This window comes from Henckelia pumila, unplaced genomic scaffold, assembly GCF_033568475.1.
Source record: "Henckelia pumila isolate YLH828 unplaced genomic scaffold, ASM3356847v2 CTG_461:::fragment_3, whole genome shotgun sequence".
Taxonomy (NCBI): Eukaryota; Viridiplantae; Streptophyta; class Magnoliopsida; order Lamiales; family Gesneriaceae; genus Henckelia; species Henckelia pumila.
The window spans coordinates 13,714,383-13,858,561 of record NW_027331831.1 but is presented as its reverse complement, the minus strand read 5'-3'; the positions used below and the strand labels follow the sequence as shown (position 1 = coordinate 13,858,561).

General features: G+C 37.0%; 5 protein-coding genes across 6 annotated transcripts; 3 read left to right on the top strand and 2 right to left on the bottom strand.

The window, feature by feature from the left end:
• Window positions 1–30,355: 30,355 nt before the first annotated feature.
• On the top strand, window positions 30,356–33,099 carry LOC140871780 (uncharacterized). The gene is made up of 5 exons (XM_073274472.1): window positions 30,356–30,516; window positions 30,598–31,499; window positions 31,775–31,880; window positions 32,308–32,507; window positions 32,642–33,099. Exons 2-5 carry the CDS (start codon window positions 30,763–30,765, stop codon window positions 32,910–32,912), a joined length of 1,314 nt encoding a protein of 437 aa, XP_073130573.1. The 5' UTR covers window positions 30,356–30,516; window positions 30,598–30,762; the 3' UTR covers window positions 32,913–33,099.
• A 22,069-nt stretch (window positions 33,100–55,168) lies between these two features.
• LOC140871771 (prefoldin subunit 5) lies at window positions 55,169–57,680 on the top strand. The gene is made up of 3 exons (XM_073274460.1): window positions 55,169–55,524; window positions 56,833–56,910; window positions 57,304–57,680. The coding sequence occupies exons 1-3, from the start codon at window positions 55,231–55,233 to the stop codon at window positions 57,385–57,387; spliced, it is 456 nt and encodes a 151-aa protein (XP_073130561.1). The 5' UTR covers window positions 55,169–55,230; the 3' UTR covers window positions 57,388–57,680.
• A 133-nt stretch (window positions 57,681–57,813) lies between these two features.
• Window positions 57,814–59,872, bottom strand: LOC140871772 (uncharacterized). Its single transcript, XM_073274461.1, has 3 exons — window positions 59,731–59,872; window positions 59,370–59,535; window positions 57,814–58,219 (listed from the first exon to the last, which is right to left on the bottom strand). Exons 1-3 carry the CDS (start codon window positions 59,786–59,788, stop codon window positions 57,988–57,990), a joined length of 456 nt encoding a protein of 151 aa, XP_073130562.1. The 5' UTR covers window positions 59,789–59,872; the 3' UTR covers window positions 57,814–57,987.
• Window positions 59,873–65,339: 5,467 nt separating this feature from the next.
• LOC140871303 (endoglucanase 8-like) lies at window positions 65,340–69,921 on the top strand. Its single transcript, XM_073273752.1, has 7 exons — window positions 65,340–65,575; window positions 65,674–66,087; window positions 66,871–66,963; window positions 67,231–67,392; window positions 68,536–68,650; window positions 68,756–68,919; window positions 69,510–69,921. Exons 2-7 carry the CDS (start codon window positions 65,731–65,733, stop codon window positions 69,831–69,833), a joined length of 1,215 nt encoding a protein of 404 aa, XP_073129853.1. The 5' UTR covers window positions 65,340–65,575; window positions 65,674–65,730; the 3' UTR covers window positions 69,834–69,921.
• Window positions 69,922–70,055: 134 nt separating this feature from the next.
• Window positions 70,056–117,266, bottom strand: LOC140871302 (mediator of RNA polymerase II transcription subunit 23). Of its 2 annotated transcripts, XM_073273750.1 has the most exons (22): window positions 117,131–117,266; window positions 108,547–108,765; window positions 108,396–108,439; window positions 107,720–107,819; window positions 106,640–107,620; window positions 105,556–105,790; window positions 104,387–104,604; window positions 103,929–104,136; window positions 101,431–101,711; window positions 100,988–101,071; window positions 89,582–89,676; window positions 85,167–85,329; window positions 84,835–85,080; window positions 84,346–84,516; window positions 84,081–84,194; window positions 74,297–74,422; window positions 73,369–73,517; window positions 72,409–72,649; window positions 71,565–72,330; window positions 70,805–70,986; window positions 70,607–70,710; window positions 70,056–70,519 (listed from the first exon to the last, which is right to left on the bottom strand). In XM_073273750.1, the coding sequence occupies exons 2-22, from the start codon at window positions 108,730–108,732 to the stop codon at window positions 70,318–70,320; spliced, it is 4,896 nt and encodes a 1,631-aa protein (XP_073129851.1). In that variant the 5' UTR covers window positions 108,733–108,765; window positions 117,131–117,266; the 3' UTR covers window positions 70,056–70,317. The 2 variants fall into 2 exon arrangements, with proteins under 2 accessions (XP_073129851.1, XP_073129850.1); XM_073273749.1 differs by lacking the exon at window positions 117,131–117,266 and having other exon boundaries at window positions 108,547–108,790.
• Between the last annotated feature and the right edge of the window lie 26,913 nt (window positions 117,267–144,179).

Here is a 144,179-nt window from a genome sequence, read left to right as displayed (position 1 = left end):
GCGCTCTGACTGCCCATCAGTCTCCGGATGATATGCAGTGCTGAAACTCAGAGTGGTACCCAACGCCTGCTGAAAACTACCCCAAAAACTTGAGGTAAATCGCGGGTCTCTATCACTGACTATGCTCACTGGAATCCCATGCAATCGCACTATCTCCTGGATGTATAAGCGTGCCATACGATCATAAGAATACTCCCGGTTGTAAGGAATAAAGTGTGCTGATTTCGTCAAACGGTCAACGACAACCCAGATAGCATCACACTGACGTAAAGTCATAGGCAAGTGGGTGACAAAATCCATAGTCACGTGCTCCCACTTCCATTCGGGAATCTCAAGATTCTGCAGTAATCCACCTGGTCGTCGATGTTCAGCCTTGACCTGTTGACAAACCAAACATCTAGAAACAAACTGATACACACTTCGCTTCATCCCCTTCCACCAGAATCTAGTTCGAAAGTCCTTATACATTTTCATGCTACCAGGATGAATTGATAATCGACTCCTATGAGCTTGAGAAAGAATATCGTTCCTGAGCTCCGCAATATTAGGTACAACCACTCGATTAGATAGGCACAATAAACCATCTGCCTGAAAATGGAATCCAGATGTATTAACTCCATTGGCTAGACGTGCCAAACACTGAGTCTTAACATCAGATATCTGAGCATCTCTGATCCTAGAATATAATGCTGGCTCAGATAGAATAGTATACAAACGAATCCCATTCCTCCCTTTCTTGTGCTTGAGCGTAAAACTCAATGAACAGTACTCTTGAATCATATGAGATATTTCATTAGTCTGAAGTGCAGAAAGTCTCACCTGCCGACTCAAGACATCAGCAGTAAGATTGGCAGAACCTGGATGATATTTGATTTCACAATCATAATCCTTCAGAAGATCCATCCAGCGTCTCTGTCGCATATTCAACTCCGCCTGAGTGAATAAATACTTCAAACTCTTGTGATCCATAAATATCTCAAATTTCTCGCCATAAAGATAATGCCTCCAAATCTTGAGCACAAATACAATGGCGGCCAACTCGAGATCATGCACTGGATAATTATTCTCATGCATCTTCAACTATCGAGAAGCATAGGCAATAACATGTCTACGCTGTGTCAGAACACATCCTAATCCCTGACCAAAGGCATCAGTATAGACAACATAACCTCCTGATCCAGAAGGTAGAGCTAGCACAGGTGCAGTAGTAAGACGTCTACGCAGCTCGTGAAATGACTCCTCACAATCCGAGGACCAAATGAAGGTAACCTCATTCCGAGTAAGCTGAGTCAAAGGCCTGGCCAACTGTGAAAAATTCTCGATAAACCGACGGTAATATCCAGCTAGACCCAAGAAACTACGAATCTCAGCAACCGTCGTCGGACGAGACCAGTTCAGCACTGACTCTATCTTACTAGGATCAACAGATATCCCTTCACTAGAAATCACATGACCGAGAAACACTACTCGATCAAGCCTAAATTCACACTTGCTCAATTTCGCATACAGCTGCTTATCTCGTAACGTCTGTAAAACAATTCTCAGATATTGTGCATGCTCATCCTTGTCATGAGAATAGACAAGAATATCATCAATGAAGACGATGACAAATCTTTCCAGATACTCTCGAAATATCTGATTCATCAGATTCATAAAGACTGTCGGTGCATTCGTCAAACCGAATGGCATCACCAGAAATTCATAATGCCCGTATCTGGTCCTGAAAGCAGTCGTAGAAATATCCGAGTCTCGTATCCGCATCTAGTGGTATCCAGATCTCAGATCTATCTTAGAATAGACAGAAGTACCCTGTAATTAATCGAACAGATCATCAATCCGCGGCAAAGGATACTTATTCTTGATGGTGACACGATTCAACTGCCTGTAATCAATACATAATCGCATCGATCCATCCTTCTTCTTGACAAATAACACAGGTGCTCCCCACGAAGAAACACTCGGATGAATATATCCCTTATCAAGCAGATCCAGCAACTGCTGTTTCAATTCCCTCATCTCTGACGGCGCCAGACAATAAGGTGCTCGGGATATAGGCGTAGTTCCTGGTACTAGATCAATACCAAATTCCACCTCTCTAACCGGAGGAAAACCAGGAATCTCATCAGGGAATACGTCAGGAAACTCGCTGACAACCGGTAGCTGATCAATACTCGGACTACTCGTGGGCATATCAACTGCATAGATGAGGTAGCCCTCCCCACCTGACTCCAAGACATGACATGCCTTCAGAGCCAAAACAAGTGGCATCGGAGGTCGCGCACCCTCACCATAAAAATACCAGCTATCACCCTCAGCAGGATGAAATTGTACCAGACGCTGATAACAATCCACAGTAGCGTGATACAAAGTCAGCATATCTATTCCCAAAATATAGTCAAAATCTGCCATCGCTAATATCATCAAATTAGCTGCTAACACATTACCCTCAAACTCCAGAAGGCAACCCATCACTAGACGCTTAGTTACTATCTCTTGCTCCAACGGAGTAGATACAACTAAATCCATATCTAATGATACATAAGGTAATCTATGTCTCTTAACAAAGCGACTAGAAATAAAGGAATGCGATGCTCCAGTATCAATTAATACAAGTGCAGGAATGCCACATAACAGAAAGATACCTGCCAACATGCGATCGCTTCCCTCAGTAGCCTGTTCCTGAGACAGAGCAAACACCTGCCCTTGAGTCTGTGGACGATAACCTGAAGAACTCTATGGTGCTGGCTGCTGACGTGGAAAAGTAGAAGCCTAAGATCCAACATGTGATCCCGATCCACTAGCAAAACCCATGCGCTGAGGACAATCTCTCTGCAGATGTCCCTGCTGACCACAAATATAACAAGCACCAGTAGCTCTCCGACATGAAGCTGCAGGATGCTTCCCTCCACAGTGGCTACAAAACTCTTCCTTCTTCTTCTTCTTCCCAAAGCGGAATGTACCTCGTGAACCACGAGAACCAGACGAAGTACTAGGAGTAGAAGAAGACATAGGTACAGATTGCACAACAGATTGAGCTCTAGGCTCAACAGATCCACTAGGCTATCCTGGCATCATCAACTATGCCCGCCTGTTGCTATCTCCACAAGACGACAACGGTTCACCAAAGTCTCAAAAGATACCGGGTCATCACAGACGACAACCTGTGAGTAGATATCTTGGTTCAAACCTTGTAGAAAGATATCATACTTTGACGCATCACTCTCATTGATATGAGGACTGAAAGGTAGCAGATCAAGAAATCGTTGCTGATATTGATCAATAGTCATTGATCCTTGCCTCAAAGTAAGCAACTCCATCGATCGTGCTTGGCGAACAGCCGGAGAAAAATACAATTTTTGGAACTCCCGACAGAAATCCCCCCAAGTCACCTGTCCTCTCTCAGTACGTGCCTGAGCAGCCTTGGCATCCCACCAAAAACGTGCTCGATCCTCTAGAACGAATTCTAGAACTTCCAGCTTCTGATCGTCAGTACAATCGAAAGCACGAAAAGTACTCTCGAGTTTAGACATCCAACTCCTCGCCTGTTCAAAATTCTCACCTCCCACCAAGGGTTTCGGTCCTACCTGCATGAACTAATTAATAGTGTAGCGACGTCTACCCTCATGAAGACGATATCGATCATCATGATGGCGATGGTGACGATGATGATGACCACCTCCCTGGCCAACACTACCGTGACTCTCGTCAGCCATATCCTGAAAATAATTGCACATTAAAATCTCAAATGCGCAAGAATTACTCAAGACTAAACTAAATCCCAAGTACTAATCCCAAAATCTATGCATGCTCTGATACCAAAAATGTAGTGACCCTGCATGGTATCACCTACTAACTGGCAACTAATAGCATGCATTAAACTTAATACAGCAACATAACTTAAACAGAGTAAAACGTGCAGAAACAAACCATAATTTACACATCAGCTTAGTAATATAATCCAGGCTTAAATCTGTAGTGATACAACCATATCGAAATACTTAAAAGTAAACATTATATAGCTATAACGAATCCTGCTGTATAATAAACTCCTCAAGGCTCCTGCTCTCTAGTCCTGCCTTTGAACTACCAGCTCCATCCATCCTGCGACCTGCCCCATGGAATAGGGTGTCCAAGATAACAACTAGGACGTGAGCGCTAACGCCCAGTACATAAACATGAGTACACGTAAATATATGATGCATGCAACATGATGACTGGTAAAGGGTCATCCGAAATCATGCTCAGTACCGGCGCCACATGAGTGCTGCCACCGCACGGATCAACCTCTGGGTGCAACCACACTCGTCTAGTACACCAAAGTAGACAGACATAAATGCCCCCGCCGTCGCGGTACTCTCAGTGAAAGACTATCGAGTATAGAGCTGAGCGGCTCTATAATCAGGTATAACAAGGTATAGGCTCAACGTGTATATGCACATGACATATGAATATAGAAAACGGTAAATCATATCTCATGCCATATAATAATGCCAAATAAATGCAACATATAAACATGTATACTCGCTGGCAATCTCAGTCAATGTGTACGTACCTCTAGGCTAGTTCAAGTATAGTAGGATCCTAGGTTCCAAGCTTATATTCAAAAGTTCATCGTATCACTACACAAGTTCTATAAGCCTTAACTAAGCTAATAAGTACTCCCAGAACTTAAATAGATTCCCGGACCATACCTTCGTCCGTCGATAGCCCTTTGAAGTCGCTAGTCCCGGATGACTATAACCACTCCTTGGTTATTCCAGAACCTCTATTATAACTGATAGGGCCCTCTGTATAATGCTTATTATAAACTGAACACTCGGAATACTTGATTTATATCTAATTTCTCGTCCGAATGGCCCTATTTATAGGCAAAATATGCTGGAGTTCGGAGCCTCCGAACTGGGGTTCGGGCCCTCCGAACCTGCATGCCCGACATGTAACATCCCGTTTTTATCTTAAATGAGTTTATTTGAGTTAATCAGAGATTACAGAGTTCTCGAGCCGGTTTGATTTTGATCAGGGTCTATTTTGAAAAAATTGGATTTTTTAGGGACTAAAACGCAAATATTGAAATTGTTATAATATCTAGCAAGGGTTGACTATTCTTGGCATTCTATCTTCCTCCCCTAGCCGTGCTCCACCATTGAAGATGCCTCCAAGCTTTCTCCAAGCTCTTAAAATCCAGTCCGAACTCGATCCGTCCGTTGGAAATTAATTCTGAAGGCAGATTAGTGATCACAGCAGTGAGAGCTCCGTTATACCGTAAGTATTTCTCCGATCGGATATGTTTTATTTTTCAGAGGTTCTTAGAATCGATTTAGATTCTAGTATGTTGTTTTTGGCGGAGTTCTGATCGTTGATTATCTGTCGGTTTTGAAATAGAGCGACGTTCGGAATTGTTATGATTTTTGGAAGCTATTTTCGAAAATGTGAGTTTTGAGATGTGTTGGGTTTGCCTTGTTGTTGTTGTATTAGCATTGAGTTGAGTTGATATCGGTATTGAACTGCTGTCTGCATTGCCGGTTTGTTCAGTTTATAGTCGTTATGCCGTCAGTTTGAGTTTTGGGGATTTTGAACCGTTTTTGAGTTGTTGGAACTTGGCTTATAAGTTGATCTTGGTTATTGATCATTCATTTGTCTCAGTACAGATTCGTTTGGAGGTATCAAGCCCAGAGTTAGTAGCTGTTTGATCGTTTTCGAGATTTGAACAAAGAACGGTATAGAGCATTTCCTTGAACCGTTGCCTTGTTGTTGTTAGATTGTATAGTTGTTGATACAGTCTCTTTTGTAGCGTATCCAGAGTTGGAAGCTACTACATTGAAAGGTAAAAGCAGTCATCGTAGCGGGATAGCATACTCGGGACTGTGGTTCTCGAGTTTTCCCTTTGAAATCACATACTTGCATTTACACTTGTTCTAGCATGAGGAACTTGTGTCTTGTTTGATTGTATTGGCTTTTGTTAAATGACTTATGTGTTATATTTATGTTATGCATTCATCTTGAGCCAATCTTGTTTTCAGCGGGCAGAACCGCCCTTTTTGTTTAGACGTTTGGGAACTATGATTGAGTGGCCTAGGTCGTAGTCGTTTCGCCTAGTGCTAGCATACTCATTATAGTTGCTCAAAGTCTAGAGGAGTGAGATACGTGGCACCACCTCGATTGGGAGAGTCGGTGAGTTGTTACGTGATCTTATCCTTGGGATCCCAAAAGCACAGCAGCAATCTCTCGTTTATCAGATTGATATCCCGGTTTAAAAGACATGCATTCATTATGTTGTTATTAATTTAATTGTTGTATTGAAAGCATGTTGAATGTTGTATAAATTTTTATGTTGCTTTTACTGGGAATGTCGTTCTCACCGGTTATCCGACTGTTGCTTTGTTTTATATGTGTACTTGGCAACAGGTGGGGCATGATCAAGTCAGAAGAGGCATGGTTAGCTCCGAGAGAAAGTTGTAGCAGTGAGACTCGGTTTAGAAGTCGTGACAGCATGTCTACCTAGTGTTGTTAGAACATGTTTAGATATCGAACTTCGTTTTTATGTTGTATTGACATGCAAGCTTTGCCGTGTTGTTATCATGGCATGTTCTATTTCAGAGTAGTTGTTAAACTCTAGAACTTCATGTATTAATCGGAGGAACTGCATTTATAATGTATGTGTTGATTTGGATTGCATTGGAATAGTTTTAGATGGAGTTGCAAAGCATGTTTTCTGCTGTTCTGTTTCTGCTGTAGGGGGGGCGCCCGAGCTGCAATTTTTAGCAGCCCGAGCGCACCCCACTCTGAGATCAGTAGCGCCTCTGTCCAGGGCGCGCTCGAGCGGCGGTTTTTGGTCGCCCGAGTGCGGCCCTTTTTAAAAAAAAAAAAAAAAAATTTCCTTTGCTTTGCTTTTAGTTCTTAGATCTTGGATGCTTAATTATTGTTTACTCCTTAATTAGATGTTTAGAACCGAGGTCTCACACGACACTTGTCGAAAATCACGGATTAGTCATCTAGCATTGCTGTCTGGGGGAGTTCGGAGCCTCCGAACTGGCTGAGTTCGGAGCCTCCTAACTGCTGGGTTCGGATCCTCCGAACCCAGGTTCGGATGGTCCGAACTGTCCGAGACCCCCGGGACCCTTCCTACCATTTTCGGACATTCCGGAGCTGATTTTCCACTTAAATTTACCAAATAATGAATCCTTAATCATGTTTTGACACTTTTAAAATTATATGCCAAATCATAGCGTGGAAAGTGGAACTTGGCTACTACCTTTAGATGTAGCGATCCATCTGGTAATTTTGAAGTTTGATTAAGCCCCGAAATTGGTTATTTACTAACCTTTAATCATGTTTAACATATTATTATCTTAAAATGGTATCTGGGTTACTACAAGTGAAATATCTCATACGGTTCAGGAGTGATGTTCATTGAGTTTTACACTCAAGCACAAGAAAGGAAGAAATATAATTCGTTTGTATATATTATCTGATCCGGCATTGTATTATCGGATTAAAGATGCTTAGATATCTGATGTTAAGACTCAGCGTTTGGCACGTCTAGCCAATGGAGTTAATACATCTGGATTCCATTATCAATCAAATGGTTTATTATGCTTATCAAATCGAGTGGTTGTATCTGATGTTGCGGAGCTCAGGAATGATATTCTTTCTCAAGCTCACAGGAGTCGATTGTCAGTTCATCCTGGAAGTATGAAAATGTATAAGGACTTGCGAACTAGATTCTGGTGGAAGGGAATGAAGCGGAGTGTTTATCAGTTTGTTTCTCGATGTTTGGTTTGTCAATAGGTTAAGGCTGAACACCGACGACTAGGTAGATTACTGCAAAATCTTGAGATTCCCGAATGCAAGTGGGAGCACGTGACTATGGATTTTGTCACCCACTTGCCTATGACTTCGCGTCAGTGTGATGCTATTTGGGTCGTTGTTGACCGTTTGATGAAATCAGCACACTTTATTCTTACAACCGGGAGTATTCTTATGATCGCATGGCACGCTTATACATCCAGGAGATAGTGCGATTGCATGGGATTCCAGTGAGCATAGTTAGTGATAGAGACCCACGATTTACCTCACGTTTCTGGGGTAGTTTTCAGCAGGTGTTGGGTACCACTCTAAGTTTGAGCACTGCATATCATCCGGAGACTGATGGGAAGTCAGAGCGTACTATTCGTACGCTGGAGGATATGCTACGTTCTTCTGTCATGTACTTTGGCTTATCTTGGCAGGATCAGTTACCTTTGATCGAATTTTCCTACAATAACAGTTATCATCGTAGTATTAATATGGCACCTTTCGAGGTATTGTATGGTCGACGGTGTCATACTCCGTTATTCTGGGATGAGATAGGAGAACGACAAGTCGAGTGTCCTGAGTTGGTGCAGCAGATTGTAGACAAGGTAGATTTGATCAAGCGGAGGATCAAAACTAATCAAGATAGACAAGCCAGTTATGCTAATATTCATCGCAGGCCATTGCAGTTTGAGCCTGGTGAATATGTGTTCTTACGAGTATCACCTTTCAGAAAGGTGATGAGATTCGGTGTGAAAGGCAAGTTATCACCTCGTTTCATTGGGCCTTTCCAGATACTGGAGAAGATTGGAGATGTTGCTTATCGTTTGGCGTTACCGTCATATCTTTCCAGTATACATGATGTTTTTCATGTGTCATTACTTCGACAGTACATAGCTGATGAATCTCATATTATCCAGCCTACGGATGTAATTCATCTAGAGCCAGATCTGTCGTATGTTGAACGACCACTCCGTATCCTAGACAGGAAGGAGAAAGTTCTTCGGAACAAGACTATACCACTTGTGATGGTACAGTGGCAGCGTCATGGCATTGAAGAAGCAACTTGGGAAACCTAGAGTCGTATGCGAGTAGAATATCCTGAGTTGTTTGCTTTGTACTTTTGATTATCATTTAGAGATGTAATTAAAGTTATTGTAATAAAACATAAGTTTGATGTTTCATTATGATTACTGCTTTAGATTTTATTTCGCGGACAAAATATCTAAAGGTGGGGAGAATGTAGTAACCCACATCTCGATTTAAGTAATTACATGATTAATCGCAACGATGGGTTGGCAAAACGGACGCAACGTTCCTCAGAACGGACGCAACGTTCCTGTAGAGACAGGAAAGCATGAGGTGGCTTGATGACTAAGCTACGAGTTTTGACAAGTGATGAACATGCAGGAACGGACGCAACGAACCAGGAACGAACGCAACGTTCGTATTCGGAAATTTGCCTATAAATAGAGGATTTCTGATTTAGAATTTTCATATCGATTTCCGAGTTTCCTTCTTCAGTTATATATAGTGTGAGTTATACACTTGAGCGCCCTATCGATTATAATAGAGGTTCTGGAATAACCAAGGTGTTATTATAGTCATCCGGGACTAGCGACTACAAAGGGCTTACGACGGAGGAAAGTATGGTCCGGGAATCTATTTAAGTTTTGGGAGTACTAATTAGCTTAGTTAAGGCTTATAGAACTTGTGTAGTGATACGGTGAATGGTAACGCTTAGTCGTGTCGTGCCCAAATTAACCCAACTCAGATTAACTAAATAAACATGTAGTAGCGAGAGTAGGGATCGTTCCCACGAGGAAAGTGAAATTTATTTATGTTATTAAAAATACTGGAAATAAATAAAAGGGGATTTAGATTTTAAAAACCCCTATGCAAGAATTAAAATAAGAAAGATCAAATAAATAACGAGACTTGGTATCCGTCGACTACACCCTTGAAATCATTCACTCGATCATCGATTCTCTAAAAATAATTAATTCTCATTGAATATTCACCATTGAAAATTTTATTCATGTTTCACCTTAATTTTAGTTAATTAGACACCAGCGTTCTAGATTAACCCTTACCAATAAATCAACCCAAATACCAGCAATCTAGATTTAAATCTAAGGTAGCATTCATATGAGTGAAACTGATGAATCTAGACAACACATGCACCAGTGGATGTATTTTTTAGCCTAGTCAATTGTTGTTCCTACGATTTAACAAATTCAACAGCAGAAAATATTAAACGCAGTTGCTTCACAAATTAGATGATTCAAACAATTACGGATTTGAATTCTAATTTAGCGGCATATTGTACGAAGGAATTATCAGGTGATCAATCTAATAATCAAACACACAAGCATGAAATAAACCAGAACAACTCTTGATACTCGATAAAAATCAAACATTGAAAATCAAAATCTCACAAAGTGAATAAAATCAAGGGTTTCTTCTTCCTTAACCAAGTACAAAAACTAAATGAATTAAAACTAAGAACAAAAAAGATAAAACCTAGCTGCCAAGAGAGTTCTTCAAGCTTTCTGCCGTCCAAAGATCTTCAGAATTGATCCAAAATATAGTAATTTTCGAGTTATATGATGTATTTAAAGACTAGAGTCCTTCCCAAGAAATTTTCCTAATTAAATTCTAATTCCCAAAATTCACGTCTTGCACGCTCGATCTGACGAGTTTCTAGGATCGAGCGCAAGAATCTTGCCAACTTACTGTCTAGATTTTTCAATAGGCGCGCTAGGGCGCACGAGTTCGCAAGATCAAGCACGACTTTTTTTTCAAGTGAGCAACGATTTTGAAAAATTCATATCCGGAGAACTAGCCGTCGGATTGAGCTGAAATTTGGACAGCTGCTTTAAAACATCTTGAACTACATTCTGATTGGTCGAGATCAGATTTGAACTTCTCTAAAATTAAATATGATTTTTTGATCATTGCTGCTTCGTAATTCTTCTCTTATCTGGCTCTTTCCTTTCATCTTTAGCTCCATTTCTTCTCTTTTTCTATATCAAATCACATACAATGATTAGAGACTATAACATGAATTTAGCCAATAAAAATACACCTAATCATCACAAACTAACTCAATAAAACATAGGAAAATACCATCACATCAAACTCCCCCTACTTAAACATTGCTCTCCCTCGAACAACACAAAACATAAACACAAATGAATAATGAAATCACAGCCTCAAAGAAGTTTTCAAATACAAAACAAAATTATGAATACTCTCGATTTTCCATAATACACCATCAGTCAAGCATAAACGTGTGTGTGTGTCATGTTATTCCGGCTACATGCAACTTCAAAAGAGTCAGTTTTAAGACTGTTCGTTGACCTATAACAAATCAGTGTGAGTATCCCCATCAAGAGCCCTTTCCTCCAAACAATCTTCAAACAAAAACACAACTCTCATGAGATAAAATTACGCACCTCCGGATTTTGCACCCGGTATTGCTTTAGCCCCAATAATTACCCGCTAACTTAGCTATAACTAAGACAAGATTAGAATTTCAATCCCCTCGTCTATAGCCCGGATGGAGAATCAACCCCATTTAATCCGCATACTTAGCCTTGAATTTAATCTTTTAGGATTAGTATTTCAATCCTTTCTAGGCCCGGATGGAGTTGTAAAAAAAAAAAAAAATTCTAGGTGCGCCCAAGATCGTTTATGCCAAGTCAAAAAAATCATCAGGGTTCAAAACACACTATCAGGCTTCACAAACACCTATTGCCGTGCAATGGTCCAATAGATACAAACATCATCTAATACATCGCTACAGCTCAGTGGTTTAACATGTGTGCTTAAAATATTCACTACTCAACCTACGGTTTCTCATATCCAATCAAGAGCATATTTTCATCAAAAATAATTTTACAAAACTTCATCATCATAGGCTAGTGAATTTCAACAGTTATATTCATTGCTAACTATGAGCTCAAAATTTTTTCAAAAATACGGCTAATTTCTCTAACTGACTGGCTAAGTCCTCTCCCCCATACTTAAAATCTTACATTGTCCCCAATGTAAGTAAAAATGCAAAATAAAAACAAAAACTAAAGAAAAAAATAAAGATATGGAAGAAAAATACTCCCCTTGGGTTGCCTCCCAAGCAGCGCTTTATTTTCAATCTTCAGCTTGACCCTCAGAAGCACTGCTCAAAGAGCGGCTGACGCCAAAAATAAGTGTCATATGAGACCACAAATGGGTCTTTGTTCCATGTGCCCTCAAGCTTGGCTAGATGTATACAGTTCAAGCTCGTCACCTCAACAACACTCCAAAGTAGCTGATAAACATGGGAAGAGAACATCTCTGTTGGCTCTCGGACGCCAACATTCTTTGAAACTGGTATTGATGGAAGGGAAGGATCTTGGGGATGTGTGTATGATAATACTATCGATGAGCTCATATCGATAGACTCTTGAACTCCGTCATCCTCAAACTTGAGTGGTAACATATTTCCATCATACTCTATTTCTTCCAGAACATCTTTTGGCTGAGGTTCAATAAGAAGAGAAGACTCAAACACCTCTAAATCTTCAGCTTGAATTGATTCGCACTCCCAATCCTGGTTCTCTGAATCATCATCATCAAACCAAATTGGGTTGGTCACTGCTTGAGTATCTTGCTTCACCTCCTGTTCTTTGTGTTCATGGCAGATTGATCTCTTCATAATCTCCATTTTCTCCACAAGGTGACATCTAGAATTTTTTAGATCTTCTACAGTTTTCACAGTCGATGCCACAAGCTTGCTCATGATATCCTCCAGCGGATTTAATATCAACTACGAAAAACTTCCCTCCTCCTTTTGAAGCTCGAATGGTTGGTCTGTAAAATCCGGGTATTGAGATTGCGAATACCGGTAATAGTTAAACTCTTCCATATCATCCAACAGGTTTCTCATGGTATCAGCATCTCGGAAAAATATTGACATACCAGGTGTGAAAGATCCATCAATTACCCATCTTCTTGTTACTGCATCCAAATCATCAAGAAAATATGTAAGGAGAGAATAGTTAGAAAAATCATGATACCGGAAGATGGTTTCCAAATCTTTGAATCTCTTCCATACTGCGTAGAATGACTCTCCGTGTTGCTGGGTAAAACTTGTGAATACTTGTCGATTTAACATCTCGAAGTATCACACCACAAGAATCCCCCATCACCTATGCAAAATTTCTTTATATCTTTGGGTCGTATGGAAATTCTTCTTCTTCCGAAGATTCACCTGCACGCACGAACAAACCAGAGTAGCACTAGGAGGAATAATAAAAATAAAAACAAAAACACAAATAAATTAAACGCCTTTCCCGGGCAACGGCGCCAAAATTTGGTAACGCTTAGTCGTGTCGCGCCCAAATTTACCCAACTCAGATTAACTAAATAAACATGTAGTAGCGAGAGTAAGGATCGTTCCCACGAGGAAAGTGAAATTTATTTGTGTTATTAAAAATACTGAAAATAAATAAAAGGGGATTTAGATTTTAAAAACCACTATGCAAGAATTAAAATAAGAAAGATCAAATAAATAATGAGACTTGGTATCCATCGACTACACCCTTGAAATCATTCACTCGATCATCGATTCTCTAAAAATAATTAATTCTCATTGAATATTCACCATTGAAAATTTTATTCTTGTTTCACCTTAATTTTAGTTAATTAGACACCATCGTTCTAGATTAACCCTTACCAATAAATCAACCCAAATACCAGCGATCTAGATTTAAATCTAAGGTAGCATTCATATTAGTGAAACTGATGAATCTAGACAACACATGTACCAGCGGATGTATTTAGCCTACTCAATTGTTGTTCCTACGATTTAACAAATTCAACAGCAGAAAATATTAAACGCAGTTGCTTCACAAATTAGATGATTCAAACAATTACGGATTTGAATTCTAATTTAGCGGCATATTGTACGAAGGAATTATCAGGTGATCAATCTAATAATCAAACACACAAGCATGAAATAAACCAGAACAACTCTTGATACTCGATAAAAATCAAACATTGAAAATCAAAATCTCACAAAGTGAATAAAATCAAGGGTTTCGTCTTCCTTAACCAAGTACAAAAACTAAATGAATTAAAACTAAGAACAAGAAAGATAAAACCTAGCTGCCAAGAGAGTTCTTCAAGCTTTCTGTCGTCCAAAGATCTTCAGAATTGATCCAAAAGATAGTAATTTTCGAGTTATATGATGTATGTAAAGACTAGAGTCCTTCCCAAGAAATTTTCCTAATTAAATTCTAATTCCCAAAATTCACGTCTTGCGCGCTCGATCTGACAAGTTTTTAGGATCGAGCGCAAGAATCTTGCCAACTTACTGTCTAGATTTTTCAATAGGCGCGCTAGGACGCACGAGTTTGCAGGATCAAGCACGAATTTGTTTCCAGCGAGCAACGATTTTGAAAAATTCATATCCAGATAACTAGCCGCCGGATTGAGCTAAAATTTGGACAGCTGCTTTAAAACATCTTGAACTACATTCTGATTGGTCGAGATCAGATTTGAACTTCTCTAAAATTAAATATGATTTTCTGATCATTGCTGCTTTGTAATTCTTCTCTTATCTGGCTCTTTCCTTTCATCTTTAGCTCCATTTCTTCACTTTTCCTATATCAAATCACATACAATGATTAGAGACTATAACATAAATTTAGCCAATAAAAATACACCTAATCATCACAAACTAACTCAATAAAACATAGAAAAATACCATCACATCAAACTCCCCCTACTTAAACCTTGCTCGCCCTCGAGCAACACAAAACATAAACACAAATGAATAATGAAATCACAGCCTCAAAGAAGTTTTCAAATAAAAAACAAAATTATGAATACTCTCGAATTTCCATAATACACCATCAGTCAAGCGTAAACGTGTGTGTGTGTCATGTTTTTCCGGCTACATGCAACTTCAAAAGAGTCAGTTTTAAGACTGTTCGTCGACCTATGACAAATCAGTGTGAGTATCCCCATCAAGAGCCCTTTCCTTCCAACAATCTTCAAACAAAAACACAACTCTCATGAGATAAAATTACGCACCTCCGGATTTGCACCCGGTATTGCTTTAGCCCCAATAATTACCCGCTAACTTAACTATAACTAAGACAAAATTAGAATTTCAATCCCCTCATCTATAGCCCGGATGGAGCATCAACCCCATTTAATCCGCATACTTAGCCTTGAATTTAATCTTTTAGGATTAGTTTTTCAATCCTTTCTAGGCCCGGATGGAGTTGTAAAAAAAAAAAATTCTAGGTGCGCCCAAGATCGTTTATGCCAAGTCAAAAAAAATCATCAGGTTTCAAAACACACTATCAGGCTCCACAAACACCTATTGCCGTGCAATGGTCCAATAGACACAAACATCATCTAATACATCGCTACAGTTCAGTGGTTTAACATGTGTGCTTAAAATATTCACTACTCAACCTACGGTTTCTCATATCCAATCAAGAGCATATTTTCATCAAAAATAATTTTACAAAACTTCATCATCATAGGCTAGTGAATTTCAACAGTTATATTCATTGCTAACTATGAGCTCAAAATTTTTTCAAAAATACGGCTAATTTCTCTAACTGACTGGCTAAGTCCTCTCCCCCATACTTAAAATCTTACATTGTCCCCAATGTAAGTAAAAATGCAAAATAAAAACAAAAACTAAAGAAAAAAATAAAGATATGGAAGAAAAATACTCCCCTTGGGTTGCCTCCCAAGCAGCGCTTTATTTTCAATCTTCAGCTTGACCCTCAGAAGCACTGCTCAAAGAGCGGCTGACGCCAAAAATAAGTGTCATATGACACCACAAATAGGTTTTTGTTCCATGTGCCCTCAAGCTTGGCTAGATGTATACAGTTCAAGCTCGTCACCTCAACAACACTCCAAAGTAGCTGATAAACATGGGAAGAGAACATCTCTGTTAGCTCTCGGATGCCAACATTCTTTGAAACTGGTATTGATGGAAGGAAAGGATCTTGGGGATGTGTGTATGATAATACTATCGATAAGCTCATATCGATAGACTCTTGAACTCCGTCATCCTCAAACTTGAGTGGTAACATATTTCCATCATACTCTATTTCTTCCAGAACATCTTCCGGCTGAGGTTCAATAAGAAGAGAAGACTCAAACACCTCTAAATCTTCAGCATGAATTGATTCGCACTCCCAATCCTGGTTCTCTGAATCATCGTCATCAAACCAAATTGGGTTGGTCACTGCTTGAGTATCTTGCTTCACCTCCTGTTCTTTGTGTTCATGGCAGATTGATCTCTTCATAATCTCCATTTTCTCCACAAGGTGACATCTAGAATTTTTTAGATCTTCTACAGTTTCCACAGTCGATGCCACAAGCTTGCTCATGATATCCTCCAGCGGATTTAATATCAACTACGAAAAACTTCACTCCTCCTTTTGAAGCTCGAATGGTTGGTCTGTAAAATCCGGGTATTGAGATTGCGAATACCGGTAATAGTCAAACTCTTCCATATCATCCAACAGGTTTCTCATGGTATCAGCATCTCGGCAAAATATTGATATACCAGGTGTGAAAGATCCATCAATTACCCATCTTCTTGTCAATGCATCCAAATCATCAAGAAAATATGTAAGGAGAGAATAGTTAAAAAAATCATGATACCGGAAGATGGTTTCCAAATCTTTGAATCTCTTCCATGCTACGTAGAATGACTCTCTGTGTTGCTGGGTAAAACTTGTGAATACTTGTCGATTAACATCTCGAAGTATCACACCACAAGAATCCCCCTTCGCCTATGCAAAACTTATTTATATCTCTGGGTCGTATGGAAATTCTTCTTCTTCCGAAGATTCACCTGCACACACGAAAAAACCAGAGTAGCACTAGGAGGAATAATAAAAATAAAAACAAAAACACAAATAAATTAAACGTCTTTCCCCGGCAATGATGCCAAAATTTGGTAACGCTTAGTCGTGTCGCGCCCAAATTAACCCAACTCAGATTAACTAAATAAACATGTAGTAGCGAGAGTAAGGATCGTTCCCACGAGGAAAGTGAAATTTATTTGTGTTATTAAAAATACTGGAAATAAATAAAAGGGGATTTAGATTTTAAAAACCACTATGCAAGAATTAAAATAAGAAAGATCAAATAAATAACGAGACTTGGTATCCGTCGACTACACCCTTGAAATCATTCACTCGATCATCAATTCTCTAAAAATAATTAATTCTCATTGAATATTCACCATTGAAAATTTTATTCCTGTTTCACCTTAATTTTAGTTAATTAGACACCAGCGTTCTAGATTAACCCTTACCAATAAATCAACCCAAATACCAGCGATCTAGATTTAAATCTAATGTAGCATTCATATGAGTGAAACTGGTGAATCTAGACAACACATGCACCAGCGGATGTATTTAGCCTAGTCAATTGTTGTTCCTACGATTTAACAAATTCAACAGCAGAAAATATTAAACGCAGTTGCTTCACAAATTAGATGATTCAAACAATTACGGATTTGAATTCTAATTTAGCGGTAGATTGTACAAAGGAATTATCAGGTGATCAATCTAATAATCAAACACACAAGCATGAAATAAATCATAACAACTCTTAATACTCGATAAAAATCAAACATTGAAAATCAAAATCTCACAAAGTGAATAAAATCAAGGGTTTCGTCTTCCTTAACCAAGTACAAAAACTAAAGGAATTAAAACTAAAACAAAAAAGATAAAACCTATCCGCCAAGAGAGTTCTTCAAGCTTTCTGCCGTCCAAAGATCTTCAGAATTGATCCAAAAGATAGTAATTTTTGAGTTATATGTTGTATTTAAAGACTAGAGTCCTTCCCAAGAAAGTTTCCTAATTAAATTTTAATTTCCGAAATTCACGTCTCGCGTGCTCAATATGACGAGTTGCTAGGATCAAGCGCAAGAATCTTGCCAACTTACTGTCTAGATTTTTCAATAGGCGCGCTAGGGTGCACGAGTTCGCAGGATCGAGCACGACTTTTTTTCCAGCAAGCAACGATTTTGAAAAATTCATATCCGGAGATCTAGCCGTCGGATTGAGCTAAAATTTGGACAGCTGCTTTAAAACATCTTGAACTACATTCTGAATGGTGAGATCGGATTTGAACTTCTCTAAAATTAAATATGATTGTCTGATCATTCCTGCTTCGTAATTCTTCTCTTATCTGGCTCTTTCCTTCCATCTTTAGCTCCATTTCTTCTCTTTTCCTATATCAAATCACATACAATGATTAGAGACTATAACATGAATTTAGCCAATAAAATACACCTAATCATCACAAATTAACTCAATAAAACATAGCAAAATACCATCACATCAGTGAACTTTTGAATATAGGCTTGGAACCTAGGATCCTACTATACTTGAACTAGCCTAGAAGTACGTACGCATTGACTGAGATTGCCAACGAGTATACATGTTTATATGTTGTATTTATTTGGCATTATTATGTGTCATGATGTATGTTTTACCGCTTTCTATATTCATATATCATGTGCACATACACGTTGAGCCTATACCTTGATATACCTGATTATAGAGCCGCTTAGCTCTATACTCGATAGTCTGTCACTGAGAGTACCGCGATGGTGGGGACATGTATGTCTGACTACTCTGGTGTACTAGACGAGTGTGGTTGCACCTAGAGGTTGATCCGTGCAGTGGCAGCACTCATGTGGCGCCGGTACTAAACATGACTTTTCATATAACCATTTATCAGTCATCATGTTGCATGCATTATATACATATTTTTACTCATGTTTATGTACTGGGCCTTAACGCTCACGTCCTAGTTGTTATCTTGGACACCCTATTCCATGGGGCAGGTCGCAGGATGGAAGGATCCGGTAGTTCGAGGCAGGACTAGAGAGCCGGAGCCTGTCAGGGGATTTTATACAGCAAGATTTGTTTAGCTGTATAATGTTTACTTTTAAGTCTTTCGATATGGTTGTATTACTACAGTATTAGCCTGAACCTGCTGTACTAAGCTGATATGTAATTTATGGATTAAGTTTTCGCACGTTTTACTCTGTTAAGCATTTTGTTGTATTAAGTTTAATCATGTTATTAGTTGCCAGTTAGTAGGTGATTCCATGCAGGGTCATTACAATTACAGTGCTCTCAAAATTTCTATAAGCTCTTATAAACTTATTTATAAGCTTATCTATTGATCCGATCAAATTTGTTTATCATAAATTCAACTCTTTAAATTTATCATCTCAACGGGAACATGAAAACCAGTATTTGTGTGACCCTCAATGGTTCAGGGATACAACTAGCCGTGGGTTCACAACTTATTGTGATTTAGGATGTTGTCCTTTATATGGGCTTACCCTTATTAGCCTCATTCTATGCATCAACTCTTTGATAATAAGAATGTCAGAACTCATTTTTGATTTGACCCATCGAATCATGATAAAAGCGTTAAGTAGCACCGCCCCATGATTCCCTAGGTATCACTGATAGTGCCTTCAATAACCAGGCGATTATGGTTAACGTACAGTACAGTCCCTTCATCTCATATATCTCAATCGAATCGGCAAACATTGGTATATCGAGAATTGCCTATGATTCGATAACTATATTATATCATCTTGGATAATGCATAGTGATATCGTATATGTAACTAGAGAAATCATTTCCCTAAAACATATATCATGCTTTGGCCAGAGACTGAATACACTATCATTTCCTCATATCACATAGGATATCCACTTTTCATAAATGTGCAATGAATCTCCGACTACAACCACTGACTCCCATGTATGTCATAACTACACCCAACCATGCCACTATGGGGCTATCCTGGAGCCAGTAAATTGATCAAAGCGCAGTATTAGTACATAGAGCCTAGTGTTGTCCCGGATCATAAGAACTAACAGTGTACAACCATAATCAGGACTTCATCCACTCGAAAACTGATAACCACTTGGAAAGTCCTACGAGGGTAGTTCAATGAACACATCCTATGTGTCACCACCTGTATGCCTCGGACATCCTATTTTCATTACCAATGACACATGGTACTCCACATCACAGATGATAGTCTCAATTTCAAGCGACCCTTATCCTTCTTTTGGACGGCTTGATCGACTATGAACTCTGTTTAGAATATACTGTGAAATAAAGATATGTTTCGTGAATATCATTCAATGATGTCTCATCTTTCATGCACTATAGTATATTCAAGGTCTTTATCAATGCTTCTTGTATGGGTATAAAGATAAAGTTTGCCATATATATTAAATAAATTGTATTAAATAAAGATTTTTTGTACATAGAATCAGTAAAACCCTGCCAATAGTTGTCCTTATGGGCACCTATTCTAACATGTCCAACATATTTTAGCCCCATCGCAATGAAAAACTCTGACGACTTAAAAGGAACGATACACTACCATCGCCAAATTTGAAGGACAAAGACTGAACATCAAACTTTTTCAACACTGCCTTAACCATCAAAAAACTAAAGCTAAGCTTTTACATCTTTAACCATTATGAGAATATAGAATTTTTTATCCACTGTAGTTGTATTCTCCTGATTACAGGTGAAAGTTCTTCCATCATACTTCGAAATACTAAAGCAGAGCAACGACTTGGTGACTCATAGGCCTATGCGTACTAGCCTTCACCTCAGATCCTACTCATTTTTGAACTATTTCTAAATAAAAAAATAAAACAATGTGCCATAAGTCATAACGAAAAGCAGTTTGGTAAACAACTTTCACAGTGACAAAGTAGAAAATACAAATAAACCAAAAATAAAAAATAAACCCAGACCATTTCTATAATAATTCGAAACAAATATTCATATGCACATCTCCAAACAAATCATTGATAAATCTAGTTTGAACTATCAAGATTACAAATAAAATTTCAAAATTTCACACACAATAAATTTTAAAAATTTATTTCCACAGCTTTGAGAAGATTTTAACAATCTAGCTGAAATTGAATAAAAATATGAACAAATGAACAAACATATCAGAAGATCAAACATATCAGAAGAAATTCACTTCCTCTCTTGCTTTGCTTCGGCTCATTGTCCAACGTCGTTGCCAGCTTCCAAATCATCGTTAGCTCTTAGTAGGTGTTGCAATTCGGTGGGTTCTTATGGTCCGTGAGTTTTGCATGGATGCTCGATGTTGAGAAGAAAATATGGAAATTGGTTGAGAAAAAATGGGACAGGAGAGAAGAGGATGGAAATCGGTGGAGATGGGTTTCTAGGGATTTATGAGAGACGTTCCAAGCAAAATGGGAGAAGGGAAGAAAAGTGACGTGTGAATATATAGAGGAAACAAAATCAAAAAAATTAAATAAAATAAAATTAAAGAGGAAAGAGGATAAAACATGAAAAAAGGAGTGGAAAGAAAAATTTCAGTGTATTAGGTAGTTTAAAATATAATTTTATGACATGGGTACTGAACATAAATCTAAGTTTTTGATTGGGTATTTATATCCAATTTGTCGAAACTACAACTTAGTTTGTATATCTTATTTGATATGATTATATTAAATTTGTATGTAATACATGTATTAATTAAAGTTATTTGATAGGAGTACTGTATCATATATTATGTGGTGTAATTTAATATTTTACGATATAATAAAAACTAAGTTGCGGTACAAATCGTACAATGAACACGATCATGTGGTACACTTTAACATGTATCTAACATGCATACTACAAAAAGTGTCTCAAGACATATGATTATCCAAAATATATAATCTATAGCTTACTGAGTACCGACAAAAATAGCCCCATCTAGCTACTATATTGCTTCCTTGCATGTCATGTGATTATGACCGACCAAAATAGCCCATCTACACAATATATTGCTTCCTCGCATTTTCTGCGATTATGTCCCGGTTTGTGATGTTGTGCACCTTGGTAACACGTTTCTTTACTTGAGAAGGGAATTTGTTACCCCGAGAAAATATTTCAACCCGAGATCGTTTATAATGGGTCTACCCGATATGGCCCAACATGTCAAGGTCCAGCCCAGTTTGAGCTATGTTGGACTTTGATCAAGGCTGGTCATTATGGGCCGACCTGGGCTGTTTCTAATGGGTCGCAGGTATCTTTTTCTAGTTCAAGTAGAACTCTGATATATATGAGATAAGCTTGGATCTTTTCAAATATTCACAAGATAGAGATAAACTTAAAAAGTATCCAATGGATGAAGAGTCCTAGTACATGACATGTTATAATTCGACTAGGTAACTTACTCTATTTATCCCTATAAATATAGGTATTGTTATGACTGTGTTCATTCATTATTCACTAATCATTATTCATCACACATTTACTCTCACTTTTACATTCACACACCAATATCTCTCAGTTTTCGCATTAATCATACCCTCTGCCTTCAAGACACTGACTTAGGCATTGGAGGGGTCACGCCGAAAACACTTTTGGCGCCCCCTGACCTAGCTGTTGCTTGTGCAGATTTAAGTGGTGCCCAACCCGACATGTTTCATAAAGGATTTGGAGGATCCATTCTACCAGACCAAACCCGAGGTAAAAAATCGACATCATCAATTGGCGCCATCTGTGGGAATTTGAAAACAAAGGATTAAGATGATGAGTACAAGAGAAGAAACAAATTTCGGATTCTCGCATGGCTTGCATATCACAAACTTGCAAAAATTATTGAAATTAATTGAACCGTCGGATCGGGTTAAAATTTTGTATGCATATTTATTAATATGTTTTCTAGGATCTGAACGGTGGGGATCGTGATTGGTTTCTTGTAAAATCAGATCTGGACCGCCGAAGAGACGTTGCTCGCTCGCACAGCTTCTATGTGTTTTTCGCATGGCTTGCGCGTTAGAAACTTGAAAAAATCATAAGAATTAATTGAACCGTCGGATCGGGTTCAGGTTTTTCAAACATATTTATCAATATGTTTTCTAGGATCTGAATGGTGAAGATTGTGATTGGTATCTTATAGAATCAGATCTGGACCGCCGAACAGACGTTGCTTGCTCGCACAGCTTCTATGTGTTTTTCGCATGCCTTGCGCATCAGAAAATTGCAAAAATCATAATAATTAATTAAACCGTCGGATCGGGTTCCAATTTTGCAGACATATTTATTAATATGTTTTCTAAAATTTGAACAGTGGAGATTGTGATTGGTGTCTTATAGAATCAGATCTGAACCTCCGAATAGACGTTGCTTGCTCGCACAGCTTTTATGTATTTTTCGCATGGCTTGCGCATCAGAAACTTGAAAAAATCATAATAATTAATTGATCTATCGGATCGGGTTCAAATTTTTCAGACATATTCATAATATGTTTTCTAGGATCTGAACGGTGGAGATCGTGAATGGAGTCTTGTACAATGGGATTTTGACATCCTAACAACAGCTGCTCACTCGCACAGTTTCTGTATATTTTTGCATGGCTTGCGCATCAGAACCTTGCGAAAATCATTGAAATTAATTGAACCGTCGGATCGGGTTCAAATTTTGCAGACATATTTATTATATGTTTTCTAGGATCTGAACGGTGAAGATCATGATCAGAATTTTTGGACTTGGGAAAAGGTGGCTCAGACCGCCGAGCTGCAACACAATCTGCTTGCATAGTTTTTGAGAAGTGTTCTTAAAAACGTCATTCTGAAAAATCTAACCGTTGAAATTATTTGAAATTTTTATCATGAGTTCAGAACATCTTGACGCACATTCTGGACGGTTAAGATTGATTTTCGCTTACTACATCAAGTCGGTCCTTTGATCAAAGTATATAAGATATTATCTTGCTATACATCTGAAGTCATGTCATCGACAACGCATGAACGAGATAAGTATTTCAATCATATTTATGTTTGAATTAAATTATTAAATTTTTATTTATTATCATTATTAATAATATTATGAGGCATCTTCTACTATAAAAATTACATGTTTGTTTTCTTGTGATCAAATTTGTTGGACTTCTCTTCCATTGTATTTTTGTTTGGGTTATTTTACGTCATCGGGCATGCAATCTTGCAGTAAGGCCCAATTTTATTATATCGGGCATGCGATCTCGCTGTAAGGCCATCTTTTACGTCATTGGGCATGCAATATCGCAGTAAGGCCCAATTATATCATATTGGGCATGCAATCTCGTAGTAAGACCCAATTATATCACATCGGGCATGCAATCTCGCTGTAAGGCCCAATTATATCACATCGGGCATGCAATCTCGCAGTAAGGCCCAATTATATTATATCGGGCATGCAATATAGCAATAAGGCCCAATTTATGGTTCAACACTTTATAAAGTCCGGGCAGGTCCGGCATCAAAATCCCACATCAGTGGCATCAAAAATCCACATCAGTGGTCTCAAAAGCCCACATCAGTGGTCTCAAAAGCCCACATCAGTGGCATCAAAAGTCCACGTCAGTGGCCCACATCAATGGTATACAAAGCTCAGGCAGGTCTGACACTCAAAGCCCACGTCAGTGGCCCACATCAGTGGTATACAAAGCCCAGGCAGGTCTGACACTCAAAGCCCACGTCAGTGGCCCACATTAGTGGTATACAAAGCCCAGGCAGGTCTGGCACTCAAAACCCACGTCAGTGGCCCACATCAGTGGTATGCAAAGCCCAGGCAGGTCTGGCACTCAAAGCCCACGTCATTGGCCCACATCAGTGGTATACAAAGCCTAGACAGGTCTGGCACTCAAAGCCCACGTCAGTGACCCACATCAGTGTATACAAAGCCCGGGCATGTCCGGCATCAAAAGCCCACATTAGTGGCATCAAAAAGTCCACATCAGTGGCATCATAAATCCATGTCAGTGGTATGCTCCAAAGCCCGATCAATTTTGGCATATCCAACGCAATTCGTGGTCAATTCAAAAGCCCGACCAAGCTCGACATCATGTAATCCCACGCAACTCGTGGTTATCTTAAAAGCCCGATCTGCTCGGCAACATCAAATGTTATCTACAGCTCTTTATTTGAGCTCGGTTCTAATCAGACCTTCATCTAGATCGTTCGTTGAAAACACATCACGCAGATTCAAATTTGGGCCATCCAAAAGAGGCACAGGTAGTTCGGGGTCCGGTCTACATTCTTGGTCTAAACTCATTTTTCATTTAGACCAGTTAGGGAGGTACTATTGTTACCCCGAGAAAATATTTCAACCCGAGACCGTTTATAATGGGTCTACCTGATATGGCCCAACATGTCAAGGTCCAGCCCATTTTGAGCTATGTTGGACTTTGATCAAGGCTGGTCATTATGGGCCGACCTTGGCTGTTTCTAATGGGTCGCAGGTATCCTTTTCTAGTTCAAGTAGAACTCTGATATATATGAGATAAGCTTGGATCTTTTCAAATATTCATAAGATAGAGATAAACTTAAGAAGGATCCAATGGATGAAGAGTCCTAGTACATGACATGTTGTAATTCGACTAGGTAACTTACTCTATTTATCCCTATAAATATAGGTACTGTTATGGCTGTGTTCATTCATTATTCACTAATCATTATTCATCACATATTTACTCTCACTTTTATATTCACACACTCATATCTCTCAGTTTTCGCATTAATCATACCCTCTGTCTTCAAGACACTGACTTAGTCATCGGAGGAGTCATGCAGAAAACACTTTCGGCGCCCCCTGACCTAGCTGTTGCTTGTGCAGATTTAAGTGGTGCCCGACCCGACCTGTTTCATAAAGGATTTGGAGGATCCATTTTACCAGACCGAACTCGAGGTAAAAAATTGACATCATCAAAATCTTTTTGTCCTTCTACATCCTGGCTGAGATCGAACATCCGGCGGTATAATATATCGCCATTAGAATGTCTTAAATCTGTATCTACTTCAAATGTAGGGATTGGATGGACAACTGTCGCATAAGCTATCCGATAATTTTCACCTTTGTAGCAAGAGTCACAAAAGTCATATATTGTCAAACTCTTTGATTCAATTGCAGCACAAACATGGTTACGAGGGATCCCATTAATTTTCCAAATTCTACATGAGCAACTCCAGTTTCCCAAATCCACTGCACAATTTTTATCATCATCAAGAACCTCAACAAACTTTAAATAGACCCATCAACCTTCAAATTCCGAGATTTAGTGTAGTTCTATAACAAATTATTTTCTGTCTTAGGACATAGATTTCCAAACATTTATAAAGATGACTATTGTCGATTATTCATCAAGTTCATAATTTGTACCCATATGGTATCAATCATGGCTACAATCGACAAAAACCTTGCAGGTTTAACCCAACTATTACACCATTCTGCTTGATTGTCGTTGATTATGCCCCATATTTTTTCCAAAAAATAAGCAATTTGCCCAATTTTCGGGCTCCGAATTTTTAATAAATTCTTCTGAAAGAGGCATTGACTTGATTATACTATTAATATGAGCAATAAACTCACTCTCTGTTGTCGTGTGCTACTTTGTGGTATATAGATTCCCATTGTTTTTTGTTGCGCAGTGGATAATTCTTCAAAATCTAAAATTTAAATAACACCATATTAAAAATCTCATATACAAAAAGATATTATTTAAAAGCAAATGAATTTTAATAGTACTTACCTGCCTACGAAAATTATCCACCAAGTGTCGCATGGTGAATACCGGTAAATATATTGAGGATTGCCTTAAAAAGACCACTATGTCTATTAGAAAAGAATGTGAACTATGAGAAAGCTACACAATTTTGTGTTGTCGGGACACCTCAATTTCAAACAGAACCATTCCTAGTTAGCATCATTCTCAGCCTCCACTACCGCAAATGCTAAAGTGATTAGGTCATCATTAACATATTTTGTCACATTACTTAGTATGCATCCTTTGAATTTATTTTTAATATGCATTCCATCTAAAAAAATCAACGGTCTGCATCCCTTAACAAATCCAACAATGCATGCATGTAAAGAGATAAAAAGTCGTCGAAACTTGTTCATTTGATCAACCTCGCAATCAGCCCAACTACCAGGATTTGTTTGTTTCAAAGCATCACAATACCACCTCAATTTATCAAAACATCCTTTCTCTGTCCCATAAAGTCGATGCATTGATATTTTCTTGCTCATCCAGGTCGTATGGTACTTCAATTCAACAACATATTCCCTATGAATTTCTCTTAAAATTGCAGACGGTCAGTATGATGGTTCCCCTCTCAATTTATCTTTAACAATATTAGTCACCCAAACAGAATCGGCCTTTGGATGTTCCCTACTCCGAAGATTTTCCTTTCCACGTACGTGCTGAAGATAATATTTTCTAATTCCAAATGCTCCATCTGCCTTATATTTGGATGCATATATTTTTCATGCACAACCATTGACATTACAAATAAAGAAAACTTTTTGTCTGACATTTTCTTAACACAAACGATCTCATGGTAGCAATAGCATAATTTTTAAAAACTTTTCGAAACTCATCAGCTTTTTTAAAAATTTGTCCCTCTCCATGAATCAAATGACTCCAAGCATCAATGGAGTTATTCTGTAGAACTATTTCATATTCAGAAGCACTCAAAGAACCAAAATCTGTATCAAGCTCATTCCATAAAGAAAATCAACAATAAAATAATTCAATAAATCACTTGAAATACCAACATTCATATCTTAAATAAAATGTACTTATTACCTGTATGAATAAACTAAATGAAATAAATTCAATTATTTATTTATAATGTTCGGGTGTAGCACAACTACAAACAAAGAAAGATATGAATTAACTGAGAATATTCTTGTCAATTGGAATAATTTTTTCTTTTCGAATTGCTATTATGTCAATGATGTTTACTTTCATGTAGACAAACAATTGGATCATATTACCGACATCCTGGTCTTCATTCAATGTCACGTATAACTTTTGGTGAGGTGCAAGATATTGTGAGATGGTTGAAGAAGGATTTATTTGATCACATTTTTTTCCAAGATGCAAATACATCTGCATTAGGCTCACATCCTCCTCTATTGTAAAGATAAACAAATGCTTATTGTACGAACAAATTCCTAGCAGCATCATACCACCTTCAATATTGACTCAAATATTTTCACAAAAAAAGTGTTATTGTTTCAATATTAATGAAGATAAATATTAGGACTTCCGGGCAGCTTCTTGTCATTACGCAAAGAAAAAATTGTGTGTTATTGGTTCCATTGTTCAACTTTTTCTTATAAACAAATCCTCATACCTAAAAAATATCATAAAACACAACCAATGCACAATATATAAACACAAAATAGACCTTTTTGGTTGACTCTCTGCGCACGTTGACAATACTATTTGTTTTGGAAGTAAGCTCAACCACTTTATAGTTTCAAAAAAAAAGTTTAGCTTTGAGGATTTTTCCCAATTTACTGAAAAATTAACAATGACAACCATTTACTATAGTTCAAAATCGACAACATAACCAAATACAAAACAATAATGAACACAAAATGTACAAATGAAAGGAAGATTAAAAAAATCTAACACAAATTGCATAAAAAGTGGGACAAATAGAACAAACAGATCAGAAGAAACTCACTTCCTCGTTTTCTTTTCTTTGGGTCGTTGTCCCTCGTCGTCGCCCCATTCCAAATCGTTATCAATAGGTGTCGCAAGCCGGTTACGGCCCATGGTTTTGCGTGGGTTCTCTACGTTGAGGAGAATAGATGGAAACTGGTTGAGAGAAACTGAGGGAGGAGATAATTGATGAAAATCGATGGAGAGAAATTGGGGGAGGAGAGAAAGATGAAAATCTGTGGAGAAGGGTGTCTAGGGAATGAAAAGAAATGATGTCATGATGCACAGGGCGGCTAGGGAGTTAAAAGAAATGACGTGAGGAAGAGAAATAAAATTAGAAAGGGGAATAAAAGAAAATTAAGGGAAAAATTAAATAAAGTATGAAATAGAGAGTATAAAGAAAGATTTTGATATATTAGGTAGCGCAAATTAAAATGTTATGACGGGTAATTCGACCCTACAGAGGGGGTACTACCCCTCTGCAGGGTGTAAGGCTTTGATTAGGCAAAAATCATGTGGAACCCACATGATTTGCATATGTGACCAATTTATGGTCACACAACTACGAAGCTCCCTATTATGACATAGAGATTGAATATGAAGTCCACTTTGTATTTATCTTGAGTTCCCCCCATAAGAATCATGAACTAACAAAATTGGTTTTTTTTTTTGGGAAAAAAATCATTTTAAACTCTAATAAGTGATGAAAATTATAAAATAGCAAATCACTTAAATTTATCTAATACTAAAAATCAAGTACTCTATATACCGTTAAATTATCATTATCTCTCACTATAATACCGTCCACAACTTAAAATAAAATTTAATCTCACATTTTATTATTTATTCAAATAAGATGTCATCATGATTATTATTATAAAATTATATTACGCAATAAATAAATGTACAAGATTATATACATGTCATCATCTAGCGTTTGCATATACGCATACCACTCAATTTGAAATACCGAAAATAAAATGGAATATCCGAATATTCCCTCAGAATATTATTATTATATCTCAGCATATTTATAGAATTAGATTTCCATTTATGAACATTCTACATTGTTTTTCTTTAAAAAAAAAACATGCTAAATGCGAAACGAGGGGGTCGACGTCTCTAGGATCTTTGACTTGTATTATTTTTATTTTAACAATTTTTTATTGTCTCATTTTTATAACCATACAACTAATATATACTTCATTTTATTATTTCTATACCACATATTTAACATGATTTTTTTTAAAAAAAATTCTCTAGAATTAAAAGTTCGTATATTTTATTTATTATTTGCTACCTTGATCTCTTTAACTCAATTTATGTTTTCTGCTTTTGAAAATGACATTTATTACTTCAATAAGTTTTATATTTCAAATTTTCAAACCATTAATTTTAATAATAATCGTTAGATACATGAAATAAAATAAAATTTTATATTTTGGTCATCTATATTATTAACTTTTAAATAGTTAATTATTTTTTATTTCTATTGATAGTTTTAGTTTTTTTTAACACGACTCTGATGAGATGCCGATGAATGTATTGACACATCAACACATATATCATCTCATCGGCATTTCTGTACATAAATGAGTAAAATTATCAAAATTTGAAAGATAAACAATAAAAAAAAAATTTGGTTGGGGATTATAATTGCAAACATACAACCATAAAAAAATATCAATCTAATCATAATAACATATCATTTTTCATGATAAATAATGATTTGATCGACCCATCTTACGAATTTAATATATGAGAAAAATAGGTACTAAAATTACAATTTTACCTAGATAAAATCGATAATATTCATAGGATCCCATCTAAAATTTTAAATGTTATCAACAGGATCCCAACTCGACTTGATGAGATCAGATATCACGTTCCCTTATCTTTGGGAGCTTGCAAGAAGAATTCGTTGGTAGTTAGAAGTCATGGAGGAACCAAACTATTAAATTTAGCCAAAATTTTAAATTATATATATATAAATAAAAAAAAAATTGGTTATATAAAGAAAGAAGGGGGCGGAGAAGGAAGAGATTCGATTCAAGAAACGCGTTGAACAATTTTGCGGACGAATTCTTGCTCACGGTCGGTGAATTGTGTCGGGCTGTCATCTTTCTTGGCTGGCAGCCCGAGTTTTTGACTTTCTTTCATTAATCTCGTGCTCATCAGGTTGTTGCCCTCTTCAATTTTCGATCCTTTTTAATGCTTTTTGTCCGATTACAAGTTTATTTATCATCAACTTTCACGCAGGTTTTGTTGCGTCTTCTTGGATTTGTGGGGGTGTGCGTGACTGAATTAATTGTACAGAATTATCGAGGAGCATAGTTATTGGATTTGATTTCTTGCTGTTCGTTAGATTTTGCGAAAACAAGAGATTGGTTGTTGTTTGAATGAGATAAAGATTGTAGAAAAATCATGGGTTCTTTTGCCGGATTCTTTCAGAGGCCGGTTATGGCTGCCGCAGCGGTGGCCACAGCCTCCATATCTGCTGATTTCTTTGACAAATTGGGACCTTCAAGATCTTCTAACACTTGCCCTTCTTTGGAAGAATCAAACCCTTCTTCCACTTCATCACATTCACCACAAGAAACGAGAAATCCATCGTGGGTCTCTCAGATTTCGGTTTCGAGATTGACCCAATTGCGTTTTGTTACTAGAATTCAGGTTCCCATGCCTAAGGCACCCATACCATTTCCTAACACTAACTCGAATTATCATTCTTTGGGGATGTTTACTCCCGTTTTATTTGATTTATATCGGTCGGCCGACTTGGCAAAATCCGCCAATCCCATTGTAGATAGATATGATATTCCGTCATCGCCATCGGATGTTTTGTACAGATGGCATTTGCCGGAGCCTAACGCCGTTGATTTATCCGTGGGTTCTTCGAATAAATCTAGGACAGTAGTTGTCTTGCTAGGGTGGCTAGGGGCGAAGCAGAAGCATCTTAAGAGATATGCCGAATGGTATACTTCAAGAGGGTTTCATGTGATAACGTTTACTTTCCCCATGTCCGAGGTCCTAAGCTATCAAGTTGGGGGAAAAGCTGAGAAGAATGTAGAATTGCTTGTGAATCATCTTGCTGAGTGGCTGGAGGAAGAGCATGGAAAAAACTTGGTTTTCCACACTTTCAGTAATACGGGGTGGTTAACGTAAGTTTCCTCACTTTATAATGCTTAATCAAATGAAACAAAATGCTACTTGTACTTTTATGTTTGAAATTGAAATCAAATTTTATAAAGCCAGCTTGAAAGCTCGACTAGAAACTGGGAATCGAATTGATTTGGCTCTAGTTTGGGTAAAATAAAAGTTGAGAAGCTCGCGTGGAGCTTCGTTTCATTTGCTACCATACATGTTGTTGAGTGGATTTCAAAGTATATGTAGTAAAGCAATGTGGTGATGTATGTGTATCTTGTTTGTGCTGTAGTTATGGAGTCATTTTGGAAAAGCTTCAGAAGAAGGATTCTGATCTAATAGAAAGGATTAAAGGTTGCATTGTGGATTCTGCTCCTGTGGCAGCCCCTGATCCCCAGGTAATATATCTTGTGTAGTTAAACGAGCACGTCTTTTCCCGGCTTGCTTAAATGGTTGAATTTGAAAATTGTCTTCGCATGATATGCTCGATATAGATAATTTTAATTCGTCATACATAATTACCTGCATATGAAGCTGTCCTATACGACCAGCTATATTACGAGCTTTGTTACCTTTCTTTGGCCTTTCTATTTTTTTACATGATTTGGCCTATATTATTCGGTAAGTTTGTTGACTAGTGCTGTGGTTTCATCATCTGTCATCAACCTAAAGAACTAAAACCAGGGCACGTTTTCCGCAAACATAGATGAGGAAAAGTGAATCTGTACCATTAAGTTTTGGTTGACATGTGTTCTTTTATGTCATAAACTTTTATCTTATGCACGAGGTAAAAATTTTTCTGACTTTGTTTTTATATCTATCTAGGTCTGGGCTTCTGGATTTTCTGCAGCTTTTCTGAAGAAAAACAGTGTTGCGACAAAGGGTTCTTTGGATGAGCCAAATACAGAGGCACTGACTGGAACAAGAACCTCCATTGAAGTAAAACCTGCGTTAACTGAGGCGGCTTTGCTCCTCGTCCTAGAGAAGTTCTTTGGAGTTGTTTTGAATTATCCTTCCGTAAATAGGTAATCAGCTTGTCATAGCTTTATTGAATTAGTATTTACTGATCGATATCGTGGCAGAGACTACGTTTTATGGCATTCAATACCATTTTTCTGCAAGACACTTACACTACATACCTTTTCCTGAAAAATCACAGGAGGCTCTCGGATGTACTGAGTCTATTATCATCCAAACAACCATCGTGCCCACAACTATACATCTACAGCTCTGCTGACAAAGTGATTCCAGCAGGGTCGGTCGAGTCCTTCATTGAAAAGCAACGGCGCAGTGGAGTTGAGGTTAGAGCCTGTAACTTCGTTTCTACTCCCCATGTGGATCATTTCCGGAACGATCCGAAATTGTACTCTTCTCAGCTCACTCAGTTTCTGGAGGATTGTGTACTGGTTCGATGCAAAAGCTCTTCTTGAAATAGGATGCTGACCAATTCTTGATTCTTTATCTAGTTTCCTTTTTTTTATACGACTGATTTGTACCCACACTTTGGAGTTTGGTCTCCTCCATTTATCAATTATCATTCGTTTTTTTTATAAAAAAAAAATTATTTTATGGAAAATTATATGATACTTTTGAAGGGGTTGGCATTGTTTGCAACTAAACAATTTGTGTAGCTCAAATTAGATTGTAATCGTTCAACGATATTTCGGTAGTGTTTCGAAGAGCTTTTAGGAAACACTTTTCAATCACTTTTCGATTGAAAAGTGCTTCTTAGAATTTTTCTCAAATGCTACTTTCGTCATGACTGTCAGGGGTGAAACCAAGACTTTGTGATTGAGTAGGCTACACATGATAGCTGATATTTCTATCGAGATAGCTGATATAGTGTAACATGATAGCTAATATTTCAATCGAATTCGCATATATAAGTTTTTTTTTTTTTTTTTTCAAGGATAAGAATATATTTTGTTTACTAAGTAAGATTAATTATATAGATAAATAATATTGAGATTATTAAATTAATTTAATAGGATGTGAGATAATGATAGATTAATAATAACATGTTTATTTTGATTGATCAGATTTGTGATTGAAATGTATTTATCTTAGATTATTAGAATTTTTATTTATGTTTTATAATTTTTAAATTGATTTGTTATATATTAAATCAAATGAAATGTATTAAATATATCTTAAAGTTTTTGGGATTTTTATTCATGTTTAATAATTTTTTTTTTGAAAGACATGTTTTATAATTTTTAAAATGTGGTTTTCAAAAAAAAAATTGGTTTTCATAAATTATTTTTTTAGGGAGTAAAGGATATTAATGTAATTTTTTTCAATTAAAAAGATAATTAGTTAAAAATGATTATTTATCACACTTTTTATTTGTGATAAATCATTAAGTTTTAAAGTTTAAATTAGAGGTTGTTTGGTAGAGCTTAAAAGCTCTTTCAAATAGCTTATAAGCTGTTTTAGAGCTTTTAACCTTCGAAATTGTGTTTGATAAATTTTTTAAAAAACAACTTATAAGCTATTTTTAAAAGAGTAAGGGCAGAGATAATTTTTTCAAAAAAACTCTTATTTTAATATTTTATCTTTCTAAAATATCCTTAAATATTTTCATAAATTTCCATCATATCCTCCACCCATTAAATATTAAATATTATTTAAAAATTTTTTACAAATCACATAAATTTTTTTAAAGTAAAATATTAAAACAATTTTATTTTTTAATATAGGCTTATTCAAAAAATATTTTCATTTATGTATAATTCGAAACATTATTTTTATAGAATTATACATTTTTTTGGTAATTTTGACAATAAAAAGATCTTATAATACCAAACATATCAACATCTTTAAGTTGTTTAAAATAAGTTTACCCAAACACTTTAACAACTTATTTTTAAAATAAGTTCTAACAATTTTTAATAAGCTTAGCCAAACACCCTCTATGCAAATATGGATAAACAGCTTATCAGCAGTTTTTAAAATTTTTTACCAAACAACTTTGTGGAGCTTATAAGCTCTAAAACAACTTATAAGCTGTTTTGGAGAGCTAATAAGCTTAGCCAAACACCCACTTAATGCGGGCCCTAAAATAACAAGTAAACATGAAATTGATAAGATTATTAATATAATCATATACTTATCATATCAAGTAAACGCAACCAAAGAATATTATAAATACTAGCATCCAAGCACACGCTTTGCGTGTGTGATATAATATATAAATCTTATGTATTTATTTTATTTTAAAATATTTGATTTGAAAAAACCAAGATAGTGGGAGAAGATGATAGGATATGAAGATAGTGGGGTTGAATCATTTGATTTGAAAAAACAAAGATAATGAGAGAAGATGGTGAAAGATGAAGATAGTGAGTTGAATAGTTTTTGTCTATTTTATCCAACCACAATGAAAAGACAAAGTCATTTTTAGGGTATAAATGTAATATTAGAATGATGTCATCATTTGCATACCAAAATAGTTTTTAAAAGGTAGAGAATTATTATAATATAGTAAAGATAATCAAACAATTTAGAATTCTAGGTTTTATTCTATGATGAAATTTCTAATCAAAATCATCTCTCTCTTATTGATAAGCTAGTATATATAATCAGAATTTAGAATTCAAATTTCATGTTTAATCTTGAAATAAAATAATGTCATCAACAAATTTTAGTTACAATTGATCAATAAATATACTTCATTTTTGTATTTCAAATTTCTTTTCTAGGCAAAAGAAAAAACAAAAACCTAGAATTTATTCCCCAGTAATACATATTAATTCGGTTCTCCACATCCGCAACACAGAACATGTACCTTACTGTCAGGGGCAGAGCCAAAAGTAGATACTAGGGGGGGCCAATTAGGGCTGTAAACGAACCAAGCCGGCTCGCGAACTTTTCGATCCGACTTGAAAAAATATTCGATTCGGATTCGAATTTTTCAAACTCGAGCAGACTCGAACATGTTCGAACTATTAGTCGAGCCGAACTCGAGCCGAAAATACGAAAGCTCGCGAGCCTTTATTTAATATATATATATATATCTATATATATATATATATATATATATATATATATATATATTATATTATATAAAAAATAATAAATTTATCGAAAGTTCGCGAGCTGGCTCGTTATTTTCGAATCGAACTCGAACTCTCTATCGAATCAAACTCGAGCCGAAAATTAAAAAAATTTCGAGCTTTGAACCGAACTTCGAATATCTCAATTCGAACTCGAGCTCGAACTCGAATACTGAAATTTTGTTATAGTTCGGCTCGGTTCGGCTCGTTTACAGCCCCAGGGCCAATATCAAACTCGAGAAAGATCAAATATTTATTATATATAACAATAAAATTTTAAAAATATTATATTAATATCAAATATTACATCAACATTCATCATAAAAAAATATAAATATATCATTATTTCTCGAATCTATTAGAATTTAAATATTCTCTTTGCAAATCACGAATATCGTCTACAACTACAAGTGAATTATATCAACTTTTCAAAATTTTGATTCTCAATATATACCAGCAAACAATCATTAATAATTTCATCTTTCATTATATTATGAAGCATAATTATGACTATATTTATAATATAATTACACATTTAAAAACTAAAAAAATCAATATATTTCAAAATACTAAGAATCCTCTCGAGTACATGTTAGAAATAAATGAAACAAAGAAAGTTATTTTAAGTAATAAAACATTAATGACAATGTAATTTTTTTTAAAAAAAATGTCTCACAAAAATTTAATATCTTTCAAGAGACTTAAAAAATAAAATAAAAGAACACCTTTTATTTTGTAGCCTTTAAACAAGATGGAGAGAAGAGAAGAAAAAATTAAATACCAAATATTGCATGAAAAAATTGAGATCGACATTACATATATTATGTTTCTCAGTTTTATAAAATTAATTCAAATAAATAAAAAAATCTATTACTATTTTGGGATTATAAATAATTATGTAAATTTTTTGATGAAATAATAATAAAATTACAACACATATATAATAAACCTAAAAAAAAACATGCTTACTGCGATTAGTAATAATAATATTTACAATATTTGACATATATTTGAAAAATTATTCTAAAACAATCTTAATTTAACATAATAAAAGTTTTGGTTAATTGCACGCATGTCCTGTAGGTACCCGAGTTAAGTGTGTAAAAAATGAACTCAACTCATTAAACCAAAAAATATTAGGTTAGGATTGATGGTTTTTTGATTATATCGAATGGGGTTAAACTCGAAAGCTAACCCGAAACTTATTATTGTTGTTGTTGTCCTTCTTCTTTTTATTATTATTATTATTATTATTATTAAGAATTAATCGCTACATTTTTATATATTGTATATTTGAAAAAAAAAATTATTGTATATTGATATAATATATTTTCATTTATTTTATAAAATTTTTATTTTTTAAACTATTTTTTAATTTTTTCTCGAATGTAGAACGATAGAGATTCCTATGATCGAATGCCAGCAATAGCTGAATTCTTAGATCTATGAAAAGTGAAACTTTGAAGGTCTACAACAGATAACATAAATGAACAAGTTGTAGTAAAAATATTTTAAATTTGCTATCACTAGACTTTCAATTTAAATTATATATAAGCTTAGATTTTGTTATTATGTTTATCACTATTACTATTGTGTGTTTTAAATTTTTTTATATTATTTTGTTAAAAAATAAATAAATAAAATCGGGTTGATCGACTTAGCCGAGTTAGTCGGTTTAAGATTCGGGTTAATCATTTTTAGGTTGATTCGCGTTCGGGTCAAGAAATGTTTAAATAATATCTTTCGCCAACTCGATCCGAAACTATCCGAATTGACACCCCTACCGAAGTTTTAATTTACATGTTTAAATTGGTAAAACATGATTAAGAGGTAATAATTAAGCAAAACAAATATGAAAATCGGCTTCGAGGGCCAGATTAGTCCGAAACCAGCCGAACTGGTTTGGAGGGAGCAAACAGATCGGACATTCCGAATGAGGTTCAGACCGTCCGAACTTGGGATGACAAACATTCCCGAAATCCGACCCTTCCCGGGTCCCATCTCATCCCCGTCCCAAAAAATCTCAACCCGACATTTTCGGGATTTTTTACTTCCCGATTAATATCGAGAATAATACATTATCCCGACGAGATTTTCGACCCGTCCCGAAATAATATTATAATATATTTTATTGATAATTTTATCAATAGATTGAACTAAATATTATTAGGTTTCAATCCATATGACAACTAATTGTGGACTTAATTCGCATAATTGCTTATTGTTGGAACGGTCGAATTGTAAAATCACGAAATGACATTTTATTTTTGAATATTTTTAAAAAATAAATTAATAATTTAATTAATTCATTTTAATAATTTTCTGATTAGAACAAATATGTAGAACAAGAGATGCAATTTTACAATCTATTTAACAAAATTTATCTAGTAATTTGTATCCGAACATTTTATTAATAATTATCCGATGCACTTCTTCTCTTGCCAAAATCTTGAAGTATTATCCGAAATATTTTAATATTATATGTTTTAAGTTGAATATTTATTTTTTTATTTAGAAATATAAGTTTATAAATATTATTTTTTACTAAAATAATCACTTTTTTTTTGTTTTTTGTACGAAATCTTAAACATGAAATATAATTTCTAGATTTTCTCTCCCTACCCAACGGGATCCCGAATGTTCGGGATCGTGTCGGGTACGGGATCGGGAGAAAAAAAAAATTTCGATTCTTTTCGGGACGGGAATTGGGTAGGAAGGTTACGGGATGGGTTCCGACCCTATTCCACCCTAGTCCGAACCCCAGTGAGATACGGGTGCTTGTGAGGTGTCAATTTGCGTTTGGCAAGTGTTAAGATCGGAACATCCGAAATAGATCGGATCGTCTGAAGACGACCAGACCGTCCGAATTTAAGTCAGAGCGTCCGAAGATATCTGTCCAGAGATGTGTCAAGACACGCAAGATCGGACCGTATGAACCCTAGATCGGATCGTTTGAACCCTAGATTGGATTGTTTGAACTCCGCCTATATATTATCCGTGAGATTTCATTTTCTAAGTGCAAATTCAATTATTTTTTTAGTCATTCGGTCTATACTTGAGGGTTTCTAGTCATATTTTCAAGGGTTGGGTAATAGCAGGAGGCTACTAGGCTTGGAGCGGGGCTATGCTCAAGTTTTGAGTTTTTTACGTCAGCGGGCTAGTAACAGACAAAGATATAGACTTGAACTCCTAATAGCTATTGGGAGTAGCTAGTGAATTATTTTATGCTTCTAGATAAACTACATCAATATGACTTGACATGTAGGCCTGAAGTTTAGGCTATTGTACTCCCAGATAAGCGAGTTGAGGTTTCAGATGAGTAAGCATATTTATGTTCTGCATTGTTATTTAATGCATTATTATTTGTCATATGATGCATGTATATCTTGTCATGATATGTATGTGATATTTGCATACCATGTTGAGACTTTTATCCTTTGTTGATAACTAGTCATATAGGGTCACTCAACCCTAAATTTCTTGTATGATCCGGTATTGTGTGTCTCTCACTTTATCGATGGAGCAGCGTGTGTGGCTACCAAAGACTGTGATAGTATGTGTAGCACCTACTGTATCTTTGAAGCAGAGTCAGCATGTGTAGCACCTACTGTATCTTTGAAGCAGCATGCGCATACTGGTAGCGCATACAATCTGAGCTTGATATTTCAGTGTGATCCTTGATTACTAGAGCATTCATGAAATCATGTCATATTTGCATATAGACCTGATTACTCATACATTACATATGAGCTATTATTGCTCACATCTTTGTTGTTATCTTGAAAACCCTATTCGATGGAGCAGATTGCAGGCTCTAGACGGACAAGTTAGTGATCTGTTGGTGACCAGGGATTGCGAGTAGAAGTTACCGTGGGTTTAGTTTAATCTTATTCCTATCTTATTCGATATGGTTGTATGATTTATACTTGAGTTTTCAGTTATTGATCCGGTTGTATTCTGCCGGTTTGGTATTTTTACGTTTTCGCAACTATATTCTCTAACTAAGTTTATCTTATTTAAGTTAATTGTATGTTTAAGTTCTAGCTAGTAAGTGATCTGGGTCGGGTCACTACACCTCCCTCGAGATTTTCTAGTATTACAAAAAAAAACCAGTTATTTTTAAAAATTATGAATACCTCCCTTCAAATTTGTAGGGGTGTACAAAATATAACAAAAAATAGAAATGTCTAATATATCATTAAAAAATTCATAAAAATAATCAAAATTTGAAAATTTAAATTATGATTAATGATTTTTGTTGGTTCCGAAAATGCAATCAATCTTATTTTGATGATAACAAAAGTTGCTATTGTGTTTCTAACATATTTACTTAGTGTGCAGTTGATAGATCACAAATTGAAAGTGCAAAGTTGTTGGAATACAATATTAGTTCAACTTAGTTTCTGGCGCAGCTATTTGTTTCAAGCATATTTCATAGCTCGATGATCCAAATGACTAGTTGCCAAAACCATCTCATAGCAAATGCAAATTCTACAATTCATATCTCATGCCAGATGGAACAATTCGGATGATATCTAGGCCAAACCATTGTCTCAAGATAGAGTTGGATAAAGTGTAGCGGCAAATAGATTGACAGACCAGCTCTTGTTTAATGGTTATATCTCTCAGCTCCGTTATCCAAATGGAAAGATTCAGTAAGTGTTTCAAATATAAGAATATGATCTAAAAATCATATTCACACTTCAATTTCTGAATCAGAGACTAAGTTGCTGATATATTAAGGGTAATTTGCTAGTTCTGCACAGTTTGATAATTGAACTCAAGTATGTAGAAAGTCTAGTTGTTTGAGTATATCGCTCAGATATAAATCCAAATGGAGTGATTCTTTATGCGTTGGAAAGGCAAGAAAAAGGGCTACAACTTTCATGTTATCACTTTGCTCAAAAATCAACGCATCAAGATTTATAAGCACTCGACCGGTCAACATTCTCTCAACAACTGAGGTTGAAAAGTCCCCTTGACTGTTTTGAGAATCTCTGGTATTTTGAGCATAAATTTCGTATATGAACTCCGAATTGAGTAATTTTTGATTCAGTGGAAATCTAAGATGAGGGCTACAGCTTTGTTGTTCATAACTTTGCCTAGAAATCAACGCAAAAATAATTATAATCACTTGAACAGATAGCATTTATTAACCAGTCGAGGTGCTCTCACCAAGCTTGTCACCTGCTCTCACTCGACCGATCACCAAGCCAGTGCCGGACCTGAGTTTTTTTAGGCCTGATGTGAGCATAAAAAATTGATGGTCTTAAAGCTTAATATTCATATATTTTTTCATCGATAAGTATGATAGTATAAATAACATGACTTCTACAAATAAAATTAAAGATAGATAAAAATATGTCATAAACAAATACTAATAAAGCCAAGATCATCCAAACAAAATGTGAAATTTATGTTTTGAACCAATACATATTCACTTGAATATTGATCGTCTTTCAGTTTTGGAAGCGAAAATATTGATTAATTTTGATAACTGTTCTCAAACACTTCTTTTCTTGATTGACGCATAACCAAGTCATTTATCTTTCATATAACATAGTTAATCAGAGATGAGTTTCGCACAACTTCAACTTGAAAAACCCTCTTTCGATAAATACAACTTCTGATGAATCAAAAAAATTATGCAGTCAAGTGTTGAAAAATAACCTGAAACAAATCAATAAATAGAGATCGAGTGATAGCGAGCTTGTTAATCATAGAATAGTGGGGATTTGGTTTTTAGCGGGAACTTTCTTGATAGATATTTCGGATTCATTATCGATTCTTGTTGAATGTTTATGAGAGATAAAAAGATAAATAGACAGTGAGACTTCAAGTCTTCATCACAGGTTACTACCCATTAATTATTATTCATGGAATGAGGTCCTGAATTAATTATATACTATACTAGTAATTTTTAAAAATTTTGGTGCCCCAAAATTTTGGGGCTCGAGGCACTTGCCTCTAAATTTATACTATATGTCCGGGCCTGCACCAAGCTTGTCACCTGTTCTCACTCGACCGATCATCAAGCTTGTCACATGTTCTCGCTCGTCAACTAATCCAGATCCAGATCTATTCAACCGGTCAAAGCTATAGTCCATGAATAGAATATGACCGTTGTGTTGTCAGAAACAGTACAAAACCTTTTTCAATAGTCATATTCTTCTATATAACGTCTATATCATTCTTGGAGGCTATAAATAGAAGATATGGAGATTGAGGAGAAGAAAGAGTAGACGACCAAAAGATTATTTCAACTAAGTTAGAGCTTTTCCACATGAAAATGGCGTCAAAACAGGTTATTCAGCTTAGTCAAGAGTTTGCTCTTGGTGTGAAGAACACACCAGATTTCTTGAGCTTTCATAGTCAAGTTCTTCACATCCCAACTCCAACTCACTCACACACATTTGTTAGATGATTTGTATGGATGAGTTGAGTGAGTGTCTTCTCACAAAGACGTTGAAGATTGTGAAAACTTTATATCTCCAGTGTTATGTAATTGGAGAGAGATTGAGAATCTAGGAGTTTCGACTTAGGCTGTGGGTAAGTACTAAGGTTGGAGTAGGTGTATTAAAAGACGTTGTAATAGCCAAAGTTTTCTAGTGTATCCTTGTAAAAGGAATAAGGGGTGACGTAGGAGTTTTATCTCCGAACATCCATAAACAAATTCGTGTCTACTTACTTTAACGCATTACTTATCATTGCTGTTTTGAGATGCATTGTTGAAGCATTTTATGTGTTTGAAAAAATACCAAAATGTTTCATACAAAATATTTGATAAAATGTTTCAAGCAAAATGTTTTTACTATCTTAACTTGCAATATTTGCAAACGATTTCTCAAACGCTTAATCAGTTTTTAGAGGGATTAAAATTTCGAGTGTTTTTCGATTGGTTTTGTAACCAAACTCGATATAATTTTTCGGTGGTCAGTTCATTTTCGAACATTTCATGAACGAACTATTTTAACTCCAAAATATTTTTTAGTGTGTATTCACATCCCCATATCCACACACCTAATCCCCAACATTTTTTGCTATACGTAATAACTAGAAATATTAAAAATATAAAAACAAAATTGAAAATAGTCAAAATTACAATGGTATATTTGATTTTTATATATGTAAATTTTAATATATTGTAACTATTTTTTTAAGTTTATTATATGTAATTTAATATATATTTTCACACAAATAAATTAATTCGAATCGAAAATAAATTAATTCAAATTGATAGCAATTTGAAATCAAAATTTTCAAATATTAAAAAAATATTTAAACTAAATAATTATTAAAATTTCAAAAATAATAATTATGAAAACATTAAAAATTAACACATGTCAAGTTATAATAATTTAAGTTAATATAATGGTAAATTTGGAATGTTATAGAAATCTTTTGATCAATAAAATAAATTTTTATTGAATGTTTTAATGGAGAGGGCAGTATATAAAATTAATAAAAATGTGTTAAGGGTGTGGTTTGTTGTGAAAAAATAAAAATTTACGGTAAAAAGTAAAAAAACTTCAAAACTTAAAATATATCAAACTCTACACTTCACAAATTTTTTCTCTCAATTCAATTGTTTTTTCAACACAAATGGAGAGATCTATTTACAGATCTCATTTGGAGATTAGTTCAAAAACTAAAAATCATCATCTACATCATCACACTAATTTTTCAAATTTTACAACTCAATTTTCAACATTCAACATTATATAATAATAATATATTGTCAACACCCTTCCTTGTGATGATGATCGTGATATAATGTGAAAGAACTCTAACTACTAAACTAAATAATAATTAAATAATATGCAGATTTTTCAGAAAATTTTATAAAAATTTCGGCATGACCTATTTGTTTAAGTGAAAATCCGCCTGTCTCAGACAGCAAACAAAATAAAATGGAAGAAATATACAACCGATGACACAAGTAAACTAAATCGAAAAAAAAAAGAACGAGAATCCAAGGAAGAGATTCCACATAACAAATATCCAAAAGTGTTTAAAAAAAATCTAATGTTTACATGCCCAAAACAATTCTAACTAAGCATTTCATATACATTTGACAAATAAGCAAATAGATGCTTCATAACATATAAATTCTAGTAACTATGCGGAAGATGAGCATAGGTCGGAGGGATGTGCCGTGCCCGCATCGCAGTCCACTCGATAGTCTTGCCCCTCGATCTAAATGAAATACTCCTCACCTGAAAACAATAAGTGTAGTGAGTCTAAAATACTCAACAAGAATATGAGGGGATAACGAGTACTAAGAAAATACAGGCACACGCAGATTAAAAGTAGCATATACTAAAAATACCTTTGTTTTGTGCCCTTACTTTAAACAAAATAGACTTCTAAAAGGAATGAACATGAATATAACATATGCATGACTAAGTCATAAATAATCAATGTAACTGCATAAACTGTACTGAAACATAGCCATAAATATTTTGAACTGTAACTGTAACTGAATAAACTGTTCTGAAACATAGACATAAATATTTGAACTTAGATCCTTGAATTGTGACTCTGTGATTTCGATCATGATCATGGCTGCAGTGCACTATGCCGCAAGGAAGTCAGGATTTCTCCCAACCCATCTTGCCCATACTTGGTAAGGGAAGCTAGGATTTCTCCCGGCCCGTCCAAACCCATACTTGGTAAGGGAAGCTAGGATTTCTCCCGGCCCGTCCAAACCCATAAATTTGGTAAGGTAAGCCAGAAAATCTCCCAGCCCGTCCAAACCCATACTTTCTATAGTCACAATCATCTCACTTCGTTCCTAAAAATATTTTCTTTCATACTTGAATATGGACTTAGCATGCATATGTAAATATGACGTAAATGTAAATATATATATATATATCGATAATCATGCATATGACTCACACATGGATGATCGGGATTGTGATTTAGGAGCTAAACCAAAGGATGGGAACACTAAATCCATAAATTTGTGCTTAAGACAAAATGGGAGCGGTTTGCCCGTAAAATTTATAATTTACTTGATTCTTATTCAAAAAGGATTCCGCTTAAAACCACGCCTCATTGACACTTTGAACTAGGTAGAGAAATCATCCTCGAAATTTATTTCCTAAGCAATCATTTTAAAAAAAAAAAACGAATTCCGGGCAGCAGCCCTTGAGCTTAAAAATTATTTCTGCACCTTATAAATTAAAAATCTAACACTCGACCCAAACTTAACCGAATTGATTTCCGCTTGGACCAACATATTCCCAACATCCTAGACTAATTCCCGACCCGAGCCCTTGGCCAAAACCCGAGTTTAACCCCTGTTTAAAAATCGATTTCCGGACAGCCCACTCACTTTACAAAAAAAAATCTGCTCATAACTTGTTTCCAAACTTGACCAAACTTAGCTATATATCCTCCAATCCTCCAAGTCTCCAATCCTAGGACCAAGACCAATATACCATCTCATTTCCAGCCCCTACCACTCACCTTGAATCACCTTAAACCCAGCTCAAAGGCAGCCCCTCAAACACTAACAAACTGAGCCCCCAAGTCCTCGAATTCTAGTGCATCCCCAACCAAACCTTCAAGCCAACTTCAAGCCAACTTAGAAGCTATCATGTGAACTACATATCACCCATAGTAACTCCTCAATCACCATCCAAATCAACACAATTAAATATGCACAAATTCGAACACAACCCAATGAAATTTTCTGGAAAAAAAAGTTCGAACCATGCTTAGAGAATTTCTGGAAATTTCGAAGCTAGCATAACCTCAATGCAATCACAAACAAATCTCAAATACAATACAAGCTCATTGAATAACATGGTTTTCCAAGCATGAATGCGGAAAAAAAGAAATCTCGGCTAAATGAGAAACAAACGTCCAGCAGGGAGCCTAAATATGAGGCATCAATGTATTCATCCATTTAAATGCATAGCATCATTAAACCCATAACAAGCAAAGGATAAAAATCTCTTGAACAGTCCTGTATGCATGAACCGAGAGAAACTTGCACAGAATTTATCCTGAGAGAAACGAAGGAAAAACAGGGCACACACGAAATCTTTCAAAATAACGAAATGCAATTTAACCAACAAACACACAACATAATAAATTACTAGGGGGAAACAATAAACCACATTCTTGCCTAAAAAAATTGAAAAGAACCGAGGGAATCAACAGCTCAAAGAGCCATGGCCGTTCGAAGCTGTACGAGCTGGAACAGGGCTCGAACGAAGGGGAACGGGTAGCTCAGCCTGCTGTGAAGGTACTTCGCCGGAAAAGAATAAGATAGGAGGAGCTGCTGGCGGCGGTCGGTGAGAAGAGCTGGAGAAGGTCGTGAGTTTGTGTGTGTTGAGAAGAGAATATGTCGTGAGTTTGTGTGTGTGTGAGGCGTGAGAAATGAGTGGGTAATTTGAGAGTGATTTGGGCTAAGGTTATGTATTTAAGTGTGTAACTATAGGTGTATGTATATAAAATGTGAGTGTATGCATTTTAGGAAAATGTGCTGCACACTTTATTAAAAGTGCTATCCACAAAATTAACAACTTAGGTCTATGAATTAAAATGCACTAAAAAAAAATATACAAGCTTGAAAATCCCAATTTAAAATATTAAATTTGATTTTACTAGTCTGGGAATAAAAATGCTAATTTTCGCAAAAGTTAAAAATAATAAATTCTAATGCGCGGAAAAAAATATAATATTTAGGCAATTAACACATTAAATATTCCAATGTCACGGCTACGAGTAAAATATTTAAATAACGAGCAAAGCGATTAAAATAATTTAAACAAACTAGACTAACGTTTAAAAAATAATTTAAATAAATACACAAGTGAAAATAAAAACCTTTAAAATAATTTGGACAAATAAAAAAAAAAGGTTTGAATAAACAAGTCTAAAACATTTAAAAATTATTTAGACAATTAAAAAGGATTTAAACAAATAAGCTAGACATTTAAAATAACTTAAAATAGTTTAAAATAACTACCGCTAATTCAACATATTTTAAATTAGTAATACACAAATAGAACTTTTTTTAATAAAAATAAATCATATTCTAAATACACTAACATTTTTACCACTCTTTGATGCATCTAAAATGTCAACATATCTAGGAGATATTTTTTGGAAATTTGTTTGAAATCCATTGACACATGCGTGAAAGAGATGTATTGTCTCCTTCTCTTTGTTTCGCAAAACGTTATCCAATACCACAAACGCATGTGTATGCAAGAATCTAAATTCAAAGTCAAACTTTATAAAAACACATAAAAAATACAAAAATATTTACTTACCTGTAGCGGATAGATGAATCCAACCAAATCACGGGTTTCACTGTTTGAAGGCTTACCATTTCCTACTTTTTCGCTCAATACAACTTTTTTTTCTTCAAATCACACTTCAAATCATAAACAAGTCATTTGAAAGCTACTTTACCCCAAGGGTACTTATTAAAAACATCAAAATCGTCAATCAAGCTAAAAAATTTTTATCAACTTGAGGATTCTTAACTGGCGCTAGAGGCCACATTACACCACAAACGAAGTAGAAAGCAAGTCATTTTCACTCTCTCTATACTCGACAACTCATCCACACTTTTCAAATATTTCAACTTCATTTCAACTTCCTTCACAGAAACTTAATACTGCCTTGAAAATATCTACCACAAAAATCTGAGACCTCTGGTACTTCTTCAGAAAAATTATCAGAACTCCAACCATTTTATCAATGCATACTTCATTCTATAAAATATATTGGTCTATCATTCACAACAAACCACATTTCATCATCATCCATTACATACGTTTGTCTCGTCACCATAAACCAAAAAATCTGACAAGATAAATTATAATCTTCAACATACTTGATCAGATTGCCAAATTGAATTTTTTTTCAACCATGAAGACCATGTCCTCCTCGTTCAAGCAATCTAATATAATTTCAATTACTTTTTGATATTTGGAATGTACACTACACTTGCAGCTAAAATATTTCTTCTCTGATAGTTCAGATTGAATATTAACCCGAACAAAGAAATCAATCAAGTCAACTAGTATTATCGATTAATCAAACACTCAATTATGTTGAAATTTCATGTGATTTATAAAGAAATATGAAAAATAAATAATTTTTATAACAAAAACGAACATACACAAGTATTTTGTGCATCCATATATGATATTCTTTCTTCTATCAGAAGGAAGTTTCAAGGAGAAGAAATTTTGATCGAAAAAAAAATCAATTTCAAAATTGGTGGAGGAAATTAAATATTTGATATTAAAAGATTGAATCGAAGAGTTAGGAAATGCATCTAATAAAGATTGATTCGAAGAGATCTTAAAGGAAAACCAACACCTCACATTACTCTCGAAGGACAACCAACACCACCCAAATAAAAATCAGAACAATAAACTATAATGTTCTTAACTTGATACACACAACAGAACCAAAAACAAATAATTATGATATCTTCAATTTCATACCGATGGAAGAATGATCAAGAAGGCAAAGAAGCCCTTCTCTTACGATAGAACATACGCACAAACATAAAATAAGAAGAGATTGTGCTTACAATGGCTGCTTGTCTCTCGGAAAGAGAAGCATTGTATCAAATAAATAAGTATATATCATCTCCATCCAAACTTCAACATTCAATATAATACAATAATATTGATTGAAAAAGCTAAGCAAACAGTAAATTATATATCATCTCCATCCAAACTTTAGCATTCAATATCAGACAAGTATATTTACAAACCAAAAAATATATTCCAAATATGAAAACCATTTGGTCAAACAAAAATTCCAGAATTCCAGTATGATGCAACGTTTAAGATCAAAATTCATGTTTCAAGCATTCTAAATTTGATGGAATTTAGTAGAATTCCATATTTTAGAACAATCAAAAGCAAAACTTTCCCCACTAGTACAATTGCAGCCTCTTTTTAGCAAAATTCAAGTAAAAAGAGGGTGAGGTGGAGTAGAAACAATCCATAACCCTAGCATTTTTAATTTTAAAACACTTCAAACTTTACCTCACTAGCACAATTACAGATGTTTTTAAATTATTTTAGCAAACATTTAACACAAAAAGCAGTCCAACTCTTTTTCTACAATGAAAATGAGAATTTAACAGAGGATTTACCATTCAAATGTATGGTTCATCGATGAGGAATTCACACACGATCTAAAATCAATCTGACCCATCCATCAGGCAGATGCGCATCTGACTTCTGAGTAAGGAAGGAAAGTTTAACTGTTTAAGAGAATAATAGAATTCTACCGTAAATGTAGGTTGTGGCAGGAAGTGGGAAGAGAATGTATTATTAAAGATAGGTAAGTATTTCTTATTATTTGAACAATGGGTTTGTGTCAGTTAAGTAAGGGGCAAATAAAGAATTTGGCATAGAGGGTTCATTTTCTTAAATGAGATTGTGTGTGGAGGGCAATTTGTTTAAATTTTTCTTCTTTAATTACCCCTTACTTAAATGAAATGAACTCATTGTTTAAACAATAAGAAATTCTTACCTATCTTTAATAATTCATTCTCTTCCCTCTTCCTCCCACAACCTACGTTTACGGTAAAATTCCATTCTTTTCTTAAACAGTTAAGCTTTCCTTCCTTACTCAAAAGTCAGATGTGCAGAAGCCTGATGGATGGGTCAGAATCAGTGTTGTAAATGGCGGGAGGCGGTGGCGGTGTGGTCCGTGACCGCGTACCGCCTCGGCCGCTTAGGCGGTTGAATTTTTTTAAAGCATTTTTATGGGTGGCGGGCAGCGGCAGGCGGCTGAGGTGTGTGGTGGAGGGTGGGAGAGCAAAAATGAAAAAAAAAAGTGGCTAGTGTTTTTGAAATGAGTCAAGATCTAGGGTTTTAAAATAGATAAACTTTGACTAGGATTTTAAAATGTATTGACTTTTGACTAGAATTTAAAATTAGTTGACTATGGATCTTGACTCAATTTAAAAAGCCTTGGCCGCCTCAACCGCTTCAACCGCCCGAGCACCCACCTCGCCCGCCTCGACCGCCTCGCCGTCCGCCTTGACCGCCTCGCCGTCCGCCTCGACCGCCTCGTCGTCCGCCTCGCCCGCCTCGCAGCTTGGGCCGCCTAAAACGACCGCCTCATGTCGAGGCGTGGCAGTCGAGGGCCGCCTAGGCGGCTGCCTCGACCGCCATTTAGAACACTGGTCAGAATGATTTTTGATCGTGTGTGAATTCCTCATCGATGAACCATGCATTTGAATGGTAAATCCTACGTTAAATTCTCATTTTCGTTGTAGAAGAAAAAGAGTTGGACTGATTTTTTGTGTTAAATGTTTGCTAAAATAATTTAAAAACATCTGTAATTGTGCTAGTGAGGTAAAGTTTGAATTGTTTTAAAATTAAAAATGCTAGGGTTATGGATTTGTTTCTACCCCACCTCACCCTCATTTTACTTGAATGTTTGCTAAAAAGAGTTTGCAATTGTACTAATGGGTAAAGTGTTGCTTTTGATTGTTCTAAATTATGGAATTCTACTAAATTCCATCAACTTTAGACTGCTTGAAACATGAATCTTTCTCTTGAACATTAAACGTTGCATCATACTGGAATTCTTGAATTTTTGTTTGACCAAAAGTTTTTAGTATTTTGGAATGTATTGTTTGGTTTGTAAATAAACTTGACTGATATTGAATGCTAAAGTTTGGATGGAGATGATATATAATTTACTGTTTGTTTAGTTTTTTCAACCAATATTATTGTCTGATATTGTATGCTAAAGTTTGGATGAAGATGATATATAATTATTCATTTGATACAATGCTCTCTTCCCGAGAGACAAGCAGCCACTGTAAGCACAATCTCTTCTCATTTTATTTTTGTGTGTGTGCTTTTATCATAAGATAAGGGCTTATTTGCCTTCTTGATCGCTCTTCCATCGGTATTGAATTGGCGATATCATAGTTATTTGATTTTGGTTATGTTGTGTGCATCAAGTTAAGAACATTATAGTTTTATGTTCTGATTTTTATTTGGGTGGTGTTGGTTGTCCTTTGAGAGCAATGTGAGGTGTTGGTTGTCTTTTAAGATCTCTTCGACTCAATCTTTATTAGATGCATTTCTTAAACCTTCGACTCAAACTTTTAATATCAAATATTTAATGTCCTCCACCAATTTTGAAGTTGATTTTTTTTTTTCCGATCAAGATCTCTTCTCCTTGAAACTTCTTTTTGATAGAAGAAAAAATGTCAGATATGGCTGCACCAAAGACTTGTGTATGCTCGTTTTTGTTATAAAAATTATTTATTTTTCATATTGCTCTGTAAATCACATGAAATTTCAATATAATTGATTATTTAATTAATTGATATTACTAGTGGACTTGATTGATTTTTTTGTTCAGGTTAATCTTCAATCTCAACTATCAGAGGGGAAATATTTTAGCTGGAAGTTTAGTGTACATTTCAAATATCAAAAAGTAAGTGAAATTATATTAGATTTCTTGAACGAGGAGGACATGGTCTTCATGGTTGAAAAAAATACAATTTGGCAATCTGATCTAGTATGCTGCAGATTATAATTTATCTAGTCACATTTTTTGGTTTATGGTGATGAGACAAACGTATGTAACGGATGGTGATGAAATGTGATTTGTTGTGAATCATAGACCAATATATTTTATAGAATGGAGTATGCATTGATAACAGGGTTGGATTGTTCTGATAATTTTTCTCAATAAGTACTAGAGGTCTTAGATTTTTATGGTAGATATTTTCAAGGCAGTAATAAAGTTTCTGTGAAGGAAGTTGAAATGAAGTTGAAAGATTTGAAAAGTGTGCATGAGTTGTTGAGTATAGAGAGAGTTTAAATGGATTGTTTGTACTTTGTCTGTGGTGTACTATGACCTCTAGCGCCAGTTAGGAATCCTCAAGTCGATAAAAAAATTTAAGATTGATTGATGATTTTGATGTTTTTAATAAGTACCATTGGGGTACAATAACTTTCAAATGAGTTGTTTGTGATTTGAAGTGTAATTTGAAGAAAAAAGAAGTTACATTAAGCGAAAAAGTAAGAAACGATAAGCCTTCGAACAGTTGAACCTATGATATGGTTGGATTCATCTATCTGCTACAGGTAAGTAAATATTCTTGTATTTTTTCATTTGTTTCGAACATGGTTGATTATATTTGTTTTTATAATTTTTGAATTTGAATGTAGATTTTTGCATACGAATGCGTTCGTGGTATTGGAGAGCGTTTTGCGAAACAAAGAGAATGAGACAATACATCTCTTCCATGCATGTGCCAATGGATTTCAAATAAATGGCCAAAAAAAGGATCTCCTAGATATATTGACATTTTAGATGCATCAAAGAGTGGTAAAAATGTTTGTGTATTTAGAATATGATTTATGTTTATTAAAAAAATTTCAATTTGTATATTACTAATTTAAAATATGTTGAATTTACAGATTATTAGAAGTATTTTGTCACCTACAGATCAAGAATCTATTGCTTCTTATATTAGAAATATTTTCATTGAAGATTCTTGCACATACTCTCATTTGTTCTTTATTAATTCATTATTGTTGGAGGAAAATTATGTGTATTGCATTAGAAATCCCACTCGTTGTGAATCTAAAAGGACTCTCCAATCCAAAGAAGAAGACCAAAAAAATAAACTTTGTCCCAAAAATAAGTCAACAATGTCTTTTATTCATCCAGCCAAGAAAGCACCAGAAAAACAATTCCATCAAGTCAAATGAGATGATGTCCTCGGTGAAACAAATACTATTAGACAAGTTAAAGCATTACAAGAGCGCGTGGATAAAAATTTTGTGGAGTTGAAAAATATGATTTCGAATTTGGATAGAAAGCTTGAACGTGTATGGAAGTTTTGAACATTTCAAGGTTATCCAAAAGACGTTTGAATAAACAACCACTGTCTTTGCATGATCTAAAATAAAGAAGGCCCACAAATGTAAGTTTTGTGAATTTTTAAATGTTAGAGATACATATGTATTTGATTATAATAATATGATTGTTTGAATTATAGATGAGTCAGTGACAAATTTTTCAATCAAGGAGTGGCTCTTGGGCAAGAGGCGGTCGTTGAACCATTCACATCTCCTTTAACACATCTTGGTATATTTTCGTTAACATCCAAATTGTAGTATTTTTTTTATTTTAATTACAAATATTTAATTTTTTAAATCATAAATAACACGGTCCAAGAAACAACTTTTGTCGCTCGAGACTTGAATGAAGGAATGAGTCGTGAGCAAGAGGTAGTAGATGAAGAAGTGACCAATGAACGAGATGTTGTATTTGATCCACCTAATAATACCACTCATCATCGTATGCTTGATTTTCAAATTTCAATTTAAATGTTTACGTATTTTTATTTAACTTGATTAATTCTTTGAATCATAGATGAGCCACCTTCCACCGAACGACGACGATTTGGAAAACAAATTATTTTCTGCACACTGTCCAAGAAAAAGAATGGTAACTTGTGCAAGTATTTGTGAATTATATTTGAAACATTTGTTTGTTCTCTCATCACCACCATTAGTGATATACTTCAGTTTCACAATTGTCAACCATATCATCATTAAGATCTCTACAAATTTCAATATCTCTAGCAGTGTCATTTTTTTCATAACTATTTTCGAAGCCACTTGTTTTTAGGGACGGAACTATTGTTGGCCCAGTCTAGCTCCAACTCTTAGCCCATATATATGTATGTGTTTTAGGGTCCAATATGATAAAATATATTGTTAGGCCCAATCTAGCTCCAACCCTTAGCCTATATGTGTGTGTGTGTGTGTCTTAGGGTCCAATATGATAAAATATATTAGTAGGCTTTATTTTTTTATTTTTGGGCTCATATCCAATGTTTGATATGGCTAAATGGGTAACAACGAACTACAATTTCAAATGGAGCTTTAGAAATTTCAAAGTCTAGCAATTATATTGTGATGGATAGTAAATTATATAATAAATATAAATTTAATTTATAATAGTAAGTTTTACTAGAAATAAATTTAATAATATTTAATTATCATAGCACAACTAGATAGTGAAGTAGTTATTTTCTTGTGGTATGAATTATTCGGTATTTTAATTGGACATCTATATAAGTTTTATTCTAATTAATTTTTAATATACAGATTTATCTCTTCATATTTGATGTTACAATAATAAATCTATTATTTATTTATTTATTGAACTAATTTCATCTTTGATTCATAATAAAAAACGAAAATAATGTGTATTAAATTATAATAAATAAATCCATATTTTAAAAATAATATATACAAATTAACTCTTCAATATAATTAATTAAAAAATAATATAAAAATTATTCATTGATACATTAGATCTCATGTGCTTAATTATTATTATTTTTTTGAAAAAAACAAATTATTGTAATATAATCTAATATTCTCTATTAAGTTTAGAAAACTAACATAATAAAATTCAATTTTATATCATTATTATGATATTGATATTTGATACATTTAAAAATATATGAAAAAACTAAATGATATATAAATTTAGAGGCTAAAAGATTTCATAATATGTATAGTTGATATTTTGAAAAATCTTTTCTATAAATTTTATGCATGTAAAATTTAGTCCTCCTTGAGAAAAAAAATCCTGGCTCCGTTCCTGCTTGTTTTGATCATTGTAACATGAAGCAAAAGTCTAATATTTGAAACTCCAAAAAACAGATATGTTATTAATGCTCGTGAGCTTTTTATATATATATTGGTCTCGAATTGCATACCTCAAATTTTGGCAAGTAACTTAGCTTCAATACCGTATCATGCATATCCAAATGAAGTGTCTCAAAGATTGCATCTTCAACATCTTCAATAATCACATTACTCTAATCGATAGATATAGCTTGTCATCTTGAATTACTTCCATTACACCATGAATATTTATGTTCACCGTCAGTCTTCCACTCGCCATCAAAATTAATTAAGATTTGAATCACGTCAACAAAATCTATAAAACAATAATAACAATAATAATAAATAAGCCATTGAAAATTAACCAACTGATCGAATACTATTAACCGACTGTAATATATGATTTAACCTACTGAAATATAACCAACTTATTGAATTCTTTCAACCGACTCTAATATATAACTTAACCGACTGAAATAAATGTTTTAACAAACTGAATAACAAATCAAATTACTTGAGCAAGTGGATAACCTACAAATATAAAAACATAAATGATCAAACAAAATACCTTATATTGATCTTCCAATGATCGTATCCAAAAACATTTTGTGAGAATGAGAATGTCTTTAAGCTTTGGTTTTCATCTAAATTTTTTTTGGAGACAAGAAAATGAAGAGGTTAAGAAAGCTATAAATTAAATGAAAATTGAGAATGAAAAAAGTGAGAAAAATGGGCAATACCGTTGAAGGGAAGAAGATGGAAGAAGAAAGGAAGAGAATGAGGAGGAGGAAGGCAGGAAGCCGTATTTTTTGTGAGGTTTCTCAATATCCACGAAACAAAACCCTATTAATTAATATTTAAATTAGATATTAATTAAAAAAATTCTATTGACCAAAAATAATTTTTACAGTCTATTTGAACTTAAAACAAATCTGTGGGGTCATTTTTGTTATTTATCTAAATTTTCCGGAATTGGAAATTTGAGCTAACACAAGTAAAATCGCAGCAGCGGAGGAGCTATGGCGGCGGCGGCGGCATCATCGAGAATGGAGATTGACAGGATGAGTGTGGAGCAGCTGAGGGGGCTCAAAGAGCAGGCGGATCTCGAAGTCAATCTCTTCCAGGACAGTCTCAATAATATTCGCACCGCCACGGCCCGTCTCGAGCTGGCCTCCACCGCCCTCCACGATCTCTCCCTCCGCCCCAAGGGCAAGAAGATGTTGGTTCCTCTTACGGCGTCGCTTTATGTTCCCGGTACTCTGGATGATGCGGAGAAGGTCCTGGTGGATGTGGGCACTGGTTATTTCATTGAGGTTAGACTAGTACTACTAGATTGCTCGTTGATTGATTGATTCACCTTTTATTTCTTGTTTCATGTATAAGATCTTTTTCGTTACTGAATTGTATGTTTGAGTTGCTAGTGCATTGTCATCTTCTATATTTTTTTTAAGGGAAGTTAAGATAGGGAAGAATTTCACTTTGAGCTGTAGTTTGTGATTGTTCTCATCTCTCTAGGTTTTTGGTGTAGTATTCTGTATTGTGTTGTAGCCTATAGGTATCCCAATGATCATCGAAATAATTTATTGTTGATTCAATTCTATAAGTATCTTGTGTGTTATGCACAGGGTACCTTTGGAAATGTTTACAAAATACAATCATAGGGTAGTGAAGAACCTCAAAGGTATTAGTCAGTTCCACATTCGAGAAGCTGACACCCATGTTAATACGATATTTCATATGAACACGGGCCATTTTGGCAGCTTTGACCGAATGCTAGACCTTTTCCACTCCCCCTAATCACCACGACGATTCTCAACGAAAACACCAGTTTTATTACCCACTCTATATTTTTTCATGGAGCCAATATGGGACGTAGTAATATTCTTTAATAGTGGGTCCATTTAATGTTTAACGTCAGGTCTATTATTGGGCCAACAAGACTAGAAATTCCATTCCCTCTCAAATATTGCAGTTGAATAAGTTGAACTGATGTAGTTTAGTAGTTTATGCCTGAAGGACAGAAAAAAAAAGTGGTCTTTGCTGACCTAAAGGCTAAATCCCACGTGTTCCAGAACTATGGCCTAGACATTACTATAATTAGTGAAGCAACCCAAACGTGGGCTTTAATAATTTGTGCGTGTCACGTGTTTGGCTTTGCATTGGGAAAATTTTGACCTTGGGGATATTAAAACAGTTTACAGAACTAGTGGTCACCAGGCTCACCAATCTTTGTTCTCGAGGCGTCAGATTAAAGTTTGCACAAATGGATAATATGCCTTTTCTGTTAGAGGTGTGGTTGCTAGGAAATGCCCATTTAGATTTTTTTTCGTGTTAATTTGTCATCTCTATGTTTATAACTGTATTTTTCCAGGCCACAATTGTGATATTAACTTTCTTAGTTCATGCCAAAACATTGAAGGAAATATTTGAAACTAAGAACCGTTGGGAAAAATGAGGGTGCACCAATTCGCTGTTGAAGGAAGATGTTGAGCTGATGTAACCAGATTTAAGCAGAAAACATTCTATGCTTTACTGGAATTCTCTTATTTATGAATTTATGTCACTTTCTATTTGATTTAGCATCGGTTTTAATCAACTGTCTCGATCTTTTGTCTAAGCAGAAAACAATGGCAGAAGGCAAAGATTACTGTGAGCGCAAAATCGCTCTGCTCAAGTCCAATTATGATCAACTTCTTGAGGTATGTTCTATTGTCATGTCAACCTCTTACATCTGCAAAATTTTGAAATGTTATTCTTGTGTGCTTCTAATGATTTTCTAGACTTTTTTTCACTTTCCTTCAAGTCCATTGGTTTTTCATTTATCAAATTCATTGTATAAGAAAATTGTTTGGACCCGTACAACATCTAAGGAAACAAGATAAGTGTGAATTGAGAATAGAACGTGTAAACGCATTAGTTTACTTTATTGATGACTATAGACAGTCTGTAGAAGTAATTCGATTGAAAGGCAGAATCGTAAGGCAATTAACATGTTGGAAGTTGTCACAAATCAGGAGCGTCTATTTAACAAGGCTGAGTGCACATTTCATTCTCTGATCTTTTTGTTTGGTCATGGCCATAATGAAATGTAGGTTGCTGCTAAAAAGAAAAGCATAGCAGATGAAGCCGGTGCAGTTTTACAGGCAAAGTTGAAACATTTGGCTCCAGCACAGTGATTATGTCGATTAATTGGAACTCGGAGTGGTTTCGTCAATTGTATCAGTCGCACAATGTACATGGACAACTATAGTTCCCCATATGTTTGCATTGTCACACAGAAGAGAGGCCATGTGGCGGCTGGGAGGATTCAATTGCCCAGATTGCACTCCAACCCCTGCTTTGTTTGTGCAAGCCTTATACTTTGTGCTCTTCAAAACATTATGCTCTAGAACTCGTAGGTTTTTATTTTCAGATGGTTGAATTGTCTTTTATCTGTGGGGTGGGGAAATTTCACGGCAACTAAGGACTTGAGAAATTTTTTCTATATCATTAATGTTGCCGCTGGCATTTCGGAGGTTTTCTTATATTAGTATCATGGATCATATATATCAATTGTATATGTTTTGAATGTGTCACATGAGAGGATAATAGGACATAAACAAACGTTCTACCACCAAGTATAGAAAATGGTGTTTTTGTACCAAACAACCCTTAATCGAAAACTACGAAATAGCTTTGATATGCATAGTGTAACTCAAATCTAAGACCTGCTAGGATGCTATACCGACTAAAAGTTTAAAAAGGCAAAGAGGAAAACTACATCGAGTAGGGAACAGTCACGCCTCACTCGGAAGTACTTTTAAGAAATGATAAACCTCATCTTCATCAATCACTCCCACTTTCGTGGAACAAACTGAGCAACACACATTCTTAAACGTTTCAGCAGCTGCTTCTATCTCGGATCCTCTTTTGTTCCTTTTACGCTTGCTTCCTGGTTGCGTTGCTGCTTCTGTAATCTTGCAATTTACCACAAATATTGCTCGGTACTGGGTGACAATTCTTTCGTGCCTACAAAGTTTGCAGTCAGAAAAAGGTCACCAGTTGCTTGTAACAAGCTTCGGAATCACACGGCAGTGTAACAAGAAAGTTGGGAGGGATGAAAAATCAGTAGGGATATATGATTTCCAGGAAAAAAAAAAAAAAAACACACACACACACACACACACAGATAGCATATATAAACGAAATGAAGTATACCAGACGGAAGAATCCTTGTACATTTTGTAGCATATTTCTAAAAAGTAACTACCGCCCAGATTTAGGTGAGGTGCCAATGCTGAGGATTATATGTTCCGTCAAATCCATTAATCAATTAATTGTTCTAAAACACTCAGATGACATACTTGAGTTTGGTTCATTTTGACTACCTAGTTAAACTTAAAACCTGATTGTTGAAGACCAATATCATATACATTCCTGACAATGTGGCTTTCACTACAGAACTACGGATTGGAGTTTCCACCGCATGGAATATAGTCAAGAGAACAACAATGAAATAATGAAGCTGCAATTTTGTTCATTATCAGAAATATCTTCTTAATGAACATATAAGCCAAATTGTGTGGTAGTCTCAAGTATATTGGATTCTTCTTCTCATCCTTGTAGGTAACCAACCACCTAGCCGAGAACCTGTGACTATGCCTAATCCAAAAATGGTCGACCTGCCTTTCAACTAAAGAAGATAAAATTAACACACAACTCATCAAAATCCTGTCTTGCACTATGTTATCATTAGGGAAAAACATCACCAAATTTCATTGCCACCGACCGGAACAAGGTAGCCCAAGTTAAAATCTAACATGAAAACCTCTTCAACACCTAACACGGTGATTCACTCAAATTGTTCTAAAAAACGATGGTGCCAAAGTTAATGAATTGTGATCATCCATGTGCTTCAAGAATGGTAGTTTAGGAAAAACCATAGAATCAGCCTCTCAATAGAAAAATTTATAACTTTACGTAGTTTCATAAAAGTGAATGTTCCAGCCAAAAAATTCATAAAATCATTCCCCTTCTCCTCCCCTACTTGATTATCTTCACATCCATCACAACACATTGATACACAGCTGAATCTTCTACCAGAGTATCAAATACAACAGAAACAAATTACACAAAGTTTGCATATAAATCAAGAAAATAACTGAGAAAATGAAGATACCTTTGAGAATCTAAACACAGGGTAGTAAAGCAAGCTGGGCAACTGAGAACAGCATCAGAAGTATGGCCTCTCCTTTGTTTCCGGGCCCAAATCTCATCCTTGTCGTCAAGTTCCGGGCCGTAAAATTCAGGCTTGGAGGAGTAGTCTATCTCATCATCGTCGGAAACTGTTGAATCTCAGGAGAATTAAAATAAGTAAATACCTAGCACGACATCAAAATCCACAGATTTCAGCGGAAATCGACAGTTTTTTTAACACAACATTAAAATCCACAGATTTCAGCGGAAATCGAATCTAAAAACAATCAAATGACACGAAGAAGCAAAAAGGAGAGAAAATTACAAAGAATCTTGAGCCTCACCTATTTTCTGGGATACTTGAGACGTGGAATCACCTCCAGCTCCAGTTCGTTCTTCCATTTTTGCAGCTTCTACCAGTCCTCACCTAATTTCTATAAACCTCAGATAATCTCTATGCACAATAAAAAGAAAAAATAAAAATAACTTTCTATTGAATCACATTTGCTTTTACATTTTCTACTATCTTTATCTATAATGTTTACTATGTCACATCTGAAATAATAAGCATTTTTTATATTTTTAAATTAAAAAAATAAGTTGAAAGTGAATAGTTAGAAGTAATAAAAGACTATAGACACTTAAATTTATTGACCATAAAATTATGGAAATTGCAAAATGATATTAAATATCAATAAAAAATAATTAACTATTGGAAAATTAAATTCTTACAAAAAATAAATAGTTAATTAATTGATATTTTAATATATTTTGTTATCAAATCAAGATTGAATCTTGCACAAATTAGAAGTGAATACTAATATTTTTAGGATTTGAAATCAAATCTTGAATCAAATGGAAGAAAATACTAATATTTTTAGTATTTAAAATCAAATTTTGTGATTAATGAAAGATAATCACCAAATAAATCATGAGGAGCCAATAAATTGCGACATCTCATCAAATCGAAATGGTAGGAATCTGCATCCTTCAGCTATAAATAGGTGGCAGATGACCAACATAAGACACAACACGAAAGACTAAAGCAAAGGAGTAGAAGAATTCAAGAGTTTTTCTCTCAAGTCATATTCAAGAAATTCAAGGCGCAATTCAAGGCGTTCTTCTTCAAAATCATCAAATTCGAGAAGATCAAGACGTGATTCAAGGGATTAATTGTATTCTTCTTCAAATATATTTAAATTCATTCAAATTCAAAAAGATCGTGTTCTTCATCAAATTCAAGAAGTTCGTGTTATTCATCAAATAAATCAAATTCAAGAAGATCGTGTTCTTCATCAAATTCAAGAAGATCGTGTTATTCATCAAATTCAAGAAGATCGTGTTCTTCATCAAATTCAAGAAGTTCGTGTTCTTCATCAAATAAATCGAATTCAAGAAAATCGTGTTCTTCATCAAATTCAAAATAACAAATTTCAATGCGTGATTCAAGGAGTTCATCGCGTTCTTCCTAAATTTTGAAGTTTAATTCGATATCAAAGTGTTAACCCATCGAATTAAATTTATCAAGACATCAATCGTCTTCCAAGAATATCAAATATTCAAGAAATTCAAATCCATCAAGAAATTATCTTTGAAGAGGAAAATCAAGGGATTGCATCCACTAATCTTTATTTAATTTCTCAAATTCACTTTGTATCCATTTTTTATTTTTTAATTTCAAAAAATAAAGAATTTTGCGCTAAAAGGACATTTTTGTCCATCTATTAATTTGACAAATGTGGTTATTATAAGGGGTTCATGTATTATTATTATTATTATTATTATTATTATTATTATTTATAAAACTATCGTAAATATTTACAATAGCATTTTAATCAATTTATTAATAATATATATTATTTTTATTTAATAAATTCATAATACATTTCAATTAATATATAATAATTTTATAACGATTATTTTACAATGATTATTTTTTAACGGCTACTCTATGACAGATAGTTTGCTACGATAATAGAATAAAGATACTTCTTTTGTTTCAAAAACATAATGATGAACATCATTTATAAAAATAAAAAATAAAAAAATCATAAAACATAAGCACTACAAGAAAATGAAAAACAACAACAGTTTTTATCTGTTGTTAAATATCATAAAAAAAAATTATTGTTAAATGTGACGCTCAAAGACAACGGTTAAAAGACAAAGACAATGGTTTTAGATCCATGTCCAGATAAGTGTGCTAATTATCCAGAGGGGTATTTACGAGTTGGTAGCATGAGTTTCCTTGTTGATCCAATTACCCAGTTCACATCACATGCATGCACATATAGATTTTTATATTCATATTTATTGTACTGGACGTTAGCACTCATGTTGTTGTTTTCATCTTGGACACTCCATTCCGTGGATCAGGCCTCAGGTTGGATGACGCAGGCAAAAGTGAGCCTCGAGGCGAGGAGCAGCGCTGTTAAGATTCCGGTTATTTGGTTCGATTGTTTTACCTTGGGTTGTATTATGATACATTGATTTTCGATATGGTTGTACCTTAACCAGTATTTTAGATTTATGTTTTCAGTTTGGGTTTACTATGTATGTATTCCAGTTTCCGCTGATTTATCTGATTATTGTTATTTAAGATTTAATTGCATGCTTAAATTTGATTAGTATGTGATTTTGGAGCGGGACACTACAAGTAGTTTTAAAGAAGTGCAATGATGTCTTTTCTTGTTGTGGGATATATCTTTTTGGCACACTTTCAAAGTCTAATTTTGAGTGTTTCGTGATGTGCGCATGGGCTATTTGGAAAGAGTTTTGTAGGATAAAACATCATCCTATTCGAAAGCAAGCTTCGATTAAAATTGATTGGGTGCATCCTTACTTTGATGAATTTATCAAATCAAGAAATTCTAACTTCATCCAGACCCGGACTTCACAACATAGTCTAGAGGATAAGTGGAAGAAAACCCTGGGAGACATTTTTGACTTGATGTTGATGCGGGTTTCAATCATGTAACTGGTCGTGTTAGTGTGGGAGCTGTGATAAGGGATCACTATGGTACCATTCGTTCTGCAGCAGCCATGGGATTTCAAAATACAGGGTCGGTAGTGGCTGCGGAAGTGTTGGCATGCAATTTTTCATGGCCTATTGTTGGCGACTCAAGGTGATTTTGTAAATGTTTACGTTATCTCTGATTCCTCTGTAGCCGTCCAAGCAGCGATGACTTCTACGGAGAATCTTAGTCTGGATTGGTGTCTTGTTTCGAACAACTCAAAAATTTTTAATTCGGATAGCTTCCTCGGTTTGTGTTTTAATAATAGATGTGCGAACAAGGTTGTTCATTGTCTTGCGCAATACACTATCTCTAACCCCTCACCCGTTTTGTGGGTTGATGGTTTTTACGCATCTTGGTTGATGGATGTAGCTTCGAATGATTTGTTTGATAAATAGGTTGGTTTGAACCTCATATATATATATATATATATATGTGTGTGTGTGTGTGTAAATACTCAATGAATCCTTCTTTCACTATTAAAAACATTATTATTATTATTATTATAATTATTATAATTATTATTATTAAGACTCATGAGTAAATTTTGGAGACGATCTCACATATATATATCCGTGAGACTAGAGGTGCAAACGAGTGAAGTCGAATATCATACTACTTGAGCTCGACTCGATTTAATTATGTTAACTCGATATTTATATCGAGTTTTGACCAATTTGTTCACGAATTGCTCATGATTAGCTTGACCCATTTGCACTTCTACGTCAGACTGGTCGACGCGATTCATACATGCAGTAAAAAATAGTACTCCGACAAAAAAAGTTATACTTTTCATGATTCGGATTGATCGAAAATGCGTTTGATAAAATTAATCCGTAAAACAACCTTATAAGGTTATTTTTATATATTATTATTATGCATGTAGAGGACCCGGCCCAACCAAAACCCATCCTCTGAAACCCATGCACGCACATGCAACCTTTGCCCACACCGTCTCCCATCATGCTTCCTATCAAAAGATAACTACTCCAAACACTCCCTTCCATATATCCATTTCATATTTTTATTATTTTATCCAACTTCCAAATTATAATTACACGCTTACATATTAGGTTAATTTAATACAGCAAGAACATAATATATAAAAACAGAATAAATTTGAGAATATTTCGGAGTTCACTAATCTACGTAACCCACAATATTGGAATTAAATGACAATTAAAGATTTGAAGGATATATATTTCGGATAATCTCATTTTCGATATCATACTTTAGGATGATGGAACTTGTTATATTATAAATTGATGACAGTTCTACACGATCTTAATAGATATCGAATATTCGATTAATGTAATAAAATGTAAGATATTATATGTTACATTCGCGTATATATGTTGTTCATTTTATGCAATATATTTAACAGCGATAAAAATAATCAATATATGGATAGAGAGGTACTGGGGACCATCTTCCCATCATTATCATATGATATATAGTTAAAGTGATGCAGTGCATACAGTTTTACGTCACCGTTGAAAAATTTAATGGTGATGGTGTCCGGTTACATTACATACACATATACTGCCTATATGCATGGTCATGGATGCACGAAAACCAAAAAATAACAAGAAAGAAGAAAAAGAAAATAAAAAAGGACCAAATTTTAGTATTTTTCACATCATAAGTATTTTATGTTTGCAAAACTTAATAATAAATAAATTGTTTCAAGAAAGATAATTTGTTGCCGGCAGCTAGAAACTAGTCCACCAATCCACGTCAACTAGGTAAACTGCACTGAACCTGTGCGATAAGACTTATTCGAATAAGTGTTGGTAAAAAAAGAAATCAAATTTCTAATCATGAGTCACGCACTCACCTGCTGGGTGCAACTCCTACTTAAACACCTCAGGAGTGCGTAATCAGGATTTTTAAATGCATATTAAAAACTTAGAGGTTCTTTAATGTTTTTTAAATACTTTTTAATATGAATTTCTTAAAATATTAACAAAAAGTTTCTTATTTGAATATTTTAATTTTTAATTTTTAAAATAATCTTTCACTATTTTTTTGGATTAAAATAATAAGTGCCACTTTTTTTTGTTATAGTGTTGAGCACCATAAAAGAACTATATATATATATATATATATATATATATATATATATATATATAGAGTTTTATATGGTGCCCAACACTATATGCCCACTTCATGCCCACCATGTACAAGTCAACTCATCTATTGTACCATTCAACTCATCTATTGTACATGGTGGACATGAAGTGGGCATATAGTGTTGGGCACCATAAAAGAAATCATATATATATATATATATATACAATTTTGCTATCCTGCCCACCCACCGTGCCCACCTAATGTGCCCACCATGACGTGACACTCAACTATTGGATGTGATGAATTGTGCGTCCAATAATTGAGTGCCACCTCATGGTGGGCACATTAGGTGGGCACGATGGGTGGGTAGGATAGCAAAACTCTATATATATATATATATATATATATATATATATTCCAAGTATTTAGGAATTAAACTAACAACAAATTAAACGACAAAACAGAAGAAGATCTGACAAAAATTAACTATTGAAAATTTTATCTTAAGATTTAACTTGACGAATTTTTAAATTTATGGTAAAATTTCATTTAATTTCCATCCTAAATGTCGATAGTTTAAACTCATCTACGTCAAAATCTCGGATTAGAGCCTCAATTGGAATTGAAAAAAAACAAATAAATAAAAAACCAAAAACAATTAATTTTTATACCGTTGGTTCACCTCAAACGGTCAAACCATCTCGGACCAATCAATTTCACCTCTCATTGGTATCCACATTCCATCCAATCACTACTCGCCACCTGTCAGATTCCCATTGGTCCTTGCCCAAGAATCCTATGACCCCGATTGTACTATATAATAAACCAGTTACTCTGATCATTCCTTACTTGTGTGCTGAGCCAAATGGCGCTAAATCCTTTCCATTTCCCGGCAAATCTCCGATCATCCTCCGCCGCCGCCGCCATCCTCTTCCTTCTCTTCCTTCACCACCACTCCGCCGCCGCCGCCGGCCACGACTACCGCGACGCACTCCGCAAAAGCATTATTTTCTTCGAAGGCCAGCGCTCGGGAAAACTGCCCCCGAACCAACGCATCCGGTGGCGCAGAGACTCCGCCCTGCATGACGGCGCCTCCGCCGGAGTAAAATTCGTCACACTTTCGAACATTTTACTGATCTAAGTCTGTACATTAAATCGATCGAGATGATTTTTGAAAAAATTCCCTTCGTTTTGGTTTAGGTTGATTTGAGTGGAGGATACTACGACGCCGGAGACAACGTCAAATTCGGGTTCCCCATGGCGTTCACCGCCACATTGCTGTCGTGGGGCATCATAGACTTCGGGCGAAACATGCGCGCCGCCGGGGAGCTGAACAACGCGGTGGCCGCCCTGAAATGGGCCACCGATTATTTTCTGAAGGCCACAGCACACGACGGCGTCGTATATGTGCAGGTGGGAGACCCTTCGTCGGACCACAGCTGCTGGGAAAGGCCTGAGGATATGGATACGCTGAGAACAGCGTATAAAGTCGATGCCAACCACCCTGGCTCAGACGTCGCCGGAGAGACCGCCGCCGCGCTCGCCGCCGCCTCCATCGTCTTCCGTTCGCGATATCCCGCCTACTCGAACCTTCTTTTGAATCGTGCAATTAAAGTAAGTGAACATTGTCGTTTGCTTTTCCTATATATATATGCCGTGCCCGTCAAAAATATATATAAAAATATTTCTACTATTTCTTCATTTCCTTAAAATCAGGCTTTTATCGTTATTATTTATTTTTTAAAAATATATTAAATTAACAAAAATAATATTTTTTTTAAATATTCTATGGTACATACGTTTTTGTTATATTATACACAATCAATTCTACTCATATTTACAATAAAAAATAATATATTTGATTTTTTGTTATGAGAGACTCAAATAAAATATTTCATATTTACAATAAAAAGTAATATATTTGATTTTTTGTCATGAGAGACTCAAATAGAATATTTTTGTACCTGTATAATGATATCTTTGACACTCAACCCTCCCAAAAAAAATGTTGTGCAAAATGTTTTAAAATTAAAGCTCATATATATTACATTTATTATTATATAAGTTTGGTCGACACAGTGCTGATAAATATAATTGACAATAACACCAAAATTTATATTTATATGACAAAATAAGTGTTTATTTAAGGCCGGGTTCTTGTTAATTAGCTGTGAAAAATAGTTACGCACGTACTATTTTTGGAAATACCTCCTATATTTATTATATTTTCAAAACACCATGAGATTAATAAATAAAATCGAAGGAATTAATTAATAATTAATAAAAACCGCTGATTCTCAATTAATAATATATTTGTAATTATAATTGTAAAAATGAAGTTTATATTTATAGCGATTAGATTATTCAATAACATGGTGTGGTGCATGTATTATATAGGTGTTCGAGTTTGCAGACAGGCACCGAGGTCCTTACACTTCCAGCCTACAGTATGCGGTCTGCCCTTTTTACTGTGATGTCAATGGTTTCCAGGTGCATATATATTCTTAGCAGTACTTAACCAATAATCATTAATTAAGCAATTCTCTAAATATTACTAATACTATTAATTAGTAGAAAATCATATATATATATATATATATATATATATATATATTTACGATATGGGTTCAAACTCACGTCTCTCTCCGATGAATTGCCACTAAGAAGGTGGCTTAATTAATTCGAGTATATATATATGCGGTTTAATTAAAGATTTTATATATATATATATATATGTGTGTTTGTACGTACCCGTAGGATGAACTGTTATGGGGTGCGGCATGGTTGCACAAAGCATCTCGGAGGAGAGAATATAGAGAGTATATAGTTCGGAACGAGGTGATATTGAGAGCTGGAGACACCATTAATGAGTTCGGTTGGGATAACAAACACGCCGGCATCAATGTTCTCCTTTCTAAGGTGCATTATATATATAATCCCCACTTTTTATTATGTCTTCTCCATTATTATTTACTGCTCATATACCCAATCCTTACATTTTCTATTAAATAAATAAAATGATCAATTGCATACACGGGTACTGAAAATTAATCACAAGATTGTTGAAACTCCACATGATTATAATTATTAGCTTTTTGTGTTTAGAATTTGTTTTTTTTAATTATAAAGGGGGAGGGAGACTCTAACCCGAGTCTCCAGCGGATACGTGAGACCAATTGGGCTATTAGCTAGCCCTATCTCTCTTGTGTTTTAAAATTTTGAGCACGTATATATATAACCTTCAAAATAAATACACACAAGGCTAGGGATGCATGTGCCCAAATTTTGAAACTTTGAAAACTTAAAGAAGTTAATAAAACATTCTTTTTTATATGAGTTTTTAATAATGTCGGGATTAAATTTCTCATAATAGTGTATACAACTAACCGGAATCAAAATATACTTAAGATTTGGATTTTGTCCATGCAATTAGTGTTACAACGTATAGGAAAAAGATTGTGTTTTTAAGTTTATCCAAACAAATGAAATTGATAATGAAACCACGGATCAGACGGATATGAATAGATTAAATTTGTATATTTGGTTGAAATCCAACAAGTCAAATTTTTTTTTTTTTGACAATTAAAACAATCCAATAAAGTGTAGGGATACTATAAACATGCAAATAACTTTTATTAGTGTAGAATCGAGAAAATGACAGGCTAATAACTAGGTTAACCTTTTTTGAATGAAAATGGAAAGTTTATATACAAGACTAGAAAAACTAATTATTAATTAAATAATAAGCGTACGTACGGCCTCTGGTTAATTTTCACCAGTGCTGCTGCATGCATGTGCAAAAAGATGAATGGGTCAGATCGATCTGCGCAGCTACTTTTTACTGGGAAAAATGACCGTGACTTCACACTAGTCTTTGGATCCAATGCCACAGTACTTTGGATTTTTTATAATACTCATGAATACATGTATATATATATAATATAACACGTACGCACACACTTCTTTTATTTAATTTGTTGTTGGGTTTAACAATTTTTATTTCGAATAAAAATTAATTTATCTAATTTTCTTTGAAAAATTGTGAATGATTCCGTGTGGCAGGAAGTGCTAATGGGAAGAGCAAGTGATTTAAGATCGTTCCAAATAAATGCAGATACTTTTATCTGTTCCTTATTGCCAGGAATTAATTCTCATCCTCAGGTTCAATATTCTCCTGGTATGTATATATAATATTAATTTTCACTATTTCTGTTCAGCATTTGCCCAAACTATTCTCGTCAAGTGAATTGATTTGGTAATAAATTCATTGCTGGCAATTTAGGGGGTTTGATATTCAAGGCTGGAGGAAGCAACATGCAGCATGTGACATCCCTATCCTTTCTACTTCTGGCTTATTCCAACTATATAAGCCACGCCAATCATGTCATCCCATGTGGCGAGACGTCGGCCTCCCCCGCACTTCTCAAGAGCTTGGCCAGACGCCAGGTAAAAATACCTCTCATGTTCTTGTCAAATAATGACACCAATGTTTTAGTTGATGTGTTATTGTCAAAGGCAACGGCTAGTAAAAATGTGGTGGTCACAAGAATCTTTGTCTATATCTACATGTTTCACTTGTGATTGGCCAACGGTCACTGACCCTACAATGTTCTTGGATTGAAAATTAATAACTTATCAAACACTTTGGCAAAAATAATAATAATAACAACTTATCAAATACCTCGTGTAGCATCCATTATTCATTGTGTGAGGCCCATATGTTTAAATGTTTATGATCCACTAGGTGTGAGGCACATCGTTGGAGCATATATAGAATCACCCACTTTTACCACATTTATTTGTTTATTGATTATTGATTTTTGAGATGGGGATTAAAATATAGGTATGTTATGATAGTTGCAAATACTATTATGGTATATGTTTGGGTCTTACATTCATATGATGGGTATATAATACAATCATGTTAGAAGTGTAAAGATAATAGACTAAGCCATATATATTGTAATTTGGGTATCGAGTGTACCATCTTGATTCAATAAACGTGCTCATTCTTGGTGTCCCGTCTACCATGTCAGGTGGACTACATTCTAGGGGACAACCCATTGAGAATGTCTTACATGGTGGGCTACGGTCCACGGTACCCGGAGAGAATCCACCATCGGGCAAGCTCGTTGCCATCGTTGGAAGCCCACCCTGCTCGCATTGGATGCAAAGATGGGTCTCGATACTATCTGAGCCCAGCTCCGAACCCAAACTTATTAGTTGGTGCGGTTGTAGGCGGGCCTAATAGCTCAGACTCTTTCCCGGACTCGAGACCTTTCTTCCAGGAGTCCGAGCCCACTACATACATCAATGCACCTTTAGTGGGTCTGCTCGCTTACTTTTCAGCCCATCCTTGAACTTTCAGACCGATGAAGAAAGCAGAGTGGTGTGCAAAGGTCACCCTCTCCAAGTACTATCTAATGAAATTAAATACTCCTAATTCTATATTTTGGTATGATGACATTATCTGAAAATTTCAGTCACTGTGCTGCGATTAGATGTACCTGTGCTTCTTATACCCCATCTAACAAATTAAGGAATGTCTTAACCGTATATTTATATATATAGAACGCCAAGAATGGTTCAATTTCTGCTACCTATATTCACAATGCTTTCTAATATCCCGATAACGAATAGCTGTCATCTGGACTATACAAGTTGATATTTCACAACTCAGAAAGGATATTTCGGCCTCGGTATAACGTACAATACAACAATTGCCTTGATATGATTCCCCCTAGATGAAAACATGTGTCTAGTACCACTTGAACGAAAGATCAATCTACTTTTTCACAAGGGGACGGACATTCTCACCTTCGCTCCAGAGCACAGCCCGTTGAATCAAGTGGTATTCGGGGAAATTTTTGGATGAGTTGCAGCATAGATGGAACAATTCACATCAGCTTTCAGGTGTGTGAGAAGATGTTGCACGTCTGGGCGTAAATTTTCGGCTGCTCTTCCAATGAGAGCAAGTATTTCTGGTCGTGGTTTGCTGTTGGCTTGTACGGGGCCTCCTTGGCCTTCAAAATGAACAATATGATGCCTGAAAAACATTGAGCCATTTAGATGAATATGCTATATGGTGTTAAGATATTAGCCACCATTATAATTTAGAAAATGATCAGCATACAAGAAATCGATAATGTCTGCAATCTCTGGGGCCTCAATAGCAGCTGATTGCTGGGAGTTCCTTCCAAAGACATCAACCATGATGCTCAAAAGCAACGAGAGTGTCTGAAAGATGATGATATGAAATAAATAACATAGCAAAAATATAATCCAGGAATTAATTTTGTTCAACAAAAATGAGCGACATATTTCTCGTTACCTTACTGAAGAGGGTGTGAGCATTGGCCACTCGAGGAAGCAATGGACTCATAATTCGGAAAGCTATTCTCAGAGCAGCAATTGATGTCACCGGTCGCAGATGCTTAATGATAAGATGTGTACCCTCTAGCCATTCCAGGGGGAGGTTACTGAAGAAAGAATGCAACAATGCCACAACATTGCCTGCATGAAAACTGTTAAGTAAAAATGATCTGCATTCTAGTATAAAAAACACAACGTAAAAAGGAAAGAAAAGAAAACAATAAAGTTTACTCTTGCCAAGCCTCAGACGATCACAGTAAACCGAACCATATTTAACGTACTGGATGCTACAACCATTAGAAATGTCCATTTTTATTTATTTTTATTTAATTTTTTGTTTCAAAATTCAAACATAGATTACTCCATGTAAAGTTTACAGATTGCACATTGCACAAAATGTCTAGTTTCAACTACTTTCAAGAAACCAATCAAAACCATGCCATTGAACTCTGGCAAAAGTATTACAATCCTTTTTCTACTTGAGATAAATTGGGGATGTAATTTCCTAGAAGAACGACAATAAAAAGCCGCAGGATGAATATTTTTCCGCAACTGTGAACATTATAGGCAGAGTTGGGTAATGAGATGCACCGAAAATGACAATGGCCAGCAAAGGATAAAGTCGTGCAAAGGTTCAAATAAATTAGAGAAAATTAAAGAGATGAAATATCTCAGTAAATGATTTCTATCAAAGATGCAAAAAAACTGAAGGAACATACCAATGGCCGTAGAAGTATTGTCCTGAGCAGCCCATGTTGGATCTAACAAAGCATAGCCGACAGCGGATTCTACTTCACCAACCGACCTTTTCCCATCATTGAGCCACCAGCTCTCTTTTATAACACGTGCTGCCTCTATATAGAGTTGAACATGAAACTCTGCGGGAAGCTGCGCTAAAAGAAGACCACATGCTTGGATCAACAAGCACGATAGTTGCTGGCATGTATATCCACTTCTCCAGAGAAAGCTGGAGGAGTTTATTCCTGAAACCAGAGGAGCCCTGGTTGCACCCAAGGAATCGCTGCTTCCGCCTGATGGAGATGTTGGCAAAACCGAGCTTTGTCCAACTCCATTGGATGCATGTCCATTGCTACATTGAATCAGAGTCGGTTGTATGTGAACGACAATTTGCACAAGGGATGAGACAATTTGGGATGCATTTACAGGAAGAGAAAGGATTTCTATGACAGCAGTCTCGAGGATCAGCTGGGTATGTGTGCCAGGATCTTGGATTTGATAGAACGGTTTCTGGCCCTCATGAGTAACTGTTGGGACTGGCTGGGATGTTGCTTGAGGCTTATTGTGTGGAGCTCGCACTGAACTGTTTGAGACATCTCTCATTGGTCCATTTTTGGAGGAGTTATTCAAAGGAGGAATAACATTATTCACTAAACCTAATAAAAGGGTGGCAAAGTAGTCCAGTGGTGGACAAATGGCTGCATTAGACGAGTTAATATGCTGCGGGAAGGACTCAGAAAAGGGAATCTGTTACAAATAAGAAGAAAATTCAAGTGAATAAAAGAAAAGGTTCCGGCAAAAATTAAAAAGAAGCGTCGCCATTACCTTTTTCACATCTAAAACGTTTAATATCCTAAGGACCAGTTTCCCTGAAAGATGACCATAGAAATAGCCAAGTATGTCCCGCACAAAAGTAAAATTCAATGGATAGTAATGAAGGAATGTTGAATAAACTTGTAACACTCTGTCAGCAGCATCAATAGCGTCATTTTCAATAAATCTGTAGATGACCAGAGGGATCACTGGGAGCAGACGTGCGGCAACATCATCAAAAAATGTTGGATACCTGGAGCAAACTTATAGATGTGAGGACCAAATTGCATTGGTTAAAAAAAAATGAAAATACAATTGTGTTGGGAAAATTAAGAAGTTACAAATATTCTTCTAACTGGGAAATTAAACAAGTTACAACAACCTTTTCGCATGAGAAATAACAAATAAAGAACATTAAACTGTCAAAATGGAAAGGTCCAGCAAAGCAATATTTGTAACCACGCATCATGTGTATAAGCCATCAGCACAACACCTTTAGTTGCAACATGACACTGGAACTACCTGTCATTGACTCATTGTTGCATCACATGTCAACTTGTCAAAATAGCTGTCAATATTAGAGGTTTCAATTATGCCACATACTCTCTCGTGATTCCAAACTTTCAACAGGGAGGAAAACAGGACCTCCTGTGTGCTTTGGCCATCGAGGGTGTAGCAAAATCACTTTATTTATGTTGTGTTAATTTGTCAACACACTAGACCAATTTGCTAACAATGTCGAACAATCTCCAGTTAATTTGATCTCGACTGGAATTTCCGTCAATGACCAACTTAAGAGTGTTATAAAACCTTACACAGGGAAAGAACAGGACTCAAAGTTCATCAACCAAAATCTGCAAGAGCGTTAAATCAAGGGTATGTTTAAACTTCGCTTAGATTACTAAACACCATCCAAATAGACAAACTATTTTAACAGCATTTTCAATAAATCTTATGTTTTCCAAAACTTGCCTTTCCTTCCATGACAGATGATTTCCCAGGGCCTTCTGCAATTCAGTACGCTTGAAAGTTCCAGAAAAAAGCCAATGCTCGGGGGGACCATGATTCATAAGATACAGTTTCACTCTTTGTTGCAGCTCCTTACTGTCAAGCAGGTTAATCTACAAGGAAAAATGTAAGCAAAAAAATCAACTGAGTATAAATACTATATCATCTCTGCAATTAATCCGATTTCACTCAAGAACTTGAAACATTGAATCACATGAAGTAAATGTTCAACAAACTGACAAAATACTTTTTTTAAATAAAATAAAATTCTTAAAAAGCATATTCCACTGCTCACCACTAGTGGACTACAGAATAAATATACATTTATTACAATAACTAATAAAAGTTGAAAATAATATTAATTAAAAGAAGATTTAGCATATACTTCGAGAGGATCACACAATGAACCAGATTTCCCCGCACATTTTCCTCAACCATAAGTAGCGGCCAGTCTATGGCCTCAGATAGAAGAAAATAAAAGTTTCTAACATACCTAGTAGTACATGTCAAAGCCAAATGTACCCAACTTGGATCCTTGTTATGTTTGTGAGTATTGCATCATTAATATTAACAGAATTGAGTAAGATGACAGACACCTTGCTACAAAGAGACATACCAAAAACCTCAACAAACCTGCTTTCTCACTTTAAAATGAAATATCACCTGCCAATATGGATGCAACTACATCCCATTCAAGTTAGACAATAGATTACGCCAGTTAATCCAATAATGCTACAAACATCTGAAACAGTTGCTGTTTTCAAAGACAACTATTTCAGCATTATGCAACACAACAGAAAAAAAGTGTTTCACTTCACTCGCTGAGTCATAGGCCATTATGATGAATCAACAGATGGAAGAGTGTTGCAAAGCAATAAATGATAAAACTTACCACGATTCGCAAAGCATGGGGGTCATCATCACGGTCGATTAGTGCTAATAGTAAAATGTCCAAAGGTAGGAGTTCATGGGTCCAGATGAAGAAGGAAAGATTTGTGCATGCTTTCAGCATAAGATCCTGAATTGACAAAATGGGAACTCTTAGGTTTTCACAATATTTGGCTGAAAGTTAACTACCAATATAACCAACTCAAATGAACACACTTGAAAAACAGCTACCAATATAACCACCTCAAATGAACACACTTGAAAAACAGTAATATCACTTGAATATTGATAATTAGAATAAATAAAACATAGAAAAATTTCAAGAGTATTTATATTAATGGTTTTGGTAAGAAAAGTGAGTGATTGCTATTAACAATAACTTCGGCAATGGAGAATGACCCAACTTTATTCCCTTTGTTTCATGGATCCTCCTGGGATAAAGTTTTAGTATATGAGGTTGTGAGAAGAAATGGTAAAATTCTAATATATGATTTCTCAACAGTTTACACAGCTATTTATACACTTTACAAGGAAGAATTTTAGGAAATAATATCACTATAATCTTATCCCTTAATCTATGTGAAGATAAACACGAACGAGAGAAATAGGGACAGCCATATGTGTGGTAGAAAATATTCTTTTCTGAATATTATTCACAGTACAACCCTACACTATATATACAAAACTTATTTCTATATTCTATTCACAATCTAACCTTAATTAAAAGACATGACATAAGGAATAAATATAAGTCAAATATTCTAACACTAAATACAATATTTCTTTCCTTTTTTCTACACTCCCCCTCAAGTTGAAGCAAAGATATCTATCATGCCCAACTTGCAGATGAAATCTTCGAACTTGGGTCTGAAATGACTCTTTGTTAAGGCATCTGCAATCTGTTGTTCAGATTTGAGAAATGGCATACAAATTATTCCTCCTTCAAGTTTCTCTTTGATAAAGTGCCTATCAACTTCTATATGCTTTGTACGATCATGTTGTACTGGATAATTTGCAATGCTAATGGCTGACTTGTTGTCGCAGAATAGCTTCATTGGCACTTCCCAGTCTAACTTTAATTCTTCAAGAACTAGCTTTAGCCATAGTAACTCGCATACTCCGTTAGCCATAGCCCTAAGTTCAGCTTCTGCACTACTACGAGCCACAACATTCTGTTTTTTTACTTATCCATGACACAAGATTACCCCACAGAAAAGTACAGTACCCTGAGGTCGACCTCCTATCAGAAATGGATCCTGCCCAATCTGCATCTGTGTATGCTTCTATGCTTCTCTGATTGTTTTTTCTGAACAATAAACCTTTCCCTGGAGAACCTTTTAAATATCTCAAAATCTTTTACACAACATCCATGTGTTCCTCGTGTGGTGAGTGCATGAATTGACTAACCATACTAACAACAAAAGTAATATCAGGTCTTGTGTGAGAGAGATAAGTAAGTTTTCCTACAAGACGTTGATATCTTTCTTTATCAATGGAAGTTCCGCTGGACACTTCATTTAGCTTTTGATTTGGATCCATGGGTACATCACTTGGTCTGCATCCACTCATTCCTGTCTCTTCAAGTAGGTCTAGAATCCCTAGAAAATATCTCAATAGTCCCAGATCTTTGATCTCAAATTCCAACGCGAGGCAGCCTTTTAAACGTGTTATTTCCACTTCATCATCCCCTGTGAGAATTATGTCATCGACATATACGATCAAGATTGCCATCTTGCCTTCTTTGGTATGCTTTACAAACATTGTGTGGTCGGATTGTCTTTGAATATAGCCTTGCTTCTTTACTGATTTCGAAAATTTCTCAAACCAAGCCCGTGGTGACTGTTTCAATCCATACAAAGACTTCTTCAGTTTGCATATTTTTCCACCAAATTGTTTTTCAAAACCTGGTGGAGCATTCATGAACACCTCTTCCTCCAATTCTCCATTCAGGAAGGCATTTTTGACATCCATCTGATACAAGGGCCAATCAAGGTTTACTGCCAAGGACAACAATATTCTGACAGTATTCAATTTAGCGACTGGTGCAAAAGTCTCTTGGTAGTCAATCCCATATGTCTGTGTAAAACCTTTAGCGACAAGTCTTGCTTTGTAGCGTTCCAACGATCCATCTGAATCTAGTTTCACAGTAAATACCCATTTGCATCCCACTGTTCGTTTTCCATCAGGCAAGTGCATTATTTCCCATGTTCCACTTTTGTTCAGTGCATCCATCTTCTTAAGGACAGCTTTCTTCCATTCTGGAACACTTAGAGCATCCTGTATAGTCTTAGGAATATCCACACTTTGTAACTGAGAAATAAAACTCGAATAGGGTGCAGATAAATTTTTGTAAGACAGATGATTTGAGATTGGGTGTTGAGTACAGGTTCTAACACCTTTCCTAAGTGCAACAGGAAGTTCTAATGACATAGAGGAGTCTAGTACATTCGAGGTGGATTTGGGTACATTACCTGGATTTGGGTTCAAATGAGTCGGGACTTCAGGTTCTGTCCTTGGTTCAGACACTTGGTCGTGTGGAGTTGTAGAGTCTTGCTTACTTTGGGTTCGTCTTGTCCTCCTGTAAACTTGCCCATACAACTTATCATCATCACCTTGTGTTTTAGTATCAAGATTTTGCTCTAAAACTACATGAGGTGTATCTATGATAAAAAATTCAGTTCTGTCCACATTATCTGAGTCTAAATCAAATATCGAGTCTTCCAACTTACTCTCCCCCTGAAGAGGTGTGAAAAAATTTTCAGATTCAAAGAATGTGACATCCATTGACACAAAAAAAGTTTTTGTGCGGGGTTCAAAACATTTATATCCTTTCTGAGTTGGAGAATATCCTAGAAACACACATTTTACAGCACGAGGGTCTAGTTTATCACGAGTATGATGATGCGTATGAGCAAAGGCTACACAACCAAACACTTTGAGAGGTAAATCAGAATATAAGTGAGACATGGGAAAGGAATTTTTGAAAACAGTTAAGGGTGACGCAAAGTTAAGCACTCTAGAGGGTATTCTATTAATTAAATATGCAGCAGTGAGAATAGCTTCCCCCCATAAGTATTTCGGAACATTAGTGGTAAACATGAGTTATACCCTTTTGTTGAAAAAATTGACCCAAAAGTTTATTGAAATATTTTTTCCCATTATCACTTCTGAACACTTGAATTTTTTCATGAAATTGTGTTTCAACCATGACATAGAAATTTTTGAAAATTTGTTCAGCTTCTGATTTATCAACAAGTAAACCCAACTTAAACGTGTGTGATCATCAATAAAGGTGATAAACCATCGTTTTTTTGAAAGAGTTGCCGTTTTGAACGGCCCCCACACATCACTGTGAATAAGAGCAAAAAGTTTCGAAGCTTAATGTGGATGAGCAGGAAATGATGCACGATGATGTTTAGCAAATTGACAAATATCACATTGAAAAACAGAAGGATTTTTATTACGAAATAACTTTGGAAACAAATGCTTCAAATAATGAAAATTTGGGTGGCCTAATCTACGATGCCAGAGTAATATCTCCTTGCTACTAGAACTAGAGTTTGGTATGATACTAGATTGTTGGGCTTGTCCACAGGAGTGACTTTCTTCCTCAAAGTAGTAAAGGCCTCCACGTTCCTTAGCACTGCCAATCGTCGTCCCCAATTCCAGATCCTGAAATACACAACAATTTGAGGAAAACTTTGCACACCACTTTAAATCATGAGTTAATTTGCGAACAGAAAGCAAATTACAAGAAAGATTAGGGACATGTAAAACATTTTGAAGAGTCAAAGTTTTAGAGATGACAATAGACCCTTTTCCAGCAATAGCAGATAAAGCACCATCAGCGGTTTTAATTTTCTGATTTCCAGCACTCGGGATATAGGAGCAAAACAATCTGGAGGATCCCGTCATGTGATCAGAAGCACCTAAATCTATTATCCAAGGACATATAGGCAGGGTGGAAACATTAAAACCAGTAGATTGCAAGTCAGTACCTTTCTGTGCTATGGAACAAGACGCTGGAGTAGACTGTGAAAAAGGTGTGGATTGAAAAAGCTTATACAATTGCTCTAGTTGTTCCTTACTGAAAGAGACAGCCCCCGAAGGTTTGTACCTCACTGCCTTTTTGTTTGAAAGACTTTGGTTTCCAGTCAGGTGGTTTGCCGTGTAACTCCCAACATGTTTCTGCGGTATGCCAGGGCTTTTTACAGTGTTCACATACAACTTCTCTCTTCCTTGTCTGGGCAGTATGGTGTCGGCTTTGAGGTGCAGAAGGAAAATTTTTGCTGAACAGGGCTGAGGTTTCTGAAACTGATGATGCCTTCTCGCTCAACATGATTTTCCTTCTACCTTCTTCCCTTCTGACTTCAGCAAACACTTCACTTAAGGAAGGTAATGGATTTCTGCCCAGAATTCTTCCTCTGACTTCATCCAAGTCACGGTTAAGTCCGGCCAGAAAAACATACACTCGATCACCTTCCATACGTTTGTGATATTTCATGCTATCATTTTTGCACTCCCATTTATCATCATAGCAGAGATCTAGTTCCTGCCATAACCCTTTCATGTCATTATAGCATTCAATGACAGTTTTTTCTCCCTGTCTAGACTGCCAGAGTCTAGTCTTCAAGTCAAAAATCTGGGATGAATTCTACAGATCAGAGTAAGTCTCCCGGACGGCCTCCCACACTTCTTTGGCAGTAGGTAGGAATAAATACGTCATCCCAATTGAAGGATCCATGGAGTTAACGAGCCACGAGATTACCATGGAGTTTTCAGATTTCCAGCCTGTCCACTTTGGATCGTCTTTGGCCGGTTCTTTGATGTCTTCTGTCAGGTAACCTAAACGCCCTTTTCCGTCAATGACAAGTTTAATTGACTGAGCCCACTCCAAGTAATTTTTGTCATTCAACTTATGAATGGTCAATTGAATGGAGCCTTCAAACCCAGTAGGATTCAGAGGATATATGGTCGGTGTTTTAGCACCTTTCGTACCATCATTCTCACCCGAAGACATCTTATTTTTGTCTTCGTTGGTATTTGACATGCCCGTCTTTTTTTTTTTTTTTCTGTGAATTATGCAGCGGGTATACAGAGACTAGGCTCTGATACCATGATGATAAACACGAACGAGAGAAATAGGGACAGCCATATGTGTGGTAGAAAATATTCTTTTCTGAATATTATTCACAGTACAACCCTACACTATATATACAAAACTTATTTCTATATTCTATTCACAATCTAACCTTAATTAAAAGACAAGACATAAGGAATAAATATAAGTCAAATATTCTAACACTAAATACAATATTTCTTTCCTTTTTCTACACTATGCTAATCAAAGATACATGTTATCAATCTAAATATTTAGAAGATCAATTTAATTATCTCAATCTCCAACACTCCCCCTCAAGCTGGTAAATATGGATCTTCCATTCCCAGCATGGAAATAATGTCTTGAAAAACTGCATGGTTGAGCCCCTTTGTGAGTACATCAGCCAATTGTCCACTGGTATGTACATATGGTGTACAAATGAGTCCACTAATCACTATCAATCTTCTCCTTGACGAAATGTCTATCCACTTCTACATGTTTTGTTCTATCAGATCATGAGCAATATTGATAGCAGATTTATTGTCACACAACAACTTTATAGGCCCTTCCCATTTGATCTTGAGATCATCTAGGATGATTTTGATCCATAAGAGCTCACATATCCCCAAGGCCATTGCCCTAAATTATGCTTCTGCACTTGACTGTGCCACTACATTTTGTTTCTTACTCCTCCATGTGACAAGATTTCCTCCAAGGAAAGTGCAATACCCTGTTGTAGATCTTCTATCCACAGGAGATCCTGCATAGTCAGCATCAGTGTACCCTTCAAGACTCAATCCATTATTTCTTTTGAACAAAATTCCCTTGCCAGGGCTTGACTTCAAATATTTCAACACTCTATGGACTGCTTGCAAATGACCATCCCGCGGATTATGCATAAATTGGCTTAAAACACTTACTGCATAAGCAATATCAGGCCTTGTGTGAGATAAATATATAAGTTTTCCTACCAACCTCTGATATATTTCTTTATCAACCAAGGGCTCTTCAGTTAATTCTCCAATCATGTGGTTGATATCTATCGGTGTTTGGGCTGGTTTACAAGATAGCATACCTGTTTCCTTCAACAAATCTGTGACATACTTCTGTTGTGAAATGAAGATGCCTTTGTTGGAGTGTGCCACTTCAATCCCTAGGAAGTATTTCAATCTCCCAAGTTCCTTTATCTCAAATTCTTTTGCCAAACAGCTTCTTAGGAATTGTTTTTCTTTCTCTTCATTCCCTGTCATAATTATGTCATCCACATATACTAGGAGGATTGTGACTCCCCCTAAGTCTGAGTGCTTGAAGAACAATGTGTGGTCTCCTTGACTCTGCTTGTATCCAGACTTCAGCATGACTTGAGTGAATCTTCCAAACCATGCCCTTGGTGATTGCTTGAGACCGTATAAAGCCTTTTTCAGTTTGCACACCTTACTGTTTTTGGAACTCTCTTTGAATCCTGGTGGGATTTCCATGTAAATTTCTTCCTCCAAGGTGCCATGAAGGAAAGCATTCTTGACATCAAATTGCTCCAAGCTCCAGTTAAAATGGGCAGCTAGAGATAGCAAAATTCTAACTGTATTCATCTCGGCAACAGGTGCAAACGTCTCTTGGTAATCCACCCCATACGTCTGTGTATATCCTTTAGCAACTAGCCTGGCTTTGTATCTTTCAAGCGATCTAGCATCCCTATCTTGGTCATTCAGAGAGGATATGTGTTCCCCTTGTGAATGAGGTTGGCTGAAATATGGAGTTTGCTCATCAAAGGTGACATCAATAGATACAAAGAATCGTTTGGTAGACGGATGATAACACTTGTAACCCTTCTTGATTGATGAGTATCCCACAAAAACACACTTAACAGCTCTAGGATCAAGTTTCCCCCTGTTTTGGCTATGAATGTGAACAAATGCAGTACATCCAAAGACTCGTGGGATGAGATTATTTGCTGTTTGCAGGTCAGGATAAAATTGAGAGAGAATCTCCAATGGTGATTTGAATCCCAAGATTTTGGAGGGCAAACGATTAAATGATATACGCGGCTGTGAGAACTCCTTCCCCCCAATAAATTTTAGGAACATTCTGATGAAAGAGAAGCGCTCGAGTGGTAGCTAGTACGTGACCATTTTTGCGTTCAGCCACTCCATTTTGTTGTGGAGTATTAACGCAGGAAGACTCATGGATGATCCCTTCTGTCTCAAGATATGGGGATAATGTCTGGTTGAAATAATCTCTCGCATTATCCGACCTAAATTTTTTTATTTTCACCCCAAACTGATTCTGAATCATGTTGTGAAAATTTTGAAATACACCACTTATTTCTGTCTTGGATTTGAGAAGAAAGACCCATGAAATCCTAGTGCAATCATCAACAAACAAAACAAACCAACGAGAACCAGACACATTCAACATATTGGAAGGTCCCCAAATATCACTGTGAATTAAATGAAAAGGAGTAGAACTTCTTTTATTGCTGATTGGAAAAGATACACGCTTGTGTTTTGCAAACTCACACACATCACAATGAAGATGTTTATTTTCTAATCCCTTGAACAAAGATGGAAACATAACTTTTAAAATCCCAAATGATGGATGCCCTAGCCTAAAATGTTGAAGCCACAGATTATTGGGGAATGAAGAGAGAAAGGATGAATGGGGTTTATTGGTGCTGGTTTCCTCGAGAAGATAAAGCCCAATGGCCGCCTTAGCCAGCCCAATCTTCCTCCCCGAACCCTGGTCCTGAAAAACACATAATGAAGGATAAAATAGGACATTACAGTTCATATCAGTTGTGAGTTTTTTAATGGATATTAGGTTCGTGGATAACTTTGGCACATGAAGTACATTTTTTAAGGTAAGTAATTCACTAATGTGTATATCACCTATTCCAGCAACAGTAGTGAAGGATCCATCAGCCATAGTTATTTTCTGACTACTAGGACATGGTGTATAGGTCGTAAACTTGTGTGGGAAGTGGGCCATATGGTCAGTAGCTCCCGAGTCTATAACCCATTAATTTCTAATAGCTTTATCTGAGACGTTTATCCCTAAAGAAATTGGATACTTACCTGAAAGTGCTCGGTAGCAATCTTCAGATTTTTCTCCACCAGATTTCTCGAGAGACGTGATCATGACCTTGAGCTTTTCAATCTCATCTTTATGGTCGTTCTGTTTTGAATTACTTTCCAGACTTGACTGACCGAGATGTGCATATGCAGGATTTCTCGGTTGTCCTCCTCGCGGGTTCCACTCCTGTGGTCTGCCATGGAGTTTCCAACAATTATCTATTGTATGTCTACTCTTCTTGCAATAAGAGCACCAAAGATCCTTCTTGTTGTCACGTGACATAGCTTTTGGCTGCCCCTCCTTTCCATTTCGTTGAACTGAACGTGAAAGTTCTGAATTTGCTGCTACCATTGCTGATCTATCCAAATGTTGATTTTCCAGCATCACTCCTTCGACTCTCCTCGGCTTGTATTAAGGAGATTGTTTCCTCCAGCAAAGGGACTTCATCCTTTCCAAAGATTTGAACTCTGACTTAATCAAATTCAGAATTTAATCCAGCTAAAAAATCATATACCCTGTCTTTATCAATAAAATTTCTGAGAGTACTTGCATCTTCTGAATTTTTCATCTCAATAACTCGATAATGATCAAGTTCATGCCATAAGTTTTGCAACTGGTTTGCATACTCAGTTACTGATTTGTTACCTTGTTTAATTGATCCCACCTTGACTTTTATTTCTTAGACGTGAGCTGTATCTCGAGCCTTTGAATAGATCCTCCGGATTGAGTCCCATATGGCTTTGGCATAGTCTAGGAACATGACGGTGTCACTTATTTTTGGATCCATTGAATCCCACAGCCATGACATAACCATCTAATCGGCTTCATCCCATGCCTCAAAACCTTTTTCACCAGGTTTCGGTCCTTTGCCCAGAATGTGATTGATTCTTCCCTTTCCTTTCAAGTAGGTCTGCACAAACTGAGACCACTTTAAGTAGTTCTTCCCATCAAGCCGATAAGTTGTCCGAATGTTCTGTAAATCTCCAATCGACATGTTAGAGTACACATCTTGGGATTGGGTTGACTTTTTTGAATCTTCAGAGTTCGACATCATTAATAGGAAGAAAAAAAAAGACGGTTGAGGAAGAAAGGAACTCGATAACTCGCGTAAAGCAGCGATGAAATGGGCTGGAAGTTTGTTCCCAGAGATCGCACAGACTTTGGGATGAAGTGGGCCGGAAGTTTGGGCCCAAATATCACCTAGGGTTTGTGATAAACATGCAGCCGGAGAAGATTGGAATAAACGACCGGGGAAATTGATTTTTTTTTTTTTTTTTTAATCTGGTCGGCTTTGATACCATGTGAGAAGAAATGGTAAAATTCTAATATATGATTTCTCAACAGTTTACACAGCTATTTATACACTTTTACATTTTACAAGGAAGAATTTTAGGAAATAATATCACTATAATATTATCCCTTAATCTATGCTAATCAAAGATACATGTTATCAATCTAAATATTTAGAAGATCAATTTAATTATCTCAATTTCCAACAGAATTTTTGAAGAATTAGGGTTACCACATCAGTGTGCTGACCAATTCTTTAAAGCCCCACTATCTAAAATATAGGAGAAAAAAATGAAATACAAGATATGGAAACTCAAGGAGAATAAACCTGCAAGGAACGTCCACGCTGCAGTTCCAAGCTAAAATGATGCAGTAGAACATCCACCATTGTGTATATGTTAGCAGTCACTTCTTCAGGCGAAAACTCCCTCAAGACACGACCCTATACATCAAGGGACACACAAGTGAACTCAACCAAATGAATGAGAGAGATGTAGAGACATTATACGGAACATGCAATTACATAATTATTAAACTCCTTTCCCTATAAAATTGATGAAAGAATATCGATCTCCGTAAATTGGGTTACTTACAAGATGCAAACTGTTAATGCTCTCGGGGTGGCCATACATCAGAATCCAAGCACCAGCGCAAAGATATTGACGGTGTTGAGGAAAACTGTGATTAATATAAGTCATGACATAACTTGGATCAGCAGATGTTGAAAGAAGCTGTTTGCATTGGTTAATCACAGTTGTTTCTGCCTGTCAATTGCCATCAACATTTTAAAACAAGGTATTGGTGTTCAAAACTGTATAAAATATTCAGGAGTAAAATGTTTGCCATATCTAGCAAGTGATCTAAAACTTCAACACAGAGTAACATTTGGAAGTTCATATGCACTTGAGGGAATTAAACTATTTCGTGGACATATTTTGTAGGAACCGAGATTACAAATATTCGCTATAACAAGAATCAAGGAGAACAAGAGTTCAAGATAATTTGGAAAAGCAAAGGTTATTTTTTTTACCAAGACCTATTTTCATATCCGGGAAACAAGAATAGCGTACGACATAAATTACCTGTTGCCATAGCTGAATGGCCAAGCCCTTTTTATCTACCCGACCAGCCAAGGCATCACGTAAAATAGAAGGAAAATAGCGAAGGGTCTTCTCTGACCATGCATGTTGACTGGTGGCCAGTATCTGTTCCAACATCGTTTGGAGGTATAACAGGTGCTCTACCTCTGGAATGCCACGAGTTTTGATGATGATAGCAAGGTTAATTACTGTTATCCGGTTTAAAGTTTCTGTGAACTCAGTTGGACCCTGGAATGCATCAGAGGGACTGGAGTTCAGTGTCATTGTACCAAACCAATTTATAGAAGATATGGCATCTAAAGACTATTTTCCACCTTCCCATCTCTCTTCACAAAGAAAAATTCTCTCATTGATGATATAAGATTCATGCATAAATTTTCAGCCAGCCTAAAAATACGATGATCTCCACGTTTGCCCTTCAATGTAGCCACCATTTTGGTGATATCATACATCAGACTTTTGCTCTTCCCTTGGTACCTTGAACAGAAAAAATAAAAAATATTTGCAACTGAAATTTGATTGCATAAAGAGAATATAAATGCCACCAGTAAACAGATACATTGACAACCAGCATTTCAAGATAATTCTTAGTTTTGGTTCGACTCTATCGAGCCATTGTTTAACTCTATTGATCTGTTGTTCATCGTCGACAGATTTTTTTCCCACTAGAACCATCCTCAGCCATCCGGTTCAGGTGAAATTCTGTCTCCGATGCCAATTTTGGTGCAGCAGGAGTATTTAAAAATGTTGTAGAGTTGAGTAAAATCAGATTTATTTAAGTTGTGATCAGAGTTAGAAATAAGGTAGGAGTCAGTCTACCTACGTACTACGTACCTATATATATATATAGTTTTGTTATTACGCACCATAGTTTGCAGGATTTTCGTGTGCGACCACTAAAACCCAAGAAACACTAAAACCTACTGGTCGCTCACGAAAATTCTGCACACTAGGGTGCGTGGTATCAAAACTCTATATATATATATATATTAATGATTCAGATTATCAAAAAAACTCTTTTTCTTTCTCGCTGCATATCAACGACTTTCATGTTATCAGAGCCCAGGTTTCTTCAATAACCTGGACACAGCAAATCGATGGTGAAGATGGCATGTTCTTTCAAAAACAAGCCCTCCGATTCTATGACTAAATCCGACGAGAAGCCCATCGCCCCAGCTGCCGCTTCTACCTTTGATTCCTCCACCCTTCAATTTACAAATCTCAAATTAAATGGAAGAATCCTTCAATGGTCATGATCCGTACAAATGGTGACTCCTGGAAAAAGGAAGTCTGGATTTCTCGATGTTTCCTCCTCCAAGCTTCGTGATGATGACCCAAACTACCAAAGTTGGGATATTCAAAATTCCATGGTCATGGCATGTCTGATTCACCACTACATAGAAGTAAGTCTTGGAGAATCCTCTCTATTCTATTCCACTGCGAAGGAGATCTGTGACGTTGGCATATTATGATCTTAATATGATCTTGAGGATTCTTCTCAACTGTTTGACGTACGTAACATAATCAAAAACTTCAAACAAGGGGATACAAGTGTTACATATTTTTTTAACACACTCAAGAAACTCTCGCTAGAGTTGGACATTTTCAATAAACTAAAGTGGAAAGACTGAGAGATACAAGACGAGGCTGGTTGCGAAAGGATATACTCAAACCTACAACATTGATTATCAAGAAACCTTCGCTCCAGTTGCCAAGATTAACTTTGTCAGGGTGTTGCTGTCCTTGGCTGTAAATTTGGATTGGCCTCATTATCAATTAGTGTCAAGAATGTATTTTTTTAATGGAGATCTTCAGGAAGAAGTGTACATGGAATTACCCCCTGTTCGATCAAGAGGACAAGCATAGTTTGGTTTGCAAACTAAAAAAGTCGTCGTATGGATAAAATCAGTCTCCTCGGGCTTGGTTGACAGATTTGCTAAAGTTGTGGATCACACTCTGTTTTATAGACACAAGAAGGGGGAAAAAAAACTATTCCTATTGCTAGATCTATTGAAAGAAACAGGAATACTTGGTTGCAGACCTATTGATACACCAATAAATCCAAATGTGAAGTGAGGAAAAGCTAAGAGCAGAAACTTTGTTGATAGAGGAAGGTACCAACTCCTGGTGGGGATGTTAATCTACCGCTCCCACACCTGGCCGGACATAGCTTTTTAGTCAATCGAGTAAGTCAATTCATGCATGCTCCCTTAAAAGAACATTTGGGAGTTTATCGTATTCTTAGATATCTGAAAGTGGCACATAGAAAAGGATTATTTTCAAAAGGATTGATTTGTCATAGCCTCATAGGCATTGAGATTTTTACTGATGCTGATTGGGTTGGGTCAGTGGAAGAGATTCACAAGCAAATATTTCTTTTTTGTCTACGGAAACCAAACCTGGAGAAGTAAAAAACAGTCAGTGGTAGCAAGGAGCAATGCTGAATCTAAGTTGAGATCAATGGCACATGGTGTATGTGAGGTATTGTGGCTGAAGATGGTTCTTGGAAAACGGAAAATGTCTATATGGTCACCCGTAAAATTGTTCTATGGCGATAAAGCAATCATAAGACTTGGATCTAACTCAACCTGAAAAGCTAGCTGAAGGGGTGAGAGTTGTCCTTGTCTATATTAAAGGCTTTCGGAATATTTACCCAACCGATGTGGGACAAACTAATACACCAACACACCTTTCTCACGCCCAGAAATAAAACGACTGGAGCGTTGAGACATTAACGGGTGGCCAAACTATGGGACGGGTGACCCAATTATATGGTCAGTCAACACGTAGGGTGGGTTTGGGCTCTGATACCATGTTAAGAAATGAGAATTGGACCTAACTCACCCCAAAAGCTAGCTCAAGAGAGGAGGTTTGCTTTTGTCTATATATTAAACTCTCAGGCTATTACACCCCTCGCACGACAAAGAATGAAACGACTGGAGCGTGGAAACATTAACGGGTGACCCAACTATGAGACGGGTGACCCAATTATGGTACGTCAACACATACAGCGGGCCTGGACTCTGATACCATGATAAGAAATGAGACTTGAACCTAACACATCCCAAAAGCTAGCTCAAGGGGTGAGGGTTGCCCTTGTCTATATTAAGGGCTCCCAGGATATTTAGCCTACCGATGTGGGACTCAAACTAAGACACCAACACACCCCTCTTACGCCCAAGAATGAAACGATTGGAGCGTGGAGACGGGTGACCCAACTATGGGACGTCAACACATATGACAGGTTTGGGCTCTAATACCATGTTAAGAAATGAGACTTGTGTCTAACTCACCCCAAAAGCTAGGTCAAAGGGTGAGGGTTGTCATTACCTATATAAAAAACTCCCATGTTATTTATCCAACCGATGTGGGACACAAATTAACACACGAGCATATATCTCATAACTTGATACATCGTGATCGAACTAAACATGTTGAAGTGAATTGGCATTTTATCAAAGATATGATCGATGAAGGGACAATTTGTGTCATCCATTTGACAACAATGGAGCAAACAACTTACATTTTGACAAAAGGGTAATTCAAAAATATGTTAGAAAAGTTTGTGGATAAGCTAGGAATGTGTAATTTGTACAACCCAACTCTAGGGTGAATGTTGAATAGTTTGAGTAGAATAGGATTTTATTTAAGTTGTGATAAGAGTGAAAAATAAGATAAGAGTCTAACTAAGTAGGAGTCTACATGTGTGTGTGTGAATATATATATAGATGCATTGACCGATTGTAATTATCATCATTCAGAATATCAATTAAATCTTTTTCCTTGTCACTGCATCAGCGACCGTAAAAAACAAAACGACTAAAAACTCAAATGAGAGAAAATAATAGTATGAATTAGAATATTATTACTTCTTAATAGAATGTTTGAATGAAAGTTAAAAACTTTTACAGTGTACTAATTCTAGTTTTATACCAAGCAGAATACCAAGATCCCTAATCCTAATAAAATCAAAATAAGAAGAATCCTAACACACTAAAATACTAGTACTATCGCAATTCAACTAAAAGCTATCAAATTAGTGTTGCATTATCATTGTTTACCAACGCTTCATATATGGTAGATTCAAAAACAAGGAAATCAAGGTATAATATCTCACTTCATTCTTAGGACTCTTGTAATATCTCATGTGACATATAAACATGGGGAGAATAAAAATAGTTATCTTCGAATTTGATTTTATCCTTATTAGTTGGTATCGAGTAGATTTTGAATCTACAAGCAGTTGAGATGAAAATAAAAAAGTATGAAAAATTTCCTCAATAGATATTGCTGAAATAGTGAAAGATTCTCGGCCCAAATCCAACCTTTGAGGCCACAGGTTGAAATGGGAGAAAATCTAACAAGAAAAAGAACCACCTCCAATTTTGAGGATTTTTCCAATCCTTGGTCCCATAACAAGATCCAAAACTCAAGACCGTGAGAGAATGTGGAACAAAGGACACAATGTCATGACTCGTATCATATTCAAATGAACAAGGCAAAATGAGGAAGAGACATTGAATTTCAGATCGATTCTCGTAAGCATGTTCCCCATGTTCTTGTTGAACACCAAGAGTGCATTTTTCAGCAGAAAAACACTAGGATACATTTTCAACATGAACTACAGCATGTCTTAGTTGCATACCAACTCTCTTGATCTCCAGTAGTGTATATTGTATAAGCTAGATGAACCAAAAAAACTCTTCTGACAAATAAAACACTACTTCACCTGTAGACTGATAGCAACCGGTAGTTCAGAAGTTCAAACACCAAAATAGAAGCAGCAGGTTTGCTAAACGAGGTTTGATTCCTCTGGGCCAGAAGCTGCAATTGAAATTCTAAAATCAATGGCAGGGTTAAGCAAGTATAATTAAAGTGCGATAAATTAAAGTAGTAAAAGACAAAAATCAATCATTTATACATTGTTTTTGCATTTTAATAGTAAGAAAAAATTAATCAAACACATACAAATCAAACTTCTTTCACTAGAATGCATAAGAAACCTCACTGTGAAAACCAGGCATTTAAACCCAACTATCTTTCCAAACATGTTTTTGTTATTCATCCCTACAACCAGCTTTGTGCTTGCTATATTCCATTTTATTTACAGTACATGCAGAAGTCAAAAAAGTGGGCACACGCGCCATAGTTGCTGGCACTGCTGCTATGCTAAAACACAACAAGCAAAAAAAAAGATGAATCTTTATATTCTCCTCGTGGCCATGTCACAAGGATTACCGTAGTTTGGCAATATTGAGAATCTTGTACTATTTACACAGCTTACTTGTCACCTCATAGATACTTGAAGCCATATGACTGTTGATTTCAAAAATCTTACTAAGAAAATTCAGTAACTACAGCGATTACAATTGCTGATAAAACAGAGAGCAATATATGACACCTGCTGATACAGATTGGGCATATATTCCAACACAAGCACCATAGATTATATGGATCCTTTTTCTTCTGCAGGTGAAACAAAAATTGAACGCGAAGTTCTGACAAAATGACTCCAGTCAAGCAAATAAAAACACGATGTAGTAAAGCAATGATGCAATAGACGGATTTTGAAGTGGAACATTCAATATGGGGAAATTATGAATTTGTAGTTTGACATGGGGAAATTATGAATTTGTAGTTTGACATACTTCACCGCTAATCACTAATGGGATCAGAAATTTTTCCCTTGAAGATCTAGGTAATATGCGACCACAATGAGACAATGCCTTCAGACCATAATATACCACAACTCATCAAAAGAACACATCGCATAACATCTAGAACAATTAGGATGATCACCAGGCTATTTGGAGTGAACCAAACGGCTCGTGATGCGGAAAATGCTGCAGATATTCATGTAGGATTGTATGTAGATTTAGATAATATTAGTGATAATTGTGAATATTTGTTATCAATCTTGTAGATTTGAATATTTTATTTTTGGTAGGATATAATTTGATTATCCCTTGATTGAAGGGAATTTGTTGTGAGCAGGGTTATTTAAAGAGTTGTACTATTATGAAGAAATACAATCAGAATTATTTCCTCTCAATATTATTTTATATGGTATAAGAGCCTAAGGGTTCTCTCCTCATAGTCGACCAACCCTAATTCTTCATCTATCTCCTCTGGCACAAACACGTTGGGAGAAACACTCTAGGACCATTGCCTAAAATCTGGACATCCGAGAATTCAATTGTTCTCACTTGGCTCATCAACTCGATGGAACCCAACCTCAGTCGCCACTATCTGTGGTTCCAAACTGCGAAGGATGCGTGGGATGCTGCCCGCACTATGTATTCGAACTTGGGCAATGCTTCACAAATCTTTGAAATTCATTCTAAACTGGAAGAATTGAAGCAACGCCATAACTCGGTTACTCAGTATTTTTCAGACCTTCAAGACTTATGGCAGGAACTAGATTTCTTTCTTGATGAAAGCTCTTTATGCACAGATGCAGTGTCAGAAATCGGCAGGCTGCTGAAAAAGAAAGGGTGCTCGACTTCTTGGCTGGTTTAAATCGAAATTTGGATGAAGTTAGGGGATCCAAGCCCTGAAGAAGCATTTGCAGAAGTTCAACGGGAAGAAATGAGACGTAAATTGATGCTCACTGATGATTACTCACCACCAGCCTCTGATGCTTCCATTCTCGCTTCAAATAACATGCCCATACCTGGACATCGTGCTAATAAGAAACCTTGGTGTGACCACTGTCATCGTCCAGGTCATACAAAGGAGAAATGCTGGGAAATCCATGGAAAACCAGCAGATTGGCAGCCACGGAGGAAGAATGAAGGCCAAAGTTATCACAGCCAAACCAGTTCCAATCCAGTAGCCCCATCGGCTCTCACAACCCCATTCACAAAAGAGCAAATTGACCAGATCGAACAGTACTGTCGACTCCTTCACGACACTTCACTAAACTCTTCATCCAGCCCAAGTATTGGGTCGTGTTCATAGCCAACTCTGGTATATTCCATTCAGCTCTTAGTGTGAACTCTACAACAACTTGGATTGCTGACTTGGGGTCCTCGGAAGTCGGATCATATGACAAGAGACTCTAGCATTTTTCCACTTACTCTCGTTGTTCTAATCATACTACTGTTAAGATTGTCGATGGTTCTTTAACTATGGTTGTCGGGATAGGCGATATTAAACTATCTAAGGATAACCTTCTGAAATCTGTTTTATATATCCCTTCCCTTACATGCAATCTGATTTCGGTTGGTAAACTCACTCATGACAGTCGATGCATTGCTAAAGTCTTGCCATTGTCGTGTCAATTTCAGGATCCGCAATCGGTGATGATGATTGGCCGTGTTAGGACTCATCATGCCATTTACTACCTTGACACAACTCCGTCCAACTATGGACAATCTCTGGTGTCTAGTGTTAATTCTACTTCTATTCCTAGCATTAGTGAAATAATAAAATGACATTATAGGCTTGGCCATCATAGTTTCTTTTATTTGAAACATTTGTTCCCTTCTTTGGTTCTTAATAAAAACCTTGGTTTACTTGCTTGTGAGCACTGTCAAATGGCTGAACACACTCGCACTACATTTTCACCCAAACCTTATGCCTCTTCACGTCTATTTTTCCTTACCCACGGCAATATTTGGGGACCCTCAACAGTTACCACACCACATGGAAAAAATGTTTTTAACATTCATTGATAATCACACACGGTTTACATGGGTCTATCTTCTTACCTATGTAGCACGGGTACCCTTAGAATTTTTTTTTTGAAGTATCGGGTAAGGGTACGGGTACGACACGCGAATACGCGTGTCGAATACGGCAAAACCCGTGTCGTTGACTTTTTTAGAGTTTGACCGGTCGGATACCTTTTGGGTACGGTTAGGGTACAGCGTGGACACGGCTGGAATAAGTTTTTTGGGTACGTTTGGGCTAAATTGCAAATAATTAAAAGATTTAAGGATTAAATTGAAAAATAATAAATTCACGAGGACTATTTAATTAATAGATTAAAACGATTTGGGCCCAAAAAAGCCCTATATGAGCCATTCTTTCTCCCATCGTTCTTGTTCCCATTCTTTCTGCCTCTCTCATGGTCGATCATCACTAACACCATCCTTGAAGTTCGCTGCTCGCCGCCGCACGCCACCAGCAGCCCTCCTTCAAATACGGTTTTCTGTTTTTAGGATTTTTAATTTTTAATACTATATATATATATATAATATTTATTTATTTTTTTAAAAAAAACGTATTCTAACTGCATCGTGTCTTATATTTTCAAAATTTTCCGTATCGCCGTATCCGTATCGTATCTGATACGATACTCATACCCGTATCCATGCAACATAGCTTATTACTAACAAATCTGATACTTGTCAAGTCTTTCAAGCCTTTCACAATATGATTCGAACCGAATTCCAAATTCAAAGCATTCTAACTGATAATGGCAAAATTTCAATGCCATTCTCGGTGACTACCTCGAGAGTCATGGGATAATACATCAAAGTTCTTGTGTGTATACCCCTCAACAAATGGTGTATCTGAGAGAAAAGATCGCCACCTGTTGAAAGTAGCATGTGCCCTTATGTTCATTGTTTACCATGAATGTATCTAAATACCTTTGGAGGGATGCCACACGCACTGCCGCCTATCTCATCAATCGTTTACCAGGTAGAACCATTAACTTTGAAAGCCCATTGTCCATGCCCAAAACAGAACATCCCCTGTTTTCCACATCTCAATCCCTTCCACTGGAAACCTTTGGGTGCACTGCTTTTATTCATATTCATCATCGTGGTAAATTGATCTCGTGCTCTCAAGATAGTCTTTGTAGCCTATAGGTAATTCTTTAACTTAAAAAAGTTATCGTCGTTATTGCCCTCACACAAAGAAAACCTATATTTTGTGCGGTGTCACATTCTTCGATGACCCACTCCCACTTGCTTCATGGGGGGGAAGTTAGACCAAGCTCGTTGGGATGCTTCCCCAATTCTTGATATTAGATTAGATACGACTACACCTTTCCCACCTATTTCACACAAGGAGAACTCTAAATTAAAATCATCAAATTTTGAGCCTGTCTTAGAAACCAAAGGAAAATTGACACTACAACAGAATTTGAACATGTCTACACAAGACAAAAAAAACCTCAGAAGATAAAGACCAGATGGGTCCAAGTCGCAGCCATGAAACTGGATCGATGGCAGATCCTCATACAGGTACTTTTCTTGACCTTGAAATACCTATAGCAGTCGGAAAAGGCATGCGATCTCTCACAAAACATTCCATCTCCAATTTTGCCTCTTAATCGAATTATCCCCCTCATTTCATGTTTTTACCTCAAGTGTATATAGTGTAATGATTCCCAGGTCCATCCAAGAAGCACTAGCTATTCCTAAGTGGAAAGCCCAGTGCTCGAGGAGATGCATGCCTTGAAACAAAAAACATAGGAATTGGTTGATTTGCCTCATGGTAAAAAGGCGGTGGGGTGCAGGTGAAAGTGGGTTTTTTAGGGAAATACAACGCAGATGGATCAATTGAACGACACAAGGCACGATTGGTTGCCAAAGGTTCACACAAACCTATGTCATTGACTACAATGAAATTTTGCCCCTGTTGCCAAACTCAACACTATCAGGATTCTTTTTTCATTGGCAGCCAACTTCGACTAGCCACTACATCAGTTCGACATCAAGAATGTCTTTCTAAATGGTGAGCTTGAAGAAGTTTATATGAACCAACCTCCGGGATTTGAGAAGAGGTTGGGAAGTTCAAGTGTTTGCAAACTGAAAAAATCTCTTTATGGGTTGAACAATTTCCACGTGCTTGGTTTGATAAATTCTCTCAAGTGATAAAGAAGTTTGAGTATATCCAAGGACAAGCACACCATGGACTCTCTGTCAAAAATTCAAAACAAGAGAAAATCACTATCCTCGTTTAAGTTGATGATACCATCATCACTGCAAATGACAATAAAGAAATGGAAGATATTAAGTTGATGATGGCAATCATCAGAGAAATTTGTAGGCAGAGGAATTTGTAGTAGAGGACCTTGGTGGGCTAAAATATTTTCTTGGGATGGAAATTGCTAGGAGCAAAGAAGGCATTTCTGTCTCCCAAAGAAAGTAAATGTTGGATATCCTAAAGGAAAATGGCATGCTTGGTTGCAAACCAAGTAAAACACCAATTGAACTTGTAAAAAAGGAAAAAATGTTAAAGAGTGAACCAGTGGATAATGCAAGCTATCAGCGTCTTGTGGAAAAGCTTATCTACTTGTCACACACTCGTCCATATATTGCTTTTGCAGCGAGTCTAATGACTTAGCGAGTCAATACATGCATTCACCATGCCAAGGTCACCTTGATGCTGCATACAGGATTCTGAAATGTGAAACAAACTCCGGGTAAAAGCATATTCTTTAAGAAAACTAATGATCGTGGAGCTAAAACATTCATTGATGTAGATTGGACTGGATCCATTGATGAAATAAAATCAACATCTAGATACTGTACCTCGGTATATGGAAACTTAGTGACTTGGCGCAGTAACAATCTGTTCTTGCAAGAAGTAGTGCTGAAGTTGTGTATCGGGCAATGGCTAATGGAGTGTGTGAGCTCATCTGGATACAAAAAGTTATGAAAGAGCTAAACATGGAGATTGAAGGGCCAATGCTACTCTATTGTGACAATAAATCAACCATTAGCATTGTTCATAACCAGTGTTGTAAATGGCGGGAGGCGGTGGCGGGGAGGTCACTACCGCCTAGGCAGCCCTAGGCACCTTGAATTTTTTTTAAGCATTTTTTATGGGTAATCATATATGGTCATGCAATGTAATAAAAAATAGTCATAATTTTTTATGTTAGATGTGTAATTAAATAATCTTTATGCATAAAAAATCTTCATAAATATAATACCATCTATACAAGGTGCAAAAATGAAAAACAAAAAGAAAGTGGCTAGTGTTTTTGAAATAAGTCAATAACTAGGGTTTTAAAATAGGTAGACTTTGACCAGGTTTTTAAGATTTATTGACTTTAGACTAGAATTTTAAAATTAATTGACTCTTGACCTTTGACTGAATTTAAAAATGTGTTGACCGCCTGGCCGCCGCACCCGCCTCACACGCCCGAGTGCCCGCCACTGCCGCCTCGTGATAGGTGTTGTTTTTATGTGTTTTATTGCATTATTTTGCATTTGTTTTGCATGTTTTTATATTGTTAATGTCATTCATGTTTAGTTATCGAGTATTTATTGCATTCGGATAACTTCTCATGATTTTTGATTGGTTGTAGGCAAAAGATGGAGGAAAGGAAGAATTTGAGGAAGAATTTGAGCAAGAGTAGAGTCACAAGAATGAATTACAGAGCAGTAATGGTCAAAAATTCATTTTTAATTATTGAGAGATCAAAATCCAATCTCCACCGTCCACATTAAATTTCAAGATGTTTTGAAGTAGTTGTCCAAATTTCAGATCAATCCGATGGTTAGATTGTGAGATATGATTTTTTGAACATTGTCGCGCGCTGCAGAAAATCATATGCAAGAATAACATTTCTGGGACAGAATTTTTCGCGCCTAGGCGTGATTTTTTGGGCGCCTAGGCGCAAAACGGACTGAAAAAAATCAGATTTTCGAAATTTTAAAGTCTCAACTTGTCGGGCTTTGTTTGACGAACTTTCAAGGGCATATAAAAAGGACTTTTGAGACGCATCAGACGAAAGGAGAGCAGCCGCCATCAACGAAGGAGAGAAAGGAACGTGAGAAGAGGGAGACGGCGTGAAGAACTCAACCAGAAACAATGACCGCAAACACTAGTTTTATATTTTCTCCTTTTTTCTTTTATATTTGTTGGGATTTAGGGGATCCTACCCCCAAAACTTTGTTTTGATTTTTTCTTGATGATTGAATTTGATTTTTATGCATTCTTGATTATATTATTGTGTTTATTGATTATTTGGAAATTGATCAACTTCGAATTGATTTTATGTGTTATAATTGATACTGAAAGAAGATTTTATAACATGATAGAGTAATATAATCCATGGATCTACAACTTGCATAGACATATGAGGTTGGATACATGTTGATAGTCATAGTCCAATAGGTCGAAAGCTAGAGGATTCCACAAATTGTTAATGCGGTTGCAATTGTTAAATAACACAAGGACACTTGGTTATTGCAATTTGTTAATTAGATTAATATAGCTCGACAGAGTATATTGATAGATTAGGGAATTCCGTCAAAAGCATGGCTTGAGAATTAAAATTCAATCGTAGAGAAGATTAAGGGGTAGGTGAACCGAGATCCTAACAATTGTTTATTTATTTTTTGAGTTTAATTTATTTTTCTTTCATTCTTTTATGTTAGTTTATTAATTTATTCTCATCTCATCTTTATTAACTAAAGAATAATTCTTGAGTAATTTTGTCGCAAACCAATCTCTGTGGGACGATACTCGTACTTTGTATACTATATTATTACTTGACTCGTGCACTTGCGATTTAATCGAGCTTAATTGATAGATATATTTGAGTTGATTTTCTTTGGTAGTATTTGCTCGATCACCTCGCCGCCCGCCTCGCCCGCCGGACAGCTTGGGCCGCCTGAAAAGGCCGCCAACCGCCTAGACGGCCGCCTCGACCGCCATTTAGAACACTTTTCATAACCCTGTTCAACATAATAGAACCAAGCGTGTCGGAGTGGATAGACATTTCATCAAAGAGCAAGGCATGATTGAGGTGGAATATGTTCCTACGACTAATCAACTAGCTGATGTGCTAACAAATGGGCTATCAGAACACTCACATGAATATCTTGTAGGCAAGCTTGGACTCGTCAACATCTATGGCCAAGCTTGAGAGGGGTTGTAGATTTAGATAATATTTGTGATAATTGCGAATATTTGATATCAAAATTGTAATTCGAATATCTATTACTTTTGTTATAATATCATTTGATTATCCCTTGATTGAAAGGAATTTGTTGTAGCGTAAGAGGGGAAGATAAGATAAGATTTTGGGAGGACAAGTAGTGGGGGGTTCTTCCTTTCAGGAAATTTATCCATCCTTATTCTAGATTTCTTTGGTTCACAATCAGCCGATCTCTTCCTTTTTCCAGATAGACTCGTTTCACATCTATCAAAATCGCTCTTGGAATTTGTACTTTCGACGGCATTTGAGGGATGATGAGGTGTTAAAGTTGAGTGTGTTGTTGGAGTCTTTAAACAGGGTTAGTTTGATTGAGGGAGTTGATATTAGGAAATGGCTGTGGGATTCTTGAGGGCTTTTCTCGGTAAGATCCAGCGTTCTAAAAATCAGCCTAGACGACTTAGGCGACCTACTGCACTGAAAAAGTGTTAGTCGGCCAGCCTAGGAGGCCCTGAGGTGCCCCTAGGTGGCCCTAGGCGCTGACTAATCGGTCCAGACGGCCCTAGGCGCCCATGTAGGCTATTAGTTTGTCCTTTTAATTTAAAAGCACAATAAGAAAAAAAACTCAAAGGTAATTTTTTTTATTTACTTTTAAACCTAAATTTTTTAAACTTTTATAGGCCCTAAATTAACGTTTAACAACAAAACCTATTACTTGGCTTGCTCTAACACCAACTTTATCTTCATATTTCAATTTTCTATTTTCTGTTGCCCTAGCTTTCGAACTAAGGGGAGAAATCGATTTGTATGGACATATGGGGTGTGTGTATTTGTTAACCGCATAATAAAATTGATAATGTCATATTAATGCTTAAATTTCTACTTAATCCGATTCCGAGGAATCCGCCTAGGTGGCCTACGCGCTGGTATGCCGTCTGACTAGCGCCTAGCGAATTTTAAAACCTTGATAAAATCTTTTTTTCAATCCTTCTTTCCGAACAGTATTTCTCCATATTTTTCTCTTTTTCCTATTATTTGGAAAACGACAATCCCGTCTAAGGTTCAAGTGTTCTCGTGGATTGTGTGCTTGGAAAACTATCGGCTTGTGAGATGATGCAAAAGAAATATCGCTTTTGTTCACTGAGCCCGAGTTGGTGTGTGTTGTGTAGACAAGAGGTGGAAACTTAGGATCATTTGCTCAGTCATTGTTCTTTTACGAGTACACTCTGGTCCAGAGCTTTGGGCTTGGTATGGGTATCCCCTAGATCCATCCGGAATTTACTTGAAGCAAATCTTGGATGTTATTTGGGCAGAAGGGGTAGAATCTTTTGTATCGTGTTAGTTCATTGTATTCGTACGATGGTTTGTCGGAGAGAAACAAAAGTTTTTTATAATGGGGAAGAATCGGTTGGCGATTCCTGGGACAAGATCAAATTTATGGTTCCGTTTTGGGATTCGAAGACTAGGAGTTCATAGACTTTTCGGTTACAGATTTGTATAGGGATTGGTGTGTGCTGTGCAAGAAAGGGGGAGAGAGTCAGGATCATTTGCTTGTTCATTGTCCATACACAAGCTCCTTATGGTAGTTAGTGTTGAAGGACACGGGATTGTCGTGGGTGACACCAATGACTACGAAGGATCTGTTCGCTGCAGATTTAGGGGGCTTACTGGGAAAAGGGGGGAAAATACTTTGGATGGCTATAGTGCATTGTGTTTGTTGGATCGTATGGTTGGAAAGAAACAGGAGGATCTTTGAAGATGTAGAAGATTCGGTTGGAGAGCTATGGGACAAGATAAAATTAAGAGCATCAACTTGGATACATAATATATCAGGGTGTTTCAATCTTTTGCGATTTCAGATTTGTATAGGAATTGGAGTTTGGTTTGGAGTTAGCATAATTGTTGATCTATTTCAGAGTACTTTGTGGACCACTGGTTCACCTCTTGTATTTACTCTTCATATTTTATTAATAATATATGTGTTTCTTATCAAAAAAATAATAATCTAGGTATAATAATATCACACTATTCCCTCAAAGTTCAAATGGCCTTGTATTATCTTCTTCTTCTTCTCGCACTGTTTTCAGCCTTTTGCCCTTTTCTGCCCCATTTTCGACCTCCGTTCTACAAACAACTGAAAGGCACTACCACTCATTGCAGCGGTTATTGTTCAGTACTAAGTACTAACTGCCAAAATAGAAGCTCCATCATCCTACTGCGGTTGACAGACCATATTGGGAGCTCGCTTGCTAATCATAGACCGCTTTAGTTTTTCGTTGTCCATCTCACCATTCGTCATTTGTTTCCTTCGTCTTCATTTCTAAGTTTTACAGGGTAATAACGTATTACATTAAATGTGACTTAACCAAAATCTTCTAATTTTCCTCGCTAGTTCCTAATAAATTAGGATAGAGTTTATGTCTTAATTACACTCACAAATCCTGAGGACATTTTTCATAAGGCGTCGTACATAAAATTCTTGTTATAGATTTTCCTTCCGAAGCAGTGATTCACGAATGGAGACAGAGAATCCCTGTCGGATATATTTCCAGTTTTACTGTCCATACACTTGATATATAATTTCAGACTCTTAAAATTGAGTTCTTTTGATCATCAAATCTATATCCAACCTTTCCTAACAATTAAGTTCCTAGAACACATTGTTTCTGTGCTTTCTTACACTTGAAAATTTTAATGACAAAATAACATGTGTCTTACACTTTTTTCTATATTTGGAAATGCATTCATCTTATTTACTTTCTGAATCTAACCTTATTCGGGACAATTAAGAGACACTACAACATCATAACTTCACTGGAACAAGTAAAGGCTTTCAGCACACATCCGATGTACAAAATATCACACATAAATCATGTTCCTCACAAGTAACGAAATGGTAATAGAGACCATACAAACTATAAACTGAAGCACCGGATATTCCTAAATCGGAAGAGTAGAAATTGAAGGGAATAAAATTGCATCAATTACACAAAAGCCCGGTATCATACACACATGAATGACATCGAGTAGAGATATCTAGCTCAAGGTATCATCATAAACTAAAACTAGAATAACATCGTGACTGTATCTTATTTCAATCTCACTTGCGGATACAATTATTTTGTCATTTATTTAGACGTTCAGATTAAAAAGGAAACAATAAACCTTATGTCATAGTTGAAAAAGGATCATCATTTAAGAGACAATATAGAGGCTACCATTCAGCAAGTGAATTTATAAAGCAACGGCAAATTGGAAAGCACAAATTTCAAGAAGATAAAAACTTACGTTCAAGAGCGAACGGAATAAAGCGTGAGGAGCAACAAGAAGCACTCTAACATATGTTTCAACCATTGCAATGCTAGGCACAATCTGTTTCAAAAGGCAAGATAGTCCAAATAAAAGTCATACACAATTTATTCATTATCAAAAGGGTAATTATCACAAGGCAAATCATGAGCAGCTTCTGGGGAAAGCAGGACCAGCATCACGGCAACAACAACAATGAGGTTTCATTAATATGCACTCCACATAATTTACTCATTTGCTGAAAATACAAATTCAGTATCGCTAGCAATCTTGCTGATGATCATATTTTTTCTTGATCCAATGTTATATCTTGTTGCAGCAAGGGTGTATCAGATGCTGTGGGCAAACATGCTGGGGAACTCATGAACTTGGATGTGATTGAGATTACAAAGAATAAACAAAAAAATAAAGCAACCATTTACCTGCCCAGAAAACATAGATTCTTCCATCTGATATACCAGTTTCAAACATAAATTAATGGAAAAGCCAGATATTAATGACATGGGCACCGGGCTAACTTCTTGCATCACCATCAGTCTCTCATTTGACTGTAGATTTGGTCCAGATACTACCTCTGTTACTCCAGCAGAGGTCAACCAATTCATCACAGTTTCACAAGCAGGCTGTGCCATGGTATAAGAGACAACCCAAAACATCCCCATCGACCTTTCATCCATATTCATGTAGTCCATGATCCGTTCACCTAGTTTTTAAGGCCAAAGTAAAAAAGATATGAGAAATAACAAATTCAAACAATAAAATTTTATGCTCTTCATTTCAGCAATATGGAACCGTTCAAAGATTGAGCCATAAATTATTTTCTAAGTGGCACAAACAATAAGAATCGAGGGTCCACATTTGTACGTAACTTTTAACTTTTTTACCAATTAATAACATGACATTTGTTTCTGATAAAAAAAAACAATAAGAATCGAGGGATCCCCATAAATCTTATACGAACAAACTTAAACTCGACTTCATTACTACATACTCATACTTGCCTTCATATAGTTACACTGCCCTTTATCGTCACTATGTCATCAAGTCTTCTAACATTTTCTACAGTTCCCTATTTCTGCCGTCTCGAGCAACAATTGCAGCGCCATTATTCTCATAAGCAAATAAATTTTTCAACATACTTTTTTTTTTTTTTTTTTGGATAAGAAACGTAAGATATTATATAAATAAAATAAGATTGATTACAAAGGTGAACCATTGGTCCACAGCTAGTACTAATCTATTACGAGAAAACAAACTACTTCAATACTAAACTCCAATCTCTATACAAATCTGAAATCACAAACGATCGGAATTCTGATAAATTATGTAACCAAGCTGCTACTGTTAACTTAATCCTGTCCCAAACTTCTCCAACCGAAACTTCTTTATCCTCGAAGATCCTGCTATTTCTTTCCAACCAAACTGACCAACAAACGCAATGAGTTATAGCTGCCCACAGAATTCTGCCCTTGCTACCCAGGGAGTCCCCCAAATCTGCCTTGAACAGATCCCTGGTGGACTTTGGTGTCACCCACGACAATCCTAACTCCTTAAGCACCAGCCACCAAAGAGAGCTTGAGAAAGGGCAGTGGACCAACATATGGTCCTGACTCTCTCCTCCTTTCTTGCACAGCACACACCAATTAGGATTGAGAGAACATTTTGGAAACCTCCTTTGGATCAAGTCGCAAGTCGGCAGTCTACCCAACACCGCAATCCATGAGAAAACCTTTACTTTGTAAGGTATCGGAACTTTCCAAATAGCATTAAAAAGATCAAAATTGGGGAACGATGCTTCTGGAAAAAAAGAATCAAAAAAGGATTTCACTGAAAACACTCCTGAAGCGTCCCGAACCCAAACCCTCACATCGTCTACTCCTTCCTCTAAACTAACCCTGTCCAAAATCTCCATTAAACTGATGAACTCACTCACCTCCTCATCTCTAAGATCGCGACGAAAAATTAAATTCCAGGAGAAAGAATCTAAAGAAGAAAGTGAAATGCTGGAACGGAAATGAGAAATGGGCTTATTATGACCTCGAGAGATCTGGAATAGCAGAGGGAAAAGCCTATCAAAAGAGGACAGCCCTACCCAACAGTCCTCCCAAAATCTAACTCTATCTCCCCCTTTAACCACTAACCTCACTGATTGAATAAAAGCCGGATAAATTCTAGATATGAACTTCCACGGGCTTCGAAAGGTGTTATGCCTGGCCAACCCTGCGTCCCAACCGTTGATTTGCATCCCGTACTTACTTACTACAATCCTCTTCCACAATGTATTCCCTTCCTTAGAAAAACGCCACCACCATTTACCCAACAAAGCTTTATTCCTCAATCCAATATTGCCAATTCCCAAACCTCCCTTGTTCTTTGGAATGTTAACCTTATCCCAAGCCACCAAATGACAGTGTTTATCCCCATCCGACCCATCCCACAAAAAATCCCTCATTAATTTCTCCAAAGCCTCAGCCACCCCCCTTGGAATCCGGAATAACGACAGGTAATACACCGGAATTGCGTTCATTACTGCCGAAATCAGAGTAAGCCTACCTCCTCTAGATAGGAAAGCCTTCTTCCAACTAGCTAGCTTTTTTGACATTTTAAACACAATCGGTTCCCAAAAAGAGGCCTTGATTGGATTACCTCCCAACGGAACCCCCATACCTTTGTGGATGCAAATTAAAGCCAGCATATTTAGCTTCATTTTCTTAACTGCTGGGAACAAAATCTACAGTCTTACATATAACTAGCAGCAATGAAACAACATAAATTTTTGGAGTTGAGGAGCTTGGCAATAAATGTGTCAACCTACACGATATATGGCATAACTTGAGCTCCAATCGCAGTTATGGTAAATTATTCTTAAAAGACTATCATAGGATCGATGACAATCTAACTATAGATCATGGATCCATACCTTTGTTTAGTTGCCTCCACCATTCATCTATTTGCTTCCCCTTTTGCAGCTGCTCGTTGTTCAAATATTCTCTGGTAGATGTGTTTAATGTCCAAATACGTAAATTCTGGCAACTGCTAATGAAATCCAATAAGATACTTTGGGGGTTATTGGGGTCAGAGCTTCTATCTTCTTTATGAAATGAAAGGATTTTTCTGGTTGTCTCCACCTATCAGCAGATTGAAATAAAAAGTCAGAATTATAACAGAATATATTAATTAGAAAATGGATAGCTATTGTAGCAGTTAGGAATAAAAGATTAGCCTAAATGGCTGTCCAAGTGTAAAAAACTAGTGATAATATACGAAGAGAACGTGAAATGAGATTGGACCATATAACCATCAAACCTCTTATATTCAAAAGGCAAAAGATTAATATGAAACGAAAATATGATAAGCGCGGGAACACAAGAAAGCAACCTTTCTAGAGTCTGTGTTCAAAGCGTTCATTACTAGCTCAACCCTTATAATTTGAGCAAGCAGCCACGTAACATGATTGGTCCTGAGAATATGTTGATCGCCATCTTGAAGCCGCGAAACCAATTTGTCCACAAAATCAACAAAATCAATGCATCCATGTTTCATGAGAAAAAAGAAAACATCTGAAAATATAAGCCACTCCTGCCAACAAGTCATCTCTGCAGATTCATAGATGAAAAAGGTTACTAGAAACACATTTAAGAGTAAAGGCTAAAAAGACTCAGATGATAGAGAAATTACTTTGAACTCTCCAAAAGGTAAAGTTAAAGATAATTTCTTTGGGACAAATAACATAAAAACAGAGGGTGAACTACAATGCAAAGAAGCATATACAAATCCTCCGCTAGGAATAAGCATCTAGCTTTGTTGCAGAAGTATTTTCACGCATAATATGGGATTATAACCCTTCAACGGTGCAAAAAAACTTTTCCTGCTGGGAGCCGAAGCTCATTTCTCAGCTATGAACACAACCTAGGCTTTTCTCTGGGAACAAATTGAGAGGAAGATACAGAGAGTGCCAAAACCCTTAACAGAGGGTAACTCTTATAAATCAACATATATAATTTCAGGAAGGTTTTTGCCAAAATTGTTGATGTCATCTCTATCAATAAATTTAATAAAACTAAATGAAGTTATGAATGGAGGACTTGATGTTGATATAAAAGAAGTCAGTGCAACAGTCATTTCAGGAGATTGGAGAGAGGATTTCAGTTTTAGAATAATTAATATTATACCTTAGAACTTGAAATGGAGATATGGAAGAGTATAAGACAAGTCATAAATGCATTAATTTCTCTGTCTAAAAATTACTAAATTTGTCATAGTTCACAACCCTGAGCAAAAGATTCAGTAACTGAAGGTTGAGCTTGAGCCATCTGTCACTGAGAAAAGTTGACGCATTATCATTGTCACTGATTTTAAATACGAATAATGAAGATTTGGTTTCCAAGAAATGGAGCCCCAAGCACTCTCTAACTAGCATATTTACAATATCCATCCATTGTACCAAGACAGGTGAATTCAAAATTACCATTATAAGACGTGATAATATAAGAAGAAAATATTATATGAAGTATGGTAGAAAATTGAAAAAACTTGAGAAATCTTGCCTGAATTTGTCAGCTTCAGTAGTTCAACAATCCTATCAATTGTTGCTTCACTAATCATTTCAGAAGTAAAAACTGCACCAGGCGTAGGCCCCTGTGATTGACTCCTGTGACAAGGTGCCAAAAGCAACACTCGCCTCCACCAATCAGGAGATGGAGTGTTGCGAAAAGCATGCCTCAAACATCTAAGGGCTCGATCCCAGTCAAGACTTCCTCTCCGGATGGATGCTGCAAGTTCCTAGGCCCGAAATAAAATACAACAAAATGAAGTAATAAGCATATGGAAAAACTAGTTCTATAATATTATGCTTAGCTGGCTATACTATTAAGCAGGAAATTGACAAATCCATTTTGCTTGATGGCTTCTCTACCAAACATACCTTTACATTGCAAAAAGGGAAGGCCCTACAAATTGGATTCAACTCCAAACTCTAGGATTACAGCACACAAAAGAGTCTCACAAAGGCTGAAGGACTGAAGGTGGATATCTTCATGCGAAATCAATGTAAATGATTGAGATCGCAACACACAATCATAACAAAGATGGCACTTTGATGAATGAATGTTGAATTGATCTTTAATGTACGCAACTATGAACTGCTAGGTAAAAGTTAAAAACGAGTGGTGCAGTTTTAAAAGTAATACATATTTTAATACAATTAAAATTTTACAATTTTGTTGCAAGCTTCACAATTGTCCAAGTAATAAATAGATTGTTAACAGAATAAATCATGATGATTCAGAAGGAGATTGGTATAAACGTCACTATACTAGACATCAATGTCACAAATTCAAAGGAAACATCAATCTCATCCCTATCATATGAAACCCTGCGAACAAACTGATTATCTCATGTCAATACGTATCCATTTTTTTAATACCGAGAATAGTTGTGTCAACTACAAAGAAAAAATATTAATTCTATTGATTGAACATCTCTCAGACCTAAAACCACTCAATGTACAAGAATTCGCTTCAATTGTTTGTAACCTCCGCATTAACTTTTGCTAAGCTATAAACTTCATGCATTCCACTGTTAAGAAATGATAGGTTAATATTCCAGAAATATTACCCAAAATGGTATTACCTCTCCATGTAAAGGTTCTCCAAGAACACTTGGATATGTAATCGGTGAATATCTCATGTTAGTTACTGGTTCGCCAGATACATTAGTAGTGGCCTGAGGCAGAAGTCGAGGAGTTCCAAAAGTAGGGCAGTGAAGATGTTGGTCTAACATCTGCATGTGTGTTGCCATCATATCTCTCCTCCTATGAATCTCCAGAATAAGCGTAAACAATGCTTCATCATCTGGTATATTCTCGATAAACTGTACGCCACTACGTATTAGTTCATAAAAGGGCACACGACATCTATTATCCTCAACCAACAGCCAAATCACATCTAGACAGCTGTGTAACCATTCAATTAGGGATTTGTCAGGTTTCCATAATCTTGCTGAATCAAATTCTTCAAGTCCGGGTTGTTTTTGATCCCAGTTAACAAGCCAATTCAAGATGTGGTAAAAAATATCTGCATGCGTGACAGGTTTTAGATTAGAGTCAAGACCGATCAAAACTATTTTGCAGGACAATTGTCGTAGACTGCTTATAGCATTTTCTCGAATCGATAGATTTGCTCTTGCTGACTTTTGGCTGGTGTAAGTACCATCATTTGACTTTATGGGAGATATTGCAGCACCAGATGATGGCTCAGCCGCCGACTGTGATGGGGAACCAATACCAAGAATTGAAGGCAATGGAGATACAGGATTTGATGATGGAAAATTCGTGATATTAGGAACTGCATTTGAAGGTGGCAAGGTCCCTGGATGTGATGAAGCAGCAGAAGTAACAGCTGCCACTGTCTGACTTCCCTGACCAACGGACATCTCTGCAGAAGAAACTGAAGAGAGAAGACATAGCAAGAATGTATCCCAGTTTATGTATCCTATCTCGCACAAACTATGTAGTGCAAAGAGCAGAAACTCTGCCCTTGGGACATGACTACAACATTGGATAACTAGAGATATTAGGACAGATTCTGTCACAGCACGTAGTTGTTCCTGGTCCTGAAAAAAGTTCACAGGATTCAGAACAAAAAATTTATGTGGTCAATCAACCAAATGACAACACAAAATTACCAACAATTAAAAAAGTTTCTGTCTCACCGGGAACTGGCTCTGTAGTTTCCCAAAATCAAAGAGAAATTGTTCATTAGGAGGAGGAAGTTCTCTGTTGATCGCAGTGATGCGCTTCTGTGTCTTGTTCCTGTAATTTACTTCTGCTATGATCAATAACAAAGAAACTTTTGCACAAAAACAGAACGATAACAGAATGTACCACTTCCCCCAAAAACAGGTCATTTCACACCAATTTGATACGCAAGTAAACGCCATTTGCAATCCCAACCCAGTCATCCAGGTGAATAAAAAATCAGTTTAAAATTAACATATTCTTTGAATCAGGCAATCCCAGTTAAGGTACATAAAACTTGTTTCGATCGATACAGATGCCATTTAAATAGCACTCGAATGCGAAAAGAAACATATATTTACAAGTGATCTCAATCATTAATGATTCGTCTAATGTTTACAGAAAAGTGGCAATCAAAAGATTTCTACTTAGAAAATGCCAAGTTTCAATTCTCATGTCTGAAGCCCAATTAAATGTCATAGCATCACAGTAAGGATTACAGAACTAAAAAACAATCAAAAGAGAAATTATAGTTTCATAGTGTGAAAGCCATCATATACAGCTCCAAACGATCCTAAACAATCAACAAAACAAGGAGAGGTACATATATTCAATATATTTTAAAAAAATCCAAAACACTTGTTAACTTACGGAGGTTCTCCAACTGACTCATCCGACTTCTGCCCTGAACTTCTCTGAAAAAATTCAGAAAAAAAAAAAAAACCAAATCAAATCAAATCAAATGAACTGCAGTGAGTGACTACTCAGTCGTAAAATATCTCGCTACAGTGTATCTAGCTACCACGCCTAAGTAGAGATTGAAGAGGTCGAGAATGGCGGGACGGGCCGGGTGGAATTGGTGGGCCCGAGAAGACGAAGACGAAGAGGCCCGTGGTTGATGTTGCTGGAGCTGAGTGCCGGCGTTGCTCTGCTGCTCCATTTCGGATACGGGCTGGGTCGATTGGCCCGGTGTTGGAGCCCGCAACATTTTGGCTCCTCCAAAGTCCAAACTTTGTATACACTGTAACATAAAGGAGCGTGAGTTAACTTAATTACAGTCACCCCCTCCTGGCCATGTCTAAGGCCATATTAGCCCTCCTAGTTTTATATAATTATATTTTAATTTTCGAATCTCTGAGTAATTTTCCATCTTAAATTATTACTAGCGTTAACGCACACACATTGCGTGACTAACCTAATACATAAATATTATGTGTTGTGTGTATATTATATAACATTTATTTCAAAGTGTTTTATTTTAATATTATATGCATTTTTTGTAATTTGACACTTTTATAAGGTTTTTTGCAATTTGAGTTTAGGCATACCAAGATACCAACTAAGATGCTCTTTCTTAATGTATAGTATATATAAATTAATTAAGAATTTTAGAAATGATTTTTATAATCAGATAAAATTATTATTTAGTAAAATTATTTTTATTTTAAATTATTTTTAAAAGCATAATCTTTGGTGTTTAAGATTATAATGTTAGATCAATTATATTATATGGGCTTATATGTGAATAATTATGCATTGTGAGCTATCAATTAAGTTAAGTCCAAAAATAAAGTGATCAATTAAAGTTTTAAGTTATTGGACTTTAATGTATCTAATACGACGTGGGCCTTTGATGTGTAGAGACTAAAAATATAATTTTGTTTTTGTGATGGGCTGAAACAGAAATAATAGAGATAATTAACAGAATTATCTATATAACGTGGTTATGATCCCTAGATTATGCGTATCACGTTCCACTATCTCTAATCTTCATTATTAGAATTGAATCAGAGAGAAAACAAAGGGCTCTCAGGAAGAACGCGTAGATCTGGAAGATCAACCAGTCGTTCTCTATAGATTTAAGACCATGGCTTCAGGTATGCTTCCGCTTTAAGTTTTTAGATTAATTAATGATTTGCATGACGATTTTGGCTATAATTTTATGGATTTAATATTTCCAACATAAGTGATGTGAGATAATTAATATGAGCATATATTATATAGTTAAGTCGAAATTTTGCTTTATGTCTAAATTCGAATGAGTAAATTTGGTCATTTGTTATTATATCATAAATACAATTATGTCATGATTAGTAGAATTGGTAATATATGTATTACAGCTTTAAATTTAGTAATATATTTATAATTAACAAATTTGATCACATATATATCTACCATAAAATATGAATTTAATTATGACTAGTTTTCGAAGTTCTTTTCAATTCTATACATTATGATTAACTAAAGTGTTCTAGGTGTTTCTTATTGTTAAAATATTAAATTTCAGTGAACATATATTTATCATGTTTGATTGACTGTAAATGAAGTCATATGAAGAAAAAAAAACAAAGGGTAGAATAGAATCCCCAGATTACGCGTATATTTATGATCCCCAGATTACGCGTATCACGTTCCACTATCTCTAATCTCCATTATTAGAATAGAATGAGAAAACAAAGGGCTCTCAGGAAGAACGCGTAGATCTGGAAGATCAACCAGTCGTTCTCTACAGATTTAAGACCATGGCTTCAGGTATGCTTCCGCTTTAAGTTTTCAGATTAATCTTAATGATTTGCATGACGATTTTGGCTATAATTTTATGGATTTAATATTTTCAACAAGTGGTATCAGAGTCACTCATGTTTAAATCATTAAGATGTATTTTATATTCAATTTGGTTTAATCGAAAACAGAATATGATTATTTTGAATGAAATTCGAATTTTTCAGTTCAGAATATTTTTTTTTTCGGATTTAAAAAAAATGGAAAATTCGAAATTCTCGAATTAGGGTTCAGGGCCGCCGGAAATTGCTTAAATCGGCCGAGCTACAGGCCGTTTCCGGCGGCGGTAGATGAGGCGTTTTCTTGCCCATAACCAGGCGCCTCACAAAGCATAAACCCATCGTCGTAAGTCGTCGCATAATCGTCCGATTTCAAAGCCAAACTCACGCCTGGATGGTCGCGACTTCAAACAAATCGGGGCGAAATTTCCGGCCGATAAAGCAACGAGCGGGACAGGTGATGGCACGCTGGTGGTCGCCTCCATGTGTTCTGTCTCTGTCTGGTCGGAATTGGTCGGATTACGGGCGGCGGCGACGACGGTGGCGGCAATGGTTGAGGAAGAAGATGGGTTAGGGTTTTTCTTTTTTTTGGTAATTTTCGAAAATTCAAAAATTTAGAAAATTTTTTTTTTTAAATACTGTAATTTCAGATTTGAGAAAATTTTCTGACCCATCAAATATTTTTGGATAAAGTTTAATTTAGTTATAAATCTAATATTTTATTTTTGGGTTTAAGGTTTAAAAATATTCAATTTATTCAAATAATGATAAGATTTATTTTATATATTTTAAAATGAAATAATTGAAACATGATGTCGCCAAAGTGACCTCTCTTGTGGATTTTAATTTATTTTGAAATATAAAAGGTTTTTGCGTGTGTAATTTTTATAAGTATTATTCGGCCCAAAGGAAGTTTAATATTTAATATTATTACACATGCATGTGTGGTGGTAAACATGTGACAGTTATTCGGTTTTATGTAAATAATAAATCGGCCCAAAGGAATATTTTTATTTGACATAATATTTATTGTCACTGTTTGTCTACTCTGTCAAGATATCACTTACAAGTTAATATTTTGTCCAAAGATAAAATATTAATGGAGTTATCGGTATTCTGTAATGGGGTTTACATTATTTGAATTTATTGATTATTTTATATGGATATTTGTTGAGCATGTAATATTTTTTATTTTTTGTTTTCTGGCTTCAGATTTAATTCCTGCGAATATCAGTTCCAACATCAATTCAATTCCTATGTTAAATGGCTCAAACTTCAAATCATGGAAAGAGAATTTGCTTATAGTTCTCGGAGTCATGGATCTAGATCTTGCGATAAGGGTTGACCGTCCTCCTGCTCTTACTGATAAGAGTACCTCTGATGATAAGAGGGAGTTTGAAAAGTGGGAGAGGTCGAATCGCATGTGTCTGATGATTATGAAGAAAGCTATTCCGGAAACATTCAGGGGCACGATGTCTAGCGACATCACTACAGCAAAAGATTTCCTTACAGATATTGAAAAGAGGTTTGTCAAGAATGAAAAGGCTGAAATTGGTACACTCTTGGCAAATCTCATTTCAATGAGGTATAAGGGTAAAGGCAATATCAGGGAGTACATTATGGAAATATCTCATCTTGCTTCAAAATTGAAAGCACTTAAGCTTGAACTCTCTGAGGACTTGCAAGTGCATTTCGTTTTGTTATCTCTTCTTCAACAGTTTAACCAGTTTAAGGTGAGCTATAACCGTCAGAAAGAGACTTGGTCTCTGAATGAGCTCATCTCACACTGTGTTCACGAAGAGGAAAGGTTGAAGCAAGATAAGACAGAAAGTGCTCATTTCGCCTCTACCTCAAAAACCAAGGACAAAGGAAATAAAAAGAAGGGTAAGGAAGCTGCAGTTACACAACCTTTAAAGAAACAAAAGAAGGATCCTAGTGATTCTCAAAGTACTACATGTTTCTTTTGTGGTGGTGAAGGGCATATAAGAGGCATTGCAGTAATTATCACGTTTGGCGTGCTAATAAAGGTATGCTTCTTCATATGGTTTGTTCTGAAATTAATTTAATTTCAATGCCTAGACACATGTGGTTGATAGATTCTGGTGCAACAACTCACATCAGTGTGTCTATGCAGGGTTGCCTGAATTGCCGAAAACCAAATGATGCTGAAAGATTCATCTATGTTGGTGATGGCAACAAAGTTCAAGTTGAAGCAATTGGGAAATTTAGATTATTGTTAAAGACTGGAATTTATTTGGATCTTTTTGAAACATTTATTGTACCGTCTTTTAGGCGGAATTTGGTTTCTATTTCTGCATTGGACAAATCTGGTTTTTCTTGTTCTTTTGGAAATGGAATATTCAGTTTGTTTCGTGATTCAAATTTAGTTAGTTACGGTTCTTTATCAAGCTATGATAATCTTTATTCTTTGGATACTATTGCTTCATTTAACGAATCCCTGCAAACCAGTAAAGGCACTAAAAGAAAATTAATCAGTGAGAATTCAGCTGTGTTATGGCACAAAAGATTAGGACATATCTCCGAAAGGAGAATACAGAGACTTGTGTCAGACAAAATTCTCGAGCCTTTAGATTTCACAGATTTTAATATTTGTGTTAATTGTATAAAAGGAAAACAAACCAACAAGAGGAGATTTGAAGCCAACCGGACTTCAGGCGTCTTAGAACTTATACATACTGATATTTGTGGGCCATTCCCTTCGGCTTCTTGGAATGGTCAACAATATTTTATAACGTTCACAGACGATTTTTCAAGATATGGCTTCATTTATCTCATTCATGAAAAGGCATAGTCATTGGATGTGTTCAAAAATTATAAAGCTGAAGTTGAAAATCAACTTGGATTAAAGATTAAAACCGTTAGATCTGACCGTGGTGGTGAATACTATGGTATATATGATGGTTCAGGTGAACAACGTCCAGGACCTTTTGCTAAATTCCTAGAGGAATGCGGTATCGTCCCACAGTACACTATGCCGGGTTCGCCCACTATGAATGGTGTTGCTGAAAGACGAAACAGAACGCTTAAGGACATGGTGAGGAGTATGATTAGTCATTCTACCTTACCAGAATCACTCTGGGGAGAAGCGCTAAAGACTGCAGCATATATCCTTAACAGGGTTCCGACAAAAGCAACTACCAAAACCCCTTATGAACTTTGGACAGGCAAAAAGCCTAGTCTTAAGCATTTGCATGTTTGGGGATGTCCAGCTGAGGCAAGGCCTTACAAGCCTAATGAAAAGAAACTGGACTTAAGGACGGTTACTTGTTATTTTATTGGATACTTTGAAAGATCTAGGGGGTACAAATTTTATGATCCCACAACTAAGTCGATTTTTTAGTCGGGAAATGCCCGGTTCTTTGAGGATGCCGAGTTTGCAGGAGGAGATAAAGTTAGAGATATTGTTTTTGAAGAGGAATATGTGAATATTCCCACAGGTGTTTTGGGAATTGATCAGGATATCATTTATGACCTTGCCCAAGACACAATACAAGACAATATTGAAGATCCTCCCATTCAAGACAATATTCAGGATGAACAAACTCAAGCACCTCCAGAACCTATGTCATTAAGGAGATCCACTAGAGAGAGAAGAAATGCGGTGCCAGATGATTACATTGTATTTCTTCAAGAATATGAGGTAGACACTGGAATGATGGAGGATGATCCTATCAACTTTCGTCAAGCCATGAAAAGTTCTAACTCTCAAAAGTGGATTAATGTCATGGATGAGGAGATAAAGTATATGAAAGACAATGACGTTTGGGATCTTGTCCCATTACCTAAAGGTGAGAGGCCCATTGGTTGCAAATGGATATTTAAAACCAAGAGGGATTCGAAAGGTAATGTGGAAAGATACAAGGCACGTCTTATTGCAAATGGCTTTACACAAAAAGAATGCATTGATTATAAAGAGACTTTCTCTCCAGTTTCTTTGAAAGAATCATTCAGGATTATAATGGCATTAGTGGAACATTTCGACCTTGAGTTACATCAGATGGATGTTAAAACAGCGTTTCTGAATGGTGACATTGATGAAACGATTTATATGGTGCAACCAAAAAATTTTGTGTCTAAGATACAAATAATATGGTTTGCAAACTCAAAAAAATCCATCTATGGACTCAAGCAGGCATCTCGACAGTGGTATTTTAAGTTTCATCAAGTGATCATCTCGTTCGGTTTTGAGATGAATTTGGTTGATGATTGTGTATACCATAAGTTCAGTGGGAGCAAGCATATTTTTTTGGTTTTATACGTTGATGACATCCTACTCGCTAGCAACGATATAGATATGTTACATGACACCAAGAGATTTCTAGCTAAGAATTTTGAGATGAAAGATCTTGGTGATGCATCATTTGTACTGGGTATCCAGATACATCGGGATCGCTCTCGAGGTATGCTTGGATTATCACAGAAAGGCTATATCGAGAAGGTTCTCAAGCGATATGGGATGCAAGATTGTAAACCAGGTGATACCCCTGTGACTAAAGGAGACAAATTCAGTCTCAATCAGTGTCCCAAGAATGATTTTGAGGAAAAGGAAATGCAGAAGATTCCCTATGCATCTGCAGTGGGGAGTCTAATGTATGCTCAGGTCTGTACACGTCCAGATATTGCATACGTGACAGGGATATTGGGTCGATATCTAAGTAATCCAGGAATTGATCATTGGAAAGCAGTCAAAAGAGTTTTAAGGTACTTACAGAGAACAAAAGATTACATGCTCATGTATCGGAGGTTGGATCAGCTTGAGATCATTGGGTATACTGACTCCGATTTTGCTGGATGCCAAGATAGTATGAAATCTACTTCGGGCTACATCTATCTCCTTGCTGGAGGTGCCATTTCTTGAAAGAGTGCTAAACAGTCTCTTATAGCCTCTTCCACTATGGCAGCAGAGTTTGTAGCATGTTACGAGGCATCCAATCATGGAATATGGCTGCGAAATTTTGTCACGGGACTGCGCATTGTTGATGGTATTGACAGACCACTGAAGTTACATTGTGACAATAAGTCAGCAGTTTTATATTCCAATAACAACAGGAGCTCGACGAAGTCGAAGCATATTGACATCAAGTTTCTAGTTGTTAAAGAAAGAATTCAGAGTGGACAGTTGTCTATTGAGCATATCGGTACAAACTCCATGGTTGCAGATTCGCTTACAAAGGGACTACCACCCAAACTGTTTCATGAGCATACAGCTCGTATGGGTGTTGTGTCAATTGAGGATATTCAGTTTTAGTGGGAGTTTGTAATTTTTAATGCTTTTCTGTTATAAACATTTTTCAGTTTTTTGGTTATTTTCTGCAGAAATAAAGTTTCAGTTTATTCACACTCTGATTATGGCTAAAGTTTGATCTCAATACGATTTAGGGAGGACCAGTTGGAAATAGACATGTTATGATCACATTGCATGAAATTTCTATGCTGCACATCCATGTCATAATCCATGTCATTCAATTGTTTTGGCATATGTGACCATTGATGGGTCGAGTTACCATAAATGTAACGAAGGCTGCTTTGATCCTATGTTGACACGATTGATGGACCGGATTTAGCGTAGATACATTCAGGAATGGCAGCGGTTTTGAGCTCATAAGGTTATTTTCACAAAACATAATTATAAGGTTACACATATAGCCCAAGTGGGAGATTGTTAGATCAATTATATTATATGAGCTTATATGTGAATAATTATGCATTGTGGGCTGTCAATTAAGTTAAGTCCAAAAATAAAGTGATCAATTAAAGTTTTAAGTTATTGGACTTTAATGTATCTAATACGACGTGGGCCTTTGATGTGTAGAGACTAAAAATATAATTTCTATTTTTGTGATGGGCTGAAACAGAAATAATAGAGATAATTAACAGAATTATCTATATAACGTGGTTATGGTCCCCAGATTATGCATATCACGTTCCACTATCTCTAATCCCCATTATTAGAATAGAACCAGAGAGAAAACAAAGGGCTCTCAGGAAGAACGCGTAGATCTGGAAGATCAACCAGTCGTTCTGTACAGATTTGAACAGATTTAAGACCATGGCTTCAGGTATGCTTCCGCTTTAAGTTTTCAGATTAATCTTAATGATTTGCATGACGATTCTGGCTATAATTTTATGGATTTAATATTTCCAACATATAAGTGATGTGAGATAATTAATATGAGCATATATTATATAGTTAAGTCGAAATTTTGCTTTATGTCTAAATTCGAATGAGTAAATTTGGTCATTTGTTATTATATCATATATACAATTATGTCATGATTAGTAGAATTGGTAATATATGTATTACAGCTTTAAATTTAGTAATATATTTATAATTAACAAATTTGATCACATATATATCTACCATAAAATATGAATTTAATTATGACTAGTTTTCGAAGTTCTTTTCAATTCTATACATTATGATTAACTAAAGTGTTCTAGGTGTTTCTTATTGTTAAAATATTAAATTTCAGTGAACATATATTTATCATGTTTGATTGACTGTAAATGAAGTCATATGAAGAAAAAAAAAATACATAATTAACTTAATAAAAACAATTCAAATGATACATATTTATAAAACACACAAATATATATTTATATTATTTTAAAAAATATTTAATTGCGAACGATGAAGGATCCCGATTCTCGTACATTAATGTTTAGAAATCAAGATTTCAACTAAAGGTTATTTGATTTATTAATTTCGGACGTCCATAACTAAAGTTTTAAGAAAACATAGATATGAATCTAAAACAGAAATTAAATTTCTAAGAATTTAGCAGCTGAGTGGTTAAATCTTACCTGAAATGAATCCAAGAATTCGAAATGTACACCAAGAGAAGATCATAGCTTGAGTTTACTTTTATGGTGTAGGTGCAAATATACAAACATGGAGTTGATCCAAACTACATGCATTAATCTCATCCCTTCTTTTTTCTTTTTTTCTTTTTTTTTTTTTTACAAAAAATGAAATCTCATCCCTCCTTTTCATAATTAAAAAAAGGAAAAAAAGCAAGCACTTTATTTCTTTTTATGCACTTTATTGTCAATAAAATATAGTATGCCTGCTTAACGTTTAAGCAAGTATCAATTATCGGATTTTTTGTACTTTTTTTATGATGATGATAATTCATCATCAAATGATTATTATAAAAAACTAATCGAGTTCTCGTGACACACAAACCCCATGATCCACAATAAATCTTCATGAAGTTGTATCGTAGTTAATTCGTGAAATATATTTTTAATTCGACTTGAACCATAAAAAAGTATTTTTTTTTCTAAATATAGATTGGATCTACTTGTCTCACGGATATAGATTCACGAAACTGTTCCATGCACAAAAGATTTAAAGAAATAATCCATGATTTCCTGTTATTTAGAAGTATTCCGAATTCTGAACAAGATAGCAACAGCAGCAACAAAGAACAACTATTTAATCAAGGCGAGAGATTCTCTCTATCCGCAAGAAGAAATTGTCCGTTAACAGTGCTCAACGTTGGCGGCAATCGTTTCTATGATACAACGACTTGCGAACGAGATATATCAGCACTAAAAATATCTCGAATTTCAGCGAACGAAAATAAGCAAAACTTTCTTTTGAGAGAGTGGGGAGAATAAGCAGGAAAGCAAAAATCTGATGTATATACGTTATCAGATGTCCAAGATGATTTTTCTGCGTTATAACAATCATACATATAGACTGAGACTCCAAAGAACACGCCTTACGGCCTAAAGATGCAACCCATGACAGAAGAAGCCCAAAACAATACGCCTCTTCTCGGAAAGCAGACGACGCACTCGAGCGGTAAGTTTTGACCGCTCGAGCGGCAGACATTCTGCCCGACAATCTTTGGGATGCTTGCTCGAGCGGTAAGTTTGTGCCGCTCGAGCGGCAAACTTTCTGTTCCGTAGGTGGTACGTTGCTCTCTCGAGCGGCAGGTTTGCTGCCTTCAAGTGGTGGTGTAAACATTAATTATCCAAAAAGAATAATTGGATCATAAGAACCCATCCCACCTCGTCGTGCCGCGCCGAGCTGGCCGCACGCTCGTGTGTTTGTTGCATCGACTAGCGTCTTGCCTCTTTACAAAACATCCGGTGCCCTAAGGGCCCAATCCTATTATTCAAAGTTGAATTATTTAAGGAGAAAAATACATTGGAATTTTTGCAATGTGGGACAAGCCATTTTTCAATTTATTAACCAATTTCTTTCTCAATTCATTCACAAATTTCCAACAATCCCCTACATGAATGAATTTTACGCACTTTAGCATTCTCACTAGAAAGTCGTTATGAGTTATTGTTACATCAGGATAGATAGCTTGTGACTTTGAACCTACCTTATTAATATACTATAGGATTTACTAGTTGCATAGTGACGCGATGTCTTGAACTAGTCAACCGTTTATGTAAACCAAGTTAATAGATTTACATAACAATACTCTAACATATTTTGTTCTCACGTTGTGTCTATTTTGGCCCTGGACCATATCTTAGATTCGTAAGTGTTTCAAGCAAAGCGGCCATAAATTTGCACTTATATAGGTGATCTTCTATCAAGAGTATCTTGCGTTATTCTACCTTATAGTTATATGAATCATTAAAAGAAAACTTACCTCACCACATGTTGCAGGTCATTTTTACTTGGACGTTCTAGGAATGAGTAAGTAAAGATTTCAAGTACTCAAAATAATATTTATAACTTAGTTGTCCCATTGAACCAAGGTTTTTGGATCTTCAATTCTCAAGGTTGGGTTATCGCTATAAATATTTTATTTTGTGGTTTTTAAACTCATTCCTCTCAGCAGTTTGTACATTTGATCTCTATTTATTCTCTTTGTAAGCGGATCCTCAAGGTTTTCCTTTGACTTTACATAGTCAACCGAAATAATCCCATTCGAGATCAATTATCTTATGGTATTGTGTCTCCGACGAATATGTCGAGATTTACCATTGTACATACTTTGTTCTCTTCCTATTGCTGAATGAATGTCACAATGAGTAGTAATGGAAGACACCGGTTTATTCCAACAAGAAATATCTTCTAGAAAGTTTCGAAGTCATTCGGCTTCTTTCCCAGCTTTATCTAAAGCAATAAACTCGGATTTCATAGTTGATCGAGCTATACATGTTTGTTTAGAGAATCTTCATGACATCGCTCCTCCACCGATTGTAAACACATATCCACTGGTAGACTTTGAGTCTTTCGTGTCAAAAATTCAATTTGCATCACAAAATCCTTCTAGGACCGCAGGATATTTTGTATACACTATGTCATAACTTAAAGTGTATTTCAAATATTCAAGCACACTCATTAATGCTTTCCAATGATCCTCACTTGGATTACTTGTGAATCGACTAAGTTTATTTATTGTATATGCAAGATCAGCACGAGTACAGTTAGTTAAGTACAGTAAACTTCCTATCACCCTTGCATATTCCACTTGTGAAACAGGTTCTCTTCTTTTGGATAAATGTGTAACCAATTCCATAGGTGTTCTAGCCGGAGGACGAATTGTGGCATTAAATCGTTCAAGAACCTTTTCTACATAATGGGTTTGGGATAAAATAATTTTAGGAGATGTTCTCGAGACTTTAGTCCCTATAATAATATCACACAGTCCCAAATCCTTCATGTAAAAATGTTGTCTCAAAATTTTCTTTATTTTCACAATCAATTCATGATTGTTTCCCATAATTAACATGTCATCTACATAAAGGCAAACGATTACATATTCATTTTTTGTACCTTTAATATAGACACATTTGTCACATTCATTGATTTTGAAACCATTTGAGAACATTACAGTGTCAAACTTTTGATGCCATTACTTAGGTGCTTGTTTGAGTTCATACAATGACTTGACAAGTTTACACACCTTTTGTTCTTTTTTCGGGTACAATAAACCATTATGGTTGTTATATATATATATATATATATATATATATATATATATCTTCTTCCAACTCTCCATTCAAAAATGTTATTTTGACATCCATTTGGTGAATCTCAAGATCATGCAATGCAGCAATAGCTATGAGAACACGAATGGATGTTATTCTAGAAATCGAAGAGTACATGTCGAAGAAATCATATCCCTCTTTTTGTCTAAAACATTGAACCACCAAGAGAGCTTTATATTTTTCTATAGATTCATCTTTTTTGTATTTTATTTTAAGTATCCACTTGGATCTCAAAGGTTTACATCCCAGAGAAAAATCAAACAACTCCCAAGTATGATTATACAAGATTGAATCTATTTCATTTTGTATGTCTTCTTTCCAAAAAGGAGCCCCTGGATTTGATAACTCTTCTTGAAGAGTTCTTGGTTCATTATCTAACATGTTTGTTAGAAAATCAGGACCAAAAGACTTTTCAACTCTAGCTCGCTTGCTTCGACTTGGTTCATCGTTGTTTTGTGGAGTTTCAGTTGTATTTTCATGAGTTCGCTTGTTCGAACTTATTTCTTTCCTTTCTTTACAAGGAAAGATATTTTCAAAGAATACAACATTCCTTGACTCCATGATTGTGCCTTCATTTACATCAGGAATTTTTGACTTATGCACTAAGAATCGATATGCACTACAATTGTATGCATAACCAATATATATGCAGTTAATCATTTTAAGCCCAATTTTTATTTGTTCTGGCTTAGGTACTTCTACTTTAGTCAAACACCCCACACTTTGAGGTATTGATAAGAAGGTTTACGACCTTTCCACTGTTTATATGGTGTTTCAACTCTCCCTTTGATTGGTATCTTGTTTAGAATGTGAGTTGCTGATAGAATCGCTTCATCCCACATATTTTGAGGTAAGCCATAATTTATTAACAATGCGTTCATCATTTCCTTTAAGTTTTGATTCTTGCATTCTGCAATGCCATTAGATTGAGGTGAGTAAAGGGCTGTCATTTGATGAATGATGCCCGAAGTTGAGCAAAATTCTTCAAAAAGAGCCACATATTCTCGATCTCGATCACTTCGAATAATTTTAATTTTTGAACTTCGTTGATTTTCAATCTCAGTATTATATTTCTTGAAAGCTTTGATTGCTTTATCTTTGCTTTTCAATAAATATACATAACAAAATCTGGTGCAGTCATCAATGAATGTTATAAAATATTTATCTCCACCTCGTGTTTGTACCATTTTTAAATCACATACATCAGTGTGTATTAATTCAAGTGGCCTAGTACTTCTCGTGATAGAATGAAATGGTGATTTGGCCTTTTTCGCTTCAACACAAATCTCACACTTGTTTTGTGAATTTATTTTAAACATAGGTATTACATTTAAATTTGCAAGTCTTTGTAACGTGTTGAAGTTAACATGTCATAATCGTTCATGCCATAAATCATATCTTTCAGTCAAGTAAGAAGAACCAACAATTTTATTCTTCGCCTCAGGACGGATAACATTCATTACATTTAATTTAAAGAGACCACTATCTTGGTACCCTTTACCAACAAATACACCAGATTTTGTCAATACAAACTTATCAAACTCAAACACCAATATAAACCCTGCCTTGCTCAAAAGAGAGCCCGAAAATAAATTTTTACGAATGTCTGGCACATGTAGTACATTCTTGAGCGTCATCTACTTGCCCGACGTCTTTTTCAGCACTACATTACTAACTCCGACGACATCCGAAGTTGCATAGTTTCCCATGAACAACTTTCTATCTCCAACGATGGCGTAGGTGGAATACATATCTTTATCTGTACAAATGTGGCTTGTAGATCCAGTATCAATCCACCATCCTCTTGGATCATCCACCATGTTGGTCTCACAAATAACAACACTTATAACAATATCAGAAATTGCTAAAGGTACATACCTTTCTTGAAACACGTTTTTTGGTTTTTGACTTTTGTTGTTTTTCTTTGGAAGTTGGCAATCTCGAGCCATGTGATTCGGTTTGCCACACTTGTAGCAACTTCCTTGGAAATTCTTTGCTTTCCCCTTTGCTCTCCATCACGGGGGAGCTTCCTTGTGTGACTCGTACTTAATTCCGCCATATTTGCTTCGGCCTTGGTTTCCATCATCTTTTTGAGTAACTTGGCTTCGGTGTTTCTATTATCCTCCTCAATGCGAAGTCTCACGATCAGATGTTCACGTTTTTACTCCTTACGCTTGTGCTTAAGGTAGTTCTTGAAATCCTTCCATTGCGACGGTAAGTTCTCAATGATAGAAGCGACTTAGAATGGTTAATTGATCTCCATCCCTTAGACCAACAAGTCATGCAAGATAATCTCTATTTCTTGCACTTTACTCATCACAGTTTTTGAGTCTATCATCTTGAAGTCCAGAAATTTACCAACCACAAACTTATTTATGCCTGCATCTTCAATTTTGTATAGTAGTTTCGACACAAAAAATCAATGTGATTCCATGCGTCAATCGCATTCCTTCTTTGGGTGTCTGAATCGCCTTCAACAACTACAGGGGGATCCTCATTGAGAAATCTAGAAAACTCCCCATCCAGGTGGGAGAAGACCATGAGTTGAGACCCACCCAGAGCAGAGCCTAGATGATGGCAGATGCAGAGTGTGTGGTCATTACATAATTCATCTCATGCGTCTTCAGCTTTCAAGAGTCATAGGCTATAACATTCCCACGCTGTATCAATTCACATCCTAGCCCTTGTCCAGGGGCATCGTTGTTGATAATATAACCTTCCGATCTTGATGGTAGAGCTAGAATAGGTACATTAGTCAGGTATTTAAGAATTTTGCAAAAATATTCCTCATAATCCGAGGACCAATAAAAAAAATATTCTTACTGGTAAGCTGTGTCAAAGGCCTGGCTAACTGGTAAAAATTCTCAAAGAACCGACGATAATATCAAGCTAGACTTAGAAAACTACGGATCTCAACCACCGTCGTTGAACGTGCCTAGTTCAACACTTCCTCAACCTTACTCATATCCACAGATATCCTTCACTGGATATGATATGACCATGAAACACGACTTGATCAATTCAAAATTTACATTTGCTCAACTTAGCATACAACTACTTTTTGCGTAACGTATGTAATAATATCCTCAATTGTTGTGCATGCTAATCAATATCATGAAAATAAACCAGAATATCATCAATGTTGCGTAACGTATGTAATAATATCCTCAATTGTAGTGCATGCTCATCAATATCATGAAAATAAACCAGAATATCATCAATGAAGACGATGACAAATTTATCCAGAAAATATCGAAACACACAGTTCATCAGTTCCATAAAGACCGCAGGGGCATTTGTCAAACTGAATGGTATCACCAGGAATTCATAATGACCATACCTGGTACGGAAAGAAATCTTAAATATATCTGAGTCTCGAACACACATCTGGTGGTATCTCGATTTCATATCAACCTTGGATTAAACAGAAGTATCCTGGTGATGATGACATCATCAATGCGTGATAACGCGTACTCGTTCTTGATGGTGATGCGGTTTAGTTGATTGTAATCAATATACAACCGCATCGAACCATATTTCTTCTTGACAAATAGAACTTGTGTTCCCCATGAAGACACACTCGAATGAATGTATCCTTTATCCAATAGATCCTGCAACTGCTGCTTTAATTCTCGCATCTATGACGAAGCCATAAGACACGGTGCTCAAGATATTGGTGTTGTTCTTGGAAATAAGTTAATGTCAAATTCCACCTTGTGAACTGGAGGGAAACCAAGAATCTCGTTGGAGAAAACATCGGAAAATTTGCTGACGACTAGTATATTCTAAATATCATGACTACTGGTGGTGGTATCAATAGCGTAGATGAGGTAGCCTTCCCCGCCAGATCCTAAGGCGCGACAAGCCTTCAGAGTAGACCTAACCAAGGGCCGGGTATAACCCGGACCGGCCCATGGTCAACGGGTCGGTTAATTGGGTCAACGATTTTGACCTAGAACTGTGATTGGACCGGCCATTAGGCGGTTTGGTTACGGTTTACGGGTGAAAAACCTGTCGACCCAGAGGGTCCGACCCACTGGGTTGGACGGGTCGACTCGACATGTCTGCCTTTTTTGAAAAAATATTAATATATATAATTAAATGTGAGTGGATGTGAATGAATATAATGAAAATGAGACATATTTTATATAAAATATTAAAAGTTGAAATGTTATATATTTTTTATTGAATAAATGTAATATTTTTTTTATTAAGATAATGAAATATTTGATAGAGTATTTTTATTTGTTCAATTGTGCAAAGTTTTATTTTTAAATTCATTTTTATTCTTTAAATATAAATATTTATTTAAAAATAAAGGGTCGGATCGAACCCGAACCCAGATCGGAACCGCTGGCTCCATGAACCGAACCGTAACAAACCACGGGCGAACCGGTTAAGGGTCGATCTTTTGTTGAACCGAACTCGGCGGGTCCGACCCGAACCCGAACCCAGACCGTGGCCAGGTCTACTTCAAAGCCTACACAAGAGGCATCAGAGGTCGCACTCCCTCACCGTAAAAAAGAACCAACTATCACCCTCATCTGGTTAAAACTATACCAATCGTTGGTAAAAATCTACAATGCATATCTACTCCCAATATAAAGTAAACATTTGCCCCTTAAGATGAGATTAGCACCCGAGGTCCCCACAACAGGTGACATTGCTAATATCATAAAGTTAGCAGTCAAGAAATGTCTTTCAATTTCCAGAATATAGCTCATCACTAGACGGTTAATGATTATCTCCTGACTCATAGGAGTGGACACAGCTAAGTCAATGTCTAGGGATACATAAGATAACTAATATCTCTTGACAAAATGACTCGAGATGAATGAATGGGATGCACCAATATCTATTAAAACAAGAGCAGATATGCCACATAACAAGAAGGTATCTGCTATCATGCAGCCACTATCCGCATCAGCCTAATCCTTATTGAGAGCGTACACCTTTCCTTGAGCTCGAGTTCGCAGGGTAGAAGTACCCGGCTATTCTGGTGGCTGGCGGCTTGCATGGTTGGACAGATGCTTGGGATCCACTAGCAGCTCCAAAACTAGTGCCTCCTGTCCGATTAGGAAAAACCTCCGCATATGCCCTTTCTTGCCGCAGATAAAACATGCACCAGATGCCCTTTGAAATTTATCAATTGGGTGTTTTCTTCCATAATGATCATAATGCCCCTCATTCTTCTTCTCACCAAATCAGAATACTCTGCGAGAACCAGAAGAAGTAGAATTAGAGTTAGAACCATGCTTCTTGAAATATTGAGCACGGGGTCCAAGTGATCAACTGAGCTGAGCAGGCAGAAGTGCCTTGGCATGATGCACAATGATCTCTTCCTGAAGGAAACGATTAACCAGAGTCTCGTAAGATGTTGGATCATCACATACAATGATCCGATCAAAGATCTCCTGGTCAAGATCTTGCGGGAAATGATCATATTTGACCTCAGAAGTTTCATTGATGTCCAGACTGAATGGCAGCAAGTCGATGAACTTCTGTTGGTATTCATCGATTGTCATAGTGCCTCGTTTCAAATTCAGTTGCTCTATGTATTTCTCATGTTGGCGAGCTGGAGAAAAATACAATTTCATAAAAGTCCGACGAAAATCCTCCCATAGTACCTGGCCTTTCTCCAGAAGCAATTGAGCAGATTTGGATTTTCACCATTTTCTCGTACGTCCCTCCAATAGAAAGTTCATGTCCTCCATATTCTTCTCTTCGGAGCAGTCAAATGCTCGAAAACTACTCTCCATCAATTCCAACCAATCTTCTGCAGCTTCAGGGGTCTCGCCACCCATAAGTGACTTTGGTCCAATCTACAATAATTTATGAATGAAAAATCGATGTCGGCCTTCACCATGGTGATGGTGCCTGTGAGGATGTCCCTGTGCAACTTCTGATTCCACCGGGCCTACCATGGCATGACTTTCTTCTCTTTGTCCGACCATCACTCTGAAATATTAATTCACATTAAATCCCAAAATGTCATGCTAAGTCCCAAAATACGATGCATGCTCCGTTACGATAAATGTAGTGACCCTACCTGGATAACCTATTAAAGAACTGTCTTAAGCATGCAATTAGCTTACTATAAAAACACTTATTACAACAATAAAGTTTATTGACAAAACTTAAAAACCTACTACAAAAGAAACCGAAAGAATACAACCGGTACTAAAACCCAAATATATTTTCCCATACATATTTAAAACATACAACTGACTGTAGGTACATATGCTCCATGTAGCTCCTGGACCTGCATCTAACACTGACTTGATCCACTTGCTCCGTCCAACCTGATGTAGAAACTAATGAGAGAATAATATTTTCATATATCTCAAGAATGATTACATAGGATGTTTATATACAATAATAAAGATTAAAAAAAGATAAAGATTACAAATAATAAAAGATTACAAGATAATAGGAAACATAATATACAATAAATATACAATATATTCAAATAGTCCCCCTCAAGATGGTGGACTCATAGAGACACCAATCTTGGAACATAGTAGACGCAGACGAGAACCAGATAGCGGCTTTGTTAAGGCATCATCCAGCTGATCAGAGGATGAGACATGAGAAACACAAACTTTGTGGCTCTGAACCAGCTCACGTACAAAATGATAATCCAAAGCAATGTGTTTCATGCGAGAATGAAACACAGGATTTGCACATAAATAGGTAGCACCAATGTTGTCACAATAGATAGGAGCCTGAGAGGACGCATGAACAACACCAAGTTCAGCAAGAAGAGAGCCAACCCATTGCACCTCCGCAGCAGCAGAGGCGACAACACGATACTCAGCTTCCGTAGAGGATCGAGCAACATAGCCCTGCTTTTTAGAACTCCAGGAAATAGGATTGGGATCGAGAAACACAATATAAGCACCAGTGGACGTGCGATCATCCACATCACCAGCCCAATCCGCATCACAATAAGCATGGAGTGATAGATAATTGTGATGCTGGAGAAGAAGACCATAGGAACGCATACCATTGAGGTAGCGCAGGAGCCGCTTGACCGCCCCCCAATGCATAGAGGATGGAGAGTTCATAAACTAAGACAGCTTGTTCACAGCAAAAGAAATATCTGGGCGAGTAAATGAGAGATACTGTAAACTACCAACATCTGACGATACACAGTGGCATCGGCAGGGGGCGAGCCATCAGACTGGTGGAGCGCAGGGGACGAAGCCATAGGATACTGCGTTGGATTTGAGTCTGCCATGTTAATTCATGTACGGATATCAAGCAGATACTTTTTCTGAGAGATACGAAGGCCCCCTGAGTAGGAATCCACTTCAACACCAAGAAAATAAGACAAGGATCCAAAATCCTTTACAGAGAACCGACGGCTTAACTGATCAATGAAGTCCTGGATGGCGCCAGAATTATTTCCTGTGAGAATCAAGTCATCAACATAGACAAGAAGATACATAGTAACACCCCGAGAATAGTAAATAAAAAAAGAGACGTGTCAGCACGGGAGGCAGTAAAGCCAAGATTGACTAAAAATTTCCGAAGGGCCGTGTACCAGGAACGCGACGCCTGCTTAAGACCGTAAATGGATTTGTTCAACTTGCAGACAAAGGAGGGAACATTAGGATCAACAAACCCAGGCGGCTGCGCCATATACACACAATCATCGAGTTAACCTTGCAAAAAAGCATTATTGATATCCATCTAACGGAGAGGCCACCCATAGGAAACGACAAGGGATAAAAGAATGCGAACTGTAGTGGGTTTTGCCACATGACTAAAAGTATCAGTGTAGTCAAGCCCAGGACGCTGATGAAATCCCTTTGCAACAAGGCGAGCTTTATAACGGTCAACAGAGCCATCGGGTTTCCTCTTAATCCAAAACACCCATTTGCAGCCGACCACATTCTGAGAAGAGACAGATGTAACAAGATTCCAGGTGTCATTGCGAAGAAGAGCATCAAACTCCTCAGAAACTGCGGCATGTCAACGGGGATCCTTGAGAGTTGTAGTGTGCGATGATGGCTCAGATGGAGTGGCGTCAGTGACAGCAGTGAGGGCAAAGCGAGGGTTGGGCTTGAATATATTATTTCTGGAGAGGGTAACCATAGGATGAGAGGTCGAGGGTATGGGTGGGGTGGTTGTGGCTGGTTCGAGAGGTGGTCCAAGAGGCCGAGGGGTAGTGGGACAGGGTTTGGCGATAGGTGGAGACTGGATGGAGCAGGTGGGTGGAACGAGATATGGCACAAGAGGACAGGGAGGTGAAGAATCTCCAGACGGGGAATCCTCCACAGGGCTGTAGGAGGAGAACCAGTACCAGCGCCACCACTAGCAAACGGATACTCAGAATAAAAAAAAACAACATGACGCAAGACAAAGATTCTGCCAGAGGAAGGCTCAAGACACAGATAAGCACTCTGGGTAAGGGAGTAACCAAGGAAGACACGGGGAGTGGGAGAGCTTATGCGGAGCGTAGGGGTGAATCCAAGGATAGCACAGACACCCAAAGATACGAAGCTTGGAGAGATTAGGAGAAGTAGCGAAAATATATTAAAAAGAGGATTTGTAGGAAAGGTTGTGTTTAGGTAGCCGATTTATGAGATAAACTGCAGTGGCAAAGGCATACGGCCAAAAACGAGTAGGTACCGACGCATGGTGAAGAAGGGCAAGATCTGTTTCAACAACATGACGGTAACGACATTCGGAGTAGCCATTATGCTCAGGAGTGTGAGGGGGTGTTATTAGGTGAGAAATACCATGCAAACCAAGAAATTCTTTGAGGGCCAGGAATTCACCACCATTGTCATTGTTAAAGGTGATAATAGGATGATTAAACTGTTTTTGGACGAGAGATTTAAAACATCAAAATACAGAAAGAACATCTAATTTTCGTTTAATGGGATAAAGCCATATATATTTACTGTAATGGTCAACAAATATAACATAGTATTTATAACCATCGCAGGAAAGACTGGCGAAGTCCAAACATCAAAAAAAATTAAATCAAGTGGAAATTGCGAAGAAAGAGATGAGTCATGAAAGGGTAATTTATGAATTTTATTGCACTGGCAGGAATTACAATTAAATTGACGCAACGGATAAATAAAAAATGATAATGACTTAGACACAACTAACTAACGTAAGACTCAATCAGACGGGTGACCAAGACGAATACCAGACAGGCAAGGACACGACAGAGGACGAAAATGCCAGTGGTGGAGAAGGTGTGGATGCAGACCAAGAGTAAACACCGCCCTTAAGTGGACCCTGATGGAGAATGGCCCCGGTTTGAGGATCCTTCACCTGAAAGGCAGTGGAAGAGAAAACAACAACATCATTAGATTTGAAAAGTTGAGAGACAGATAAAAGTTGCTTATTAATGGAAGGAACACAAAGGGTATGTGGGAATTTCAGGGAGCACGAAGTAGAGGGCAGTAAGAGACAACCTGTGTGAGTGATGGAAAGGCCAACACCATCACCAATAACAACACCATCAGAGCCAACATAGGGAGCATGCATGAAGAGATTGGCAAGATCAGATGTCACATGGTGAGTGGCACTAGAATCAAGGATCCAGTCAGATGGAGAGGATGGGGTAAGCGTGTAGGCGGCAGCATGGGAGGATGGCAGGCCAGGGTGAGGCGCATGCGTAGGTGCAGAAGCTAGAAGATACTAAAAATCCGGACAGCGGTGGGCAGAGTGGCCCTGACGACTACAGAGCTGGCAGCGTCCGAGATACGAGCGCGGCGCACGCTGACCAGGCGCTGACTGGTTGGGATTTGGCGGCGGCCGAGAGGACCAGGAGCCAGGATGGCGGCTGATGACAGTGGGTTGCGGGACGGCAGCAGACGGCGGACAGCGGTAGGAGCCGTTAGAGCGTGCGGAGGATAGTGTCGTGACTGGAAGGGGGATGGTAGCATCCCTACGAGCAGTAAGATGAGCTTCATGATTAAGGATTTTTTCATGTAACTTCTCAAACGAGATTGCAGTGTCCCGTGCCTGGATGGCATTGGCGAGTTCCTTGTAGTCATCATCCAGACCATGGAAAACCTTGATGGTAAGGTTCTCAATATCAAGAGGTGCATTCATGAGAGCTATTCATCAACTTTGGATATGATGAACTGCATAAATTCAGTAATGGACTGAGAGCCCTTTACTGGATTTTGAAGTTGCGTCTTAAGTTGAGTGATGCGACCACAAGAGGGCTTGCTATAGCTGAAGGCAAGAGTATTCCAGGCGGCAGCAGAGGTGGTGGCAGTTGCAATAAACGAAATCAATAAAGGAGACAACGATCCAATGATGATATTTAGGATCAATTGGTATTGGTGGATCCAGGAGGTATACTCAGGATTGAGAGAGTGAGTGGCGGCAACGGCGGCCGTGGCGGTGGTGGTGATGGTCTTGGTCGGACAAGGATGAGAGTCATCAATAAAGCCAAGGAGATCATGACTTGTGAGGAGGGTCGTGAACTGCAGTCTCCAAGAAAGGTCATTCGAAGAGGCGAGCTTCAAGGGCGCGTGAGCAGCAACATTGAAGGAGATTGGAGAAAAAACAGTGCCGGTGGCAGCCATAGAGTCGATCGAAAAAAAAAAGAGGAAGATTTTTCTGCGGGATAGCGGCGGCGAAGGCTGGAGGCTAGGGTTATCGTTTATTGGCGTAGGCCGCGGGCTCTTGATACCATGTAAAAACTAATGAGAGAATAATATTTTCATATATCTCAAGAATTATTACATAGATGTTTATATACAATAATAAAGATTAAAGAAAGATAAATATTATAAATAATAAAAGATTACAAGATAATAAGAAATATAATATACAATAAATATACAATATATTCCAATACCTGAGACCTACTCTGTGGAATGGGTGTTAAGTGCAATTTATGCACTTGATTTATATATGATTTGTCTTGACTTTTGTGATGTATCAAGTGGATATTATGCATGTTAGTTGTTGTTTTTGTGAGTTGCAAGAATTGGCGCGAAAGTAGCAAGAAGAAGCGGAAGGATGCATTATGGAGTATCAACTTCAGAAAATTATTGGAAATTATTGAAGCATCAAAATCCAATCTCCGCTGTTCATATTAAATTTTAGGATGTTGATAGTTATGTTTTTATTGCATTTGTTAGTGTCATTTTGTTGTCGTTTTGCATTTGTTTACATGTTTTATTGTTGCATTTTGTTCGTATTGCATTTTTCGTGTTTGCATGATTGGTTTCTCGTTTTTGTGGTTAGGTCACATATTTTAGCGGACTAGGACGGAACTTTGGAGGCATGGAAGTGATGGAATTTCTGAAGATTTTTTCAGCCGCTCGATCCGCAGTTCTTTACCGATCGAGCGAGCACCTTTTTGATGAAAACAGTAACTTCGGGATTTTTCAGCCGCTCGATCCGCAAGATGTTACCGATCGAGCGACACATGTGTTTTGGAGACAGTAGGTTAGGGATTTTTTGCTCGCTCGATCCGCAAGATGTTGCCGATCGAGCTGGCATCGCTATCCGGAAAGAATTTTATATTTTTGGAAACTTTGTTATTTTAGACTCTAGGCTTTATTAAGCTTTTAATTCCGTTTTAAAGAGATTATTATCAGATTGTGGAGAATTTCTCTTGGAGGCTAGGTTTTGTTCTTCAATTTTCTCTCAAGTTTTCTTCTTTTCTTTGAATTATTCTTGAATTTTCATGAATCGTTGTAGCTAAACCTTATATACTTGGTTGAGGGAGACGAAACCTTGATATATTTTATTCATGAGATTCGAGTCGTAGTGTTTAATTCTTGTTAAGTATCAATAATTGATTTGGTTTATTTCATGTTTGTGTGCGAGATTTTAGGATTGGCCATCTTAGGATTTTGTTTTGCAAGCTATAGCTTAATTAAAATTCAAATCCGTAATTGTTTGAATAATCTAATTTGCGAAGCAACTACGTTTGATATTTTCTGCTGTTGAATTTATTAAATTGTAGGATCAATTATTGACTAGGCTAAATATAACCGCTGGTGTTTGTGTTGTCTAGGTTCGTCAGTTTTACTAGTTTTAATGCTACCGTGGATTTAAATCTAGATTGCTGTTATCTGGGTTAATTTATTGGTAAGGGTTAATCTAGAATGCTGTTTTCTAATTAACTAAAATTAAGATAAAACAGGAATTTGATTTTCAATGACGAATATTTAATAGGATTAATTATTTTTAGGGAATCGATGATTGAATGAATGAATATCAAGGGTGTAGTCAACCGATACCAAGTCTCGTCTCTTATTTATTTCTCCAATTTAATTTTCATTCTTGCATGATAGTGATAATTTGAATATTTAATTGCTTAAATTTTTAGTAGTTAATCTCAAATCTCAAAACCCCCTTTTGTTTACTTAGGACACATTAAATTTTTCTTTACTCGTGGGAACGATTCCTACTCTCACTACTACATAATTTATTTATCTGATTGGAGTCGGGTAATTTGGGCGCGACACGACTGAGCGCTATCAAATTTTGGCGCCGTTGCCGGGGAACGGTGTTAATTTTTTGTGTTTTTTTTTCTTTTTTGTTTTATTTTGTTTAATCTCACTCTCTTCTCTTTTCTTTGTTTCTAGTTCTCTCTAGTTCATGCTTTCAGGTGATTTTGCTGAAGAAGACTTCTCTACGATCCGGAGATTGAAAGAACTTTGCATAGGCGAAGGAGAGAACTCCGAAGGCAGCAACAAGAAGCCGCTGCTCGAGCTGCTTTTCCAGAAGAAGAGATGGCCGCCAATGCTAACCTGATTCTAAGATAATTGGGCACTCGTGATCCCAATCAACAACCTTTATGCATTACTTTTCCTACATTAGAAAATAATGCAACTTTTGAGCTTAAGTCTGGATTAATTCACTTACTACCTTCCTTTCATGGTCTTGCAGGTGAGGACCCAAATAAACACTTGATGGAATTTCACGTGGTCTGCACGAGTATGAAATCCCATGGAGTGACAGAGGAGCAGATTCAGCTGAGAGCTTTTCCTTTCTCTTTGAAGAGTGCTGCTAAGGATTGGCTATACTACTTGCCCTCTGGGTCTATCACGACTTGGACAGAGATGAAAAGAACTTTCCTGGAGAAATACTTTCCAGCCTCTAGAGCTGCGAACATCCGAAAAGAAATCTATGGGATCAAGCAATACTCCGGGGAATCACTTCATGAATACTGGGAGCGGTTCTAGAAGCTTTGTAATAGCTGTCCGCAGCACCAGATAAGTGAAAATCAACTAATACAATTTTGCTATGAAGGTTTGTTACCTCATGACAGGAGTATGCTAGACGCAGCCAGTGGAGGCGTTTTTGTGGACAATTTGGCACCATCAGGAATGAGCATGTACAAAAGAAGAAGAACGAGGTAAATGTCTCTTCCCTTGAACAACAATTAATTGAATTGACGTCTCTTGTGCAGATGGCTGTAGGGAATGGACAGACTGTAAATGCATGTGGAATTTGTGCTGCAGTGGGACACGCTACTGATATGTGTCCCACACTTCAAGAAGATTCGGTTGAACAGGTCAATGCGGACTGGAGGATTTCCTGGAAATATGATCCTTATTCCAACACATACAATCCTGGTTGGAAGGATCATCCGAATCTGAGATATGGAAACCCTCAAGCAAATCAATCGGGGACTCAAGCACCACCGCACAATCAAACTTATAGGCCGTATCCTCAACAGCAGCAGCGTCCTCAAATTCCAAATCCAGGCGATTTTCTTGAAAATATCGTTAAAGATCTTGCTACTAACACTGTAGATTTTCAACAGGAAACCAGAACAAGTATTCAAAACTTGAATACCCAGATGGGACAGCTCGCCACCGCCATCAATAAGCTGGAAGCACAGCACTCCAATGCTTTACCATCTCAGATAATTCCGAACCCAAGAGAAAACGTAAGTTCAATCACTCTACGGAATGGGAAGGAGTTGAAGATCAAGGAAAAAGAAGTAGAGGCTTCAACCAAGGAGAAGCCACAAGAAGAACCAAAGGCGATTGATGGCGAAGCAACCAAGGAAGAAGCACCAAGAGGTAAGTTTCCTCCCCTTTCTGAATATAAGCCTGTTGCCCCTTTTTCCTTAGCATTAAAAGAGTCTAGAAAAGATGAAGGGATAGGATCTTTATGAAACTTTTCATAGATGTGAGGTGAATATTCCGTTGTTAGATGCCATTAAGCAGGTACCTCGATACACAAAGTTTTTGAAGGAATTGTGCACAGCAAAGAGGAAGCAGACACTGAAGGGTTGTCAAAAAGTGGAACTTGGTGAGAACGTATCTGCTATGATCCAACGAAAATTGCCCGCAAAATACAAGGATCCAGGTATGTTTTCTATCCCATGCACTATAGGGAATGTTAGACTTGAAAAGGCCATGCTGGATCTAGGAGCATCAATCAATGTTATGCCATATTCTATCTATGAATCCTTGAAACTTGGTCTATTGAACAAAATTGGAATTGTTATTAAGTTAGCGGATAGGTCTAATGCATACCCTAGGGGAGTAGTGGAGGATGTGTTAGTGCAAGTAAATGAATTAGTGTTTCCTGCAGATTTTTATGTGCTAGACATGAAAAATGGTGATCATAATAGTCCTATTTTGTTAGGCAGACCATTCTTGAAAACGTCCATGACTAAAATTGATGTTCACAGTGGCACACTTACTATGGAATTTGATGGCGAGGTTGTGAAATTTAATATTTATGATGCTATGAAATTTCCTGATAGTGATGATTGTGTGTTTTCTGTTGATATTGTGGATTACTTGGCTCAAGATTATTGTGAGCATGCAGGAAAAGATGATCTAGATGTGGCTATTATTGCACCCATTCAGCAGAATGATGGAATTGGATTCAGCGAGGAAGTGAAGGAGATTGAGGAAATTCTGAATAGTTCGCCTGAGCTACCTCAGTCAGGTAATGTCTCTTACATATCTTTACCAATCTCTAACACTAGGTGCCTTCCATCTGTTTTGCAGGTACCAGTGGTCGAACTAAAGACACTTCCAACCCATCTTAAGTGTGTTTTCCTTGGTGAAGGAGAAACATTACCAGTCATAATCTCCAATAGTTTGGAAGCCGACCAAGGGGAACAACTAGTCAAGGTACTACGAGAGCACAAGACTGCTATTGGGTGGACTATAGCAGACATCAAGGGAATTAGCCCGTCCACATGCATGCACCAAATTTTGATGGAGGATGGAGCAAACCCCTCACGTCAACCGCAGAGGAAGTTGAATCCACCGATGATGGAGGTGGTCAAGGCTGAAATTTTGAAACTACTTGAAGTTGGAGTCATCTACCCAATTTCTGACAGTCAGTGGGTCAGCCAGTACAAGTGGTACCCAAGAAAACCGGGATAACCGTGGTGAAAAACAAAGATGATGAATTGGTTCCCACCCGCATTCAAAATGGGTGAAGGGTTTGTATAGATTATAGGAAGTTAAATGCGGGAACCCAAAAGGATCACTTTCCTTGGTCATTTATTGATCAAATGATTGAACGTTTAGCATGTCATCCTTATTATTATTTTTTTGATGGGTATTATGGTTATTTTTAGATTGCCATTGCGCCAGAGGGTCAAGAAAAGACGACATTCACATGCCCGTTTGGCACCTTTGCGTACCGACGGATGCCCTTTGGACTTTGCAATGCACCGGCCACTTTCCAACGGTGTATGGTTAGTATTTTTTCGGACTTCATTGAGCATATCTTAGAAGTTTTCATGGATGATTTTACTGTCTATGGTGATTCATTCGAAAATTGTCTGTCTAACCTTGCACTTGTCCTTAAAAGGTGTGTCGAAACCAACTTGGTTTTAAATTCTGAAAAATGTCATTTTATGGTTAGGCAAGGTGTTGTATTGGGTCATGTCGTTTCATCTAAGGGAATAGAGGTAGATAAGGCTAAAATCGATATCATTCAGTCTCTCCCTTATCCCACATGTGTGCGGAAAGTGCGTTATTTTCTTGGCTATGCAGGTTTCTACAGGAGATACATTCAGGACTTCGCCAAGATAGCATCCCCCATGTGCAAGCTGTTGCAAAAGGACGTTCCGTTTGAGTTTGATGCACCATGCAAAACATCTTTTGATCAACTCAAAGATTCCTTGACATCTGCACCAATAATCCAGCCACCGGATTGGAGCAAGCCATTTGAGATCATGTGTGATGCCAGTGACTATGCAGTTGGCGCTGTTTCAGGACAAAAAGTTGGGAAAGAATTGCATGCTATATACTACGCTTCGCGTATCCTGAACGATGCCCAACGAAACTACTCCACCACTGAAAATGAGCTTTTAGCTGTGGTCTTTGCATTAAAAAAATTTTGCTCTTATTTACTTGGTACTAAAGTTATTGTTTACTCTGATCATGCAGCTCTTCGTTTTTTGATGGCGAAGAAGGAGGCAAAACCAAGGCTGATCCGATGGATACTACTTATGAGCGAATTTGATGTAGAAATCAAAGACAAAAGAGGGACCGAGAATCAAGTCGCTGACCACTTGAGTCGCCTAGTTCATGTTGATGAGGAGCTGAATTTGCGAGAAGAATTTCCTGATGAGCAATTATTTTCAGCAAGCGCCGAATTACCCTGGTACGCAAACATTGTGAATTATTTAGTTACTAATGGGTTTTCCTCTAAATTTTCAAGGGCGCAAAAGGACAAGGTGAGGAGCGATGCGAAGTATTATGTGTGGGATGATCCATACTTGTGGAAACACTGCGCTGATCAAGTCATACGACTATGTGTACCCGATAGCGAGGTAATTCCTATCATCACATTTTGTCATTCTTATGCATGCGGTGGCCACTATAAGTCGTGCGCTCAATGCCAAAAGACAGGTAACATCTCCCAAAGAAAGGAGATGCCCCAACAACCTATTCTAGTTTGTGAGATCTTTGATGTTTGGGGCATCGACTTCATGGGACCTTTTTCAAGTTCATATGGGTTTATCTATATTTTACTCGCTGTGGACTATGTCTCGAAATGGGTGGAAGCAAAGGCCACCCGTACTGACGATTCTCAAGTTGTTGCAGAGTTTATCAAGCATAACCTTTTCTCTAGGTTTGGAATTCCGAGAGCCCTCATCAGTGATAGAGGTACACACTTCTGCAACCGAACTGTGGCGAGTTTGCTTAAAAAGTACCATGTGACGCACAGGATCTCCACTACATATCATCCACAATCCAACGGTCAAGCTGAGGTTTCGAATAGAGAGATCAAATCTATCCTTAAAAAGACCATGAATCCTACTAGAAAGGATTGGAGCTTGCGTTTGGATGATGCCTTGTGGGCATATAGGACTGCATTCAAGACACCGATTGGAATGTCTCCATATCGTCTAATTTTTGGAAAACCTTGTCATCTACCGGTGGAATTGGAGCATAGAGCCTATTGGGCTATAAAAAACTTTAACATGCAGATGGATGAGAGTGGGGAGCACCGAAAACTGCAGTTGCAAGAATTGAAAGAGATCCGCAATGATGCCTATGCCAGCTCCAAGATTTACAAGGACAAAACAAAGGCCTTCCACGACAAGATGATCTCTAAACGGCACTTCGAAGTCGGTCAGAAAGTTTTGCTCTATCATTCCCGACTTTGGTTGTTTCCAGGTAAGTTACGTTTGCGTTGAAATGGACCGTTTGTTGTAACTAATGTCTTTTCTCATGGTGCAGTCGAAATTCAAAGCTTGGACACATCCAAAACATTCAAGGTGAATGACCATCGGCTTAAACACTATTATGAAGGAGTCCAAGAACATGTCGGAGAAAGCGAGCATGATATCACTCTTGATGCTCCGCCACATGTCGACTAAATCGCGGCATGCAGTCGAGCTATAGACTGACTGCAAATTTAGCGCTGACTGGGAGGCAACCCAGTGTTTCTTTCCCTTTTGTTTTTGCTCGTTCTTATTATTTTGATTTCTTTTTGTTTTTTATTTTTTTTCAAAAATTTTGAAAAAGCCAAAATTTATTTTTTTTTGGCTCGCTCGATCGGCAACATCTTGCCGATCGAGCAAGCGCTCTTTTCATTCGAGGCAGTAAGTTGGTTCTTTTTCTCTCGCTCAATCTGAAATATCTTGCCGATCGAGCGAGAGCGCTTTTGTTCGGGCAGTGAGTTGGGCCTTTTGCTGTCGCTCGATCCGCAACATCTAGTCGATCGAGCGACAGCCTTTTTACGCTAATTTAAACGCAAATTCCCCTTTCCCTCTCTCATTCTCTCTTTTCTATCTTCTAAATCCCTAAATCCCAAAAAAATCCTTTCTAACAATTTCTCTCCTTTAATTCTTTGTTCTTTCTTTTAATCTGCAGGGACTTCTCTCAGGCACCTCTACCTGACTTCGTTCTTCGCCGGTGTATCTCACGTTTCTTCAAGGATATGCCGGGATTTTGTCGCACGTCAGGTGTTTGACGAATTGCTTCTTTACTAATTGAATCATCTTCTTACTTTTCCATGGGACCTAAACGAACCCGCGTTCAAGGCGAGTCATCTTCTCGAGCCGCCGATCGCTCTTATGCCGAATTCACCGGGCTCTTTGTCACTGACGCCGCTCGTGATCGTTACATCACCGCCAAGGTAAATCGTTCCCCCATTCCTGAACGCGGCTTTGAGTTAGAATTAGGCTATCCTGATATTGTTGGGACTATTCACGAGCGGGGTTGGACAAAATTCTGCGAGCCACCTCCTCCAGTTGTAGTACCGATTGTTCATGAATTTTATGCGAATGCAGAAGAAAGGACGGATAGCAAGGCGGTTGTTAAGGGGAAACTGATTTCTTTTTTGCCCCATGAGTTGAATGCTTTGTATGAAATACCGGAGGTGGACGATTCTCTCTATCAAAGCCTGCAAGCCGATCCGGGTTTGGATGAGTTTCTTGAACAACTGGCGTACCCTGGAGCTACATGGGTTGACCCAGTTTCCATCGTGAAATTCAAGGAGCGTTTCCTAGGTGTGCTTCCTGCTTCTTGGTATGCTTTTGTGAATCGGCGTCTGATGCCGATATTACATTCAAGCGAGGTAAATCTTGAGCGCGCTATCCTCCTTTATGCGCTTGATATAGGAGCACCAATCAATGTGGGGCGCGTCATCCATAATGAGATCCACCGGTCGATCCATAATGTCACAGTGGGTCTCTAATTTCCCATGATCATCTTTTTTCTATGCATACGCGCCGGAGTTGTTATTCGTAATGATGAAGAGTGGTTGTAGCCTCAGCGACCACTCGACTCCGCTTTTATTGTAGCGACCCTACCCGGATCCACTACCTAATCAGAGTGATTAGCGCAAGCAACAATAATTAAAGCGTTAAATAGCGGATAATTCCAAAGTACAACAAATCCAATCGGCAGAATACAACCGACGATAGAAACAGTGTATAATTCTTTATACAACCAAATCGAAATTAGGGTATCAGAATCCCTAACAAACTACCTCTGAACGGTAGCAACCTCAACCCTGCTGGGAACCATCGGAACCGTCCAGCCTCAAACCTGCCCCGCCACAAGGTACACAACGAATGCCCAAACACAGGGGCGTGAGCTAGAACACTCAATACGGAAGCAATGATATAAATACAGATATGAGCATGCACATGACTTTAAAAATCAGGGTTAAATCACTTTACTCATGGCGCCTGAAATACACAGTACCGTGCAAGAGAGTGACTCTGCGTGGTACTCGTATATTCCTAAGACACGAATCATCAGGAAGAATCGCCTCGACTGATGGAAACTGTCATGACTCACATCATACCCGATGCAGTCTCCGTAAAAACATATGCATGTGCTAAAAACAGTAAAACATAGCCAATACAGCACATACATCATGCATCACACACATATGTATAAATATCATGTCGGCTATCTCGGTCAGTACTTACGTACCTCTAACACTGCAAGTCGACTCCTAGCACACCCATCTAGGTCCAAAGCCTACAAGTCTGCTCTACTGCATCTACACATGCAAAAGTCCATGCATCACTATAAACGCTCTAAAAGCCTTAACTAAGCTATTTCATACTCCTAAATATTTTTAGAAAGCCAAATTATACCTTCGTCCGTCGTCAGTCCGCTGGTGTAGAATCGCCTCAAAACTTAGGCACACCTCCGCTACGACGCCGGGATCGCTAGGCAACTTCCGGATTCCCAATAGGATGCCAAGAACTCCGTAGATCTAAGTAAGAAGGTTCGAAAACCAGAGGAAAGGAGGGGAAATCGGTGCACAGAATGAGGGCTCGGACCCCTTATTTATAGACGGCGATCAGAACGTCCGATCCCTCATCGGAACGTCCGATCGCGAACGGAGCGTCCGATCGTGACATCGGAACGTCCGATGTCACCTCACGTGCGTAAGCAGTGACGTCATCTTGCTGACGTCGGTGATGATGCCAGCCCTAGCCAGAACGGAACGTCCGATCCTCCAACGGAACGTCCGATCCCGATCGGAGCTTTCGATCTGTGCTTCGGAGCTTCCGATCCACTTCGGATAATTTTAGGCAAAATTTAGTAATTAATTTCCTTAATTACCTTGATTAATTGCGGGTCTCTACATTCTCCCCCACTTAAGAAATTTCGTCCTCGAAATTACAACTTAAGGAAAACATAGTATGCAAAATCAATGCTCTTATTACAACTGAACAATATACATTCGATACAACAGAGTACAAAATCTTAAAACAACTCGGGGTGCTCGGCTAACGTCTGACTCTCCAACTCCCAAGTAGCTTCCTCTGTACCTCTGCGTTGCCATTATACCATCACCAACGGTATGCGCTTGTTACGAAGCACCTTGTCCTTCCTGTCGAGAATCCTGAGAGGTTTCTCCACATATGACAAATCATGGTCTAGTTGCACCTCAGTCGGACGCAAGATGTGGGACTGATCCGCCACGTACTGTCTCAACAAAGACACGTGAAACACATCATGAATCTTTGAAAGATTCGGTGGCAAGGCTAGACGATAAGCCACATCTTCAATCTCGAGAATCTCGAAAGGACCAATAAATCTTGGTGACAAATTACCCTTGAGACCAAACCTCATCACCTTCCGGAAAGGTGATACACGCAAGAATACATACTCTCCTTCTTGAAAATTAAGTGGCCTGCGGTGAGTGTTCGCGTAGCTAGCCTGTCGATCCTGGGATGCCTTAATCCTGCGTCGGATCAATTCTACTGCATCAGTCATCTGCTGAATCATCTGAGGACCCTCCACCTGCCGCTCACCCACCTCGTCCCAAAACAAAGGTGTATGACAACGACGTCCATAAAGAGCCTCAAATGGTGCCATGCCAATGCTGCTATGGTAGCTATTGTTATAAGCGAACTCCACCAATGACAAATGATCGTGCCATGCTGGGCCAAAATCCATTACGGTAGCTCGAAGCATGTCCTCGAGAGTACGGATAGTCCTCTCCGATTGTCCATCAGTCTCTGGATGATACGCTGCGCTCAAACTCAAAGTGGTACCAAGAGCACGCTGAAAACTCCCCCAAAATCTTGAGGTGAAACGAGGATCTCTGTCGCTCACAATACTCAGTGGAATACCATGGAAACGGACAATCTCTTGCACATACAGCCGTGCCATCCTGTCGAAGGTGAAATCCCGATTATATGGTAAGAAATGCGCGGATTTCGACAATAGGTCAACAACAACCCAAATCGCGTCGCAATTCCTGGAAGACATAGGCAAGTGGTTGACAAAGTCCATCGTCACATGCTCCCACTTCCACTCAGGAATATCGAGATTGTGAAGTAGACCTCCGGGTCGATGATACTCTGCCTTGACCTGCTGACACACAAGGCATCGGGACACGAACTGATAAACGCTGCGCTTCATTCCTTTCCACCAAAATCGAGTACGTAGATCCTTGTACATCTTCATGCTGCCAGGATGTACTGAGAACCTACTATGATGAGCTTGCGATAAGATCTCATCTCTAAGTGTGGAATCATCAGGCACAACCACACGACCAGAAAGACACAACAAACCATCCGCCTGAAAATGGAAACCAGCTGAATTCTCACCCTCAGTGAATCGGGCTAATCTCTGCATCTTGGGATCAACACCCTGTGCCTCACGAATACGTCTATACAAGGCTGGCTCGGCAAGCACAGACACAGCACGAACTCCCTGTTGTTCCTTCTTATGACGGAAAGTGAAACCCAAGGAACAACACTCTTCGACCATTCATGACACTGCACTGGTACGAAGGGAACTCAAATAAATATTGCGACTAAGCGCATCAGCAACCGGATTAGAAGATCCTGGATGGTAATTGATTTCGCAATCATAGTCCTTCAGCAAGTCCATCCAACGGCGCTGTCGCATGTTCAACTCTGCCTGAGTGAACAGGTACTTCAAACTCTTATGATCAGTAAAAATCTGGAATTGTTCACCGTACAAATAATGACGACATATCTTCAGAGCAAAGACAATGGCTGCAAGCTCTAGATCAGGTACGGGATAATTTCCCTCGTGAGTCTTTAGTTGCCTGGAGGCATAGGCAATCACATGCCCATTTTGAGTCAACACACACCTCAAACCCTGAAGAGAAGCATCGGTGTGGACTACGAAACCACCAGATCCAGTCGGCAAGGATAGTACTGGAGCAGTCGTCAATCGACGTCTCAACTCACGAAAACTGTCTTCGCACACGGAAGACCACTCAAAAGAAACATCCTTTCGCTTCAACTGTGTCAAAGGCCTGGCTATCTGAGAGAAATTCTCCACGAATCGACGGTAGTATCCGGCCAAACCCAAGAAACTACGAATCTCAGATGCTGTCGTCGGGCGCGACCAATTAAGAATAGCCTCTGTCTTGCTAGGATCCACTGATACTCCATCTTTAGAAATGACATGACCAAGGAACACAACTCGGTCAATCCAGAAGTCACACTTGCTGAGCTTAGCATACAACTGATGCTCTCGCAAGGTCTGTAAAACAGTACGAAGATGAAAGACATGCTCATCCATGCTACGAGAATACACAAGGATGTCATCGATGAACACTACAACGAACTTATCCAAGAGCTCTCGGAAAACCCTGTTCATCAAATCCCTGAAAACAGCTGGAGCATTCATCAGACCAAATGGCATCACTAAGAACTCATAGTGCCCATATCGAGTACGAAATGCTGTCTTCAAAACATCCTCATCTCTAACTCGCAACTGATGATACCCAGAACGCAAGTCGATCTTGGAATAGACAGTAGTACCCTGCAATTGATCAAACAGATCGTCAATTCGCGGGAGAGGATACTTGTTCTTTACTGTCACTTTATTCAACTGACGATAGTCAATGCACAAACGCATCGAACCATCCTTCTTCTTGATGAATAGAACCGGGGCTCACCAAGGTGAAACACTGGGTCGAATGTAGCCCTTATCAAGAAGATCCTGCAACTGCTGCTGCAACTCTCGCATCTCAGATGGAGCTAATTGATACGGTGCTCGGGAAATCGGCGCTGTCCCTGGCAACAAGTCAATGCCAAACTCGATCTCTCGCACAGGTGGTAACCCTGGAATCTCGTCGGGAAACACATCCGGGAACTCACTGTCTACTGGTATCTCCTCCATGTCCGGACCCTCTAAGGATGCATCAATCGCATAGATCAGGTAGCCTTCCCCGCCAGACTCTAAAGCACATCGGGCTTTCAGAGCAGAAACCACTGGCATCGGGGGTCGCGCTCCCTCACCATAGAAATACCAAGAATCCTCAGCCTCGGGGCAAACTGGACAAATCTCTGGTAGCAATCCACTACCGCTCGATACGAAGTCAGAAGATCAATTCCGATGATACCATCAAAGTCATCCATCGCTAAAACCATCAGGTTAGCGCTCAATAGATGTCCCTCAAATCCCAAAATACAACCCAAAACAAGACGCTTAGCTAAGACTTC

Excerpts from the sequence above, each read along its gene's own strand:
- LOC140871780 (XM_073274472.1), top strand. The coding sequence starts at position 30,763 with ATGGGTTCTTTTGCCGGATTCTTTCAGAGGCCGGTTATGGCTGCCGCA. Across the intron at positions 31,500-31,774 it reads AGTAATACGGGGTGGTTAAC|TTATGGAGTCATTTTGGAAA; the intron begins GTAAGTTTCCTC and ends TTTGTGCTGTAG. Across the intron at positions 31,881-32,307 it reads TGGCAGCCCCTGATCCCCAG|GTCTGGGCTTCTGGATTTTC; the intron begins GTAATATATCTT and ends ATATCTATCTAG.
- LOC140871771 (XM_073274460.1), top strand. The coding sequence starts at position 55,231 with ATGGCGGCGGCGGCGGCATCATCGAGAATGGAGATTGACAGGATGAGT. Across the intron at positions 55,525-56,832 it reads GCACTGGTTATTTCATTGAG|AAAACAATGGCAGAAGGCAA; the intron begins GTTAGACTAGTA and ends TTGTCTAAGCAG. Across the intron at positions 56,911-57,303 it reads ATTATGATCAACTTCTTGAG|GTTGCTGCTAAAAAGAAAAG; the intron begins GTATGTTCTATT and ends AATGAAATGTAG.
- LOC140871772 (XM_073274461.1), bottom strand. The coding sequence starts at position 59,788 with ATGGAAGAACGAACTGGAGCTGGAGGTGATTCCACGTCTCAAGTATCC. Across the intron at positions 59,536-59,730 it reads TCAAGTATCCCAGAAAATAG|TTTCCGACGATGATGAGATA; the intron begins GTGAGGCTCAAG and ends GAGATTCAACAG. Across the intron at positions 58,220-59,369 it reads CTGTGTTTAGATTCTCAAAG|GCACGAAAGAATTGTCACCC; the intron begins GTATCTTCATTT and ends CAAACTTTGTAG.
- LOC140871303 (XM_073273752.1), top strand. The coding sequence starts at position 65,731 with ATGGCGTTCACCGCCACATTGCTGTCGTGGGGCATCATAGACTTCGGG. Across the intron at positions 66,088-66,870 it reads TTTTGAATCGTGCAATTAAA|GTGTTCGAGTTTGCAGACAG; the intron begins GTAAGTGAACAT and ends TGTATTATATAG. Across the intron at positions 68,920-69,509 it reads AGAGCTTGGCCAGACGCCAG|GTGGACTACATTCTAGGGGA; the intron begins GTAAAAATACCT and ends CTACCATGTCAG.
- LOC140871302 (XM_073273749.1), bottom strand. The coding sequence starts at position 108,774 with ATGTTACAGTGTATACAAAGTTTGGACTTTGGAGGAGCCAAAATGTTG. Across the intron at positions 107,820-108,395 it reads GAGTCAGTTGGAGAACCTCC|GAACAAGACACAGAAGCGCA; the intron begins GTAAGTTAACAA and ends AGTAAATTACAG. Across the intron at positions 85,330-89,581 it reads CGGTTGCTATCAGTCTACAG|GTACCAAGGGAAGAGCAAAA; the intron begins GTGAAGTAGTGT and ends TTTCTGTTCAAG.